The sequence below is a fragment of the Pseudophryne corroboree genome, chromosome 4, assembly GCF_028390025.1.
Source record: "Pseudophryne corroboree isolate aPseCor3 chromosome 4, aPseCor3.hap2, whole genome shotgun sequence".
Classification (NCBI taxonomy): Eukaryota; Metazoa; Chordata; class Amphibia; order Anura; family Myobatrachidae; genus Pseudophryne; species Pseudophryne corroboree.
In genome coordinates, this window is record NC_086447.1 from 910667420 (window position 1) to 910811598 (window position 144179).

The 144179-nt window shown below is 46.7% G+C and overlaps 1 protein-coding gene across 2 annotated transcripts; it reads left to right on the forward strand.

The window, feature by feature from the left end:
- The first annotated feature begins 28516 nt into the window (after window positions 1-28516).
- On the forward strand, window positions 28517-112483 carry LIN9 (lin-9 DREAM MuvB core complex component). 2 transcript variants are annotated; one of them, XM_063918963.1, is made up of 15 exons: window positions 28517-28750; window positions 45655-45687; window positions 46962-47053; window positions 47510-47614; window positions 48595-48719; window positions 49150-49275; window positions 83396-83553; window positions 97526-97659; window positions 99609-99728; window positions 101534-101635; window positions 107797-107877; window positions 109082-109207; window positions 109612-109791; window positions 109870-109967; window positions 111427-112483. In XM_063918963.1, the coding sequence occupies exons 1-15, from the start codon at window positions 28663-28665 to the stop codon at window positions 111530-111532; spliced, it is 1674 nt and encodes a 557-aa protein (XP_063775033.1). In that variant the 5' UTR covers window positions 28517-28662; the 3' UTR covers window positions 111533-112483. The 2 variants fall into 2 exon arrangements, with proteins under 2 accessions (XP_063775033.1, XP_063775032.1); XM_063918962.1 differs by having other exon boundaries at window positions 28521-28750; window positions 48592-48719.
- The last annotated feature ends 31696 nt before the right edge of the window (window positions 112484-144179 follow it).

Below are 144179 nucleotides of genomic sequence, written 5' to 3' on the forward strand. Positions count from 1 at the left end.
AGGCGTGGAAAAGGCGGGTCTTTTCTATCCAGAGGCAGAGGTAGGGGAAAAAGGCTGCAACAAACAGCAGGTTCCCAGGAGCAAAAGTCCTCCCCCGCTTCTTCTGCCAAGTCCGCCGCATTACGGTGGGGCTCCACAGGCGGAGCCTGGTACGGTGGGGGGCCGCCTCAAGAATTTCAGCGATCAGTGGGCTCGCTCACAGGTGGATCCCTGGATCCTTCAAATAGTATCTCAGGGGTACAAACTGGAATTCGAGGCGTCTCCACCCCACCGGTTCCTAAAATCTGCCTTGCCGATTGCTCCCTCAGACAGGGAGGCGGTGCTAGCGGCAATTCACAAGCTGTATTCCCAGCAGGTGATAATCAAGGTACCCCTACTTCAACAAGGCCGGGGTTACTATTCCACACTATTTGTGGTACCGAAACCGGACGGTTCGGTGAGACCCATTTTAAATTTGAAATCCTTGAACACATACATAAAAAAATTCAAGTTCAAGATGGAATCGCTCAGGGCGGTTATTGCGAGCCTGGAAGAGGGGGATTACATGGTATCCCTGGACATCAAGGATGCTTACTTGCATGTCCCCATTTACCATCCTCACCAGGAGTACCTCAGATTTGTGGTACAGGATTGCCATTACCAATTCCAGACGCTGCCGTTTGGACTGTCCACGGCACCGAGGGTATTTACCAAGGTTATGGCGGAAATGATGATACTCCTTCGAAAAAAGGGAGTTTTAATTATCCCGTACTTGGACGATCTCCTAATAAAAGCGAGGTCCAAGGAACAGTTGTTGGTGGGAGTAGCACTATCTCAGGAGGTGCTGCACCAGCACGGCTGGATTCTGAATATCCCAAAGTCACAGCTGGTTCCGACGACACGGCTACTGTTCCTGGGTATGATTCTGGATACAGTCCAGAAAAAAGTGTTTCTCCCGGAGGAGAAAGCCAGGGAGTTGTCATCTCTAGTCAGAGACCTCCTGAAGCCAAAACAGGTATCAGTGCATCGCTGCACGCGGGTCCTGGGAAAGATGGTGGCTTCTTACGAAGCAATTCCCTTCGGCAGGTTCCATGCCAGAATCTTTCAGTGGGACCTGTTGGACCAGTGGTCCGGATCGCATCTTCAGATGCATCGCTTAATAACCCTGTCTCCAAGAACCAGGGTGTCTCTACTGTGGTGGCTGCAGAGTGCCCATCTTCTAGAGGGCCGCAGGTTCGGCATACAGGACTGGGTCCTGGTGACCACGGATGCCAGCCTTCGAGGCTGGGGGGCAGTCACACAGGGAAGAAACTTCCAAGGACTATGGTCGAGTCAGGAGACTTCCCTTCACATAAATATTCTGGAACTAAGGGCCATCTACAATGCCCTAAGTCAAGCAAAATCCCTGCTCCTACACCAGCCGGTGCTGATCCAGTCAGACAACATCACGGCAGTCGCCCATGTAAATCGACAGGGCGGCACAAGAAGCAGGATGGCGATGGCAGAAGCCACAAGAATCCTCCGATGGGCGGAGAATCATGTACTAGCACTGTCAGCAGTGTTCATTCCGGGAGTGGACAACTGGGAAGCAGACTTCCTCAGCAGACACGACCTCCACCCGGGAGAGTGGGGACTTCATCCAGAAGTCTTCCAGATGCTGGTAAACCGTTGGGAAAAACCACAGGTGGACATGATGGCGTCCCGCCTCAACAAAAAGTTAAAAAGATATTGCGCCAGGTCAAGGGACCCTCAGGCGGTAGCTGTGGACGCTCTAGTGACACCGTGGGTGTACCAGTCGGTTTATGTGTTCCCTCCTCTGCCTCTCATACCAAAGGTATTGAGAATAATACGAAAGCGAGGAGTAAACACAATTCTCGTGGTTCCGGATTGGCCAAGACGAGCGTGGTACCCGGAACTTCAAGAGATGCTCTCAGAGGACCCGTGGCCTCTACCGCTCAGACAGGACCTGCTACAGCAGGGGCCCTGTCTGTTCCAAGACTTACCGCGGCTGCGTTTGACGGCATGGCGGTTGAACACCGGATCCTAAAGGAAAAGGGTATTCCGGAAGAAGTCATTCCTACGCTTATTAAGGCCAGGAAAGATGTTACGGCAAAGCATTATCACCGCATATGGCGGAAATATGTTGCATGGTGCGAGGCCAAAAAGGCCCCAACAGAGGAATTTCAACTAGGTCGATTTCTGCATTTCCTGCAAGCAGGAGTGAATATGGGCCTAAAACTAGGCTCCATTAAAGTACAGATCTCGGCTCTGTCGATTTTCTTTCAAAAAGAACTAGCTTCAGTACCTGAAGTTCAGACATTTGTGAAAGGAGTGCTGCATATTCAGCCCCCGTTTGTGCCTCCTGTGGCACCTTGGGATCTCAACGTGGTGTTGAGTTTCTTAAAATCACATTGGTTTGAGCCACTAAAAACCGTGGATCTGAAATATCTCACGTGGAAAGTGGTCATGTTATTGGCCTTGGCTTCAGCCAGGCGAGTGTCAGAATTGGCGGCTTTATCTTGTAAAAGCCCTTATCTGATTTTCCATATGGATAGGGCAGAATTGAGGACTCGTCCCCAATTTCTCCCTAAGGTGGTGTCAGCGTTTCACCTGAACCAGCCTATTGTGGTGCCTGCGGCTACTAGGGATTTGGAGGACTCCAAGTTGCTAGACGTTGTCAGGGCCCTGAAAATATATGTTTCCAGGACGGCTGGAGTCAGAAAATCTGACTCGCTGTTTATCCTGTATGCACCCAACAAGCTGGGTGCTCCTGCTTCTAAGCAGTCTATTGCTCGCTGGATTTGTAGTACAATTCAGCTTGCACATTCTGTGGCAGGACTGCCACAGCCAAAATCTGTAAATGCCCATTCCACAAGGAAGGTGGGCTCATCTTGGGCGGCTGCCCGAGGGGTCTCGGCTTTACAACTTTGCCGAGCAGCTACTTGGTCAGGGGCAAACACGTTTGCAAAATTCTACAAATTTGATACCCTGGCTGAGGAGGACCTGGAGTTCTCTCATTCGGTGCTGCAGAGTCATCCGCACTCTCCCGCCCGTTTGGGAGCTTTGGTATAATCCCCATGGTCCTTACGGAGTTCCCAGCATCCACTAGGACGTCAGAGAAAATAAGAATTTACTCACCGGTAATTCTATTTCTCGTAGTCCGTAGTGGATGCTGGGCGCCCATCCCAAGTGCGGATTGTCTGCAATACTTGTAAATAGTTATTGTTAACTAAAGGGTTATTGTTGAGCCATCTGTTGAGAGGCTCAGTTGTTTTCATACTGTCAAACTGGATATAGTATCACGAGTTGTACGGTGTGATTGGTGTGGCTGGTAAGAGTCTTACCCGGGATTCTAAATCCTTCCTTATTATGTCAGCTCGTCCGGGCACAGTGTCCTAACTGAGGCTTGGAGGAGGGTCATAGTGGGAGGAGCCAGTGCACACCAGGTAGTCCTAAATCTTTCTAGAGTGCCCAGCCTCCTTCGGAGCCCGCTATTCCCCATGGTCCTTACGGAGTTCCCAGCATCCACTACGGACTACGAGAAATAGAATTACCGGTGAGTAAATTCTTATTTTCACTCCTCTGGTGGCTACAACTGCCACACCTTCTGGAGGGCCGCAGGTTCGGGGTTCAGGACTGGCTCACTCTAACCACGGATGCAAGTCTCAGAGGTTGGGGAGCAGTCACTCAAGGGGAAACCTTCCAAGGAAGGTGGTCAAGTCAGGAATCCCTTCTTCCTATAAACATCCTGGAGCTAAGAGTCGTGTACAACGGTCTTCTTCAAGCAGCACACCTTCTGCAGGGTCAGGCTGTTCAGGTGCAGTCGGACAACGTGACCATGGTGGTCTACATAAACCAAAAAGGCGGAACGAAGAGCAGAGCTGCAATGTCAGAGGTGGCAAGAACCCTCCTCTGGGCGGAAAGGCGCGCAGTGGCGATGTCAGCAATCTTCCTTCCGGGAGTAGACAACTGGGCAGCAGACTTCCTCAGCAGACACGATCTCCATCCAGGAGAGTGGGGCCTCCACCCGGAGGTGTTCGAGGAGGTAACCGGTTGGTGGGGTGTACCTCACGTAGACATGATGGCCTCCCGCCTCAACAAGAAGCTGCGGAGGTACTGTTCCAGGTTGAGAGACCCACAAGCAGTGGCGGTGGACGCACTGGTGACACCATGGGTGTTCCAGTCAGTGTATGTGTTCCCTCCACTTCCCCTCATTCCAAGAGTTCTACAGCTTGTAAAAAGAATAAGGGTTTAGGCAATCCTCATTGCTCCAGACTGGCCAAGGAGGGCTTGGTACACGGATCTGATGGATCTACTACTGGAAGATCCAAGGCCTCTACCTCTTCGGGAGGATCTTCTACAACAGGGGCCGTTCGCTTATCAAGACTTACCATGGCTACGTTTGACGGCATGGCGGTTGAGCGTCAGATCTTAGCTCGGACGGGTATTCCGAGCGCGGTTATTCCTACCTTGATACAGGCTAGGAAGGGAGTAACGTCTAAACATTACCATCAAATTTGAAGAAAATATGTGTCTTGGTGTGTATCCAAGAAGTTTCCTGCAGTGGAGTTTCAACTTGGATGGTTTCTCCTGTTCCTGCAAGCAGGTGTGGATATGGGCCTTAGATTGGGGTCACTAACGGTCCAAATTTCTGCGTTATCCATTTTCTTCCAGAAACAATTGGCTGCCCTCCCTGAGGTTCAGACCTTTTTGAAAGGGGTTCTGCACATCCAGCCTCCCTTTGCAGCGCCGCCGGCTCTCTGGGACCTTGACGTGGTGTTGCATTTCCTGCAATTGGATTGGTCTGAGCCTTTACAGGAGGCTGAGGTCAAGTTTCTCACGTGGAAGTCTGTCACTTTGTTGGCCTTGGCTTCTGCACGATGTGTCTGAATTGGGGGCTTTGTCCTGTAAAAGTCCCTATTTGGTCTTCCATGAAGATAGGGCGGAACTCAGGACGCGTCAACAGTTCCTTCCAAAGGTTGTGTCGGCTTTTCATATCAACCAACCTATTGTGGTGCCAGTGGCTACTGACGCCTCGATTACTTCAAAGGCCTTGGATGTTGTGAGGGCTTTGAAGATCTATGTGAAGAGGACTGCTTGTCACAGAAAATCGGACTCTCTGTTTGTCCTGTATGATCCCAAGAAAATTGGGTGTCCTGCTTCTAAGCAGACGATTTCTCGCTGGATCCGGTTCACAATCCAGCATGCTTATTCTACGGCAGGATTGCTGTGTCCGAAATATGTTAAGGCCCATTCTACTCGTAAGGTGGATTCTTCCTGGGCGGCTGCCCGGGGTGTCTCGGCTTTACAACTTTGCCGAGCGGTTACTTGGTCAGGGTCGAACACATTTGCTGAGTTCTACAAGTTCGATACTTTTACTAAACTTTAGCTCCTCAGATGCCAATCAGTTCTGCAGGAGCCTCCGCACTTTCCTTCCCGTTCTGGGTGCTTTGGTACATCCCCATGGTACTAATGTGGACCCCAGCATCCTCTAGGACGTAATAGAAAATAGGATTTTAATTACCTACCGGTAAATCCTTTTCTCGTAGTCCGTAGAGGATGCTGGGCGCCCACCCAGCACTTCGTTTTCCTGCTGTGGTTACTTGGTCAGTACTGTTTTGTTCTTAGTTAAGTACTGTGTTATTACTTGGTTCAGTAATATTTTTCAGCTGTTGCTGAGTTTTCCGGCTTGTTTGCTGGGTTTGCCTTGTTTGTGTGAACTGGTATGAATCTCGCCACTATCTGTGTATTTCCTTCTCTCGAAGTATGTAGTCTCCTCGGGCACAGTTTCTAGACTGGGTCTGGTAGGAGGGGCATAGAGGGAGGAGCCAGCCCACACTGTTAAACTCTTAAAGTGCCAGTGGCTCCAGGTGGACCCATATATACCCCATGGTACTAATGTGAACCCCAGCATCCTCTACGGACTACGAGAGAAAAAATCCTATTTTCTGCATTGTATGTGACTTATGCTAGTTCTGCTGTCTGTTTCTTCTGACACAACATGTATATAACTTTACCTTTCTTCTGTCTTCAGTAACCCTTAGATACTGTTGTGTACAGGGTTTACAACTGCCCACATTGCAATTTATTGTTTTTGTGCAGGCTCATTGTCAAATACTATACTCCGTTACTGTTACGCACACCAGTGCTAACAGGAGTATACCGGTGTATGAACAGAGAGGGGAGCGAAGCAAACGAACTCACAGACAGTATAACATAACATACACAGGAGGTGATGGAATAACTAATAAACACAAAGTGAACGGAGAAGCCCAAAGGCTCAGGAATTGGGTGTCTCCCTAGTGTCAGGAATGCTCAGATGGAATAGAGCGGACAATGAAGCGAGGTGTAGTGATTTAACATGTGGAGCACCTGAAATGATGTTGCTAAGAGCAACAGAAAAAAAAACCAAAGGGTTACCAACGGGTGTGGGAATAAACTCCTTGGTCAGAGATAGAAATATAGACACAAGGAGAGTATCCACAATCCTAACCCCCACTTGCAGGGCACAGGTTCAGCTTACTGCCACTAAACTGACACCTGGACGCCCTGCACAGTGAGGGAGGATTAAGCAAGCAGGTCTGAGAGTACAGCCGCAAACCTGCTGGGTTCACAGAATAGCAAAAGAACCCCAGCAGGTCAAACAACTGACTCCAGTCTTACTGCTAGGTCCGGATTGGCAGAATGAAGTACCGAATCCCAAGGCCTATTCGCAGTAAGCAACAAGTAAATACAAAGTCACACAGTACTAGCTAACTCTCTGGAACTGACTAACAAACAAAGATTCAGCAGCATTTGCCTAGCCTGAGAGGATGGTTTATATAGCAGGTGCTGTCCACGCCCCACTCAGACCTCACAGACTGTGAGCACAAAACCAGCGCCGGATTCCCTGCCGTGCACAGAGCCTGTAACCACTACACAGTAAAAACCCGGACAGGAGTAGCAGCTGCGCTCAGGTTACTTCGCTAACACTTGCCTCCCGGTTGCCATGGCGACGTGGCAGCACAGAGCAGGAGATCCTAACAGTTACACACTGCACATTACCATATTGTGTGTATACTATCCTTGCAGTTATGTCTAACAATGGCTAGGCAGCTAAACATACTGGGGCCCATACCCTAGGGTCATGGACCTGTTCAGCGGGGTCACCACCTCCAGGATTTATTACAAGATGACTAGTGTGCCTCTTGTTTTCCACCCCCAGGCCAGGTAGCTCCCCTAGTGCCAGCACAAGAGCCTCCTTGGGCTTCATTTTCACACATGCTGGCTAAACTTGCTGACCATATTAAAGCTCCGTCTGTGCCGCCGCCCCCCCGCCCGGCTCTGCCTCCGCAATTACAACCTATTTATCAGCCTATTCCAGCCCCGCCTGTCCCTCCACCCTGGATGGGGATTTTTTTCTAAGTGTGCCCAGATTAGCAGCCTCATCAGCTGCATTTCATAATATTTTACTGGGCCAGGTCCCAATGCCTACACCTACTGCCTCTAAGCATACTGTGCCATCATCACAGTCTACGCCATGATAAAGTCAAATATTTACCTTTGAACATAAGCTATATAGTTATTATGGACCAAGTACGCAATTGGCGCACGGAGTACCGTAAGGGTACGCACTTAGCGTAGCAGACGCTAAGCCGTGGGCGCGACGCACGAGCGGCACGTACGCTCACGGGCTTACGCTTGGTATCGAGCACGCTATAGGCGGTCCGAGTACCGTACTGCTACACTGTTGGCGTGGCAGACGCTGTGCCGTGAGAGTGAGACACGAGCGGCGCTGACGCTCACTGAATGACACACTGTAACCTTGTTTAACAACACACTGTAAGGGTATGCTTATAATGTAAACCTTAGTACTGTAATATTACCACAATGTAACGCTTATTGACCTTGATAATATGAAAGCTGTTTGAGCGATTGAGACGCTCAGAAACCCTATACAATAACTGGTGAAACACAGAAGACCTGGTAAGGTTCCAACACCTTCGTCTAAGATACTTTAGTATAAAAAGGGGAAAAACAGTTACAGCTTATACACTACAGACCTAACATCAATATCTAAACAGAATAACAAGAAATAAATGTGAACAATAGCGAACGATAGCAAACAGAATAAACACAAAGAGAATAAAATGGCAAACACTTAAAGGGTAACAAAATGAGAACGAATGGCGTACACAAGGAATAACAAAATGGCTACAGAGAAACTTACACACATGTGAATGATTCGCAAGCGCGTCCTGGACCAGCCCTCAGCCTTCAGTGTGAAAACTTTTGTAGAGAGAGTGAGTGCTGGTCCAGCAATGGTGGCCTTTATATACACAGCATACAGTACGATACAATGGTCCCTACAATCTCATTGTTCATTGGACACAGGAATGTGTCTCTGCATTATAACAAAAGGTCATAGGTGGGTTCGAACAGGTGGGCTGTGTCTATTTCCAACTGCTCAGGTGGGAGGTATCCTCAGGATTCCCGCCGCATGGATAATGAACAGTAAATACAGTAAATGTCTAGAAACTACTTTTAAACATAACTATACGCAGGAGCGAACAATCTCTTCCTAAACAACACCGAAATGTTACATTTAAAATACTCTACAGCTGGATACTAGACATCACCGTTCTACCTTTGTCTGACCCTTCATATCATGCAAAGAGGAATTTCTCTGTCCAAGAACCGTTTACACTAAACATACTTTCTGACATTGTTAAGGGAAATACTATCTATAAAACACACTATTTAGGTTAAATATTTTGCGATCCGAGTCGCTCGCTAGACGCTCACAAACTCCGCCGTAAATACACATCTCCATGCGCAGGAGACGTCGGAGCGTCCCTTACGCAACCTGAGGGGATGCGTACGCACGGGGGAGTGGGTGCACGAGCAGCGGGCATGTGCATTGGGGTTAGTACAAGGCATTGTGAATCACGATATTTTTCGACTTTGACAGCCACTATCAGATTCTGAGGAATCTTCTGCTATGGCAGATCATGCAGACCTATCTGATTCTGACTACCCCTCTGGGGAGGAAGAGGTGCAAATTTTATGTGGCTGCTTTGGTTAGAGCAGTTAAATTCTCTCCAAGTAGAAAATGCTGAACCGTCACCAAAGGCAAAAGATCCTTTGTGTAAATGCCAGAAAGTGGTAGTAGCTGAATTTCCACACTCAGACCACTTCTCAGATTCTATGAGTAGGTTGGCCAATTCTCCGGAGGACACTCAGTGCTGCCCGGCATTGAAAAAACAAAGGGAGCTTCCAATCCCGAAATCCCCAAGATTGGAAGCGCCAATCCCAGGATTGAATCCCGGGCAATTTTTGGCCAAAATCCCAGGATCCCTCCGATTCCAGGATTGGCCGCCATAGCTATGAGCGAGGCATGGGAAACTCATAGCAAAAATGTAATGTCCCTAAAAGGCTCATCTGCTTTTATCCGTTACCTGCTACTGATTGTACAAAATTGGGAAAATGCCTCTACTGTTGATTCTCATGTGACACACTTGATAAACAGTTCTGCTTTACCTATTCTGACAGCATCCTCCCTCAAGGACATCCCTAATAGACAGACACAAGTCTCTTTGTAAACTTACAAGCGCCACGTCCAGACCTGAAACGGCCTGGATGGCTATAGCTATTGAAAACTGGACTGATGTCCTTGAAAACAGTTTCCCTTCAGAGGCTACCAAGGAACAACTGTCATTTATTGCTAACATCAGGGATGCTGCCTTTCACTTTGTCGAGACAGCTCTGGATACGGCCCTTCTGTCATCTAAGGCATTAGCTGCTTCTGTAGTAGGCCAACGCATTGTTTGGCTTTGCTCCTGGAAGGCGGACGCTGACTCTAAGAAAGCCCTGGAAGCACTGCCATATACAGATGAATTTCTTTTTGGACCACAATTGGTCAGGATTGTCACTAACCTGGCAGCCTCTAAAATGTCTTGTCTACCCTCAGCCTCCTCTACGTGGCCTCGGACTTCATCCTTTTGGTCCTTTCACTCTCAGGGCAAGGCCAGAGGTCAGACCTTCCCTAGACTGTCACATCCCACAAAGGCTTCTAAGCCCAAACCCAAACAGGCCTGGGCAACTAGGCTCCAAACTACCAATCCAGAGAATAAACCCCCAGCCTGACTGGGGGACCACAGGGTGGGAGAATTACTTCTTCAGTTCCCCCATGCTTGGCGTCAGACCACAACGGATGCCTGGGTTCAAGAAGTGGTCTCCCACGGGTATGCTCTCTCCTTTCTGAAGCATCCTCTCAGACATTACTTTCCTACCAGTCCACCAGCAAACCTTGGCAAAGCCAAGGCACTGAAGGTGGTTATTCACTCCTTACTGCAATCAGGCATGACTATTCCTGTCTCAACAAGGCCAACGGTTCTATTCCACACACTTTTTGTTTCAGAAACCCAATGGATCTCCTCAACCCACACTCAATCGGAGAGTTATCTCTACACCCAGACGTCTTTCAGCTTCTGGTGAATAAATAGGGTCTTCCAGAAGTGGACCTTATGGCTTCCAGGCACAACCACAAGGTACCTATGTACGGGTCCAGGATGAGGGATCCGGACACAACCTTCATGGACGCCCTAACAGTCCCATGATACTTTCATCTGGCAGATCTCTCTTTTCTCCAGTATCTCTCCTTCCCAGAGTGCTACGCAAATTCAAAGAGGAAGGCGCCACGATCATCAACGTAGCTCCGGCATGGCCCAGATGCCATTGATTCACAGATCTCCAGTGTCTCCATCTTCCCACTTCCTCTTCGACCAGACCTCTTGTCACAAGGTCCCTGTCTACACTTGGACATAGCTCGCTTGTCTTTGACAGCGTGGCTTTTGATCCATCCAAAGGGATAAAGTTTTATCCAGTTTGGTTATTAAAACTATGCTCAGTGCTCGGAAACAGGCATCAGCTCGCATCGATTACCGTGTATGGCACTCTTACACAGTGGTGTGCTCATCAACACTATTATCCTCTGGTGTTTCGGACATTTTGACTCCTACCATTTCTGCAAGCTGGCCTTTACATAGGCCTCCGCCTTGCTTCTCTTAAGGTTCAGGTCTCAGCTCTGTCCGTCTGGTTCCAGAAAAGACTTGCTCCCTTGCCAGATGTACGTACCTTCCTTCAGGGAGTATTCCAGATTCATCCTCCATTTGTACCTCCTGTGGCTCTTTGGGATTTAGCCTTGGTTCTTCGGGCCTTGCAACAGCCTCCCTTTGAACCGTGGGATTCTGTTGACCTCAAATGGTTGACCGCGAAGACTCTTCCTCATGGCCATCGCCTAAGCCCGCAGAGCCTAAGACTTGGGGCTACTATCACCCCGGCCCCCCTTTTTTATTTTTCATCACAACAGGGCTGTCCTCTGGACTAACCAGGGATGCTGCCCCAAGGTGGTATCCAAGTTCCATATCAACGATGAAATTGTGGTAATGGCCTTCCATACACCTGGCCTTTCACCTGAGGAAGCTTTGATGTGGTCTGCGCTCTAATGTCCTACATGGAGCTTACCAGTTACATCAGGAAAACAGACTCCTTGTTCGTTCTCTATGGTTTCCACAAACGTGGCTGGCCTGCTAAAAAACAAACTTTGGCTCTCTAGCTCCACTTAACCATCCTCACAGGCCTACACGAAAGCTGATCTTCCAGTACCGGTTACAGTCTCTGCTCACTCTACTCACTCTGTGGTACCTTTGTGGGCAGCCCGCTGTGGTACATCTGCTGAACAACAATGCAAGGCCACTACGTGGTCTTCTGCACACACGTTTCTTATGTTCTATGACTTTAATACATCTTCTTCTCAGGATGCAACCTTTGGCCACATTGTCCTCCTTTCAGCATATGAGCATTCACTCCCCATTACAACTGCTTTGGGACATCCCCAAAGTTAACCCTGTGGAGACTATGGACTGTGAAGAAGAAAATAAAAGTTATGGTAAAACGTACCTTTTTTTTAACTCTTTTTTCGAGGTCCATAGGATCCACAGGGCACCCACCCTGACCCACCTAGCTTCAATGACTTACTCGTCTCGGTCACCAGTTTCCCATTCCTTGAATGTGAGAGTGTGTTTTCTGTGTGCACCATTCTTCTCTCCTCTCCAGCTCCTGCTTTGGGCTGGTTAACTAAAACTAATGAGCCCGAGCTGTGGGCGGGGGAGAAGGGGTCCAGTGCATCCTGGGAGCTTGTAAGAGCTTTGCTGTTCGGTGCCTGTCCTGGAATCCCCCAGGGTAACCCCATGGATCCTATGAACCTCAAAGAAGAGTTAACAAAAGTAAGTTTTACCATAACTCTTATTTTCTACTTCAGGGTCCACAGTAGATCTACAGAATTTACATTGGGTAGTAGGTGGTGTCAGAGGACCGGGCACCAAACGGTTAAACTTTTGGGCTCCCAGCATGCATTGCTCCAGCCTCCCTATAACCCTGCATCCTGGCCCAGGGAATTCAGTTTTTTGTTTGGTGTGGCAGGAGCTGGACCACTGTACAAACGGTTTGGCTGTTTTCAGCCACAAGCTTTTGTTTTTTAAAAGTTTTTTTGTTTTTCGTTTTTTTAGTGACTTTAATATGCGTCTTATACGCATTAACCAAGTTGCCAGTGTCGCAACAACAGTTACCCTCGTGTAAACACTAGTATTACAGCGGGCACCAGCTGGATGTACTAGCAGGTCCACGTTGACTATTCCAGGCTGCGGCCAGGCACATGGGGACAAGGTAAGGCGTTGGGTTCCGCTTGCGGTTTGAGACTCCACCTCGGGTGCACCAGTGCTAGACCTCAGGGATCACAGGCTCCGGGGCTAAATTTGTAGGCCGCAGAACCCTGAGGTGGATGTCAGTAGTGGGGAGTAAAGGCCTTCACCAGGTCGCCCCTCCCCCCAGTTCATGGCCAGTTTCCTCCGAGTTTCCCGCCATCAACTGTAGTTTCCTGCTTCCGTCTGAGATGCGATGAAACTTAGTACACTGAAAGGAGTCGATATGCGGCTGTGTTCATTGGAGCTTCTCTTAATGATACCTTTTTTTTTGCGGTTTTATCGAGTTTAGGAAGCCGGGTTCTAGTCTTCCTGTATCCCGCTCTCCGGAGGCAAGTGATACAGCACTGATTTCCTACCTACCTCTGTGGTATTGCGTAGTTGAATAAGAGTCTAATGCAAATGAATGACAGTGTACAAATATTGCTATATTATTTGCGGTGCGTCTGTATACGCTAGTATTCATACACGGAGGTCTAAATTGGGAAGTAGACTTTCTCAGCAGGCACGACATTTATGCATGCGAATGGGCCTTGCACCCAGAAGTCTTTCAGATTCTGGTAAACAAATGGGGTCTGCCAGAAGTGGACCTTATGGCTTCACATCAGAACAACAAGGTACCAGCGTACAGGTGAAGAACAAAGGATCCCGAAGCAATCTTCGTGGATGCCCTGTCAGTGGGATGGAAATTTCATCTGGCATATGTCTTCCCACCAATCTCCCTGTTGCCCAGGGTGATTTGAAAATTCACACAGGAAGGGGGCGCCGTGATATTAATAGGTCCGGTGTGGCCCAGACGAAATTGGTACACGGATCTGCAGAGGCTATCCGTGGACGCTCCAGTCCTACTGCCTCAATGATCAGATCTACTGATTTGGGGTCCCTGTCTCTACGAACACTTGGATCGACTGTCTTTGACGGCATGGCAGTTGAAATATCCATATTGAAAGCAAAGGGCCTTTCACAGGCAGTAATTCAAACAATGCTTAAAGCAAAGAAGCCATCTTCAGCTCGCATCTATTATTGAATATGGCATGCTTATTCTCAGTGGTGCTCTGCCAGAAAATATGATCCAAGGTCCTTCAGAGTTTCAAGAATTCTAGCTTTCCTTCAAGCTGAGAATGGGCCGAGGTCTCCGAATAACTTCCCTGAAGGTGCAAGTGTCAGCATTAACCATTTGGTTCAAAAGAAAAATTGCAAATCTACAAGATGTTCGCACCTTGTCACATTCAGCCTCCGTGTGTACCTCCAACAGCTCCTTGGGACCTAGGACTGGTTCTCAGAGTGCTTCAAGATGCCCCATTTGAAACCTTTCATCGGGTGGACCTCAAATGGTTGACAGCTAAAGTTCTCTTTCTACTGGCAATTGATTCAGCTAGAAGAGTATCGGATTTAGGGCACTGTCGTGTCTTCCCCCATTTCTGGTATTCCATCCAAACAAAGCAGTTCTCCTAACCAAATCTGGATATCTTCCTAAGGTGGTCTCAAATTTACATGTTAATGAAGAAATAGTAGTTTTGGCCTTCCAATTGCCGGATCTCTCTGTGGGAGATGCATCATTGGACGTAGTTCATGCATTAAGGAAATATTAGCTAGATGGCTTCGGATGACTATCACAGAAGCATACTCTCAAGCCGATCTACCCGTTCAGTACGTCCTTCATGTGCAGGCCACTGTAGTGCCTCAGCTGAGCAACTCTGTAAGGCAGCCACATGGTCATCCATAAATACATTTATTAGACATTATGGCTATGATACCTTTGCCTCTCAGGATGCTGTGTTTGGGCGTAGGATTCTCCTGTCTAATTGGGAGCATCCCCTCCCTTAATTGCTGCTTTGGGACATCCCAATGTAAATCCTGTAGATCTACTGTGGACCCTGAAGGAGAAAACAAGAGTTATGGTAGACTTACCATGGTTAACTCTGTTTCTCCGAAGTCCACAGTATCCACAGGGAAGCCACCCTGACACACTTGATTTGAGAATCTCTACACTTACTAATCCCTTCCTTACTTCTGGTATGGAAGTATGTGTGTTCTCGCCTGAATAGGTCTTCCTTCTCGATCTAATCCTACTCCAACCTTGGGCTTTATAACAAACTGAATTCCCTGGGCCAGGAGGCGGGGTCATAGGGAGGCTGGACTGATGCATGCTGGGAGCCCAAAAGTTTAACCATTTGGTGCCCGATCCTCTCAAGCCACCTACTACCCAATGTAGATACTGTGGACTTCGGAGAAACAGAGTTAACCATAGTAAGTCTACCATAACTCTTGTTTTTTTATTGATCTTTGTGTGTGTGTGTGTGTGTGTGTGTGTGTGTGTGTAGATATATAATACTTACTATATGCTAATAAGTATTTTTTGATTCCTATATGTCATTTACGCATAATAGGAGTGCAACTATTACATCATTAGCAATCAGAATGCATTATGGGCAAAACTAATTTGCATGTGCAAATTATGTTGCTTATAATGCATTATGATAACGCCGCCTCAGTTTTTCCACTCTGTTAACCCCTTCAGTGGCAAGTTTTCAATTTAAAAATGGTGCAGGGGGGGGGGGGGGGGGGGGATGGGGCCGGGCAAGGTAATCGCCTGACGATCGCCCGCGGGGATCGCCAGCCCCAGCGCTGATTCCCGGCTGCCTTGCGGCGCCCAGGAGTCAGCATAAGCCATATTACAGCTCAGCCCACCCCCCGGAGTAAGGGGGGCTGGCTAAACTCCATAATGGAGTATGCTGATTCCCGGGCGCCGTGCACGCTGCACGGCTGTCCCTGGTGAATCGGTCAGTAGTTAGCCCGGAAATCTTCCAGGATTGCCAGCGCTGTCAGTGCTCACTTCTGTGTTTATTGTGACGCAAAAATAATTTCACACACCCCATTGTCAGCCATGCAGTCGGGAGACCCTCTCATTCACTGCTCAGAATTCAGCTGCCTGTTCCCTGGGAGAGAGGAACAGTGGGCATGCCAGCTGCTCAATGAGTGCTGGGCATGCCCCCACAGTGGTGAAAATGGGGCGTAGCCCACGATCGTGGCCCCCTCCTACCCGTGAGGCCATTCCCCCTAATTTCGGGTGCGTGCCTGTGTTCCTCCTCCCAACTTTCTAAAGTTGGGAGGTATGTGTAACCTAGGAGCTCCACTATGTAAGAGCAAATGTCTCTTAGCCATTTGGTGCCAATAAAGCGACATCTAGTAGAGATGTACGGGCCCACCCGAACATAAACTAGGGCCGGCCCTCCAGTTACACGGGTGAGTAAGGCGCCACACTGAGGAGGGTGTCTGCTGAGCTCTGTAACAGGCTGGCCTGAGGAGAGGAAGGGTGTGGGCGCACTGCTGGTGTGTTCCTGGCTGTCACTGACTGCAGTCTGAGAGTGCAGTGTCGGGGGAAGGGGGGGTTGGAGGCATATCAGAAGAACCTCGCTGCCTGTCAGATATCTGCAGTCAGTGACATGGAGCATACAGGCAGTGTGGTGGCCACCTTTTCCCTCTCCTGTGCTTGGGGTTTCAGCCTGTCAGTCACATCAGACGCTCCGCCCCCTCCAGACTACAGGACCGAGGAGCTGCCGCCAAATGACACACACACACACACACACACACACACACACACACACACACACACACACACACACACACACACACACACACACACACACTATGGCAGTACGAATGGTGTAATGGTTAGAATTACTGCCTCCCAGTACTGAGGTCATGGGTTCAATTCCTACCATGGCCCTAACTGTGTGGGTTTCCTCCGGGTACTCCGGTTTACTCCCACAATCCAAAAATATACTGGTAGGCTAACTGGCTACCAACAAAAATGAACCCTAGTGTGTAAGGGTTACATGGGCAGGCTTGTTGGGCCAAGTGGTTTTTATCTGCCATCACAATCTGTGTTGAATGTTCTAAAGGGGGCCGGCATGCAGGAACAATCTAGTTACATCGCTCACTTCACCGCTGAGTAAAATGAGCGTTCCCCCCGTCCCCCCCTCGCTCAGCACACATCGCGCTGTGTGCTGAGCGGGGGGAGAGATGTGTGCTGAGCGCGTTCTGTGCTAGATCGCTCAGCACACATCTCTGGGAGAAATCTCCCTGTGTGTACGGCCTTTAAGATTGGCTATCATTGAAGACTGCATTATCATTAAACTAGGGGGCACAGATTATTATCATTACACTATGGTGGGGCACAGATTATTATCATTACACTACAGTGGGGCACAGATTATTATCATTACACTACAGTGGGGCACAGATTATTATCATTACACTACAGTGGGGCACAGATTATTATCATTACACTACAGTGGGGCACAGATTATTATCATTACACTACAGTGGGGCACAGATTATTATCATTACACTACAGTGGGGCACAGATTATTATCATTACACTACGGTGGGGCACAGATTATTATCATTACACTACAATGGGGCACAGATTATTATCATTACACTACAGTGGGGCACAGATTATTATCATTACACTACAATGGGGCACAGATTATTATCATTACACTACGGTGGGGCACAGATTATTATCATTACACTACAGTGGGGCACAGATTATTATCATTACACTACAGTGGGGCACAGATTATTATCATTACACTACAGTGGGGCACAGATTATTATCATTACACTACAATGGGGCACAGATTATTATCATTACACTACGGTGGGGCACAGATTATTATCATTACACTACAGTGGGGCACATATTATTATCATTACACTACAGTGGGGCACAGATTATTATCATTACACTACGGTGGGGCACAGATTATTATCATTACACTACAGTGGGGCACAGATTATTATCATTACACTACAATGGGTGTAGTGTAATGATAATAATCTACAATGGGGCACAGATTATTATCATTACACTACAATGGGGCACAGAGTACAGATTATTTACAATGGGGCACAGATTATTATCATTACACTACAATGGGGCACAGAGTACAGATTATTTTCATTACACTACAGTGGGGTACAGATTATGGTGTTGGGGGTGTTATACACCTTGAATCAGGGCACAGGCTCCAGTGCTGGGGTGTTAATAGCCTGTTATCAGGAGGACCTAGCCTCAACACCATTTTCTGGGTAACATACAGGGGTTAAAGTGAGCCGGAACAGGGCGGAACTGTGTTCCGTCAGCTCCGGCTCACCTCACCCAATGTGTGCAAGCGCCACAGGGAGATGCCGGGCGCCCGCTGTTACCAACGGCGCCCAGCTCTCCTCACTACTGAGCTCCTGCTTTCGGCTCTAGTGTGCGCTATGAGAGAGACGTCATGAAGTCTCTCTCATAGTGCTGGGAGCCCGACGCCAGGAGATCACAGCGGCCGGACGCGGGAGCGGGGCTTGGTTAGTATGTTTTTTTTTTGTTTTTTTTTAAGGCACGTCTACTGGGGGCAAGCTACAAGGGGTAAACTACTGGGGGCAAACTATAGGAGCGCATTACTACTGGGGGCACACTACTGGGGGCACTACTATATAGGGACTAAACTACAGGGGGGCTAAACTACAAGGGGGCAAACTACAGAGGGCATTACTACTGGGGGCATAACTACAGGGGCACATTACTACTGGGGGCATAACTACAAGGGGGCAAACTACAGGGGGCATAACTACAGGGGCTAAACTACTGGGGGCATTCCTACTTGGGGCAAACTACATGGGACTAAACTACTGAGGGCATTACTAATGGGGGGCTAAACTACTGGGGGCATTACCACTGGGAGGCTAAACTAAAGTGGGGGTAAACTACTGGGGTCATAACTGCAGGGGCATTACTACTGGGGCTAAACTACAGAGGGCTAAACGACTGGGCGCATTACTACAGGCAACATTACTACTGGGGGCAATACTACACAGGGGCATTACCATTAAGGGCATTATTAATGGGGGCACTACTAATGAGGGCATTGTAAAGGGGGCACTTCATAAGGGGCATCACTCCTGGGGACATAAGGGGCACTACTACTGGGGGCATTGCATAAGGGGCACCACTACTATGGCCTCTACATAAGGGGCACTACCAGTACAGTAGACATTGCATAAGGAGCACTACTACTGTGGTCATTGTAAAAGGGATGCTACTGCTGTGGGTATTGTGTATTACGGGGTGCTACTACTGTGGGCATTATGTGTATTAGGGGTGCTAGTACTGTGGGCATTATTACTATTGTGTGACCATGCCCCTTTCGTTTTGAGACCACGCCCCTTTTTTTGGGCACAATACTTTTATTGCATGGGCGCCGAGGGGGGGCGGGGGTCCTCCACCACCACCACCACCTCCTCTCTAGGACCACTTTAAGCACTGGGCACATATTATTATCATGACACTACAGTGGGGCACATATTATTATCATGACACTGTAGGGGTCACAGATTATTATCATGACACTACGTAGATAGATTCTGAGGTTGAAAAAAGACAATTTGTCCATCGAGTTCATCCTATTAGTGGTCTCCTACGCTGAATTATTTTTAGGACAATTTTATCTGTTGTGAATGTTGGCCTTTTTGTTTATTCCTCTTTTTTTCTTTTTAAGTACAGTGCGTGATCTACCCACCATAACCCTGTATATCCTTATCTATTAGGAATTTATCTGGCACATTCTTGAAAGTAATGACCGAGTTCGCCATTACTACTCTCTCAGGCAGGGAATTCCAAATTCGTATTGTCCTTACAGTGAAGAAACCTTTACGTCTCTGTGTGCGAAATCTCCTCTCCTCTAATCTAAGCGAATGTCCACGTGCCCTCTGTGTTGATCTTACCAAAAACAAATCCCCCGCTAGCTCTGTGTGTTGTCCCCTTATATAAATGTTAATCATGTACCCTCTTAATCTCCTATTTTCCAGTGTAAACATGCCTAGATTAACAAGCCTTTCCTCGTATTCTAGCGTATCCATCCGCTTAATCAATTTGGTCGCCCATCTCTGAACCTTTTCTAGTTCCAGGATATCCTTTTTGTAGTATGGTGCCCATAGTTGTGCACAGTATTCGAGATGTGGCCTCACCGGTGATTTATACAATGAGAGTATAACACTCTCATCCCTTGCATCAATTCCCCGGTTTATGCATGCTAATGCCTTGTTTGCCTTATTTGCTGCAATCCTACTTTGGTTACTACTGCTGAGTTTGATATCTATGTGAACACCTAAATCTTTTTCCACTACTGATTCCCCTAGTTTTTCCCCATTTAGTATGTAGGTAGTATTTTTGTTCTTGCTACCAAAGTGCATTACCTTATACTTGTCAATATTGAAACTCATTCTCCATTTTGCAGCCCATGCTTCTAGTTTAAATAAGTCATTCTGAAGAGACTAAGCATCCCCCTCTGAATTTATAACCTTACACAGTTTGGTATCATCTGCAAAAATTTACACCATGCTCTCTAGACCTACTTCTAGATAATTTATGAAAATGTTGAACAATAGTGGTCCAAGTACAGACCCTTGTGGCACGCCACTTAGTACTTCAGTCCATTTAGAATAAGTTCCATTTACCACTACTCGCTGCTCCCTATTATCCAACCAATTTCTAACCCAAGTGCATATTGAGCTCCCTAGCCCCAGTTCTTGTAACTTATAGATACGTCTCATGTGCGGTAATGACACTATAGGGGCCACATTATTATAATGACAGCATAAGGGCCACAGATTATTATAATGACACTATAGGGGGCACATTATTATAATGACACTATAGGGGCACAGATTATTCTAATGATACTACAGTGAGGCACAGATTATTATGACACTATAGAAGCCACATTATTATAATGACACTTTAGGGGGCACAGATTATTATAATGACACTATAGGGGGCACAAATTAATATAATTTCACAATAAACACAGATTATTATAATGACACTATAGGGGGCCCAGATTATTGTAATGATACTATAGGGGTCACATTATTGTAACGAGTTTTATGGTAAGAACTTACCTTTGTTAAAACTCTTTCTGCGAGGTACACTGGGCTCCACAAGGAATGGACAATGGGGGTGTAGAGTAGGATCTTGATTCGAGGCCCAACAGGCTCAAAGCTTTGACTGTTCCCAGAATGCATAGTGCCGCCTCCTATATCACCCCCCGCCTCCCTGCACAGGATCTCAGTTTTTAGTTAACCAGTCCAATGCAGTAGCAGGAAAAGAGACGACAACGGTTAGTAGCCACAACACCGCATTCTCACGACAGGAGACGTGTCAGCGGCTAATGCCATACCAACCCAAAGAAGCTAAGTGCGTCAGGGTGGGTACCTTGTGGAGCCCAGTGTACCTCGCAGAAAGAGTTTTAACAAAGGTAAGTTCTTACCATAAATCTCGTTTTCTGCTGCAGGGTACACTGGGCTCCACAGGGAATGACATTGGGGATGTCCTAAAGCAGTTCATTATGGGAGGGGAGGCACTGTAGCGGGCACAAGTAACCGGCGTCCAAAGGAAGCATCCTGGGAGGCGGAAGTATCGAAGGCATAGAACCTTATGAACGTGTTCACTGAGGACCACGTAGCCGTCTTGCACAATTGATCAAGGGTCGCACCACGGTGGGCTGCCCAAGAAGGTCCAACCGACCGAGTAGAATGGGCCTTTATGGTAGCAGGAGCTGGAAGGCCAGCCTGTACATAAGCATGTGCAATCACCATTCTAATCCATGTGGACAGAGTTTGCTTGTGAGCAGGTCAGCCATGTTTGTAAAACCCAAACACAACAAAAAGAGAATCAGATTTCCTAATAGGAGCAGTTCTCTTCACATAGATACGGAGAGCCCGTACCACATCCAAAGACCGCTCTTTGGGGGACAGATCAGGAGAAACAAGTGCCGGAACTACAATCTCCTGGTTAAGATGGCACGAAGAAACCACCTTAAGTAGCCGGGACGAGTCCTAAGAACCGCCCGGTCACGGTGACAAATCAGATATGGGGAGCTACAGGACAAAGCACCCAAATCCGACACACGTCTAGCTGAAGCAATAGCCAGCAGATACACCACCTTAAGGGAAAGCCACTTAAGGTCAGCTGAACCAAGAGGTTCAAACGGAGACTCTTGTAACGCCTCCAAAACCACCGACAAGTCCCAAGGAGCCACAGGTGGGACATAGGGAGGCTGGATACGCAACACGCCCGGAGTAAAGGTATGCACATCAGGTGAGGTCGCAATTTTTCTCTGAGACCACACCGACAAGGCAGATATTTGAACCTTGAGGGAGGCCAGACGCAGGCCCAAGTCCAGACCCTGCTGAAGAAAAGCCAGAAACTTGGCTATACTAAACTTGGAAGCGTCATAATCGTTATATGCGCACCAAACAAAGTAAGAATGCCAGACCCTATAGTAAATCCGAGCAGAAGCCGGTCTCCGGGCCCGCAACATAGTTTGAATGACCGCCTCAGAAAACCCTTTAGCCCTTAAGACGGAAGCTTCAAGAGCCACGCCGTCAAAGACAGCCGGGCTAGGTCCTGGTAGACACAGGAGCCCTGAACGAGGTCTGGACGTTGTGGTAGTAGAATTGGACGCTCTGACGATAGGCCTTGCAGGTCTGAGAGCCAGTGCCGTCTGGGCCACGCTGGAGCTATGAGAAGCAGAATTCTTTTTTCTTGCTTGAACTTCCGAAGTACCATGGGCAGGAGTGACACCGGAGGGAACACGTACGGCAGACTAAACCTCCACGGTACCGCCAGCACATCCACGAATGCTGCTTGAGGATCCCTTGTTCTTGCTCCGAAGACCGGAACCTTGTGATTGTGTCGAGACGCCATCGGATCTACGTCTGGAAGGCCCCACCTTTCCACTAGGAGTTGAAACACTTCTGGATGGAGGCCCCTCTCGCCGGCATGTACGTCCTGATGACTGAGAAAGTCCGCTTCCCAATTCAGAACTCCCGGAATGAATATTGCCGATATGGCCGGTAGATGGCGTTCTGCCCACTGTAGAATCCGTGAGACTTCCTTCATTGCTAGGCGGCTTCGAGTGCCGCCTTGATGATTTATGTAAGCCACTGTGGTGGCATTGTCCGACTGTACTTGAAAAGGACGGTTCTGAATTAAATGCTGGGCTAGGTTCAAGGCATTGAAGACCGCCCGCAACTCCAGAATATTGATCGAGAGGAGGGACTCCTCCATGGTCCACCGCCCCTGAAGGGAGTGATGCTCCAGCACCACGCCCCAACCTCTTACACTGGCATCCGTCGTCAACAGGACCCAGTTGGATATCCAGAACGGACGGCCCCTGCACAGCTGTTGGTCCCGGAGCCACCAGAGCAGTGACAGACGGACCTCCGGAGTCAATGAGATCATTTGAGACCGGATCCGGTGAGGCAGGCCGTCCCATTTGGCTAGAATCAGCCTCTGGAGAGGGCGAGAGTGAAATTGAGCGTACTCCACCATGTCGAATGCTGACACCATGAGGCCCAGCACCTGCATTGCCGAATGTATCGACACTTGCGGACGAGATAGGAAGCAACGAATCCTGTCCTGAAGTTTCAGGAATTTCTCCTGAGACCGAAACAACCGCTGGTTGTGAGTGTCCAATAGTGCTCCCAGATGCACCATGCTCTGAGCAGGGATCAGGGATGACTTCTTCCAGTTGATGAGCCACCAGTGGGTTTGCAGAAACCGGACCGTCACATCTAAATGACGCAGGAGAAGTTCTGGGGAATTTGGCAGGATTAACAAGTCATCCAAATACGGCAGTATCCTGACCCCTTGACGGCGGAGTACCACTGTCATCACCGCCATGACTTTTGTAAAGACTCGCGGAGCCGTTGTTAAACCAAAAGGTAACGCCCGAAACTGGTAATGGCAGTTGCCAATCGCAAATCTCAGGTATTGCTGATGAGACACTGCTATAGGAATATGCAGGTAAGCAACCTGTATATCCAGGGAGACCATGAAGTCCCCAGGTTCCAAGGCCAGAACTATAGAGCGAAGGGTTTCCATTCGGAACTTGGAAACCTTCACAAACCTGTTCAATGCTTTGAGGTTGAGAATGGTCCGGGAGGACCCATTCGGTTTCGGGACTAGAAACAGCGGATAATAGTACCCCCGGCCCCTCTGAGCAAGGGGCACCTGTACTACGACACCTGTATCCAGGAGGGTCTGTACCACCGAATGTAGAGTGTTTGCCTTTGTCTTGTCCAATGGGACATCCGTCTGGCAAAATCGATGAGGGGGTCGGTTTTTGAAAGCTATGGCGTAACCTCGAGTGACAACTTCCCGTACCCAGGCATCTGAAGTGGTCTTCAACCATTCCTGGGTATACCCTAGAAGCCTGCCCCCCACCCTGGAATCCCCCAGAGGGAGGCCCGCCCGTCATGCGGCAGGTTTATCTGTCTTGGAAGCTGGCTGACGGGCCGCCCAGGCTCTTTTGGGCTTAGGCTTACCAGGTTTGGAAGTGCGGGACTGCTTGTTGTACGCCTGACCTTTTGCTTTACCTGAAGGACGAAAGGGGCGAAAAGAAGTACCTTTAGCCTCCGACGCCGAAGGAGCAGTACTTGGCAGACAGGCAGTTTTGGCAGTAGCCAAGTCAGCCACTATCTTATTCAAGTCCTCCCCAAACAGAATATCTCCCTTAAAATGGAGTACCTCCAGGGTTTTTCTAGAGTCCAGATCCACAGGCCAGGATCTCAGCCACAATATCCAGCGAGCCCGGACTGACGTAGTAGAGGCCTTGGCTGCCAGGATACCGGCATCAGAAGCCGCCTCTTTAATATAACGAGAAGCTGTGACAATATAAGACAAGCATTGTCTAGCATGGTCAAGAGATTTCAGCATCTAACTCCAAGGCCCATGCTTCAGTGGCCTCTGCAGCCCAAGTAGCTACAATAGTGGGCCTTTGTGCAGCACCCGTGAGGGTGTAAATCGCTTTAAGACAACCCTCCACACGTTTATCCGTAGGCTCTTTTAGAGACGTGACGGTGGTGACGGGTAGAGCTGAGGAAACCACCATCCTAGCCACATGTGAGTCCACTGGAAGAGGCGTTTCCCAATTCTTAGACAGCTCCGGCGCGAGGGGATAGCGAGCCAGCATCTTCTTTTGAGGCACAAACTTCGTACCCAGGTTTTACCAGGGTTCCTGACGTATATCAATTAGGTGTTCAGAGTGAGGTAAAACTTGTTTAATCATCTTCTGACGCTTGAACCTATCTGGTTTCTTAGGAGGAACGGATGGCTTGGGATCATCCGTAATCTGTAAAATTAATTTAATAGCCTCCAAAAGATCAGGAACATCCACATGTGAACCACCCTCCCCATCAGCCGTATCTGAGTCAGAACCAGTGGGGTCCGTGTATGTGCCGTCTTCATCAGACGAGGTGTCAGTGACAGCAGTGGATTGTGAGGAGACAAGCGCTCGCTTAGAGGACCTCTTGGACTTAGGCGAGCGATGGTCAGACTTTTTAGTAGTCAGGGACTGGTTCAACTTCTTTAATTGAGCAGATAAATCCTCTGCCCACGGCAGGTTAGCTGCAGGAACCACAAACGGTTGTACCGGCATTGGAGGTACCATAGGGGGTATTAGTTTATGAACTAGCGTATGCAGAAGTGTGGAAAAAGCGGCCCACGGCAGGTCATTATTTGCCCCCGTTGCCACCGTCCCACTGGGGGGCAAGGAGCCCCCAGAACCAGAGCCCAAAGCTGCTATATTCTCCTCATAGGTATCTGCGGCTTCAGCAACACCGTCAGTGTGTTCAGCTCCAGACCTCTTACCCTCAGAAGCAGACATGATATAACTTGCAGTATCAGGTAACACAGTACAATTTGTCAGCAGCACAATACCTCTAGCCCAAACCCCTGCGAAGTGTAGTCAGCACCAGCAGAGATAAAGGAGAGATATGGTGACTAAATCACAGAGAAAAATACGTAATACAGTATATCTTTGTGAAAATCCTATATCAGATAAAACCCGAAGCACCTAGCCCCCTCAGGTTATAGAATATGGGGATAGCAGGTTGAGTGAAAGACACAAAATGGACACCACTCAGCTATCAAATGCACACACAAAAGTCACAGTTTGTACAATGTAGAGGTTATTACTAGCAATAATACTGCACTGGACTAACTTACACAGCTATATAACAATAGATATAACAGTACACAGTAAGAACTGGATGTATATCACAGGGTAATTGTACTATAAAACCCTGACTAAATGCACTCTTTCTTAACTAACACTGACTAAAAAGGCAGGTAGACTACTTAAGTGTCTTTAAAGTCACAGCACTGGCAACCAGGCGGCTTTACATAGGAGGATTTGCCCAAGCATTCCAAGGAACAGTGAGCTGAGGGATAATGGCGCCGCAGACACTGCCAGGAGTGAGGGAGAGACAGATATGCAGCTCCAGGGCGGGAACATTTGCAGAAAATGGCGCCCTGGGGCTGGGGGAGGGGCTTCATGTCCAAGCTCTATCCCCCTGCTGGCAAAACCACCGGGTACTGCGGGCTCTAATAAAACGGTTTATAGAGAAAACCTGACCTGTCCCATGCCCTGGTGATCTAGTGGGATCGCCTGTACTGCCACAGTGTCCACCGCCAGCGTGCGCGGCCCGCCTCCCACTGACCGCACCGGAACGCGATAAAGACCGGGTCCCACAAGCGGGACCCACTTACCACCTCCCGAAGCGCGGCCACGCGATCCCGGAGAGCCCCCATCGTGTGTGCCTGACAAGAAGAAAACCGGAGCCTCCTGCTGTAGTTACCCGGCAACCAGGGCTCGGGAGTGTACAGTGCCGCTGGGGAGAGCCGGAGCTGCAGCCGTGAATGTCCACTGACATGTAACACTGCTGCTGCCCTTGTAGTCTTCACTTTTTTCCTCAGAAAAAAAGCTCTACTTAGGGCTGCCTGGAGCAGCCCCTCTGTTAAGTGCCTGCAGTGCTACTGCAGCACCAACTACAAAACTGAGATCCTGTGCAGGGAGGTGGGGTGATATAGGAGGTGGCGCTATGCATTCTGGGAACAGTCAAAGCTTTGAGCCTGTTGGTGCCTCGGATCAAGATCCTACTCTACACCCCCATTGTCCATTCCTTGTGGAGCCCAGTGTACCCCGCAGCAGAAAATGACACTATAGGGGCACATTATTATAATGACGCAATAGGGCGCACAGATTACTATAATGATACTACAGGGGGCACAGTCCAGATTATTATTATGACACTATAGGGTGCACATTATTATAATGACACTATAGGGGGCACAGATTATTATAATGACACTATAGGGGGCAAAGATTATTATAATGACACTGTAGGGGGCACAGATTATTATAATGACACTGCATACCCTCCAACATTTTACACAGAAAAATCGGTACACATCCGAAAAAGGGGCGTGGCCGCGGGTAAGGGGGGCGTGGCCACGCCCCTTTTCCTATACTTTCAATGATAGTTTGGAGAGGCAAAAATCGGTACAGACCATAAAAAAAAGGTACTGTACCTATTAAAAAGGTACAGTTGGAGAGTATGACACTGTAGGGGGCACAGATTATTCTAATGACACTATAGGGGGCACAGATTATTATAATGACACTGCAGGGGGCACAGATTATTATAATGACACTATAGGGGGCACAGATTATTATAATGACACTGTAGGGGGCACAGATTATTATAATGACACTATAGGGGGCACAAATTAATATAATTTCACAATAAACACAGATTATTATAATGACACTATAGGGGGCACAGATTATTGTAATTATACTATAGGGGCCACATTATTATAATGACACTATAGGTGAAACATTATTATAATGACACTATAGGGAGCACAGATTATTATAATGACACTGTAGGGGGCACAGATTATTATAATGACACTATAGGGGGCACAAATTAATATAATTTCACAATAAACACAGATTATTATAATGACACTATAGGGCGCACAGATTATTATGACACTATAGGGGGCACAGATTATTATAATGACACTGTAGGGGCACAGATTATTATAATGACACTGTAGGGGGCACAGATTATTATAATGACACTGTAGGGGGCACAGGTTATTATAATGACACTATAGGAGGCACAGATTATTGTAATGATACTATAGGGGCCACATTATTATAATGACACAATAAGTGGCACATTATTATAATGACACTATAGGGGGCACAGATTATTATAATGACACTATAGGGGGCACAGATTATTATAATAACACTGTAGGGGGCACAGATTATTATAATGACACTGTAGGGGGCACAGATTATTATATTGACACTGTAGGGGGGCACAGATTATTATAATGACACTGTAGGGGGCACAGATTATTATAATGACACTATAGGGCGCACAGATTATTATAATGACACTATAGGGGGCACAATTATTATAATGACACTGTAGGGGGCACAGATTATTATATTGACACTGTAGGGGGCACAGATTATTATAATGACACTGTAGGGGGCACAGATTATTATAATGACACTGTAGGGGGCACAGATTATTATAATGACGCTGTAGGGGGCACAGATTATTATAATGACACTATAGGGGGCACAATTATTATAATGACACTGTAGGGGGCACAGATTATTATATTGACACTGTAGGGGGCACAGATTATTATAATGACACTGTAGGGGGCACAGATTATTATAATGACACTGTAGGGGGCACAGATTATTATAATGACGCTGTAGGGGCCCTTCATGCCCCAGTCTGACACCGGCGAGAGAAGCCCTGAGACAAGACTGGGAAAAGCCTCAGCCTGTCACACGCAGCACCCAGCCGGGACAGCTCAGACTGAAGCAGTAGCTTTCGCACTCCCGCCACGGCTCGCTCCCGGGCCGACTTCCGCGGGCCTGCGCACGTAGCCGGCGCAGTGTTTGCCGTGACGTCATGTTCTCGCCCAGCAACGCGAGCGGGATCGCGAATGGCGGCGCAGAGAGGGGAGTTCAAACCCAACGGAGGCTCGTCCTGCCCGTGACTCGGCGCCATGAAGCGGATAAAGGCGGCCCGGGGCGCCCCAGGCTCGGGAGCGGAGGAGGAGGACGCGCCGCCCCCGGACCTGGCAGATGTGGAGGGTAAGAGAGAGCTGGAGCCGCCGTCCGGTGACCCCGCTGTCACTGTCCGGCTCCTGTCACCGGGAGAGAGCCCCGGGCGGGGAGTGGGGATGACTGTCACCAGGGGGGTCCCCTTAGGTCGGAGCCCTGATACCCGGGGGTATAACACCCCAGCAGCTGACCCTGATACCGGGGGTATAACACCCCAATATTTGACCCTGTTACCCGGTGTTATAACACTCAATATCTCATCCTGATACCGGGGGTATAACACCCCAATATCTTACCCACATATCCGGGGGTAGAACACCCCAACACCTGTCCCTGTTACCCGGGGGTAGAACACCCCAACACCTGTCCCTGTTACCCGGGGGTAGAACACCCCAACACCTGTCCCTGTTACCCGGGGGTAGAACACCCCAACACCTGTCCCTGTTACCCGGGGGTAGAACACCCCAACACCTGTCCCTGTTACCCGGGGGTAGAACACCCCAACACCTGTCCCTGTTACCCGGGGGTAGAACACCCCAAACACCTAAGTCTAGGACCTGATAACGGGCGATTAACACCTCAGCACTGGAGCCTGTGCCCTGATTCAATGTGTATAACACCCCCAACACAATATTCTAGTACTGGCTGTATAATATCGTATTATCTGATTCTGGTACTGGGGGGGTACAAGACCCTAACAATGGATCCAGCCATCTGACAGGGTGTAAAACACCCAAGTACCATTGCCTACACCCAGTTACCGGGAATGTGACCAGGCCTGCGGAGTCAGTATGCCAAATCTTTGACTCTGTTTTACCACTGTGCGATTCTTTATAATTGGCAAATGTATATTAATGTGCAGGTATTAGTAACAACAAATGTATTGTAGTAATATGGTTGCACACAGCATATTCATCAGCACTATGTAAATCGTCAGGATACTTAGATTGCTTTACCTTAAAATATATTTATTTTATCATTTCTGAGCAAAAAAACAAAGCAAATATGCAATAATCTATACATTTAATACGTTAAAGTGTTTAACAAAACATTGCTTATATCATAAATCTAAAGAACATGTAACATTCGGACAAGCAGAACGTAATACACAAGTTGTTCTTTGCTTACAGACTTTTTCTAATTACATTACAGGTTGAGTATCCCTTACCCAAAATGCTTGGGACCAGAGGTATTTTGGATATCGGATTATTCCGTATTTTGGAATAATTGCATACCATAATGAGATATCATGGTGATGGGACCTAAGTCTAAGCACAGAATACATTTATGTTACATATACACCTTATACACACAGCCTGAAAGTAATTTTAGCCAATATTTTTAATATCTTTGTGCATTAAACAAAGTGTGTGTACATTCACACAATTCATTTATGTTTCATATACACCTTATACACACAGCCTGAAGGTCATTTTATACAATATTTTTAATATCTTTGTGCATTAAACAAAGTTTGTGTACATTGAGCCATCAGAAAACAAAGGTTTCACTATCTCACTCAAAAAAATTCTGTATTTTGGAATATTCCGTATTTCGGAATATTTGGATATAGGATACTCAACCTGTACCAAACACTTTTCTATAAATATTTTCCTCTTGTTTTCAACAGAACAACCACTGCTGTGCTGGTTTTTCTTTCTTGGTTTGGTTTCACTGTCAACAACACTATTGGCTTTCTACTCATCCTGTTTTCTGCAATATAATGAATGCACTCAGAGATGTATGATATAAGTTTTTATTTTTATTTGGGAATGTTACACCCAATACCAGAGCTCGATACTGGGAATGTAACATCCCTATACCGGAGCATGTATCCTGTTATTGGCAAAGGATCCCACAATACTAGAACATGCACCCTGATACTGGGTATATATTACCCATAGGGGTTGATTCAATTCAGCTCAAGTTAAGTCGGCGATGGCCCGTTCTCCCAGACTTAACAGGTTGATTTGTCAGGATAACGGGCATTCTCCGACTTAACTCCCCGCCGTGATGCTGATTCCTGACAGAATCAGCCTCGCGTCGGCCGCACTTTTGTCGGATTTCCTCTCTCATCCCCCGGGGGTGAGAGAAGAATTCACGACAATTGCGTGTCACTTGGCGCTGTATTGAATAGCGCTGGGAGCTAATTTCCGCCTCTATTCAACTGTCTGTGACTTGAATCGACCCCATAGTCCTCTTAAACACCAAGTCTAAAGCCTGTATCTTGGGTATACAAACACCACAAGACTAGGGTGTTTCTATGCTAGTATTTGGTATGTTAAATGAAACCTGAAGAATAAATGCTGTACCCTGGTATTGGGAAAATAAACATTGGTTATGGTGTTCTAGACTTTACACTACTGTGACTATAAACACCTTCAGCTGTAAGTCTGTAATATAAACATAAACAAAATGTAAATTTTGTCCCCTTTCATTGGCACTGTAAACTCAGCCTGACGCTGGCCATACACTGTCAGATAATATCCACCATCATACAGACAGACAAATTATCTGACATTTCCGTACTCTGGGGGGTTTTCCGAGTTGATAGCTCGCTACGGATTTTCGCAGCGCAGCAATCATGGCAGAATGGGGCTAATCTGCGTATGCACCGCAATTCGCAGGTGCATTGTACAAGTACACAGTGGTTCGTTACCCAGCGATGGCTTCTACGACTATTCCGTTCGCACAGCCGGTCGCAAGGGGATTGACAGAAGGCGTTTGTGGGTGTCAGCTGACCGTTTTCTGGGAGTTTTTGGCAAAACCCAGGCGTGTCCAGGCCGGATGTCTGACGTCGGTTCTGGGAACAAAAACACCGAAGTGATCGCAAGGACTGGGTAAATCCAGACCTACTCTGAAACTGCAAAAAATGTTTTTGCAGAGTTCCGCTGCAAAGGCGTTCGCACACTTGCAAAGTGAAAATACACTCCCCCCGTGGGTGGTGACTATGCGTTTGCACGGCTGCTAAAAGTAGCTAGTGAGCGATCAACTCGGAATGAGGTCCTCTGTCAGATAATTTGCTGGTGATTTATCGGAACACAAATTACCGTATCTGTCGGGCGTGCTGGGAGAGATATTTATAGGTGCTCTGTTGTGGCCGTACACTGCTGTGCATTTATAGTCCCGAACAGCCGATTACTGCATTGAATAGAAATGCTCTTAGCTGGAGGATTCTGTTCTGAAAAACTTGATTACCCCCATACTGTGGGGAACTCTGCCTTCCTCTGCTGTGAATGTATATATATTAAGGGGTCAATTCAGTTAGGGGCAATCTGCTGTTGTGATGATGTTTGATAGCCCCAATACTGCACATATTAGCTTACAGCCCCATATGGGTGTGCGGGGCAATGCATCATGTAAGCCTACCACATGTACGGGACTTGTCCGCACTGCACATCGCCCCGGAACATATATCTTATGTCGTGCCTTATTGAATTTACCTGTATGCCTTGTCACCAGTTACTGGAGATATATAGATAGAGATATATAGATATACATACATACATACATACATACATACATACACACACGCATGGAAGAAATGGGCCCTCAGTGGGAGTGTTGGGGGCATGTCTATGCAAGTGCCTGCGTTCCCAGAGGCGTAGGAGGCCGTGGCCAGATGTAGACACTGTACCTGCCATAGGGTTGGAGCGTCCGATGGTGGCGTATAAGGATGCGCCAACCAGTATTACAGCATGCACGGGCGCTAGAAATGGGCGTCTCGTGCCTAGCACATTTGGACGCACTGATTTACACTAGGAAAGGAGTTTGTAGGTCATTTGCATAAACTCCCGGAGGAGTAACCTCCAATAGACGCTGCTGCGTGCGATTTTGCATAAAACTCAGGTTTAACCCTCAATGTGCTGAGAAATAACCGTGGATCCCTGTAGCGCGCATGTGAATAAAGTCTTAATAGTTTGGACAATGACTATAAAGCATGATTTGAATCTTGTTACACTGCAAACATAAAAGCTGGTCGGGAAATAAAGTCTTTTCTACAGTGGTTCTTATAAATCTCTTAAGTCCTGCAAAGTATAATGGGCAGCTGTATTGAAATAAATGGTTTGATGTGCATTTCACATTCTGTGAGTAAGGCCTCAGCCCTCTGCATTTGCTGCAGTCTGAGTAGAGCGTCTCTGGCTGAGGTACAGGTTGTGTTAGGGTGCCTAGTTTATCCCCATCTCTGAAGTCACCCCCCTCCCCCTCTGTCCCTCTTCTCAGCTGTTACCCTCCCCCTGTGTGATTACCCACACTCCTATCTGCTGACCTTAAAATATCCCTCCCCCGGATCAGAGGGGCTGTCACTTTCCCTTCTCGCTGCCCTTTGTTTATTGAATGACAGCATGGTTTCAGCATGTGCTAAATGTACAGAAAGGGGCTGTAACCCGTGAGCTGGGTCCTGTATAGAAGGGATAGTAGACGCTGTGGATGAGCTGGAACCTCCGTCATTACTGCTTCCTGCTTGTTTTGGTTTCTAAACTGTTTGGGGTGTTTTTGTTTGTTTTTTCCTTGTTATGGTTTTTGTTTCGTTCTGCTGCTGTCCTTTCAGCACTAGGCGGCTGCAGAGGCAACAATTTTGAGATGCCCTCCCCCCCCCCCCCCCCCCTGCAGCCGGTTCTTTTGCCTGCTCTAGTCCTGTTCCAGCCTCATAGTCTACCAGGGCTTTATCACCCACCCTGACGATGCCGTTTTATGTTCGTTCTGTATTGATTTGAGTCTCGAAGCCTGTTCCTTTGGCACCAAATAAAATAAATAAGATACTGTGTAACTACAATAATGGTCTTTAAGGACACTTAGGGAAGGCACTGTGCAAATTGCCTTTGCTTTCTTTTGCTAATATTCTATTAAAACATCTCCTCTGTTTGTTTGTTTTTTTCCTTTTGCCCAACTCTGTCTGAGCATCCAAGTTTTGTGCCTGATGATTTCTATTTTCCTTAAATTGTGCCATCCATGTTGGGTGTGCCTTTATCAGAGAGTCGTACATTTTAAGGTGGTACAATAACATCTATGCATGTGGCTATGGTGTAACACATTTATTCTGAAATACACACCCGCTGCTCTCCTGTCCCAGAGCCATGGGAGTGTCTCGTAGAGGATGTCCTCTCCTGTACTGCTGGGGACATTCAGATTTGGCAGTAGTAGAACCTTGTATCAGCTTGTGTTCCATCTACAACCTACTCTCCAATCCAAGGTGCCGTTATTGGCCCAGCAATGTAAAGGAGGGGTTTCCAGGATTAGGCACCCTATAATACAGATAATGGGTAACCGTAATGGTGAGCTTGTTCTTTATGTACTTCATGTTATGTGTGTATCTGCCCGTTGACGCGCCCTGCTGTGTTCTTTATGGTCTTATTGGCTAGCATAGAGGTTCTCAAACGTGGTCCTCAAGACACCCCAACGGTCCAGGTTTTAAATGTATCCATGCTTGGCCACAGGTGACTTAATTAGCACCTTAGTCAATTTGATTAACCATGTGTGCTGAGCCATGGATATACATAAGTCCTGGACTGTTGGGGTGCCTTGAGGACCACGTTTGGGAACCTCTGTGCTGGCACTGTGATGTGTGTGAGACTGCTGTAGCCTCTGAATACAATGCCAGGACATGCTACAGGGAATTTCCTTATTGTCAGGTTACTCTGTAGATCTCAGCCAGATGTTACAGGAGCTGGGAAGGGGAGTACTTTTACACCAAAGCAGACCTTGATTTCTAGGCAGTGATACCATTTACATTCCTTTAAACCTTTACATGAATATGTTGCCATTTGTTGTCTACTAATAATAAAAAAGTGTGTATTTTTTTGTTGCATTTCCCTAATCTTTTGAGCGTATTTTGGTTATGTCCATCCCACCTGCCCTCCACAGTAAGTTTTATTCAGCAGGGGTCCAAATACTGACCTATATAGCTATAGATAACACCTTTCTCTGACGTCCTAAGTGGATGCTGGGACTCCGTAAGGGCCATGGGGATTAGCGGCTCCGCAGGAGACTGGGCACAACTAAAGAAAGCTTTAGGACTACCTGGTGTGCACTGGCTCCTCCCACTAAGACACTCCTCCAGACCTCAGTTAGATTCTTGTGCCCGGCTGAGCTGGATGCACACTAGGGGCTCTCCTGAGCTCCTAGAAAGAAAGTATATTTAGGTTTTTTATTTTACAGTGAGATCTGCTGGCAACAGACTCACTGCAGCGAGGGACTAAGGGGAGAAGAAGCGAACCTACCTAACAGGTGGTAGTTTGGGCTTCTTAGGCTACTGGACACCATTATCTCCAGAGGGATCGACCGCAGGACCCGACCTTGGTGTTCGTTCCCGGAGCCGCGCCGCCGTCCCCCTTACAGAGCCAGAAGCATGAAGAGTCCGGAAAATCGGCGGCAGAAGACTTCGGTCTTCACCAAGGTAGCGCACAGCACTGCAGCTGTGCGCCATTGCTCCTCATGTGCACCTCACACTCCGGTCACTGATGGGTGCAGAGCGCTGGGGGGGGGCGCCCTGAGGGCAATATAAGACACCTTGGCTGGCAAATCATCACAATATATAGTCCCAGGGCTATATATGTGATAAATTACCCCTGCCAGAATCCATAAAAAAGCGGGAGAAAAGTCCGCCGAAAAAGGGGCGGGGTTTCTCCCTCAGCACACTGGCGCCATTTTTTCTTCACAGTGCAGCTGGAAGACAGCTCCCCAGGCTCTCCCCTGTAGTTTTCAGGCTCAAAGGGTTAAAAAGAGAGGGGGGGCACTAAATTTAGGCGCAATATATGTATACAAGCAGCTATTGGGGGGGGGGGGAAATCACTCAGTTATAGTGTTAATCCCTGCACTATATAGCGCTCTGGTGTGTGCTGGCATACTCTCTCTCTGTCTCCCCAAAGGACTTTGTGGGGTCCTGTCCTCAGTCAGAGCATTCCCTGTGTGTGTGCGGTGTGTCGGTACGGCTGTGTCGACATGTTGGATGAGGAAGGTTACGTGGAGGCGGAGCAGAGGCCGATAAATGGGATGTCGCCCCCTGTGGGGCTGACACCAGAGTGGATGGATAGGTGGAAGGTATTAACCGACAATGTCAACTCCTTACATAAAAGGCTGGATGACGTAACAGCTGTGGGACAGCCGGCTTCTCAGCCCGCGCCTGCCCAGGCGTCTCAAAGGCCATCAGGGGCTCAAAAAACGCCCGTTACCTCAGATGGCAGACACAAGATGTCGACACGGAGTCTGACTCCAGTGTCGACGAGATTGAGACATATACACAATCCACTAGGAACATCCGTTACATGATCTCGGCAATGAAAAATGTGTTACGCATTTTTGACATGAACCCAAGTACCACATAAAAGGGGTTTTATTTTTAGGGAGAAAAAGCAGCCAGTGTTTTGTTCCCCCATCAGATGAATGAATGAAGTGTGTAAAGAAGCGTGGGTTCCCCCGATAAGAAACTGGTAATTTCTAAAAAGTTACTGATGGCGTACCCTTTCCTGCCAGAGGATAGGTCACGTGGGGAGATATCCCTTAGGGTGGATAAGGCGCTCACACGTTTGTCAAAAAAGGTGGCACTGCCGTTTTAGGATACGGCCACCTTGAAGGAACCTGCTGATAAAAAGCAGGAGGCTATCCTGAAGTCTGTATATACACACTCAGGTTATATACTGAGACCTGCAATTGCCTCAGCATAACTAGTGCTGCTGCAGCGTGGTCTGATACCCTGTCAGATAATATAATACTCTAAGACAGGTATAGTATTTTGCTAACATAGAGCATATTAAAGACGTCGTCGTATATGTAAAGGATGCACAGAGGGATATTTGCCGGCTGGCATCCAGAATTAATGCAATGTCCATTCTGCCAGGAGGGTATTAGAAACCCGGCAGTGGACAGGTGATGCTGCCTGTAAAAGGCACATGGAGATTCTGCCTTATAAGGGTGAGGAATTGTTTGGGGATGGTCTCTGGGACCTCGTATCCACAGCAACAGCTGGGAAGAAAATTTTTTACCTCGGGTTTCCTCACAGCCTAAGAAAGCACCGTATTTTCAGGTACAGTCCTTTCGGCTTCAGAAAAGCAAGCGAGTCAAAGGCGCTTCCTTTCTGCACAGAGACAAGGGAAGAAGGAAAAAGCTGCACCAGCAGCCAGTTCCCCGGATCAAAAATCTTCCCCCGCTTCCTCTGAGTCCACCGCATGACGCTGGGGCTCCACAGGTGGAATCAGGTGCGGTAGGGGCGCGTCTCGGGAACTTCAGGGACCAGTGGGCTTGCCCACAGGTGGATCCCTAGGTTCTGCAAATAGTATCACAGGGATACAGGCTGGAGTTCGAGGCGACTCCCCCTCGCCGTTACCTCACATCAGCCTTGCCTGCTGCCCTCGGAGAAAGGTTGTACTGGCGGCAATTCACAAGCTGTACTTCCAGCAGGTGAAATCAAGGTACCCCTCCTTCAACAAGGCCGGGGTTACTATTCCAAAATGTTATGGTACCGAAACCAGACGGTTCGGTGAGACCCATTCTAAAATTGAAAGCCTTGAAAACTTATATACGAAGGTTCAAGTTCAAAATGGAATCGCTCAGGGCGATTATTGCAAGCCTGGAGAATTTCATGGTATCACTGGACATCAAGGATGCTTACCTGCATGTCCCTATTTACCCTCTTCACCAGGAGTACCTCAAAATTGTGGTACAGGATTGTCATTACCAATTCCAGACATTGCCGTTGGTCTGTCCCCGGCACCGAGGTATTTACCAAGGTAATGGCCGAAATAATTATCCCGTACTTGGACGATCTCCTTATAAAGGCGAGGTCCAGGGAGCAGTTGTTCGTCGGAGTAGCACTATCTCGGGAAGTGCTACAACAGCACGGCTGGATTCTGAATATTCCAAAGTCGCAGCTGGTTCCTACGACGCGTCTACTGTTCCTGGGTATGGTTCTGGACGCAGAACAGGATAAAAAGGGTTTCTCCCGGAGGAGAAGTCCAAGGAGTTGTTGTTTCTAGACCGAGACTTCCTAATACGTATACAGGTGTCGGTGCATCAATACACGCGAGCCCTGGGAAAGATGGTAGCTTCTTACGAAGAAATTCCATTTGCCAGGTCCCATGCAAGGATTTTCCAGTGGGATCTGTTGGAAAAGTGGTCCGGGTCGCATCTTCAGATGCATCGGCGGATAACCCTGTCTCCAAGGGCCAGGGTGTCGCTGTTGTGGTGGCTGCAGAGTGCTCATCTTCTAGGGGGCCGCAGATTCGGCATACAGGACTGGGTCCTTGTGAACACGGATGCCAGCCTTCGAGGCTGGGGGGCAGTCACACAGGGAAGAAACTTCCAAGCCTATGGAAAAGTCAGGAGACTTCCCTACACATAAATATTCTGGAACTAAGGGCCATTTACAATGCCCTAAGTCAGGCTAGACCCCTGCTTCAACACCGGCCGCTGCTGATCCAGTCAGACAACATCACGGCGGTCGCTCATGTAAACCGACAGGGCGGCACAAGAAGCAGGATGGTGATGGCAGAAGCCACAAGGATTCTCCGATGGGCGGAAAATCATGTGTTAGCACTGTCAGCAGTGTTCATTCCCGGAGTGGACAACTGAGAAGCAGACTTTCTCAGAAGACTCGACCTCCACCCGGGAGAGTGGGGACTTCATCCAGAAGTCTTCCAAATGATTGTACACCGTTGGGAAAGGCCACAGGTGGACATGATGGCGTCCCGCCTCAACTAAAATTTACAAAGATATTGCGCCAGGTCAAGGACCCTCAGGCGATAGCTGTGGACGCTCTGGTAACACCGTGGGTGTACCAGTCGGTGTATGTGTTCCCTTCTCTGCCTCTCTTACCCAGGGTAATGAGAATAATGAGAGGAGTAAGAACTATACTCATTGTTCCGGGTTGGCCAAGAAGAGCTTGGTAACCAGAACTCCAAGAAATGATCTCAGAGGACCCATGGCCTCTGCCGCTCAAACAGGACCTGCTGCAGCAGGGGGCCTGTCTGTTCCAAGACGTACCGCGGCTGCGTTGACGGCATGGCAGTTGAACGCCGGATCCTGAAGGAAAAGGGAATTCCGGTGGAAGTTATCCCTACGCTATTTAAAGCTAGGAAAGAAGTGAACGCAAACCATTATCACCGCATATGGCGGAAATATGTTGCGTACTGAGAGGCCAGGAAGGCCCCAAAGGAGAAATTTCAGCTAGGTCGATTTCTGCACTTCCTACAGTCAGAGGTGACTATGGGCCTAAAATTGGGTTCCATTAAGGTCCAGTATTCGGCTCTATCGATTTTCTTCCAAAATTGAACTGGCTTCACTGCCTGAAGTTCAGACTTTTGTTAAGGGAGTGCTGCATAGTCAGCCCCCGTTTGTGCCTCCAGTGGCACCGTGGGATCTCAACGTGGTGTTGGATTTCCTGAAGTCGCATTGGGTTGAGCCACTTAAATCCGTGGAGCTATAATACCTCACGTGGAAAGTGGTCATTCTGTGGGCCTCGGCGTCGGCCAGGCGTGTATCAGAATTGGCGGCTTTGTCATACGAAAGCCCTTATCTGTATTTTATATGGATAAGGCGGAATTAAGCACTCGTTCCCAATTCCTTCCTAAGGTGGTATAAGTTTTTCATGTGAACCAACCTATTGTGGTGCCTGTGGCTACTTGGGACTTGGAGGATTCCAAGTTACTGGATGTAGTCAGGGCCCTGAAAAGTATATGTTTCCAGGACAACTGGAGTCAGGAAAACTGACTCGCTATTTCTCCTGTATGCACCCAACAAGCTGGGTGCTCCTGCTTCTAAGCAGACTATTGCTCGCTGGATCTGTAGCACGATTCAACTTGCACATTCTGCGGCTGGACTGCCGCACCCTAAATCTGTAAAAGCCCATTCCACGAGGACAGTGGGCTCTTCTTGGGCGGCTGCCCGAGGGGTCTCTGCTTTACAACTTTGCCGAGCTGTTACTTGGTCGGGTTAAAACATTTTTGTAAGAGTCTACAAGTTTGATACCCTGGCTGAGGAGGACCTAGAGTTTGCTCATTCGGTGCTGCAGAGTCATCCGCACTCTCCCGCCCGTTTGGGAGCTTTGGTATAATCCCCATGGTCCTTACGGAGTCCCAGCATCCACTTAGGACGTCAGAGAAAATAAGATTTTACTCACTGGTAAATCTATTTCTCATAGCCCGTAGTGGATGCTGGGCGCCCATCCCAAGTGCGGATTGTCTGCAATACTTGTTTATAGTTATTGCCTAACTAAAGGGTTATTGTTGAGCCATCTGTTGAGAGGCTCGGTTATATTTCATACTGTTAACTGGGTATGGTATCACAAGTTATACGGTGTGATTGGTGTGGCTGGTATGAGTCTTACCCGGGATTCAAAATCCTTCCTTATTGTGTCAGCTCTTCCGGGCACAGTATCCTAACTGAGGTCTGGAGGAGGGTCTTAGTGGGAGGAGCCAGTGCACACCAGGTAGTCCTAAAGCTTTCTTTAGTTGTGCCCAGTCTCCTGCGGAGCCGCTAATCCCCATGGTCCTTACGGAGTCCCAGCATCCACTACGGACTATGAGAAATAGATTTACCGGTGAGTAAAATCTTATTATCCTTGTGTATCAATGCCTATAGAGTGTAAGCTTGCGAGCAGGGCCTTCCTACCTCTGACTGCCTATTATCCTGTTTTGTTTATCACTGTTTCCAGTTGTAAAGCGCAATGGAATTTGTTGCGATATATAAGAAACTGTTTATAAATAATAACATATACTTCGATGGGTACTCCTGTAAATAGCAGATTAAACAGCAGAACGCTTTCATTAGGCTGATGTGTGTTGGGAGTAGGTGTATTGTTTTTAATACTGTAGTACTGGCGGTGTGGTATGGTATGCCGGCGGTCGGGCTCCCGGCGACCAGCATACCGGCGCCGGGAGCCCGACCGCCGGCATACCGACAGTGTGGCGAGCGCAAATGAGCCCCTTGCGGGCTCGCCACGCGATTTTATTCTCCTTCCAGGGGGGTTGTGGACCCCCACGAGGAAGAATAAGTGTCGGTATGCCGGCTGTCGGGATCCCGACGCCGGTATACTGTGCGCGGGGATCCCGACAGCCGGCTTACTGAAGACCACCCGTACTGGCAGCTAGCATCTACTATCCTCCCTGTAGATAGCCCCAAACTGGTCCAGAACGGGGAAAACATTTATATGTGTTTTGTAGTGGAAGCCTATACCCGTTTCCTGCCATGCTTTCAATCTCTGGTCTCACTCCACCTGGGCTGTGGAACTTCATTTAGGAATTATATTCTTTGTATGCTTCTTCCGTTCACCTGGTTAATTTTAGACCTTTGTATTGCCCCAGGCTAATCTGCTTGTTGGGAGACACAGCGCTGCGGAATATGCATGCGCTATATAAATAACTGGTAATAAATAATAACACCGGGTAAGTGCTATCGCACAGGTACAATCGTAGAATAAGCAAAACTATGGTTAAAAAAAAAAGGGGGGGGGGGGGCAGACTAGATGGGCTAAGTGGTTCTTATCTGCCATCAAATTCTATAAAAATATAGTGGTAACCGTGGTGGGAAAAGATTTGGGGGTGCTCATAGATAATAGGCTTAGTAACAGTACACAATGTCAAAATGCAGCAAAAAAGGCAAGTAAGGTGCTAGCGTGCATAAAACGGGGCATTGAGACAAGGGACGAGAATGTAATCCTGCCGCTGTACAAATCATTGGTACGTCCACACCTTTAATATTGTGTTCAGTTTTGGGCACCATATTTATAAAAAAGATATCTGGGAACTAGAAAGGGTTCAAAGGCGAGCTACTAAATTGATTAAATGGTTAGAGACACTGGAGTACGAGGAAAGGCTTACTAGGTTAAACATGTATACACTAGAAAAGAGGCGTCTAAGAGGAGACATTATTAATGTCTTTAAATATGTAAAGGGTCATTACAAGGAATTAGCAGGGGATTTGTTCCTTAATAGAACTCTGTATAGGACACGTGGGCATTCACTGAGGCTAGAGGACAGAAAATTCCGTACACAACGTAGGAAAGGGTTCTTCACGGTAAGGGCAATAAAGATTTGAAACTCCCTGCCGGAGAAGGTAATAATGGCGGACTCTGTAAATGCATTTAAAAACTGATTGGACAAATTTCTTACTGGAAACCGTATCCAGGGTTATAGCATTTAGCAGAGTGACATTAATATCTGGGAGTGGTAGAATCGTAGTTGTCAATTGGTATTAAACCATTACTCCAGCAGGTGCTTTATAATATGAACAGCTTAACACAGAAAACAGGTTGAACCCGATGAGCATTTTGCCTCTTTTCAACCTCACATAGAAACATGGTTATATAATTAGTAAAACCAGAATTTTAAAGATAATATGGTAACAAGGGTCCCATATCATGTAGAAAAAGAAGAGGTTTAACCTATCTGGTGGTGCTTCCCTAGAGTTTAGGGTGTTGAAATGGCAAAATAGAAAAGATGCTAAATTTTTTTTGCAGGAGCACACTTTATCACAGTTAAAAACAAATTTATTCATATTCAATAAAAACTAATCTGACAATATAGGGGGGAAAAAAGAACAAAATTCATAGGTGTCGATTCTATTCGGCAACTTAAGAATAGCGCCGGGAATTAGCTCCCGACGCTATTCAATTCAGCTCCAGTTAAGTCGGCGATGTCCCGTTCTCGCCGACTAAACAGGTTGAATTGTCGGGAGAACGGGCATTCTCCGACTTAACTCTCCGGCGCAAGGCTGATTCCCGACAGAATCAGCCTCGCGCCGGCCGCGAGGCAGCACTTTTGTCAGGTTTCTTCTCTCATCCCCCGGGGATGAGAGAAGAATTCCCGACAATTGCGGGTCACTAGCAGCTGAAGTGAATAGCGTCGGGAGCTAATTCCCGGCGCTATTCTTAAGTTGCCGAATAGAATCGACCCCATAGAAAATTCCCTCCTGAGCAATCTGTAGCCCTCAGCATGAAAGTCAGGTCGTTATATAATGATCATTATACCCCTGTAATATTGCTACTGCTCACGGGCAATATATCACGTTAAACAATAAATAGAAATATCAGCTGTGACGGTCAAATAACATGGATGGTCAGTACCTGGATAAATGTGTGACGGGGAATATATCAGAAACCTTTACATATTAATGCTTCTAACATCACAAATAATGCGCTAATGCCGATTATAAACACACAAAGGAGCTGGCAGCATGATAGCATATTCAGAAAAGTTCTCCTTAACCAGGGTTTGTAGCAATCCTCTAGTGCAGCACAATGTATCTGTAACTTGTCAGTGGTATGTTATCCTCTCGTGTACATCAGTGATACAAAGTAAGCATCAAGTAACAGAATGTATCTAAAGTTTGTTAGTGACAAAGTATCTCAATTAGCGATACACAGTAAGTAAGAAAAGATTCATAGGTAGAGTGCCAAATTACTACTGCTTGTTGTTTGCCCAGGCACTGGATAACGAGTGTACATGAACTCCCCTTCCCATGAATACATATAGTGTAGATCAGAAAATAAGCAAAGATCAGGATAAAGTAGGATTAAGAAAAGACTCAGACTACCAGTGCCGATATCTGCTTTTCTCCCTTGTGCGTCAGTGATAACGTGCAGTGAAGGGATGAATGAGAGTATCCTATATTGCAGTGGTTCTCTAACTCTGTCCTCAGGACCCCACACAGTGCATGTTTTGCAGGTAACCCAGCAAGTGCACAGGTGTATTAATTACTCACTGACACATTTTAAAAGGTCCACAGGTGAAGCTTATTATTTCACTTGTGATTCTGTGAGACCTGCAAAACATGCACTGTGTGGGGTCCTGAGGACCGAGTTTGAGAACCTGTGATATATGGCACAGGAGTCAAGTCTGCAGTCTGTCAGCTGTAATATACACTCTTGTATGTTATGAGCGTCGATGAGAGTACATGGAAAGTCTTACTGGAAGGAGCAGGAGGTCTGCTGCATTGCCTGTGTGTATATGCAGGAGTTCTGTTTTGAGCACAGCGGGGTCCCAACTGAACAATCGTTTCACCCCTTGTTGGTTTTTGTCATCTTCTTTCACTGAACAGTTTCTGGATGTATTGTATCACTTGTGCTGGTATGCATCTTTCCTGTGTTACTGTGCACCTATTTACCCAAAACTTCTGCCCTCACTGAGTATAGCAAATGCTAAGGGGGAAATTCAATTAAATGTGATGGTGATTTGCCATCGGAATGACCCGGGTACTCTCATAAAGGCACGTTGTCACTCATTTCTACATCCCAACCACATAGTCAAAACAGCGTTCTCGGCTACCGTATCTTGGATGTATACAGCTGCACATATCATCCCAACATCAGATGTAATTGATTTGCGGCCCCTCCCCCCCCATATTTCTGAGGCTTAATTGGTGGGATTGCCAATCCTGTTCACTGTATTAACCACAAGCAGAGGTTCTGGGAGCTAACTGGTGCAATTCGGTAAAGCAGGTTCACATCAAATGTAGATGATGCAGAGTCATAATTTTCTATAATATTTGAAAAACATTTTTGTTCTTTTGAAAGAGCGGTTTATACAGAGAGCTGGCTTTGAATAAACAAATTATTTTCTATACAGAAGTAGAAGTAACAACTAGTGTAAATAAATAAACTAAAACAGAAGTTGGCTATAAAATACCAAAGATAGAGCTGTGAAGTTAGCAATAAAACTTTATATATCCAGCAATTATTTTCGTAAACCACGCTGATGGAGATGGATAAACAGGAGATGTACTAAATTGTGCTAGGACAACAAGTGGTTGGTAAGAAGTTGATGTTTCCACAGATGGACGGAATGGAAGCGATCCTTCTCACGCGGGAGCGAAGTCTGAGGGCCTAATTTAGACCTGATCGCAGCAGCAAATTTGTTCTTTAATGGGCAAAACCATGTTGCACTGCAGGTGGGGCAGATATACGTGTGCAGAGAGAGTTAGATTTGGGTGGGTTATATTGTTTCTGTGCAGGGTAAATACTGGCTGCTGTATTTGTACACTGCACTTTAGATTTCAGTTTGAACACACCCCACCCAAATCGAACTCTCTCTGCACATGTTACATCTGCCCCACCTGCAGTGCAACATGGTTTTGCCCATTAGAAAACAATGTCTCTGTACGCAAACACTTTCCATGTCACGCCTCCAACATTCCCATAACATGCATCATCTTCATGCATCATTTTAGCTACTCCCCTATTACCTACCAGTCACCATGCAGGAACGCCTCTTACATTTTTGCTACTGTGCATCCAAATCTGTACTGTGACTGTACATAGAAAATTGTGACGCATGTGCAGACGAGGAACATCATCGCTCCTCTACAACCGACTCTGAATCAGCCCCATGATGTCAGCACTAAAAGTCCCAGAATTAGTAAGAGGGTTTAGGCAGTCATTCTGGACAGAGTTCTGTAAGCGATGGTCAGAAAATTGGTTTTCTAATTGCTATAGGTTGCTCACTAACTTTCAGGTTCTAGTAGTATAGTGAGGCTTGCATTGGTAACAACAAGTATATAGAGAATATATTGGTGAATAAATGAATTCACTTGTCAACAATGAGTAGCTTAGTAGAAAAGTGAGGATGTGATGGTTTCCATTTACAGATACTTCTAATACGCATCACATGGCATCCGTGGTTGCGGCTCTGCAGCAGTTGGGGCATATGGGTAATCTTGGTGCGACCTTTCCTGGTACTGTGCTAGTCTGGGGGTAGGTCCCAGAATATTACATTCACATACTTTTTTATTTTATGTGTTTTGTCCTCCCGTTTTGAGAGGCGCTAGGCTGCCTCCTCAGGCCGCTTACATTGGAAGTTGATATAATAGTGATGGTTCTGTATTATACTGCAATCTCCTGTCTAATGCTTTTCTTCCTCCCCATCTCTCCAATGCATTATACAGTTTGTACATCCAGAGACACTGGCAGATCTGATTTCTATACACTTTTATTCTTTTCTCCCCAGATTCTTCAGCAAAAGCTCTTGTCAGCCTAAAAGGTAAGATGCTAGCAATTCGGACTTTGATTATTATTTAGACTGTGATTTACCAATGGGCTGTGAAATGGCTCAGTCACAGATAGACTACCAGTACATTGTACGATACAGGAATTGCTGGGAACGGTGTAGCTTCCCTCAGGTTTAAAACCGTTCCACCCATAGATCACGTCATCTGAAGTATGAGCTTTGAATCCGAGCAGTGGGGTTCCAGTAACATGCAAACAGGGCGGTAGAATTGTCCAAATAATTTGGGATGATGTGGGGCAGAAGGATTCCTAATTTATACTATGTAAAACACATAATGGTGAAACGCGTGGTAGATGAGAGGGTGCTGATTAATTAGGTTCCGGTATGAAAGATAGATAGTGTCTAGTTAGGAAGTCAATAGATAGATACCATATGTTAGACAGACATTAGGTCGACAGGGTCAAAGGGTCGACAGGGTCAAAAGGTCGACATGAAAAAGGTAGACACCATGTTTTTTGCATTTTTGTGCTTTGTGTGGATAGTTCTGTCATCTGGGACCCCCAATTGCAGAAAGGCATACCCTCGCGGGGCTCGCTTCGCTCGCCAAGCTTCGGCACGTTGGCTCGCTGCGCTCGCCACAAGGTTTATAACCAACTCTATGCTGACATGGATAGAGAAAGTATGAAATAATTCAAAAACATGTTAAATTAAAAAAACACTTGTCTATCTTTTTTATGTCGACAATTATCATGTCGACCTTTTGGCCATGTCGATCTTTTGATCATGTCGACCTTTTGGCCTGTCGACCTCTTCCATGTCGACCTTTTGACCCTGTCGACCTTTTGACCCTGTCGACCTAATGTCTGTCTAATATATGGTGTCTATCTACTAAACGGATAGGGATTAATGACATCCTGCTTTGTGCCAGCTATGGTCCTGAGTCCACCATATAGAACCCTGTGTAAGATATTACTGCTCCATGCGCATCATCGTGAACCCTGTGCAGGGGCGTAAGTTCACTTCAGGAGTCCGGAGGTGAAATAGAAGGTGGAAAATATATTTTAATATCGTATACTTATGAATCCTTTTTTTTTTTTTTTTTTTAAGATTTCGAGACCTGTGGCCCCTTGAAGCCCAGGTGTTTTGGAGTTTTGCAGACTTTTATAAATGTGAGCAGTTCTAGAGGATTGGGAAAAAACAGAAAGGGTTAGAGTCGGCTCTAGAACCAAAAGTAGTCGACCTTGTAACCTTAGTAAGGTGAATATGTAACATCCAAGGTGCGTTTTTCTGTTTGTTTTTTTGTACAGAAGGAAGCTTATCGAATACGTGGCATGAAAAATACAACTCTCCGCAGAAAACTCCAAACTGGAAGGGTGGGAACAACTCAGTCACCGACCTGGTGAGCAGCTGTGTTAACCAGTGACAATGTCGTCATGAAATAAACAAGCAGATAATGTTTCAACAAAGCCTTTAATGTGAATTATAAAGTTATGGTGTTTAAATGCATTATAGCACTTGGTGAAAATAGAAATAGAAAAAAACTGCATTTGAAATGCTGGTAACCAATGCCGCAACTTATCTTTATGATAAAATCCATGCGTTGTGACGCCCGTCACCCTGTTGTGTTCTGTGTCCCTGGTTAGCATGAATTGTGGTTTTACTTTAATATGAGGCTCTGTCTGCATTCCTAATACCATATAACTTGTGTGTAGATCTTTGCCGAGTGGATTTATAATTCTGTGTGTTTGAAGTATTAAATCTTGTTACCAGTTGGAACCTATACTTTGTGTTCTCAGATTTGTCTTTTTGCTTTCTACTGCTACCAAACGAGACGTGTTTTTTCTTCTTCTTCCAGCCGCACCGGAGTTCTAAACGAAGCCGACTTTTCTGTGAAGAAGACGATCACCAGATAAATACCAGATCGCCAAAAAGAAATCAGAAACCGCCAATGGTACCCCAGGTAGGACACAGGGTCTCTGTAAGTGCAATAAATCAGTTAATTTTGTGAGAGTCTGTGAGCTGTGGTTCTGCAGCAATATACTAGCTGGCATGGCAGTAGGTCCCTGGTGTGTGTGTGTGTGTGTGTGTGTGTGTGTGTGTGATACTGCACTATGCAGACAAAAGTGACTGGAGGCCCCTCCCCCCTCCACACGCAAGCGAAATGGTGTACTCCTACGGCAGACACGTGTTTGTGTAGGTATAAAACATGTAGAGGGGCACTGATTACATCATTTGCTAATGAAATGGCTTGCCGGAAGGAGCTAACCGAGTTTGAAATGTGGATCATCGTAGGCTGCGCAATGTCATGCTTCCATGGCGACGCTGGACTGGTATACAGAAAATTTGGTAAATCAGGCCAGCTCAGAGTCCAGATCTTAACCCCACTGGGAACCGCTGGGACGAATTGAAGCGACAGGTGCATTCTAGAGCACAGGTTCTCAAACTCGGTCCTCGGGACCCCCCACGGTCCATGTTTTCCTAGTCGCCTGTAGATTTTTAAAATGTGTCAGTTGGTGATGCACAGTGCAGCTGCCGGGTGACATGGAAAACATGACCTAAGTGGGGTCCTGAGGACAGAGTTTGAGAACCACTTAACTTAAGACAGAATGGCAAAACATACCGCCTGCTGTTGTCCAGGAACTTGCGGACAGTTTGCCAAGAAGGGTGTCTGCAGTAATCACTGCACGCGGTGGACCTACAAAGTACTGACATCCGTAACATCTCATTAATCATTGCTGTCAGTCTCCAATCACTTTTGTCTACATGGTGTATTATTACTCATCTCTCTACACCGATGACTAAAGCGATCTGTGTGAAGCCTGTCTTTTATTTAGAAGGGGACATTTTTGGTTATTTACTATAAACAAAGATATTTCTTTAGCAATGTAATTTTTTCCTGTTACATTCTGAATTAAATGTTTAATGCTTTCATTCTAGAAGTTTGCAACAACCACGCCGGTGAAAAAGGCGTCTCAGAAAATCGGCTATAGGCTGCGGAATTTATTGAAGCTCCCCAAAGCGCACAAATGGTGTATATACGAGTGGTTTTATTCAAATATCGACAAGTAAGAGCCACAAAATCTTATTTTTAACCTTTTTAAGTGCCAGGCGACATCTTCTCATTCTGGAATGGCTATAGTTTAGTTTTACATTCTTATTTATATACACTCGGAGGTCTCATTCTTGTACCTGTTCTAGCGTGACGTTTATAATATAATGCATCTGAATAACGTCTTGTCCGCAGATTAATGTATAGTGTTTGTAACATAAAAGGGTACAACCCATCCATAAATGAAATACCTCTATAACATAAGTTTATATTGTTAGGTCAATGTTCTAGGTTTTCATATGGTGTAATATTTGGCTGTACAGTCTGCTTACCATACATAAATGTTACAATTTTGTTATATTGTATATAAATTGGCTTTCTGCATTAGTGATGTGGATGCAATGTGAGTTTCCACCTATTCATGTATGTCTTCTGTCTATTTACAGGCCTCTTTTTGAAGGTGATAATGATTTCTGTGTTTGCTTAAAAGAATCCTTTCCAAATCTTAAAACAAGGAAATTAACCCGGGTTGAATGGGGGAAAATTCGGCGACTTATGGGGAAGCCACGAAGGTAAAACTTGTTGTATTGGAGAAATTGTGTGTGTTGTATAACTTGAAGCTTGGGGGGATATAAATCCAGCCGTTATTGCATTGTATGTTTTAAATCTGTGGTCCCCTAACTCTGTTTTAAGGATATCCATGCTTGCCCACAGATGATTAAATCAATTTGACTGCAGTATTAAATATTCCACCTCTGCTCAACCATGGACATCCTGAAAACCTGAACTGTTGGGGTGCCTTGAGGATAGGATTTGGAAACCCCTGATTTAAACAGTTTGGGCACTATTCATGGAGAAGTTGCCCATGGCAACCAATCATTATGAAGGCTGCTTGTGCAATCCGAAACAGTGGATCTGTAGATGCATTCAGGGGATCATTAATATTTGCAGGTAACCCCAAAACGCCCCACAGATTTTTCTTATGTAGGCCTCTTAGAAACGTGTGTCTGAGTGCATGTAGTAAGTACCCCGTCCCGGTACTACATGCCAGATGGTAGCAGGACATGACAGGGTTGCTGGGGCTTGGGAATGGTATTGCGTTCCTCCTTATACGGGGAAGTCAGTCAGTGTGCCGAGCATGGTAACATAAGGACCTACAGCGTTACAGGCAAGGGGCCATCAGGCATCGCCCACCTCTCTCTGTGTGCCCCAGTGTCGAATATAAATGGGAGGGTGGATTCTGCTGGGTATATATGGCACGTGAGTTGCATGTGGAGAGTATTAAGACAAAAGGGTCGTTTGGGGGCACTTAGAGGGACCTGAGGAGCACTTAAGGGGCAAGTGGATAGGTAAATTCTGATGTGATCCAGAGAAAGATATTCAAAAATATGGACATACACCCTAAAACACAAGTCGGCACATGAACTTCTTGACGCTGAAATTATCAATTCTGTGTATGCACATAGTAACATGTCTCATGAATGGTGATTCTGTTCCGACTGATAGTAGGCTAATTAAGCAACGATGACTTACACAAGATAGCACTTACGCTATTTGACATGCTAATATATATTAGTTATAGTGTATTTCTCTTACGTCCTAGAGGATGCTGGGGTCCACATTAAGTACCATGGAGTATAGACTGGTCCACTAGGAGCCACTGGCACTTTAAGAGTTTGAGAGTGTGCGCTGGCTCCTCCCTCTATGCCCCTCCTACCAGACTCCGTTTAGTAAATGTGCCCGGAGGAGCCGGTCACAGCTAAAGGATATCTACAGAGCTTCTTTAGTAAAAGTTTATTTTAGAGTTTATTATTTTACAGGGTGGCTGCTGGCAACAGTCTCCCTGCTTCGTGGGACTAAGGGGGGGGTAATGTCCGCCCTGCGGGGTCTGAGCCATTATCTCCTCCGCTGACAGGACACTGAGCTCCTGAGAGGATCGATCGTTCCCCGCCACAGGGGATGGCTCACCCCGGCAGCATGCTGCCACCTCCTTTCAGAGCCAGAAGATTGGTGGCGAGTGAGTCACCAACCCCCTTAGCAGGCGGGGGACTGGTGTGAAGATGGCGTCAACAGGGTATGGAGCACAGTACTAACTGTGCTCCGGGGCTCAGCGGTACATAGTGCGGCGCTGTGAGGGGTGCCCTGAGCCAGCGCCTACACCCTACACTGGTCACACAGCCTGTTGGGGTCCCGGGATCTCAGCCAGCATAATTCCTCAGGCCAGTATAATCCTATGAAGAGCGGGAAGACTGCGCCATATTGAGGGTGGAGCTTCTCAGAGTGGACCCAGCAGCGTTCAGCGCCATTTTCCTGCCTGCACAACGCTGTCGGTGAAGAACAAGTCCCTCCAGAACAACTCTAGCTATCTCTCACGGTACCAGGGGCTTGTAGAAGGGGGGGAGGCTGTATACAGGCTGTGTATCCTATTAAGGTGCAAAGTCAGCGCTGGTTAGGGGTCTCCCTTTACCTAAAAAGCGCTGTGTGTGGGTTGGCTCCAATCTCTGTGTCTCTCTTGCCATTCTTGTGGATGAAACTGTCTGCCCTCCCCTGTGTGTGTGTGTGTAGAGTCTGTGGTCTCCATTAAGCTATGTCCAGGGACTCTGTGTCATATGCTGCAGAGGATATGTCCTCTCGGGATGATCCCATTCCATGTGATCAGGATTGCACTGTTTTAGCACAGATACCAGCAATGGAGCCTGAGTGGTTATCCTTTATCAAATCTATAATTTCTCAGATTTCTACTAGGGTTGCACAGAATGAGTCTGCAACTCAGGCTTTACAGACCTCTATGGCAGTCTGGCCCAGTTCTGTTACCTCAGGGCCCCCCGCTGTATATTCCCGAAAACGTGCTCAGGCACAAATTATGCAAGATGACACTGATCCCGATTCTGACACGGAGGACGGTGATGGGGATGTGTTGAGGGGGGCAGCATCTGATAAAGCTAATTATTTTTCTTATAACATTCACTATATGTTGGTAAGAGACTCTACGCAATGGGCGTACGGGGTACCGTAATGGTACGCACTTAGCGTAGCAGACGCTAGGCCTTGGTCGAGACGCACGAGCGTCACGTTCGCTCACGGCTTACGCTGGGTATCGAGCACGCTATAGGCGGTCCGAGTACCGTAATGCTACGCTACTAGCGTAGCGGACGCACTGCCCACAAGAGGAACACGAGCGGCGCAGACGCTCACAGGATGACACACAGTAAACCTTGTATGCAACACACTGAAAGGCTAAGCTTATACTGTAAACCTTGGTCTTGTAATGTTAACACAATGTAACGCTGATTAACCTCTATTAGACAAAATCTGATTGAGCGATTGAGACTCTCAGAAACCCTCTATACTAGCTAGAGAAACACCGACACCTTGCTGAGGTTCCAACACCTTTACTAACGAGATTTAGCTATGTAAAAAGGGAAAAACAGTTAACAGCTTATACACTACAGCACTAACATAAAACGCCTAAACAGAATAACTGAAAATATACAATATACAACAGAGTCTTAATCCTAAACAATAACAGAGAGAGAGAGAATATGGCAAATACAAACATAGAATAAGTTGGTTACAGAGAATAACTTACACACTGGGGAATGATCGCTGCGCAGTCCTGGAACCAGCTCTCTAGTTAGTCAATGATGAAAACCGTTGTGGAGAGTAGACTGAGCTGGCCCTGGCTGGCTGTTCTTATATACACTACATACAGTACACTACAAAGGGTCCTACAATCTCATTGTTCATTGGACACAGGACTCTGTCTTCACATTATAACAAAAGGTCATAGGTTGATTCGAACAGGTGGGCTGCGACTATTTCAAGTTGCTCAGGTGGGAGGGAATCTCAGGATTCCCGCCGCATGGATAATGAACTGCAAATACAGTAAATGTCCATAAACTTCTTATAAACATAACTATTCGCAGGAGCGATTAATCTCTTTCAAACCAACACCGGAATGTTACTAATAATATACTCTTCCGTTACATACTAAACACCATTGCTCAAAGCCTGTCTGACCCGTCGTATCATGTAAAGAGGGATCTCTCTGTCCATGAACCAGTTACACTAAACAAACTTACTGATATTATTAAAGGGACCATAACCTATAAAATATACTATTTGGATTAACTATGTAACGATCGAGTCGCCCGCCAGACGCGCACAAACTCTACCGTAAATGCACATACCACGCGCCTGAGCGCACGACCGTGGAGGCGTCGTCACGCAACTGCGAATATGCGCACGCACGGGAGAGAATGTGCAGCGGGCAAGCGCATGGGGTTAGTACAAGGCATCATAGGTCGCTATATTTTTCGACTTTGACAGTCCACCCTTTGGCAGTCACCAATAACTGCCACTTCCTAAACAGTTCAAACAGAAAAATATGTCATCATGTAAATACCTTTTTATGATTGGGTAAAGGGAGGAGAGCAGAAGGTGGGAAAAGTATGACCTAGTGAGACAGTAAAAGCATGTGTGTATGAAATCCATGTTTGAGGGGTCATGTATCATCGTGCCGTACGTGTTTTAAATCAAGCTTCGAGGTATTGCGAAGTATACATTTGAATCCTTCTTATCCCGTATTACGGGTCTGTGGATGGGCTGTCAAACTCTACCGAGCTCTTTTCGGCTTTTGGTTGCAACAAATGGGGGAGCACATTTAGTTGATGATACATGAAGGGGGGGGGGGGGACATGTGACTGCTAATATGTGAGAATCACCTGTCGACTATGTGAGATACTACCTGGAGGTTGTAGAGATGATGATAAGAAACAATCGTTCTAAATGCAGTCGTAAACTATGAGTTTAAATAAACAGTCGCCGATTGAGGTCTTGTCTGATGTTTTGTCTTGATGTACATGTTGTCTGATGTCTCTCAGTGCTTTTGCTACAGGTGGCGACAAAAGCTTTTCCAGTGTCCATAAAATTACAGTCTCTAAAGTATTGGGCTTTCGTAAAAAGTTAAAGTCACTAGGGATATTGGGGGTCTGTGACATAGTTCATCAATGGTCTGTATAAAAGAGGTTTTCAAATTCTTCTTCCAAGCGCATGTCTTTCTACCTTGGAGGAAAACAAAGGAGAAACGGGTGAAAGAAACGGACCGTGGAATCACATTTTCATCACAACATTGTCTCTATCGTTGGGTCATAAATCAAATTAGTTGTTGTTATTACAGTGTCCTCGCTCCTCAGACTCATCACTCTGGTATTACCTTTACACTTCGTTTAAAGTCCGAACGCATCTAAATATCAGACCAACCAATATGACGACTCCCAGAATACACAAAAGAAATTTCCCTACATCCATTATAATACCTTGGGCCCATTCTCCTAAACCAGAGAACCAATTTCGTGGGTTCAACCATGACACCCAACTGGTCAGCTCATTACCCACAGCAGCGAGAGTGAGATTGTGTTTCCTTCGGAACTCCCACTTCAATTGCAAAATGTCATCCATCTTTTGGTCTATGACCTCGGCCGGGTCCTCAGTGCTGTTTGTAATATACGTGCAGCACTTTACTCCATATTGAGTTGCTAGGGTAACACAATACCCGCCTGTCACTGCCGTGAGATAATTGAGAATCATCCTATGCTGAACCAGCTCTGTTTTGTAGGCTTGTAACTCTTTCCCCGTGTACCTGAACGTGTCGTCATACATTTCGGTGATATTGTCTAACAAGTTTGCTAGCGCAGATATATATCTATAATTTATCACTCCTCTGGCGGTACGAGTGATATCTAACGCGAGTAGGAATTGAATCCCGGTGGATTCATGTATCAGATCAGAGGCCGGATGCTCTGTCCTCTCTATCAGGTGCCGTTTAACGACGTGCTCGTAATGAGTGTGAGTATAAGGAGCTTGGGCACCGCGGTGAATGTCTTTCATTTTGATATGGGATACAGTCATTACTTCAGGCAGTACTTTTCCAATGTAACACAATCCCTCTGAGTTTGGGGCAAGCCACTTATACGCCTTTCTCCCGCATATGAAATATGCATCATCGGGGAGAACATATGGGACGGAGTATGACATAACCATGTTACAAATTTTCCATGTGAAATCTCCTAACCCTAACTCTCTCATCTGTCTAGTACACGTATCAGGTTGTACGATATGTGCACAGTATCCTGGTGATACTTCTCCAACTCGCATGGTCCTACTTCCTAGAGTGTACCTATACCGGAAATATTTTCCACTGTTGGCTATCTGGCGTATAAGCTCTGTGTCTATGGGCATTCTATCGGCTCTATATTAAAAATGTCATGGTTTGATTACTCCATGACACTTCCCAATTTCCCGGATTTTGGGGATTGGAAATGTTAAAGCATACTAAGGACTTATCCACATGATATTGGTGGAGCTTCAAACTAGGAGGACTAGAGATATTAAACCTCTTGTCCACCGGCCTCCCACCACTTAACTCAAGTACCTCTCCTACAGTTAAAGGGAATGGTACTAGTCCTGATTTGCTATGACCTTGAGGTACTTGAGAGCATACCCAACAGTCTGTCTGGTTTAACACTTTACCCACTAAAGAGTGATAGTCACCCAATGGATGCCGGTCCATGTTGACATTAAAACTGGACTGACATTTCTTGATGCACCCATCCTCAACTATATTGTCACAATGCCTACAGATGCAGTTCTCTTCAGCTAACAATCCTTCACAATTCCTTCTATTGTCAATGCTACCAGATCGTTTTCTGATACTCGCCTTTACTCGGTGATTATGTTGCTCTTGGAAATCTACGCCTCCATCCTGGTCATCAGAACCCATTCCAGATCCTTTCTCGACCTCCATGGTACTCTCACCGAAACAGACTGCTCTGGTCAACATCATGGTCAACAGGGAAATCCGGATCACAGTCTCTTGGGGCGAGTCCATCTTACAGGAGGAAAAGGAGAAAAATAAGAAGGGGGGAGGAAAATAGGAGGGAGATGGGAACTGGAGAAAATAACAAAAGGGAAAAAGAAATCTGGCTCGACAAACGCCTCCGGTCTTATTATTCTCAGCGCTCAGGTGTCGTCTCAACCTTCCCGGAACAGACACTCTAGTGATACAACCTCTACCGTCTGTTCTTTATCACGGGACCTCTCTGGGTCAGCAACCTTTTTACAATGAGACGAATGGACCCAAGTCTCTCTCTCGGCAACCTTCAATGCTGTCGTGCTGGTCAATAAGACTTGATATGGTCCTTCCCATCTGTCAATAAGGCAACCTGAGCGTAGAAAATTCCGTATCATTACATAATCCCCAGGTTCAATGTCATGACAATTACTGTCTGGCAAATCAGGAATCGCCAACTTTAGATTATCATTCTGATTCCTCAATTGCTTACTCATCTTAACCAAATACTTTACAGTTACTTCATTGTTACATTTCAAATCATCCTGGGGATTAATCATAACATGGGGTTGTCGACCAAACAGAATTTCAAAAGGAGACAGATTAAGAGGGGACCTGGGGGTGGTTCTGATGCTGTATAATACGATTGGCAAAGCTTCGGGCCACAACAATCCTGTTTCAGCCATTACCTTGCTTAATTTGTTTTTAATAGTGCTGTTTACTCTTTCCACTTTCACACTCGCCTGGGGGCGGTACGGAGTGTGCAGCTTACTATTAATTCCCATCAACTTACACATTACTTGAAAAACTTCACCTGTAAAATGGGTACCCCTATCACTCTCAATGATTCTAGGGATACCGTACCTACACACAAATTCCTGCACAATTTTCTTTGCAGTAAACACAGCGGTATTTGTGGCCGCGGGAAATGCTTCAACCCAATTTGAGAACACGTCAATACAAACCAATACATACTTTAAATTTCTACAAGGTGGCAATTGTATGAAATCAATTTGTATTACCTGGAAAGGACCATCTGTAGGAGGGATATGGGATGGCTCTGTTGGTATTGCCTTTCCGATATTCTTCTTCAAGCAGGTGAGACATGTCATCGCTCTTTTACCCGCATGGGAAGAAAATCCTGGGGCGCACCAATAAGCTCTTACCAACTTACACATTCCTTCTTTGCCTAGATGAGTCAGCCCATGTGCCGCTTCCGCTAGACTTGGAAGGTATGCTCTGGGTGCCACTGGCTTACCCTGTCCATCTGTCCAGAGTCCTGAGGACTCCTGGCCATATCCTTTTGACCTCCAAACTGCCTTTTCTTGTGGTGAACACAAATTTTGCATTTCATATAATTTCTGTGTGTTTACAGTATTAAATACCATCAGTTGTGTGCTGTCTGTCTGTATGGGGGTACTGGCTGCTGATTTTGCAGCTTCGTCTGCTCGGTTGTTACCAAGTGATACCGGGTCTTGGCTATACTTGTGAGCTTTACACTTGATAACAACCACTCTGTCGGGTTCTTGTATCGCTGTTAGAAGCCTTTTGATGTGGGCTGCATGCGCTACAGGTGTGCCAGCTGCCGTCATGAAATTTCTGAGGCGCCATAGGGCCCCGAAATCATGGACTACTCCGAAGGCGTACCTAGAATCTGTGTAGATGTTGGCTGACTTGCCTTTAGCCAATTCGCATGCTCTGGTTAGGGCAACCAGTTCAGCAACTTGTGCTGAATGTGGTGGGCCTAGGGGTTCCGCTTTTATGGTACCTTGGTCATCTACGACTGCGTATCCAGTACAAAAGTCTCCTAAGTCCGTCTGTCTGTGACAACTGCCGTCAGTGTAGAAAGTAAAATCTACATCTTCCAGTGGGTTGTCACTGATGTCGGGCCTTGCCGTGAAATTTTGGGTCAAATATTCCATACAATCATGTGTGTCATTTTCCTTACTAAATCCTCCTTCACCATCACTCTCATCCTCCACCCTTTGTGCCTGTCCAGGCACACCTGGGAGATATGTTGCAGGATTTAATGCGCTGCATCTCCTTATGGTGATGTTTACCGGGGCCATTAATGCCAATTCCCATCTTGTAAACCGCGCTGATGAGACGTGTCTGGTTTGGGCAGAATTCAGTAAGGCTGACACAGCATGTGGTGTATGAATTGTGAGGTTGTGTCCTAGCACTACATCTTCGCTTTTACTTACTAGCAATGCTATCGCTGCAACACTTCGCAAGCATGTGGGGAGGTATCGCGCTACCGTGTCTAGCTGAGCGCTATAGTAGGCTACCGGCCTGCTGGCATCACCATGCTTCTCGGTTAAGACACCTGCCGCGCACCCAGCACTCTCTGTTCCGTACAGCTCAAAGGGTTTTCCATAATCTGGCATACCTAATGCTGGTGCCTGCGTTAGGCACTGTTTAAGTCTCTCAAATGCCATCTCAGACTCGTCTGTGTGCGAAATCCGATCAGGTTTGTTTGATGAGACCATCTCCTGCAAAGGCAGCGCCAGTATAGAAAACCCTGGGATCCAGTTACGGCAATACCCACACATTCCTAAAAATGTTCTTATCTGTTGCTGGGTTTGTGGCAGGGTCATGTCACGAATTGCTTGAATTCTATCAGCGGTGAGGTGTCTCAGTCCTTGTGTCAGACAGTGTCCCAAATACTTCACCCTGGTCTGGCATAATTGTAACTTATCTTTTGGAAACCTTGTGTCCGGTGTCTGAAAGATGAAACGGGAGTTGTTTCGTATCTGTCAGGGACGATTCAAGCGAATCTGAACACAGCAGTAGGTCATCTACGTACTGTATTAATATTGATCCACTCTCAGGTTGAAAAGACTGTAAACAATCATGCAAGGCCTGTGAGAAAATACTTGGACTGTCAATGAAACCTTGTGGTAAGCGAGTCCAGGTGTACTGAACTCCTCTGTATGTAAATGCGAATAAGTATTGACTGTCAGGGTGCAGAGGTACCGAGAAGAAGGCGGGGCAGAGGTCAATCACAGTGAAAAATTTGGCAGTGGGAGGGATTTGCATAAGGATGACCGCTGGATTTGGCACTACGGGGAATTGACTCTCAACTATTTTGTTGTCCCTCTTAGATCCTGCACTAATCTGTAACCCCTCCCCCCACTCTTTTTAACAGGGAAGATGGGACTATTGGCAGTGCTGGACGTCCTTACCAGAATGCCATGTTGTAGCAAGCGCTCTATTACAGGGTAAACTCCTAACTCCACCTCTGGCTTCAGAGGGTATTGTGGGATTTTTGGAGCTATCCTACCATCTTTTACTTGTACAACTACTGGGGCTACGTTTGCCATTAATCCAGTGTCTTGTCCATCCTTGGTCCAAAGTGATTCCGGTATCTGGGAAATCGTTTCCTCCACCTTGGACGGACACCTATTTACAACAACAGTGTGTGACATTAATCTTGTTGGGGAGTCTAGCATATCCTGCACTTCCTGAGCGTGGTTTTCGGGTATGTCCAAGAACACACCTTCAGGAGTACAATATATGACACATCCCATTTTGCACAGTAAATCTCTCCCTAGGAGATTAGTCGGAGCCGATGCAGCCAGCAGAAAAGAATGCTTGGTATGCAAAGGCCCTATCGTAATCTCTGCAGGTTTGCTTAAAGGGTAGTGCTGTACTACTCCTGTTACTCACATGGCTGGAATTGTTTTACCAGTGGTTCTCATGCCCACGGTCGAATTTATCACTGACTTGGCCGCCCCCGTATCTACAAGGAAATTTAGAGATTTACCAGCTACATCAATTGTGACCTCGGGTTCACTTCCAAGGCTCGCAATTCATTTAACTGGCTGCAGACTACAGGTGTGGCCCCACCCCTATTGTATGTGGTGACCTCCCTGCATTGCGCTGGCAGCTATTACCTGTGAAGGGGGTAAATGGGAACTATCAGAGACTTGCCAGTCTCTTCTTGGGGGATACCTTTTTGTTTCTCTGACGTCCTAGTGGATGCTGGGAACTCCGTAAGGACCATGGGGAATAGCGGCTCCACAGGAGACTGGGCACAAAAGTAAAGCTTTAGGACTACCTGGTGTGCACTGGCTCCTCCCCCCATGACCCTCCTCCAAGCCTCAGTTAGATTTTTGTGCCCGGCCGAGAAGGGTGCACACTAGGGGCTCTCCTGAGCTTCTTAGTGAAAGTTTAGTTTTAGGTTTTTTATTTTCAGTGAGACCTGCTGGCAACAGGCTCACTGCATCGAGGGACTAAGGGGAGAAGAAGCGAACCTGCCTGCTTGCAGCCAGCTTGGGCTTCTTAGGCTACTGGACACCATTAGCTCCAGAGGGACCGAACACAGGCCCAGCCTCGGAGCTCGGTCCCAGAGCCGCACCGCCGGCCCCCTTACAGAGCCAGAAGCAAGAAGAGGTCCGGAAAAATCGGCGGCAGAAGACATCAGTCTTCAACAAGGTAGCGCACAGCACTGCAGCTGTGCGCCATTGTTACTCAGGCACACTTCGGTCACTGAGGGTGCAGGGCGCTAGGGGGGGGCGCCCTGAGCAGCAATGTAAACACCTTGGCTGGCATAAATACACCACATATAACTTCCAGGGCTATATGGATGTATTTTAACCCCTGCCAGAACTCACCAAAAAGCGGGAGAAAAGGCCGCCGAGAAGGGGGCGGAGCCTATCTCCTCAGCACACGGGCGCCATTTTCCATCACAGCTCTGCTGGAAGGACGTCTCCCTGACTCTCCCCTGCAGTCCTGCACTACAGAAAAGGGTAAAAAAGAGAGGGGGGCACTAATTTGGCGCAGTTTTAATACTAACAGCAGCTATAAAGGAAAAGCACATTTTATAGTGGTATTCCTGTCTATATATAGCGCTCTGGTGTGTGCTGGCATACTCTCCCTCTGTCTCCCCAAAGGGCTAGTGGGGTCCTGTCCTCTATCAGAGCATTCCCTGTGTGTGTGCGGTGTGTCGGTACGATTGTGTCGACATGTTTGAGGAGGAAAATGAGATGGAGGCGGAGCAATTGCCTATTATACAGTTGTCACCCCCTAGGGAGTCGACACCTGAGTGGATGAGCTTATGGAAGGAATTGCGTGACAGTGTCAGCTCTTTACGACAGACAGTTGACGACATGAGACAGCCGGCTACTCAGCTTGTGCCTGTCCAGGGGTCTCAAACGCCATCAGGGGCTTTAAAACGCCCGTTACCTCAAATGGCAGACACAGACACGGATACTGACTCCAGTGTCGATGATGAGGAGACAAACGTGACTTCCACTAGGGCCACACGTTACATGATTGAAGCAATGAAAAATGTATTGCATATCTCTGATAATACAAGTACCACTAAAAAGGGTATTATGTTTGGTGAGAAAAAACTGCCTGTAGTTTTTCCTGTATCCGAGGAATTAAATGAAGTGTGTGAGGCGTGGGTTTCCCCCGATAAAAAACTGATAATTCCTAAAAGGTTATTGGCATCGTACCCTTTCCCGCCAGAGGATAGGGCACGTTGGGGAACACCCCCTAGGGTGGATAAAGCGCTCACACGCTTGTCTAAACAGGTAGCACTACCCTCTCCTGATACGGCCGCCCTAAAGGAACCTGCCGATAGAAAGCTGGAGAATATCCTAAAATGTATAGACACTCACACGGGTGTTATACTGCGACCAGCAATCGCCTCAGCCTGGATGTGCAGTGCGGGCCTGGCGTGGTCGGATTCCCTGACTGAAAATATTGATACCCTAGATAGGGACAGTATATTACTGACTATAGAGCATTTGAAGGATGCATTTCTATATATGCGTGATGCACAGAGGGATATTTGCCGACTGGCATCAAGAGTTAGCGCGCTGTCCATTTCTGCAAGAAGAGGTTTATGGACGCGGCAGTGGTCAGGTGATGCGGATTCTAAAAGGCACATGGAAGTATTGCCTTATAAGGGGGAGGAGTTATTTGGGGTAGGTCTATCAGACCTGGTAGCCACGGCAACTGCTGGAAAATCCACATTTTTACCCCAGGTAGCTTCTCAACCTAAGAAGACGCCGTATTATCAGGCGCAGTCCTTTCGGCCCCATAAGGGCAAGCGGGCAAAAGGCGCCTCATTTCTGCCCCGTGGCAGAGGGAGAGGAAAAAGGCTGCAACAAACAGCCAGTTCCCAGGAACAAAAGCCCTCTTCCGCCTCCGCAAAGTCCTCAGCATGACGCTGGGGCTTTACAAGCGGACTCAGGCACGGTGGGGGCCCGTCTCAAGAAGTTCAGTGCGCAGTGGGCCCACTCGCAAGTGGACCCCTGGATCCTTCAGGTGGTATCTCAGGGGTACAAATTGGAATTCGAGACGTCTCCCCCTCGCCGTTTTCTAAAGTCTGCTTTACCGACGTCTCCCTCAGACATGGAGGCAGTATTGGAAGCCATTCACAAGCTATATTCCCAGCAGGTGATAATCAAGGTACCCCTCCTACATTGAACACTTACATACAAAGGTTCAAATTCAAGATGGAGTCACTCAGAGCAGTGATTGCAAACCTGGAAGAAGGGGGGGACTATATGGTGTCTCTGGACATCAAAGATGCTTACCTACATGTCCCAATTTACCCTTCTCACCAAGGGTACCTCAGGTTTGTGGTACAGAACTGTCACTATCAGTTTCAGACGCTGCCGTTTGGATTGTCCACGGCACCCCGGGTCTTTACCAAGGTAATGGCCGAAATGATGATACTCCTTCGAAGGAAGGGAGTTTTAGTTATCCCTTACTTGGACGATCTCCTGATAAGGGCAAGATCCAGGGAACAGTTGGAAGTCGGAGTAGCACTATCTCAGATAGTGCTGCGCCAGCACGGTTGGATTCTCAATATTCCAAAATCGCAGCTGATCCCGACGACACGACTTCTATTCCTAGGGATGATCCTGGACAAAGTCCAGAAAAAGGTGTTTCTCCCGGAGGAGAAAGCCAGGGAGTTATCCGAACTAGTCAGAAATCTCCTAAAACCAGGCCAAGTCTCAGTGCATCAATGCACAAGGGTCCTGGGAAAGATGGTGGCTTCTTACGAAGCAATCCCATTCGGCAGATTCCACGCAAGAACCTTCCAGTGGGATCTGCTAGACAAATGGTCCGGGTCGCATCTTCAGATGCATCAGCGGATAATCTTGTCACCAAGGACAAGGGTGTCTCTCCTGTGGTGGTTGCAGACTGCTCATCTTCTAGAGGGCCGCAGATTCGGCATTCAGGACTGGGTCCTGGTGACCACGGATGCCAGCCTGAGAGGCTGGGGAGCAGTCACACAGGAAAAAAAAAAAAAATTTCCAGGGCTTGTGGTCAAGCCTGGAGACATCACTTCACATAAATATCCTGGAGCTAAGGGCCATCTACAATGCTCTAAGCCTAGCAAGACCTCTGCTTCAAGGTCAGCCGGTGCTGATCCAGTCAGACAACATCACGGCAGTCGCCCACGTAAACAGACAGGGCGGCACAAGAAGCAGGAGGGCAATGGCAGAAGTTGCAAGGATTCTTCGCTGGGCGGAAAATCATGTGATAGCACTGTCAGCAGTGTTCATTCCGGGAGTGGACAACTGGGAAGCAGACTTCCTCAGCAGACACGACCTCCACCTGGGAGAGTGGGGACTTCACCCAGAAGTCTTCCACATGATTGTGAACCGTTGGGAAAAACCAAAGGTGGACATGATGGCGTCCCGCCTCAACAAAAAACTAGACAGGTATTGCGCCAGGTCAAGGGACCCTCAGGCAATAGCTGTGGACGCTCTGGTAACACCATGGGTGTACCAGTCAGTGTATGTGTTCCCTCCTCTGCCTCTCATACCCAAGGTACTGAGAATTATAAGACGGAGAGGAGTAAGAACTATACTCGTGGCTCCGGATTGGCCAAGAAGGACTTGGTACCCGGAACTTCAAGTGATGCTCACAGAGGACCCGTGGCCTCTACCTCTAAGAAGGGACCTGCTCCAGCAGGGACCCTGTCTGTTCCAAGACTTACCGCGACTGCGTTTGACGGCATGGCGGTTGAACGCCGGATCCTGAAGGAAAAAGGCATTCCGGATGAAGTCATCCCTACCCTGATCAAAGCCAGGAAGGATGTAACCGCACAACATTATCACCGTATTTGGCGTAAATATGTTGCGTGGTGCGAGGCCAGGCAGGCCCCTACAGAGGAATTTCAACTGGGTCGTTTCCTGCATTTCCTGCAAACAGGACTGTCTATGGGCCTAAAATTAGGGTCCATTAAGGTTCAAATTTCGGCCCTGTCGATTTTTCTTCCAGAAAGAACTGGCTTCAGTTCCTGAAGTTCAGACGTTTGTCAAGGAGGTACTGCATATACAGCCTCCTTTTGTGCCTCCAGTGGCACCTTGGGATCTCAATGTAGTTTTGGGGTTCCTAAAATCACATTGGTTTGAACCACTCACCACTGTGGACTTAAAATATCTCACATGGAAAGTGGTAATGCTGTTGGCCCTGGCTTCAGCCAGGCGTGTCTCAGAATTGGCGGCTTTATCCTATAAAAGCCCTACCTAATTTTTCATACGGACAGGGCAGAATTGAGGACTCGTCCTCAATTTCTCCCTAAGGTGGTTTCAGCGTTTCACTTGAACCAGCCTATTGTGGTACCTGCGGCTACTAGGGACTTGGAGGACTCCAAGTTGCTGGACGTCGTCAGGGCCCTGAAAATATGTTTCCAGGACGGCTGGAGTCAGAAAATTTGACTCGCTGTTTATCCTGTATGCACCCAACAAGCTGGGTGCTCCTGCTTCTAAGCAGACTATTGCTCGTTGGATTTGTAGTACAATTCAGCTTGCACATTCTGTGGCAGGCCTGCCACAGCCAAAATCTGTAAAAGCCCATTCCACAAGGAAGGTGGGCTCATCTTGGGCGGCTGCCCGAGGGGTCTCGGCTTTACAACTTTGCCGAGCAGCTACTTGGTCAGGGGCAAACACGTTTGCCAAATTCTACAAATTTGATACCCTGGCTGAGGAGGACCTGGAGTTCTCTCATTCGGTGCTGCAGAGTCATGCGCACTCTCCCGCCCGTTTGGGAGCTTTGGTATAATCCCCATGGTCCTTACGGAGTTCCCAGCATTCACTAGGACGTCAGAGAAAATAAGAATTTACTTACCGATAATTTTATTTCTCGTAGTCCGTAGTGGATGCTGGGCGCCCATCCCAAGTGCGGATTGTCTGCAATACTTGTACATAGTTATTGTTACAAAAATTGGGTTATTATTGTTGTGAGCCATCTTTTCAGAGGCTCCTCTGTTATCATGCTGTTAACTGGTTTTTTCATATCACAAGTTGTACGGTGTGATTGGTGTGGCTGGTATGAGTCTTACCCGGGATTCAAAATCCTTCCTTATTGTGTACGCTCGTCCGGGCACAGTATCCTAACTGAGGCTTGGAGGAGGGTCATGGGGGGGAGGAGCCAGTGCACACCAGGTAGTCCTAAAGCTTTACTTTTGTGCCCAGTCTCCTGCGGAGCCGCTATTCCCCATGGTCCTTACGGAGTTCCCAGCATCCACTACGGACTACGAGAAATAGAATTATCGGTAAGTAAATTCTTATTTTCCCCTGCGTGTGGCTCATAACTCCGTCTTTGCGGTCCTTGATCCCAATTTCGTGTGTCATGTCGTTGTCTAGGGATTTGGTATGAGTTTTGTATAATTTTCACTCTACAGTCTCGTGCAAAATGTCCCTCTTTATGACAGTAATAACAAGTTACCACATTTGACTTACCCACAGGGGTCTGAGACTTATGCTGAGTTGGCCTTGTGGTAAGGGCCTGTATACTTACGGCCATCAGCTTATCACTCTGCGACTCCCTGTGTCTGGTGGTGATCCGATCATGATCAATAGCGGCCTCTCTCAAAGTAGCCACCGACAAACCTCGCCAACATGGTTGGGTTGTCTGTACCCTCGTCCTCAATACTTCCTTTAAACCATCCATTAACACAGATACTGCTACTTCTCTATGATTCACATTTGTCTTAATGTCTTCTATCCCTGTATACTTAGCCATTTCCTGCAGTGCCCGATGAAAATAATCAGCAGCTATTTCTCACTCTTTTTGCTTGATGGAGAAAATTTTGTTCCATTTAGCAACAGCTGGGAAATATTCTCCTAGCTGCAAATTAATTCTTTTCACATTATCTTGATTGTACTTCTCAGTAAGGGGTACCTCTTCATTTAGTCTACAGTCAGCTATAAATTTTGCTGAGTCGACATTGGAGGGTAAACATGCCCTAGGCAATGTCCGCCAATCTTTGTTATTGGGCTCCACCGTATTTCCTAGCTCTCTAATGTACTTCTGGCTTGCAACTAGATCTTTCCTAGGATCAGGGAATTCAGACACCATTGATCTTAATTCCGTTCGGGAAAAGGGGCAGTGCATGGCGATGTTTCTGACAGGAGTGACTCCTGAAGTGTCAGTTTTCCCATTTGGGACTGCAATTACCCTAACGGGATTAAGTTCAATAACATCATTCTGAGTAGATTCTACAACATGTGGTGTAATGGTTTCAGCATAGTGTACAGTGCCGTACTTACCAGTTGATACGACCTCACCTGTCACTCCACTAGGGGCCTTTGATACTGTTCTTACTGGTTGGGCCGTGCCCACTGTTTCTGCTATGGTGGCTGCTAGAGAGAGTGCCGATATTGTTGTGGGCTCATCCTCTTGGTCACAATCCTGGGGAAAGTTTAAAACAGGGTTCAGCTTGCACGGGTTAGTATTAGAATCAACAATCTTAGTTACATTATTCTTAACATCTATACAGTTACTAAGTGCATGTTTATCATACACCAGTGTGCCATTCTCTGTAACCACTTTCTCTCCCGTTATGTATGGTGGTGGTGGTGCGGTGGCTATCGGTTTCCTGATAGGGTTAGATCCAGCCGCTTGAGCCAATCCTCTTTGTATTTCACCTTCCTGTTGCCATAATTGTAAATAATCATAATGTTTGATCCGTCTCTTTGCAGATTTAATGAGACATATCCTTCTCCTTAGATTTTGTAACACCTCGGGGCTAAAACTGCCTACTCGTGGGAACTTTTCCCCGTCATGCACAGTCATTCTTTCCCATTCATCGCACAAAACCTGTGTGTGTGAACCGTATTTCTCACACATGATATACCTTGCCGACCCTATTGGCCGGCTTACTAAATCAACCTGAACCAAGGTTGATCGCCCCCTACCTGAACAACTGGCCCCCATCTTTGCAGGTGTTGCTTTCACTACCTCTGACCTTCAAATCAGGGTCTTCAGCGAACCCTTACAAAAACCAAGATGTCCGGGGTAGGCCGACGGTGAAAGTTCGACCAAGTGCTTCCACTCACTCTTCGCCCACGTTGGCCAGTACTTCAATCACTGACTCAGAGCTGATGTACTCAACCTAGGGCCCCTATAAACCTTTATTTACTGGGGCATTGTGGGAGTAGGTTACCCGTCCCCAGCAAGTATCGGTTGTTAGAGAATTCCTGAGTGACCAGCGAACCTCCCTTAAAATAAAAATTTTTTACACAAATCACGTTAGAATGTACAAATAGCGTTTATGACCCCTCTAGCGTACGCAAATGGTACTGGGTCAAGTTACAAACTAATGCACACAATTACATGCGGTACAATCGTACTGCACATAAGCAACTAATCTTATGTGCGGAACGACCAACTGAATCGAAAATTATGGCTGCGAATTCTTTCAGCCAGAGCTTGATGGCCTATATGGGTACCGCACCAACTCTCCTGTGGTTGTGCTTCTTGACTCTATCTATAGCGGACTTCCTAGTCTGCTGTACCTAGACCTCCTGGTCTGTGACCTCCTGGTCTGTGTCTACAGTAGACCTCCTAATCTGTTATACTCTAATGCTCTTATTCAATATTTAACAAGGGATGCCTCCCAAGCCACCACGCGCTGTCACTTTCACGGGTGTACCTCTACGAGAACTCGATTTCTAGGTTCCAACCAAAAAAGAGAAACATATATATATATATATATATATATATATATATATATATATATATATATATATATATATATATATATATATATATATATATATATATATACATACATACATACATACATACATACATACACACACACACACACACACACACACACACACACACACACACACACACACACACACACACACATACACACATACACACACACACACACTCTTTCACCTCATACTATTTACTTTCGTTTCTGTACAGAAATCCCTTTCATTCAGGTAACACAGGCTAGTCCCAGAGGAGTTGCAACTAGAGAAGGATTTATTACGCTAAAATTTAGGGCACTGAGATTGACTTGCGTTATTATCGCGTTGCTTCCGTATCGCCTACTAAAACAATGCTATCGTGTGATTTGTATTACGTGGGCGTACCCATACGCTCCGTTGCGTAATATACGCTACGTGTGTAAGCCCTTGCGTCGCGTACGCTTGTCCCGCTCTTTGTTAGGGACACGTGTACACAGGCCAGACACGTCCACAGTAACACAAGTAACCCGTTTCTAATAATGCAAATGATATTTAACTGTAATCATTTACTGAGCACCACACAGAACTTCCTTGTATCTTAGGCAAAGCCGTGTGCGTGTTTTACAAATTACTCCCTTACGTATTAATTTTACTTTTAACTACCAATAGCAACAAATCTTTCTCAGCACGTTATCAATGACGAATGGCAAACAGGAAGGCGAGATGTGAAATTACACAAATGAAAAATGCAGGTGTGTGCGTGTGTTGCGTACGCAATGTGTATCAAACAGAAATAAAACCGTTTTAAAAGACAATAGCGTACTGTTCTTACCTTCCGGTTCCGGATTCCACCAGCACTTCTACAGCGTAGCGATGCAGACGCTTATCTAGTCAGCACTACCGTATCCCTCACCACCAACACGGATACGAAGGGATACACCTTCCCGCCCTTTGCTGACAGATAAAGTCTGCTTGTGTTCGCTAGAGCGGATATGTGGAGGATGGACGAGCCGCCAATTGATAAAGCTAATTATTTATCTTATAACATTCACTCTATATTGGTAAGAGACTCAGTACGCAATGGGCGTACGGGGTACCGTAATGGTACGCACTTAGCGTAGCAGACGCTAGGCCTTGGTCGAGACGCACGAGCGGCACGTTCGCTCACGGCTTACGCTGGGTATGGAGCACGCTATAGGCGGTCCGAGTACCGTAATGCTACGCTACTAGCGTAGCGGACGCAGTGCCCACAAGAGGAACACGAGCGGCGCAGACGCTCACAGGATGACACACAGTAAACCTTGTATGCAACACACTGAAAGGTTAAGCTTATACTGTAAACCTTGGTCTTGTAATGTTAACACAATGTAACGCTGAATAACAAACAAAATAGCAGCGCTAGAATCAAAAAATTAGATGTGAATTCAACACAACGATATATATCACTAGGAACAAATGGAGATGAATGGACTGAAAAGAAAAGGTACCAAATTATTTATTAACATGGATGATTAAAAGTGCACAGCATTGCCGAAGCAATATAAAATTGGTAAATGATAATAAAATCAATATACAGATCACCGGGGAGCTATTTTGTGTATGTCCGTTCCTTAATTAGTGTGGACGTCAGATGATTGGATCAGAATAAACATTGGAACTGGTGGCACAGTTCTGTTGGTGATAGTTACCACAATAATTACCGCTGGAGGAAAGGAGTCCTCTGAATAACGTCCCTTTATATGGATGGGATCTTTGGGGTCCTTAGTCCTCACCAGGTTGCGGATTCCTCACTGCTGAGTTGGTAATTGCGGTGTCATCAATGTGCTGGAATGGATCATCTGGTAGTAGTAGTCCACTAAAGGTCCGGATATGTCTCATACAGCTTCCCAATAGTAGGTGATCTGAAATGCCTAACGCGTTTCGCTGCAGAGCCTGCAGCTTTTTCAAAGGTGTTCTGGTCAGTCCCAAGGTTGCCATATTTATACCTTAAAATGGCTGCTGATTGGTCCACACCTGTTCAGTCCACTCATCTCCAATTAATTGTTCCAATTCACAAAACACAAACATTTTGAATTCATAATGTATTAAAAACAAAACCTTTTCGTAATACATGATTGGTTACATATTTCTATCTCTATAATCAGATTTATAGTGATTTTTTTGTTCTTTTTGTGTATATAAATCACATCCAGGTTATTGTAACAGTGGTTCAATTCCAGGTCATATCACACTGTTGCCTAGCAACCATATTAAACATGTTATCATCTTTCATGATCTTGAGCTTTATAATATATGTTTCATCTAAGTTTAGTTTTATCTTAGTTAATCCTTATTTTTTATTGTTTGCTACTTGTTTTTATTCTCTACTATGACAGTATTTGTAGTATCGTTCTGTCTGAATAAATTATCTCTTAGAGAACGTCACTTCCGGTTATAATAAAAGCTCATACCACACTGTTAGCTGAAGCAGTATCTCCAGTTATTCCTCCAGATCTATCTCCCGACTCATATATATGTCTGGAGTCCGGGGTCACGTCCGCGATTGCTGTCTATGGGAGGCGACCGCATTTGTATACAAAATGCGTCACTTCCGGTCGCGGAGAAAATCCCCGGTCCGTGTCTAGGCAACCATATACAAGTGGCTGTTGCTAGGTCACGGACCGTCGTGGGGGAGTTTCTATTTTCAGGCCTGTATATTGCCGGAAGGGATGGAGAATAAACTGCATCTCTTCCGGTTACGGCAAAAAACACCTGATCCGTGTCTAGGCAACCATAAACAAGTGGTTGTTACTAGATCACGGGCCGTCTTAGGGGAGTCCCCATTTTTTGGCATGTAAAATGTCAGAGGGAGTGGGGAACACATCACTTCCTGGTTACGGAGGTTACTCTTAGTCTGTAACTAGGCAACCATAAACAAATGGCTATCTAAACCCTATTGTTAAGAGGACACAGTATTGAAGATCTCTTTATAATTCTCTTTCTATTGAATTATAATAGAAATATAATTAGGAAACCTGTTGTTATAAGGATAGGAGAGGAGGGGTGAAGGAGGGAAGGGATGAAGGGATGAATTATTTAGAAACAGAATATAGATCTCATTTTAAATTATCATATTTAGTTCTATCAAATCATTGAGTCCATCTGGAAATATGATATTTATTTTAAACTGGGGAAGTCCCCATTTGTAGGCATAAAAAATGTCAAAAGAAATGGGGAACACATCACTTCCTGGTTACGGAGGTTACTCTCAATCCGTAACTATACAACCATAAAGACAATTGGCTATCTAAACCCTATTACTAAGAGGACACAGTATTAAAGATCTGTTTATATAATTCTAATTCTAATAAATTATAATAGGGATATAATTAGGAAACCTGTAGTTAATAGGAATCTAATTGACCTATATATAATGTGAAAGTACAAACATCAGCAAAAAAGGGGAGGGGAGAAGGGGGAGGGGGGAAGGGGGGGTGGGAGGATAAATTAATTTTTAAAACAGAATATAGATCATATATTAAATTATCATATTTAATTCTATCGACTCATTGAGTCCATCTGGGAATATGGTGTTCATTTTAAACATCCATAGGGCCTCTTGTTTACACAACTTCTTGTATCTATCTCCTCCTCGTAAAGTTTTTGAAATGTGTTCTAAACCAAGAAGTTTTAAACCTGTTGGATTTCCCTGGTGATATATACTGAAGTGTTTAGATACACTGTGTGTCTGCACTTTTTTTATTATGTTTCTGCGATGTTCTAAGAATCGTGTTTTTAGAGTCCGTGTCGTGCGACCTATATATTTTTTGTTGCAACTACAACTGAGTAGATAGATCACATAGGGGGTCTCACAATTAATGAATTGTTTAATTTCATAGAACTTTCCTGGCTCATCTAGCTGAATCTTATGAGTTTTATTTTGAATAAAATCGCAAGTAATACACCTATTTTTTCCACATTTATAACATCCCTTTAAATTATTTAGCCAATTCGCATTCCCAGCACCTGTATTTGCACACGGCATGATGGCTTTTAGGTGGCTTGGTGCTAACAGGTTTTTTAAGGATTGGTTCTTCTTAAAGATGAACCGTGGGTTTTCTGGCAAAAGGGAAGACAAATGAATGTCTTGTTTCGGTATATTAAAGTTTTTAGAAACAATATTTTTAATTTCTGAAAAGCAATTATTATAAGTGGAAATAAAGGCTACTTCTTCTTGTTTAAGGTCAACTTTCTTATCTTTTTTAGTGGGACCTAACAATTGATTCCTATCTAATTTTCTTGTTTCATCTAGTGCGTTTTTAAGAATTAACTCTGGGTAACCTCTCATTATAAAAGAGTCGTACATCTGTTTTGCCTGTATTTCAAAGGAACTGTCTTCAGAACAGTTCCTACAAATTCGTAGGAATTGGCTTTTGGGGATGCTCCTCTTCCAGAGCATGTGATGTGCACTTTTGAAATGTAGGTAGGCATCAGTGCCAACCTCCTTAGAGAAGTTTTTTGTATATATTTTTGAATCTTTTATCTCCAGGGAGATGTCTAAAAATGAAATGGACTGTGTCTGAAAAGAGTGAGTGAATACTAAATTATAATCATTCAAATTTAAGTGATCAACAAATTTTTGTGCAGAAATGGGGTCCCCATCCCAAATAATAAAAAGATCATCAATGTAACGGCCATAGAAAACCAGGCTCGCGCCGAATCCGCCCCCCCACACGAGTCGGTCCTCGACCTCACCCATGTAGAGGTTGGCGTAACTCGGCGCGAACCTGGTTCCCATGGCCGGTTCCTATTGCTTCGGCAATGCTGTGCACTTTTGCTGTGCACTTTTAATCATCCATGTTAATAAATAATTTGGTACCTTTTCTTTTCAGTCCATTCATCTCCATTTGTTCCTAGTGATATATATCGTTGTGTTGAATTCACATCTAATTTTTTTATTCTAGCGCTGCTCTTTTGTTTGTTATTTGTTGTTTCTTTAATCGCAGGATTGACTAGTCTAACTTGTGTGGCAGCTGCTCAAAATTAGCACAGCAGCCCTTCTTGCGCCTGATTTAACCCCGGTTAAACTCCCCCTTTTGCATTTACACATAGTCACCAATCGGGCAGCATGGGCTGTTTTTCTAATTTTTCGGATAGACATAACAGAAGACAGTCTTATTTTTCCAAATGGGAGAACCCGTTGGAAAACAAATCAAATAAATGTGACAGTCAATTAAGAGAGGACTTTTTAAAATTAGAAGACCTTTTGAAATCTGAGGCAAAACACTGGTTGGACACTGTGAACATGCAAAAATATATTGATAAAAAAATCATCCCCAGAGGCCTCAGACTTTCAAAACCTTCTATCTTCCTTGAGAACAAGGAATACCAAGATAAGTGGAATTCCTTATTAGATAAGTGTTCCCTAAGTCTTATGGAATTAGTAATAGATTTCAGGAACAGCAAATTAAAGATCATTGAAACAGAGATAGAAAACCTCAAACAAAAATTAGAACCATACAGTCACATGGCTGAATTTAAAGAAAGAGACTTAGCTACTACAGAAAGAGTAAACAAGCTAGAACAAACTATTCTAGAAACCAAATGTAGAAAATTCCGAAGAGATATAGACGATTATAATTCCAATAATGTGAGAAACTTCAGGCAAAAATTAGATAGATAGACCCTTGAATAGGTTTGACATAGATAAATCTCAAGACCAGTCGAGGGCTCCTCAGAGGCTCCATCAACAAAATACTCCTAGGGACAGATCTCGCACTAGAAATAGACAGACATTGCAACCCAGGGACAATATAGGCTATTCACCACCAAGAAGGAACCCAGGTTATAGAGAAGAATTGAGAACCACCGATAGAGACCCAGGTGCCAGACCTAAGACATATTCAAGCAATACAACACAACATGATACCCCCCTTTTTTTAGAACAACGCAAAAGGCGGTTTCAGGACAGGGGCAGAGAGCGACAAGAAGAACCATCAAAAAGGAGAAATACCAGCATAGAGGAAGAAGAGGAGGAAGGAGAGAGGCACTCAAGAGATTGAAAAAAACTAGAAGCAGTACATCTCAAAATACAGTTTATAATTTATCCTCCAAAAAATTAACAGATAATGAAATACAAGTACTTAATAAAGGCTTAAAATTCTCCCCTTCAGCTCCACCAAATATTTTTAATCTTTTCGTTGAACTAAATCGTTTTGTGAGGACCTTATGTCGAAAAAAATACTTTGCAAAACAAGTTCTTCAAAAAAATGAGGATGACTCTTGTCCCATAATTTTAGATACAGAAGATAGAGTGGCTCTGGAAGTTCTAACAGATCTTCTAGAGGAAGGTGACACTGGTTCACCTCCACAAAAAATATTGCTATATGACATAAAACAAGAGAGAAATAAATTCAAAAAGAGGTCGGAGTTCTACCCCATTAAATCCAAAGGATCTAGTATAGATTCCTTCTATAAAACAACTCTGGGAGACTTTAAGAACATGTGTACAAATTCCTGTAAGCTAGCGAAGAAACCCAAAAATCTGAACAAATGGGAAAATCAAGCAATAAAGAAACTAATGAAAGATAGCTCAATAATCATTAAGCAAGCAGATAAAGGGGGGGGGGCTTGTAATACAGGATAGGACAGAATACATTAAAGAAGCCTCCAGACAGTTAAATAATGGAGAATTCTATAAAATCCTGACACATGACCCCTCCCAACTCTTCCTGGCAGAACTTGGGGACCTTCTCACCAGGGCCATGAATGATGACATTATCTCCAAGGAGGAATATAATTTTCTATTTTGCACGCACCCGACAGTCCCCATTTATTATCACCTCCCTAAAATACACAAATCCCTCACTTCACCTCCAGGGCGTCCTATTATTTCTGGTATAGATTCTCTCACGTCTAATCTTTCATTTTATGTTGATTCTTTTTTACAACCACGGGTGTCAACACTGAGATCACATATCAAAGATACGTCACATTTTCTCAATTTAATCAAAGACATCAAGTGGAGGGAAACCTATGCGTTCCTCACACTTGATGTCCAAAGCCTTTACTCAAACATTCCACACGAATTGGGTATTCGCACTATAACAAACAGATTACACATGGATGGAGATCTCACTGATAAACACCAAAGTTTCATAACAGATTCAATCTCATTCATTTTACAACACAATTATTTTCTTTTTTTAGACACTTTTTATCTACAGGTGATGGGGACGGCCATGGGAACCAGGTTCGCGCCGAGTTACGCCAACCTCTACATGGGTGAGGTCGAGGACCGACTCGTGTGGGGGGGCGGATTCGGCGCGAGCCTGGTTTTCTATGGCCGTTACATTGATGATCTTTTTATTATTTGGGATGGGGACCCCATTTCTGCACAAAAATTTGTTGATCACTTAAATTCGAATGATTATAATTTAGTATTCACTCACTCTTTTCAGACACAGTCCATTTCATTTTTAGACATCTCCCTGGAGATAAAAGATTCAAAAATATATACAAAAAACTTCTCTAAGGAGGTTGGCACTGATGCCTACCTACATTTCAAAAGTGCACATCACATGCCCTGGAAGAGGAGCATCCCCAAAAGCCAATTCCTACGAATTTGTAGGAACTGTTCTGAAGACAGTTCCTTTGAAATACAGGCAAAACAGATGTACGACTCTTTTATAATGAGAGGTTACCCAGAGTTAATTCTTAAAAACGCACTAGATGAAACAAGAAAATTAGATAGGAATCAATTGTTAGGTCCCACTAAAAAAGATAAGAAAGTTGACCTTAAACAAGAAGAAGTAGCCTTTATTTCCACTTATAATAATTGCTTTTCAGAAATTAAAAATATTGTTTCTAAAAACTTTAATATACTGAAACAAGACATTCATTTGTCTTCCCTTTTGCCAGAAAACCCACGGTTCATCTTTAAGAAGAACCAATCCTTAAAAAACCTGTTAGCACCAAGCCACCTAAAAGCCATCATGCCGTGTGCAAATACAGGTGCTGGGAATGCGAATTGGCTAAATAATTTAAAGGGATGTTATAAATGTGGAAAAAATAGGTGTATTACTTGCGATTTTATTCAAAATAAAACTCATAAGATTCAGCTAGATGAGCCAGGAAAGTTCTATGAAATTAAACAATTCATTAATTGTGAGACCCCCTATGTGATCTATCTACTCAGTTGTAGTTGCAACAAAAAATATATAGGTCGCACGACACGGACTCTAAAAACACGATTCTTAGAACATCGCAGAAACATAATAAAAAAAGTGCAGACACACAGTGTATCTAAACACTTCAGTATATATCACCAGGGAAATCCAACAGGTTTAAAACTTCTTGGTTTAGAACACATTTCAAAAACTTTACGAGGAGGAGATAGATACAAGAAGTTGTGTAAACAAGAGGCCCTATGGATGTTTAAAATGAACACCATATTCCCAGATGGACTCAATGAGTCGATAGAATTAAATATGATAATTTAATATATGATCTATATTCTGTTTTAAAAATTAATTTATCCTCCCACCCCCCCTTCCCCCCTCCCCCTTCTCCCCTCCCCTTTTTTGCTGATGTTTGTACTTTCACATTATATATAGGTCAATTAGATTCCTATTAACTACAGGTTTCCTAATTATATCCCTATTATAATTTATTAGAATTAGAATTATATAAACAGATCTTTAATACTGTGTCCTCTTAGTAATAGGGTTTAGATAGCCAATTGTCTTTATGGTTGTCTAGTTACGGATTGAGAGTAACCTCCGTAACCAGGAAGTGATGTGTTCCCCATTTCTTTTGACATTTTTTATGCCTACAAATGGGGACTTCCCCAGTTTAAAATAAATATCATATATCCAGATGGACTCAATGATTTGATAGAACTAAATATGATAATTTAAAATGAGATCTATATTCTGTTTCTAAATAATTCATCCCTTCATCCCTCCCCTCCTTCACCCCTCCTCTCCTATCCTTATAACAACAGGTTTCCTAATTATATTTCTATTATAATTCAATAGAAAGAGAATTATAAAGAGATCTTCAATACTGTGTCCTCTTAACAATAGGGTTTAGATAGCCATTTGTTTATGGTTGCCTAGTTACAGACTAAGAGTAACCTCCGTAACCAGGAAGTGATGTGTTCCCCACTCCCTCTGACATTTTACATGCCAAAAAATGGGGACTCCCCTAAGACGGCCCGTGATCTAGTAACAACCACTTGTTTATGGTTGCCTAGACACGGATCAGGTGTTTTTTGCCGTAACCGGAAGAGATGCAGTTTATTCTCCATCCCTTCCGGCAATATACAGGCCTGAAAATAGAAACTCCCCCACGACGGTCCGTGACCTAGCAACAGCCACTTGTATATGGTTGCCTAGACACGGACCGGGGATTTTCTCCGCGACCGGAAGTGACGCATTTTGTATACAAATGCGGTCGCCTCCCATAGACAGCAATCGCGGACGTGACCCCGGACTCCAGACATATATATGAGTCGGGAGATAGATCTGGAGGAATAACTGGAGATACTGCTTCAGCTAACAGTGTGGTATGAGCTTTTATTATAACCGGAAGTGACGTTCTCTAAGAGATAATTTATTCAGACAGAACGATACTACAAATACTGTCATAGTAGAGAATAAAAACAAGTAGCAAACAATAAAAAATAAGGATTAACTAAGATAAAACTAAACTTAGATGAAACATATATTATAAAGCTCAAGATCATTAAAGATGATAACATGGTTAATATGGTTGCTAGGCAACAGTGTGATATGACCTGGAATTGAACCCCTTACAATAACCTGGATGTGATTTATATACACAAAAAGAACAAAAAATCACTATAAATCTGATTACAGAGATATAGAAATATGTAACCAATCATGTATTACGAAAATGTTTTGTTTTTAATACATTATGAATTCAAAATGTTTGTGTTTTTGTGAATTGGAACAATTAATTGGAGATGAGTGGACTGAACAGGTGTGGACCAATCAGCAGCCATTTTAAGGTATAAATATGGCAACCTTGGGACTGACCAGAACACCTTTGAAAAAGCTGCAGGCTCTGCAGCGAAACGCGTTAGGCATTTCAGATCACCTACTATTGGGAAGCTGTATGAGACATATCCGGACCTTTAGTGGACTACTACTACCAGATGATCAGATGATCCATTCCAGCACATTGATGACACCGCAATTACCAACTCAGCAGTGAGGAATCCGCAACCTGGTGAGGACTAAGGACCCCAAAGATCCCATCCATATAAAGGGACGTTATTCAGAGGACTCCTTTCCTCCAGCGGTAATTATTGTGGTAACTATCACCAACAGAACTGTGCCACCAGTTCCAATGTTTATTCTGATCCAATCATCTGACGTCCACACTAATTAAGGAACGGACATACACAAAATAGCTCCCCGGTGATCTGTATATTGATTTTATTATCATTTACCAATTTTATATTGCTTCGGCAATGCTGTGCACTTTTAATCATCCATGTTAATAAATAATTTGGTACCTTTTCTTTTCAGTCCATTCATCTCCATTTGTTCCTAGTGATATATATCGTTGTGTTGAATTCACATCTAATTTTTTGATTCTAGCGCTGCTATTTTGTTTGTTATTTGTTGTTTCTTTAATCGCAGGATTGACTAGTCTTGCTTGTGTGGCAGCTGCTCAAAATTAGCACAGCAGCCCTTCTTGCGCCTGATTTAACCCCGGTTAAACTCCCCCTTTTACAATGTAACGCTGATTAACCTCTATTATACAAAATCTGATTGAGCGATTGAGACTCTCAGAAACCCTCTATACTAGCTAGAGAAACACCGACACCTTGCTGAGGTTCCAACACCTTTACTAACGAGATTTAGCTATGTAAAAAGGGAAAAACAGTTAACAGCTTATACACTACAGCACTAACATAAAACGCCTAAACAGAATAACTGAAAATATACAATATACAACAGAGTCTTAATCCTAAACAATAACAGAGAGAGAGAGAATATGGCAAATACAAACAGAATAAGTTGGTTACAGAGAATAACTTACACACTGGGGAATGATCGCTGCGCAGTCCTGGAACCAGCTCTCTAGTTAGTCAATGATGAAAACCGTTGTGGAGAGTAGACTGAGCTGGCCCTGGCTGGCTGTTCTTATATACACTACAAAGGGTCCTACAATCTCATTGTTCATTGGACACAGGAATCTGTCTTCACATTATAACAAAAGGTCATAGGTTGATTCGAACAGGTGGGCTGCGACTATTTCAAGTTGCTCAGGTGGGAGGGAATCTCAGGATTCCTGCCGCATGGATAATGAACTGCAAATACAGTAAATGTCCATAAACTTCTTATAAACATAACTATTCGCAGGAGCGATTAATCTCTTTCAAACCAACACCGGAATGTTTCTAATAATATACTCTTCCGTTACATACTAAACACCATTGCTCAAAGCCTGTCTGACCCTTCGTATCATGTAAAGAGGGATCTCTCTGTCCATGAACCAGTTACACTAAACAAACTTACTGATATTATTAAAGGGACCATAACCTATAAAATATACTATTTGGATTAACTATGTAACGATCGAGTCGCCCGCCAGACGCACACAAACTCTACCGTAAATGCACATACCACGCGCCTGAGCGCACGACCGTGGAGGCGTCGTCACGCAACTGCGAATATGCGCACGCACGGGAGAGAATGTGCACGTGCAGCGGGCAAGTGCATGGGGTTTGTACAAGGCATCATAGGTCGCTATATTTTTCGACTTTGACACATCTCTTGCAAAAGGGGTGCAGCTGATGATAGAGGCCATTAGGGATGTGTTGAATATTTCTGATAAAACACCTGTGCAGGTTGAGGAGGCTTACTTTACTGACGGTAAGAAAGCCTCGCTAACCTTCCCTGCGTCAAAAGAATTAAATGCTATTTTTGAGAAAGCATGGGAAAACCCTGAGAAAAAATCCAGATCCCTAAAAGGGTCCTGGTGGCGTTTCCTTTCCCTGCGGAGGATAGAAAAAGATGGGAAAACCAGCCCATTGTTGACGCGTCTGTATCCAGACTCTCAAAAAAGGTGGTTTTAACTGTTCCAGGATCCACCGCCTTGAAAGAGCAGGCTGATCGTAAAATTGATAATACACTCAAATCCATGTACACTGCTTCAGGGGCTATACTACGTCCCACTATTGCCAGTGCTTGGATTGCCAAAGCTATAGTAAAGTGGTCAGGCACGTTACTTGAAGATTTGGATACTATGGATAAATCTGATGTTGAATTGTTTTTGCGTAACATTCAGGATACAGCAGGTTTTATGGTGGAATCCATGAAAGACCTGGGTTCCATAGCTGCAGGAATTTCTTCCATGTCTGTATCAGCTCGTGACTGTGGCTGCGACAGTGGTTTGCCGACGCGGAATCCAGGAGAAGTGTGGAGACCCTACCCCACACAAGTCAGGCTCTCTTTGGGGAAGCGTTAGATGCGTGGATATCCACGGCTACGGTGGGTAAGTCGCCTTTTCTTCCCGCAGCTGCACCTGCTACGAAGAAACCCTTTTCTTCAACTGCATCACAGCCACGAAAGGCCAGACCGTCCACCACCACCTTTAGGAGAGGCTGGCCCAAATCCAAGAAATGGTCTGTGACCGGTTCCCAGGAACAGAAACCTGCTTCAGGTACGCCGAAGCCCTCCGCATGACGGTGGACTGCACACCCCGGAGATGGGGCCGGTGGGAGCGAGACTCAGGCTTTTTTGTAACATCTGGGTGTCGTCTGGCCTGCACCACTGGGTGCAAGGGGTACAGACTGGAATTTCAAGATCTCCTCCTTCCTCACCGATTCTTCAAACCAGGCTTGCCAGCTTTGATGGCATATAGGGCTGTCCTTCAGGCAGCCGTCCAGAAGTTGATGGAGGCACAGGTTATTGTACCGGTTCCTCCTCCTCTGCAAAACAACGGTTACTATTCAAACCTTTTCGTGGGGAAGATGGTGGCCTCTTACGAGGCTCTACAATATGGAAGGTTTCATGCTCGGTCCTTCCAACTGGATCTCCTGGGCAAGTGGTCAGGATCCTATCTACATATGCACCAGCGGATACGTCTGTTTCCAAAGGCCAGGATTTCACTCCTCTGGTGGTTGCAACTGCCTCACCTTCTGGGGGGCCGCAGGTTCGGGATTCAGGACTGGATCCTTCTAACCACAGATGCATGTCTCCGAGGCTGGGGCGCAGTCACTCAAGGGGAGACCTTCCAAGGAAGGTGGTCAAGTCTGGAAGCCAGCCTGTCGATAAACATTCTGGAACTAAGAGCCGTCTACAACGGTTTTCTCCAAGCGTCCCATTCTCTGAGAAATCGGGCCATTCAAGTGCAGTCGGACAATGTAACGACAGTGGCTTACATAAACCGACAGGGCGGAACGAAGAGCAGAGCTGCAATGTCAAAGGTAACAAGAATCCTCTTCTGGTCAGAAAAACACACGTTGGCGCTGTCAGCAATCTTCATTCCGGGAGTAGACAACTGGGAAGCGGACTTCTGGAGGTGACAAATCTTTGGGGTGTACCTCAAATAGACATGATGGCCTCTCGTCTCAACAAGAAGCTTCGGCGGTATTGTTCCAGGTCGAAGGACCCGCAAGCCGTGGCGGTGGACGCCCTAGTGTCTCCGTGGGTGTTCCAGTCGGTGTACGTGTATCCTCCACTTCCATTCCTCATTCCAAGAGTGTTAAAGATCATAAGGAGAACAAGGGTTCAAGCGATCCTCATTGCTCCAGATTAGCCAAGAAGGTCTTAGTACGCGGATCTTCTGGATCTACTGCTAGAAGTGCCGAGACCTCTTCCTCTTCGGGAGGACCTGCTGCAGCAGGGGCCGTTCGCCTATCAAGACTTACAGCGGCTGCGTTTGACGGCATGGTGGCTGAACGCCAAATACTAGCTCGGAAGGGTGTTCCGAACAAGGTTATTCCTACCCTGATACAGGCTAGGAAAGGAGTAATGTCTAAACATTACCATCGTATTTGAAAAAAAAAAAAAATGTTTTTTCGTGCGAGTCCAAGAGGTTTCCTATGGTGGAGTTCAACTGGAAAGTTTTCTCCTCTTCCCACAAGCAGGTGTGGATATGGGCCTGAGGTTGGGATCCATAAAGGTACAAATTTCGGTCCTACCCATGTTCTTCCAGAAACAGTTGGCTGCCCTCCCTGAGGTTCAGACTTTTTTGAAGGGAGTTCTGCACATCTCCCTTTGTACTGCCTACGGCGCCTTGGGACCTTAACGTGGTGGTGCAGTTCCTGCAGTCGGACTGCTTTGAGCCTCTACAGGAGGTTGAGGTCAAGTTTCTCATGTGGAAGGCTGTCACTTTGTTGGCCTTAGCTTCGGCTAGACGTGTGTCGGAGTTGGGGGCTTTGTCCTGTAAAAGCCCATACTTGCTCTTCCTTGAAGATAGGGCTGAGCTTCGGACACGTCAGCAGTTTCTTCCAAAGGTTGTGTCTGCTTTTCATATCAACCAACCTATTGTGGTGCCAGTTGCTACTGACTCCTCCAATTTCTTCAAAGTCCTTGGATGTTGTAAGGGCTCTGAAAATCTGTGTGAAGAGGACTGCTCGTCACAGAAAATTGTACTCTGTTTGTCCTGTATGATCCCAAGAAACTTGGGTGTCCTGCTTCTATGCAGATAATCTCTCGCTGGATCAGGTTCACTATCCAGCATGCGTATTCTATGGCAGGATTGCCGTGTCCTACGTCTGTTTAGGCCCACTCAACTCGTAAGGTGGGTTCATCTTGGGTGGCTGCCCGGGGTGACTCTGCTTTACAGCTTTGCCGGGCGGCTACTTGGTCTGGGTGAACACATTTGCAAATTTCTACAAGTTCGATACTTTGGCCGCTGAGGACTTAAAGTTTGGTCAATCAGTTCTGCAAGAGCCTCCGCGCTCTCCCTCCCGTTCTGGGAGCTTTGGTACATCCCCATGGTACTAATGTGGACCCCAGCATCCTCTAGGACGTAAGAGAAAAATTAGGATTTTGATTTAAATACTGGTAAATCCTTTTCTCGTAGACCGTAGAGGATGCTGGGCGCCCGCCCAGCGCTTCGTTTTCCTGCAACCGTTATCTGGTTCAGTACAACTTTGTTTAGTTATGTACTGCATTGTTACTTGGGAAGTAATGTTTCAGCAGTTGCTGAGTTTTTCTAGCTAGTTAGCTTGATGTGCCTTGTATGTGTGAGCTGGTGTGAATCTTGCCACTGTCTGTGTAAAATCCTTCTCTCGAAGATGTCCGTCTCCTCTGGTACAGTTTCTAGACTGAGTCTGGTAGGAGGGGCATAGAGGGAGGAGCCAGCCCACACTCTCAAACTCTGGCTCCTGGTGGACCTGTCTATACCCCATTGTACTAATGTGGACCTCAGTATCCTCTACGGACTACGAGAAAAGGATTTACCGGTAGGTAACCAAAATCCTATTTAGTGTATGACCCTGGGACCCCCAGAGAGCTATGAACGCTCTTCAAACACTGCTCCCTGTGTTCCCCAATGTACTCTGAGGAAAGGATTTGGTGGAGGTATAGAAATTCCATTCAGTTTATTTGCTGTGGCAGGGTGCATTGAATTTCATTGTTTAAAAGATTCTGTGAGTGACATTTTGTAGGTTACCAGATGGCATCTTGGTGTGTGGACTGATATCTGAGAATGCAGCCCTACCACTAGGAAATAAAAAAACAAAAAACTTTTAGCTACTGTTTGTTATTCTCTAATGTTGATTACAATGTCTGCTCATCCCAATGCCATTCAAAGGAGAACCGTCCTATCATAACATGCATCGTTCCCATATGTGTGTAAGGACTCGGCAGAGCCTTTTCAGTAAGGGGTTGCTAATGTTTAACGTTCTATGTCTAGATGCTCTGCAGCATTCTTTGAAGAGGAGAGGTCGGCTCTGGAACAGAAGCGACAAAAGATCCGTCTCCTGCAACAGAGAAAGGTCGCCGACGTGTCGCAGTTCAAAGATCTCCCTGATGAAATCCCCCTTTCCTTGGTTATAGGAACAAAAGTTACAGGTAAAGTCTTACGGGATTGAATTTCATGGTTGGAGTGTAATAGTTACGGACAAGTAATGTTTTTTTTCCCTGGTATGCCGAGCCATCCCAGAAAATGCCCCCAGTAATGTCTATATATGACATTATCCAATGTACAGGGCAAACAAATGTGTTCCGTCCTAAGTGACAGTGGATACAGGAACGGGTTTTATCCAGTAGATATTTCAGATTCGGCCCCAGGATTGAGGCCTTTTTTGGCTTTAGTTGGGTGCTCCCATGTTCTTGCTAATGGGACCAAAGTAGACTGGATCTATTAGCTCGTACAATAGCATATATTATATATTTCTGCAGCGGGGTACACTGGTATTCCACAGGGAATAACATGGGGGTGTAGAGTTAGATCTTGATCCGAGGCACCAACAGGCTAAAGATTTGACTGTTCCCAGGATGCACTGCACTGCTTCCTCTCTAGCCCCGCCTCCAGGCACTGGAGGTCAGCTTGTAAGTTGGTGCCTGCATCGCAGGTCACTAACAGGTGGGGCTGCGCTAGGCAGCACTGAAAAGAGCTTTTAAGAAGACTTCAAGGGCCGCAGCACTATGTATGTCATTCTGACATGCCGTGCTGCAGCTCCATCACCTCCCCAGCAGCGCTGCATACTCCCGCAGCGGAGACACACCGGTCATCAGGCACACCACCACTGACCATCTCCAGGATCGCGTGGCTGCACGGCAGGGAGGAGGTAAGAGGGTCCCCCAGGTGGGACCCGCCAGTAAATCGCGGTCCCAGGAGACTGACCGCACCGCTGGCGTGGACATTGTACTGCACAGGTACCCCACTATATCCACCAGAGCAGGGAGCACAGGTCGGACTTACTAAAATCCGTTAACATAGGCTCCACAGAACCCGGTGGTGAGGACCAGTATAGGGAATAAGGCGCTGACCTGTAGCCCCTCCCCCAGCTCCGGGGCGCCATCTACTGCTGGTATTCCCGCCCTGAAGCCGCATTTCACTCTCCCTCACTCCCTGACACAGTTTTTGGTGCCATCTTTACACTACTAGCTGGGCTGATCTCCGGGACTGCCGGGCACTGTCTCCTCTGTAAATCCACCTGTCTCATCAGCGCTGTGCATTTACAAGCACTTAAGTATTCTACATGTCATTTTAGAACGTGTTAGTTAAGAACAAGTGTACTTCTACCTGAATATTTAGTACAAGTATTCTGTCATATACATTCAGTAGTTACTGTGCATTTATATGTTATGTTATAGTATATTATTATATTATAGTTTTACTAGTCCAGTTCAGTTTTATTGTTTATCTGTAATAACTTCTGCATTGTACCTGTGACTGAGTCAGCCTGTAGCTGCTGTGTGGATTCCATTCTCGTGTATCACAGTACTTGCTATCACTATATTCTGTACCCTGGGGGGCTAGGTGCGTCAGGGTCTCATTTATATATATTTCTGCTGTTGGGTACACTGGGCTCCACAGGGAATGACATTGGGGTGTAGAGTAGGATCTTGAGCCAAGGTACCAACAGGCTCAAAGCTTTGACCTTCTTCCCAGAATGCCTAGCGCCGCCTCCTCTGTAACCCCGCCTCCGTGCACAGGAGCTCAGTTTTGTAGTTGGTGCCATGCAGTAAGCAGGCATACTAGCAGCCCTGAGAAGCTTTTAAAAGAAAAATGAAGACTTTAAGGGCTGCAGCAGAGGAACTGTCTGTGTTAAATGTCATTCAGACATCTCCTGCTGCAGCTCCATCACCTCCTCCAGCGGCTCTGTGTACTCCCGCGCCCTGGTTTCCGGGTACTTACAGCGGAGGCTCTGGTTTTCTTCCTGTTAGTCGCACACACAACCGCTGTTCTCCTGGATCACGTGGCCGCACTCAGGGAGGACATAAGTGGGTCCCAAGGCGGGACCTGCTGTAAATCGCGATCCCGCGTGGCCGGTGGGAGGCGGGCCCTGCGCGCTGGAGTGGACACTGTGGTAGTACAGGGACCCCACTAGACCACCAGGGCAAGGGCACAGGTCGGTTTTCTCTCATAAACCGTTTATATAAGCCCACAGTACCCGGTGGTGAAGTCCAGCAGGAGGATAAGGCTTTGACCTGTAGCCCCTCCCCCAGCCCCAGGGCACCATTTAGAGTAAATGTTCCCGCCCTGGAGCTGCATTTCTCTCTCACGTCCTAGAGTATGCTTGGGACTCCGTAAGGACCATGGGGTATAGACGGGCTCCGCAGGAGACATGTGCACTATAAAGACTTTAGATGGGTGTGCACTGGCTCCTCCCTCTATGCCCCTCCTCCAGACCTCAGTTAGATCCTGTGCCCAGAGGAGACTGGGTGCATTACAGGGGAGCTCTACTGAGTTTCTCTGAAAAATAATTTTGTTAGGTTTTTTATTTTCAGGGAGCACTGCTGGCAACAGGCTCCCTGCATCGTAGGACTGAGGGGAGAGAAGCAGACCTACTTAAATGATAGGCTCTGCTTCTTAGGCTACTGGACACCATTACCTCCAGAGGGTTGGAACGCAGGTCTCATCCTCGCTGTTCATCCCAGAGCCGCGCCGCCGTCCTCCTCACAGAGCCGGAAGATAGAAGCCGGGTGAGTATAAGAAGAAAGAAGACTTCAAAGGCGGTAGAAGACTTCTTCAGATCTTCACTGAGGTACCGCGCAGCGGTAACGCTGCGCGCCATTGCTCCCACATTCACACACACTGACTGCACTGTATGGGTGCAGGGCGCAGGGGGGGCGCCCTGGGCAGCAATAATAAACCTCAAGGGACACTAGCTGACATATATATATATATATATACTGTGGAGGAAGTATATTATATAAACCCCCGCCAGTATAAAGAATTTGAGCGGGACCGAAGCCCGCCGTTGAGGGGGCGGAGCTTGATCCTCCAGCACTAACCAGCGCCATTTTCTCCACAGCACGCTGCAGAGAAGCTGCTCCCCGGACTCTCCCCTTCTGAACACAAGTACAGAGGGCAAAAAGGAGGGGGGGGGGGGCACATTTATTTGGTGCAGTGAGCGTATTATTGATATATAAAGCGCTGTTCAGACTGGGATTTTGTCTCAGTGTCTAGTGGCGCTGGGTGTGTGCTGGCATACTCTCTCTCTCTCTCTCTCTCTCTCTCTCTCTCTCTCTCTCTCTCTCTCCAAAGGGCCTTATTGGAGGACTGTCTATATATCTATATATATATATATATATATATATATATATATATATATATATATATATATATATATATATATATATATATATATATATATATATATATATACACACACACATACATACATATATATATATATATCCCAGTGGGGGTGTCGGTACGTGTGTGTCGGCATGTCTGAAGCGGAAGGCTCGTCTAAGGAGGAGGTAGAGCAGATGATTGTGGTGTCTCCGTCGACACCTGATTGGATGGATATGTGGAATGTTTTAAATGCAAGTGTGTCTTTATTACATAAAAGATTGGACAAAGCAGAGTCCAGAGAAAAAGCAGGGAGTTAATCCATGGCTTTGACTGTCACAAGGCCCTTCAGGGTCTCATAAACGTCCCCTGTCCCAGGTAGCAGACACTGATAACTACATGGATTCTGACTCCAGTGTCGACTACGATGATGCGAGGTTACACCCAAGGGTGGCCAAAAGTATTCATTATATGATTATTGCAATAAAAGATGTTTTGCATATCACAGAGGACCCCTCTGTGCCTGACACGAGGGTATGCATGTTTAAGGAGAAGAAACCTGAGGTAACCTTTCCCCCATCTCATGAGCTGAACGCTTTATTTGAAAAAGCTTGGGAAACTCCAGACAAGAAACTGCAGATTCCCAAGAGAATTCTTATCCTTTCCCCGCACAGGACAGGTTACGGTGGGAATCCTCGCCCAGGCTTTGACGCGCTTGTCCGAAAAGGTGGCGCTACCGTCTCCAGACACGGCAGCCCTCAAGGATCCCGCTGATCGCAGACAGGAGACTACCTTAAAATCAATTTATACACATACGGGGGCCTTGCTCAGACCGGCTCTAGCGTCAGCATGGGTATGTAGCGCAATAGCAGCATGGGTAGATAACTTGTCATCTGACATTGACACCCTAGATAAGGATAGCATTTTATTGACCTTGGGTCATATAAAAGACGCAGCGTTGTATATGAGAGACGCTGCGAGAGACGTTGGGCTGTTGGGTTCAAGAGCCAATGCCATGGCAATTTCTGCTAGGCGAGCCCTGTGGACCCGCCAATGGACGGGTGATGCCGATTCAAAGAGACATATGGAAACTTTGCCTTACAAGGGTGAGGTTTTATTTGGGGAGGGCCTCGCGGACCTGGTTTCCACAGCTACCGCGGGTAAATCTTCTTTTTTGCCTTATGTTCCCCCACAGCAAAAGAAAACACCTCAATATCAGATGCAGTCCTTTCGGTCGCATAAGTCCAGAAGGGGCCGGGGCTCTTCCTTCCTTGCCAGAGGTAAGGGTGGAGGGAAAAGAATGCCTGCTACGGCTAGTTCCCAGGAACAGAAGTCCTCCCCGGCTTCTACAAAATCCACCGCATGACGCTGGGGCTCCACTGCGGGAGTCTGCGCCGGTGGGAGCACGTCTTCGACTCTTCAGCCAGATCTGGGTTCTGTCAGATTTGGATCCTTGGGCGATAGAAATTGTATCCCAAGGCTACAAACTGGAATTCGAAGAAGTGCCTCCTCGCCGATTTTTCAAGTCGGCTTTGCCAGCCTCTCCCCCAGAGAGGGAAATAGTTTTAGCTGCGATACAAAAGCTGTGTCAACAGCAAGTGATTATCAAGGTTCCCCTAGTGCAACAGGGGAAGGGGTACTATTCAACTCTATTTGTAGTCCCGAAACCGGATGGCTCGGTCAGACCCATTCTGAATCTCAAATCCCTAAACCTGTATCTAAAAAAGTTCAAATTCAAGATGGAATCTCTCCGGGCAGTGATCTCCAGCCTGGAAGGGGGGGATTTTATGGTGTCACTAGACATAAAGGATGCATACCTTCATGTCCCCATTTATCCTCATCAGGCGTACCTGAGATTCGCTGTACAGGACTGTCATTACCAGTTTCAAACGTTGCCGTTTGGGCTGTCCAAGGCCCCGAGTATTTGTATCAAGGTAATGGCGGAAATGATGGTGCTCCTACGCAGGCAAGGAGTCACATTTATCCCATACTTGGACGATCTGATAAAAGAGAGATCAATTGCTGAAAAGCGTATCACTCTCCCTGAGAGTGCTGCAGCAACACGGCTGGATCCTAAATCTGCCAAAATCGCAGTTGATTCCAACGACTCGGCTATGCTTTTTAGGCATGATTCTGGACATGGAAAAGAAGAGGGTTTTTCTCCCAACGGAAAACCCAGGAACTCCAGAGCATGTTCAGAGACCTGTTAAAGCCAAAAAGAGTGTCAGTTCATCAATACACTCGAGTACTGGGAAAAATGGTGGCGGCCTACGAGGTCATACCCTTCGGCAGGTTCCATGCGTGGACGTTTCAGTGGGACCTTCTGGGTAAATGGTCGGGGTCCCATCTACAAATACATCAGAAAATAAGCCTGTCCCCCAGAGCCAGGGTGTGTCTCTCCTGTGGTGGCTGCAGAGTGCTCACCTTCTAGAGGGTCGCAGACTGGGTTCTGGTGACCACGGACGCGAGCCTCCGAGGATGGGGAGCAGTCACACAATGAAGAAATTTTCAGGGACTGTGGTCGAGCCAGGAGGCTTGTCTACACATCAACGTGCTGGAATTAAGGGCCATATACAACAGCCTACGACAAGCGGAGACTCTTCTTCACGACCTACCTGTTCTGATTCAATCAGACGTCACAGCCGTGGCTCAGGTAAACCGCCAAGGTGGGACAAGGAGCAGAGTGGCAATGGCGGAAGCCACCAGGATTCTTTGCTGGGCGGAAAATCACGTAAGCGCTCTGTCAGCGGTCTTCATTCCGGGGGTGGACAACTGGGAAGCAGACTTCCTCAGCAGGCACGACCTCCATCCAGTAGAGTGGGGACTTCATCAGGAAGTTTTGGCAGAGATAACAAGTCGTTGGGGGCTTCCTCAAAATAGACATGATGGCGTCACGCCTCAACAAGAAACTTCGGAGGTATTGTTCCAGGTCAAGGGACCCTCAGGCGGTAGCGGTAGACGCCCTGGTGACACCATGGATGTTTGCATCGGTCTATGTCTTCCCTCCTCTTCCACTCATCTCAAAAATACTGAGAATCATAAGACGAAACAGAGTCCAGACAATAATCATTGTTCCGGATTGGCCTCTGAGGGCCTGGTATTCAGATCTTCAGGAAATGCTCACAGAAGATCCGTGGCCTCTTCCTTCCAGGGAGGACCTGTTGCAGCAGGGGCCCTGCGTGTTCCAAGACTTACAGTGGTTACGTTTGACGGCATGGCGGTTGAACACCAAATCCTAGCTTGGAAAGGTGTTCCGGGGGAGGTCATCCCTACTCTTATAAAAGCTAGGAAGGAGGTGACGGCGAAACATTATCACCGTATCTGGGGGAAGTATGTATCTTGGTGTGAAGCCAAGAATGCTCCTATGGAAGATTTTCACCTGGGCCGTTTTCTCCACTTTCTGCAGACAGGAGTGGATATGGGCCTAAAGTTAGGCTCTATTAAAGTACAGATTTCGGCCCTGTCAATATTCTTTCAGAAGGAATTGGCTTCTCTCCCAGAAGTCCAGACTTCTGTAAAGGGAGTGCTGCACATCCAGCCTCCTTTTGTGCCCCCAGTGGCACCATGGGACCTGAACGTAGTGTTATAGTTCCTTAAGTCACACTGGTTTGAACCTCTTCAAACCGTTGAGTTGACATTTCTCACTTGGAAAGTGGTCATGTTGTTAGCCTTGGCATCTGCGAGGCGGGTGTCTGAATTGGCGGCTTTGTCTCACAAAAGCCCCTATCTGATTTTCCATGTGGATAGAGCGGAGTTGAGGACTTGTCCTCAATTTCTGCCTAAGGTGGTTTCATATGAACCAGCCTATTGTGGTGCCTGTGGCTACGGAGGACTTCGAGGATTCCAGGTCTCTTGATGTAGTCAGGGCCTTACAGGTTTATGTAGCCAGGACGGCTCGGGTTAGGAAAACAGAGGCACTGTTTGTCCTGTATGCAGCCAACAAGGTTGGCTCCCCTGCTTCTAAGCAGACTATTGCCCGCTGGATCTGTAACACGATTCAGCAGGCTCATTTTACGGCTGGATTGCCGGTATCAAATTCGGTAAAGGCCCATTCCACTAGGAAGGTGGGCTCTTCTTGGGCGGCTGCCCGAGGTGTCTCGGCATTGCAACTTTGAACCCGACCAAGTAGCCGCTCGGCAAACACTTTTGCTAAATTCTACAAGTTTGATACCTTGGCTGAGGAGGACCTCATGTTTGCTCAATCAGTGCTGCAGAGTCATCCGCACTCTCCCGCCCGGTCTGGAGCTTTGGTATTTTCCCCATGGTCCTTACGGAGTCCCCAGCATCCTCTAGGATGTAAGAGAAAATAAGATTTTAAACCTACCGGTAAATCTTTTTCTCCTAGTCCGTAGAGGATGCTGGGCGCCCGTCCCAGTGCGGACTAAATTCTGCAAGACTTGTATATAGTTATTGCTTACATAAGGTTTATGTTACAGTTTTGATCAGTCTCTGGCTGATGCTGTTTTGTTTCATACTGTTAACTGGTTCGTATGTTCCAAGTTGTACGGTGTGGATGGTGTGGGCTGGTATGTATCTTGCCCTTAGATTAACAAAAATCCTTTCCTCGTACTGTCCGTCTCCTCTGGGCACAGTTCTTTCACTGAGGTCTGGAGGAGGGGCATAGAGGGTGGAGCCAGTGCACACCCATCTAAAGTCTTTAGAGTGCCCAGGTCTCCTGCGGAGCCCGTCTATACCCCATGGTCCTTACGGAGTCCCCAGCATCCTCTACGGACTAGGAGAAAAAGATTTACCGGTAGGTTTAAAATCTTATTTTCTCCCTCACTCCCTGTCGGCTTTTGGGCGCCATTAGGACTAGCTGAGCTGATCCTGGGACTGTTTGGGCAAATCCTCCTCTGTAAAGCCGCCTGCATGTCAGCACTGTGCATTTTACAGGACACTTAAGTATTCTACATGTCTGCTGACAGTGTTAGTTAAGAAAAAGTGCATTTAGTCAGGGTTATATAGTACAAGTACCTGTGATATATATCCAGTCTTTACTGTGCATTGTTTTATCTATTGAGTGTATAGCTATACATAGTACTAGTCTGTATAGCTAGTCCAGTTTTATTGCATGTCATAATTTCTGCATTGTACAATGTGACTATGTGTGTGTGCATATAGCTGCTGTGTGACCTCCATTTCATGTATCTCACTCGGATTGCTATCCCTATATTCTATAACCTGAGGGGGCTAAGTGTGTCAGGTTTATCATTTAATATAGGTAGTTCACAGGATATACTCGGTGTGTATTTTTCTCTGTGATTTTTACAGCAATTGAACTAATCACTGACTACTCAGACGTCTAACCCTCGCCCGCCTAAGACCAATGGGTCCTCTAAGCGGGCCATTACTTCCTCACAATCCACCAACGTCCCAGACTCCTCGTCTGATGAGGATGGCGTTTATACTGACCCCACAGATTCTGATCCCGACGCTTGTGATGGGGAATCTGTTTCACAGGTGGATGTTCTTGACTTGTTGGAGGCTATCAGGACCATTCTTCAAATTACTGAAGGCCCGTAGCCTGATGCTGCCCCTAAGAAACCGGACAGGTTTAAACGTCAGAAAGTGGTTAAACAAGTTTTGACTCATTCTGACCATTTAGTTGAAATATGTCGGGAATCCTGGGAAAATCCAGGAAAGAAATTCACGCCTCACAAAAAGATGCTGGCTCGCTACCCCCTCGCAGTGGAGCGAAGTAAAAATTGGGAAACACCCCCGCCAGTGGATTCGCAGGTGGCGCGGCTGGTGGTATACTCAGCTCTGCCGGTAACTAAGCGTGTGGAGGGTTGATTTAAGGGCAATTTACACCCTAACTGGTGCTGGGCATAGGCCCACCATTGCAGTGACATGGGCTGCAGAGGCTGTTGAAGCGTGGGCTCAGGAGCTGGAGTTGCCTTCCAACGCTTCTGATCATGCTAGACAATGTCTGTCTTATATTGTCACAGCTTCTCATTACATTAAGGATGAGGGGCTTCTGATGCCGGTATTCTGGCGGCCAAGGCTTCTACCACGTCCATTTTGGCTCGCCGGATTCTCTGGTTACGGTCCTGGTCTGTGGATCTGGACTCTAAGAAACCCTGGTGGTACTCCCTTTTAAGGGAGACATTCTTTTCGGAGAAGACCTCAACAAGATAGTGGCTGACTTGGCTTCTGCTAAAACAGCATGTCTGCCTAGTACTGCTCCTTCGGTGCCGAAGGCTAAGAGTACTCCATTTCACTCCTTTCGTCCTTCAGGGAAAGCAAAAGGTCAGGCGTCCCCGAAAAGGTTCGCACTTCCTAAACCAATAAGCCCAAACCCAAACGGGCCTGGGCTGCCCGTCAGCCTGCTTCCAAAACTGACAAGCCTGCCGCATGACGGGGTGGGCCTCCCTCTAGGGAATCCCAGGGTGGGGGGCCGACTTCTAGGGTATAACCAGGAATGGTTGAGGACCACTTCCGATGCCTGGGTATGGTAAGTCGTCACTCAAGGTTACGCCGTATCCTTCAAGAATCGTCCCCCTCATCGATTTTGCCTGACAGACGTCACTTCGGATCAGGTGAAGGCAAAAACTCTTTATTCGGTGGTGCAGTCCCTCCTGAACACAGGAGTGGTAGTACAGGTGCCTCTGGCTCAGAGATGCAAGGGGTACTATTCACCGCTGTTACTAGTCCCCAAACCAAAGACGTCCTCACGGCCCGTTCTCAACCTCAAGTCCTTGAACAAATTTGTGAGTTTCTCCAAGTTTCGTATGGAAACTCTTCGCTCTATTGTTCTGGCATTGGAACCTGGGGATTTTATGGTCTCCCTGGACATACATAATGCTTACCTGCATATTCCCATTGCAGTGTCGCGTCAGCAATACCTGAGGTTTGCGGTTGGCAACCTCCATTACCAATTTCGGGCGTTACCTTTTTGTTTGACCACCGCTACGAGTTTTCACCAAGGTCGTGGCGGTAATAACGGCTGTACTCTGCCATCAAGGGGTCAGGATCCTACCGTACCTGGACGACTTGTTGATTTGTTGATCCTGGCAAATTCCCCAGAAATTCTCCTACGCCATCTGGATCAGACTATCCAGTTTCTGCAAGCCCACGGGTGGCTCATCAACTGGAAGAAATCTTCCCTGGTCCCTGCTCAGAGCATGGTGCACCTGGGGGCGTTGTTGGACACTCGCAACCAGCGGTTGTTCTTGTCTCAGGAGAAAGTCCTAAAGATTCATGACAGGTTTCGATGCTTCCTATCTCGTCCGCAAGTGTCGATACATTTGTCAATGTAAGTGCTAGGTCTCATGGTGTCGGCTTTCGACTTGGTGGAGTTCGCTCAATTCCATTCCCGTCCTCTGCAGAAGCTAATTCTTGCCAAGTGGGACGGCCTGCCTCACCGGATCAGGTCTCAAATGATCTCCTTGCCTCCGGAGGTCCGTCTGTCACTGACCTGGTGGCTTCAGGACCAACGATTGAGCATGGGTCGTCCCTTTTGGATCTCCAACTGGGTCCTTCTGACGACGGATGCCAGTCTGAGAGGTTGGGGCGCGGTGTTGGAGCAACACTCCCTTCAGGGTCGGTGGACCAAGAAGGAGTCTCTCCTCCCGATAAACATTCTGGAATTACGGGCGGTTTTCAACTCATTGTATTTGGCCCAGCATTTAATACAGAACAGACCTGTTCAAGTACAGTCGGATAACGCCATCATACATCCGTCATCAAGGCGGAACTCGAAGCCGCATGGCAATGAGGGAAGTATCACGGATTCTTCAGTGGGTGGGACGCCATCTGCCTGCCATATCAGCAGTGTTCATTCCGGGGGTCCTAAACTGGGAAGCGGACTTTCTCAGTCGTCAGGACGTACAAGCCGGAGAGTGGAGCCTCCATCCAGAAGTGTTTCAACTCCTTGTGGACAGGTGAGGCCTTCCAGATGTGGACCTGATGGCGTCTCGACACAATCACAAGGTTCCGGTCTTCGGAGCAAGGACAAGGGATCCTCAAGCAGCGTTCGTGGATGCACTGGCAATTCCATGAAACTTTCAGCTTCCATACGGGTTCCCTCCGTTGTCGCTCCTTCCCAGAGTAATAAGGAAGTTCAAGCAATAAGGAGGAATCCTACTTTTGATCGCTTCCGCATGGCCCAGACGGCATTGGTTCTCAGACCTTCAGGGTCTCTCGATAGAGCGTCCTTTTCTACTTCCACAGTGCCCACATCTCCTCGTTATGGGCCCCTGTGTATATCACGATTTAGCCTGGTTGGCTTTGACGGCGTGGCTCTTGAAGCTTCCGTCTTGATGGCCAAAGGATTTTCTGAGGCAATTCAAACCATGTTGAAGGGCCGGAAACCGGCTTCTGCTCGGATTTACGATGGGGTATGGAATTCTTACTTTGCTTGGTGCGCATCTAACAATCATGACGCTTACAAGTTTAGTACGGCCAAACTTTTGGCCTTTCTACAACAGGGCCTAGGCTTGGGCCCTCGTCTGGCCTCTATCAAGGTTCACATTTCTGCTTTGTCTGTTTAGTTCCAGAGAAAAATTGTGACTTTACCTGATGTTCATACATTTACTCAGGGTGTGTTGCGGATTCAACCTCCCTATATCCCGCCTGTGGCCCTTTGGGACTTGTCGGTGGTTTTGGAGGTGTTGCAAGGGTCTCCGTTTGAGCCTCTTGAATCTGCAGACCTTAAGTGGCTTTCTTTTAAGGTATTGTTTCTGCTGGCTATTGCCTCTGCTAGAAGGGTGTCGGATTTGGGTGCCTTGTCTTGTAGGTCACCATATCTGATTTTTCACCGCGATCAGGCGGTTCTTAGAACACGTTCCGGGTATTTACCTAAGGTGGTGTTTTCTTTCCACCTTAATCAGGAGATTGTGGTTCCGGCCATTGCCTCTCCTGATTTTGTCTTCCAAAGAGCGGTCTTTTGGATGTGGTACGGGCTCTCCATATCTACGTGAAGAGAACTGCCTCCATCAGGAAGTCGGATTCTTTGTTCTGTTTGGTTTTCACAAACGTGGCTGGCCTGCTCACAAGCAGACCCTGGCCACATGGATTAGAATGGTGATTGCACATGCTTATGTACAGGCTGGCCTTCCAGCTCCTGCTACCATAAAGGCCCATTCTACTCGGTCGGTTGGACCTTCTTAGGCAGCCCGCCGTGGTGCGACCCTTCAACAATTGTGCAAGACGGCTACGTGGTCCTCAGTGAACACGTTCATAAGGTTCTATGCCTTCGATACTTCCGCCTCCCAGGATGCTTCCTTTGGACGCCGGGTTCTTGTGCCCGCTACAGTGCCTCCCCTCCCATAATGAACTGCTTTAGGACATCCCCAATGTCATTCCCTGTGGAGCCCAGTGTACCCCGCTGCAGAAAACGAGATTTATGGTAAAAACTTACCGTTGTTAAATCTTTCTGCGAGGTACACTGGGCTCCACAGGGCGCCCACCCTGACGCACCTAGCTTCTTTGGGTTTCTATGGAATTAGCTGCTGGTCCCTTCTCCTGTCGTGAAAACGTGGTTCTATGTGATTAACATCTACTGTCTTTTACCTGCTACTGCATTGGACTGGTTAACAAAACTGAGCTCTAGTGCCTGGAGGCGGGGTTATAGACGAGGCGGTGCAGTGTATCCTGGGAGCAGTCAAAGCTTTAGCCTGTTGCTGCCTTGGATCAAGATCCAACTCTACACCCCAATGTTAATCCCTGTGGAATCCAGTGTACCTCACAGAAAGATTTAACTATGGTAAGTCTACCATAAATCTCCTTTTAATATTTTTATATATTTGTATAGGGCACTGTTATAATATCACTTTGCATGGATTACATCAGGATTAGGTAACCTCTGGTATTCCAGCTCTAATGGAACTACACATCCCAGCATGCCCTTCCAGAGTTTTGCTGTTAGGGCAAGCTCAAGCTGTGTCAAGGCATGCTGGGATGTGTAATTTCACAACAGCTGGAGCTATACAGGTTGCCTACCTCCCCCCCACCCCCTCCCAAATACTGCTCGGCGATGGGGGTAATATCACAGTAACATGATCCACTCGTTTACATGGTTACAAATGTCAGTCAGCAGTTTAACTCTCAACAGCTGTTAACGTCATTTTGATGTGTGAATAATATAAGGTGTTAACATTTATAATATGAGTGAAATGAGATTCTTGTCTTGAGTGCAAAATAACAGTTGCCCCATTTTTTAGTAGTTTATTGCGCACTGTTGTATGTAAATTGCAGCTTGGGGTGTAGATTGTTCGTGAATTGCGTTGGGCCTTTTAAAGAGAAAAACCATGATGGCCTGTTACACAGAATGTCTGCAGTACACTGAACATTCATGTCTTTAAGAGAAAAAAAAGAATATATACTAAGTATTGCCCCAAAGCTGCAATATATAGAAGCACTTGGATATTTGTGGGATTAAGACTTGGCTGTATCACGTGGGGTGGTGGTATTGTTCCAGGCCAGCATGTGACGAGTATTGAGTGATGGCGTGTGCAGCTTTTACATTATATGTGCACCACCTCCCATCTGGCGTACGTTTATGCTAGGTCAGACTTTAGGAAGAGGCACTATAGCGGATCCCCCATTGCATTATTTGGATTGGGCCGTCTCCTGCACCCAGTGGAGGTAACATAGATGGGAGAAAGCAAGTGGGCGGCAGGGTCTGTACTCTCCTGCAATTGGTCCTGGTCCACACATCAGCTGTCAGCACTGCGTGCAGGGGTCTTATCCAGCTTGTCTTGTGGATTTGGCTTTTCACACGCACAGTACTTAGATAATATAGACTGTAAAGGCCTTTTAATTGCTCTCCAGCTAATGCTCTCCATTTTCTTGTAGCTCGGTTACGTGGGATGCATGATGGTTTATTTACTGGCCAGATAGATGCTGTAGACACCCAGAACTCCACTTACAGGGTCACCTTCGATAGGAATGGACTCGGCACACATACAATCCCAGATTTTGAGATCTTGGTAAGTGTGGAAATTCTCTCCAGTTTCTAACTCCAGCATCAGTCAGCAACTCCCCAATCTCTTGTATTGGAGTTGTCCTGATGTATTTTCTCCCATTTATATTTCCCTAATGATAAGATTATCAAAAGTGGTATTTATCATGCTGCCTGTGGTTGAGAACATGTTTTTAAATGATGCGTCCCTCTGCAATGCAAAAACGGGCTACAAAAACTGCGCAGAATAGCGGGGGTTAATGCCATTAACATCAGTAATTACATCAGTAACTGCCATTAACAGAGGGCAAACGGCTTGTGTGCGATCACTGATTTTCAGCAGGTTAAGAGAACATAGGGGGAATATGTATTAAACCGTGGCGAGAGATAAAGTACCAACCAGTTAGCGCCTAAGTCCTTTTTCAAACACAACCTGTAACATGACCGGGGCTGATTTGGTTGGTACTCTATCGCTCTCCTAGATTTGATACATCTCCCCATAGTCTCCACTATCTGACCAGCTCTGTTGTGTTGAATAGAAAATGTGGGAGAAACTTATTTCCAAACGTATAGATCGTCTACCACCATTTTTAATCATTATTCTGCTGCCGTATGCTTGAGACGCAACATTATGGGGTCGTTCACGTTGATGTGTTTTATTTCCCCTCTTTTAACGCCTGGAAAGTGCAATAAAAATAGGACCGGTAAGAGTCAGTTGTTCCGTTCCATCAAAGCGGCACAACCAGTTCTCATGCGCTAATGTGCATCACCCGGACAACAGAACACGTCAATAAGGCATTAGTGTTTTTTGTTTTTGTTTTTTAATTCTATATGGGGGGGGGGGGGGGGGCGATTAATTTGTTTTCGCTGCACCGAGGCGCGCCTGGTGCCAAGTCTTTATTTGTTTCTGCCGACAGGCATGCTAACATCTTTTCTGCTGGCAGCCTACTGAGGTGGTGAGCAGAAAAGTGCGAAGTGTCACAAACGGGTTTTTTTTTTACGTCACGTCCAGTTTTTTAGGTGGTTTTAGCCATATTGTGCTGCTAAATCCGGTACTTCTGGGTGCGGTAATAAAATGGGCACCCAAGCAATTGCATTATGCCCTGTCTAAAGTGATGGCGCCTATGCAATTATGGGCACCCATTAAGAAATTGAATTGTCTTCCCCTTTGTCAGCTTGAGGGAAAGAAATGTATAAATCTGGACTTCCCTTAGAATGAATGATGTTGGAAATCGCAGCGGGAAAGATTTTATGTTGCAAATAACACCGGTCACCTAAATCGCATCATTGGTGTGGCCCATAACTAAAAGGGACATGGGAGTGTTCTCTGCTGGGGGAATTCAAATGTTTCCACCATCGGCTGTCAGTGCCGGGCGACTGACAGCAATTTCATTGTTACTCCCTTAGGGCTTGAACAGCTGCCGGTGACGGCATTTCTGCTCGCAGTTCCCTGTGGTTGTAGCAGAAAGTGACCAGTTTGGCTGGCGAAACGGCACTTTTCACCTCGCTTTCAATCAGCGCAAAAAAACATTTGAATAGCGCCCCCCGATCTCCTGTCACCTAAGGCAGGAGATCAGGGAAAGCATAAACAATTGAATTGCCCCCCCTGTGAGTTTGTGATGGCTGGTGTCCTGTTCCTGTTATCTCTCCGGTTTACCAGTCTAACCAGTGTCTGACCGAATCCTATTTACTGGTCGCTGTGGACCTATGAAAGAGGTAATGTGTCTCTGCAAGAAGAGAAACTGAATGTACCTTATTGGGTATCATATTATTCATATAACCTCTGTGATTTGCAGTCTGCAGGCAGCAACCACCCAGATTGAGCTTTCTGATTCGTTACACAGCTAGGATTGTTTTTTTAGAAAGGCCTCCATATTATAGAACATAAGTAAGAGCTCCTTGGAATGTATGAAGTGCCTGGTACGCTTAGATGTCACCTATGTTTAATGTCAGATCTTTCCTGTGCTTGGTCCACAGAGCAACGAGCCCCATGAAACCATGCCCATCGCCGCCTTCGGACAAAAGCAGCGCCCATCCCGAATGTTCATGACTCCGCCGCGGTTACATTACCCTCCTAATGTCCAGTCGCCCATCATGGTGAGAACTGTGTTTATATCTCATTTACCCCTCAGAAATAACAAACATGTGCTATGTGGGCAGTTTATCAGGTACAGCCACCCTTCCAATGTAGCGGAGCACTGAGTATACCTGGGGCTGGGCTTCCAAAGTCCGTGTCAGTGCATTGTGTAAATCATAGGGATGAAAGAAATTACTTTAAAGTAACTCATATCGACAAGAGTGTATCGGGAACCGCAACCATGCTAGGGTTTCGGACACAACAGTGTTACAGGCAGAGAATGGGCTGATGCCTAGATAATCAGACATCCGCTGTCCTGGGCCAACAAGCAATATATAGAGCAGGCTGAAAGGTTACAGGACAACAATGACGCAGAAAGAGCGACGTAACGTAGAACTTGGAATACCCTCTCTCGGGTGCCGTATTAGACCGCCATATGCACATGCATGTCTGCTGAAGCCAAGAAGGTGCAGATGTTGGAGGACTGGAAAAAAGCTTCACCGGCTTAATGGCCGCTGTTACAAGATCCCAAGATTTCTGGGTGCAGGCAATGCAGGATGGGGTGTGTGCTGGGGTGGTTCCCTTGATAAGAGCAGTAGAATGTGTAACTATGACGGCTGATAACGTGCCTTCCTTATTGGCAGCAGTGTACCATCTGCACCAGTATAGTAACACTACAGAACGCTGCTGCAGCTACTTTAGCGCTATTTGCCATAGTCGCGTCTGTGCCTTTATGCTAATGCTAGTTTAAGCCCTTCCCTGGCATGTGTCTGAATGTGCAAGCACTGAGGAGCCCACTTTGATGCAGTTGAAAGCCATCGACCATTTGCATGTATAGCGCCATTGCATGCAGCCGAGAAACAAGTAACCTAACAAGAGCCCTGTGACTGTTCCCGGGACAGGATAGTGATTCCTGCTTTTGTAGCGTGGCCTCCCCTTGTTACAGTGATAGAGGGCGGGATGTACTATCACTGATCGCGGGTCATCGCAATGATGCTAATCACATATGTACGAACATGCGATTAGTATCGCAAAGCGATGCCAGGGGGGTGTCCTGCGATCAGTGATGGTCCGCAGGAGAGGGTTTGTGGCGGCTTCCCTCACCTCCCAGCCCCGGGAGGTGACGTGTGGAGGGGGGAGCCGGGAGGTCGTGGTGAGCGGCGCAGATTGGCTGCGGGATGCGGCGGATAGGGTGATGGCGATACCCCTAGCGGCGTAAACCCGGTGGTGGGGTCTTAGTACATTTTGAAAATGATGGTAAAAACCCTGAAAACGGAGATTTTACCGCATTTTTCCCTTAGTACATCCCGCCCTCACAGAGACAGACGTCCGCTAATGTGACCCAAATGCAGGCACATTGCAGTGCTCCTGGCCCTGCGTTCCCCTGTACTGCACGTTAGACACCCTATTAAGTACATTTCCAAACCAATTCTGGCAGCTGAGGGCAAACAGGAGCACCTTACTGTCAGACGTACCTAACAAAGAGGCAACTTTGTTTATTCTGATATCTGATGGATTGTCATTTTGTTAATAAGGTTATAACGCTTTATATACTAAAGTTTTACTAGATGTTTTTTATAAATGTTATTTTGCAGCCCTATGTCACGGCAGCCCTAAGCTTGCACCACCCTCAGCTCCAATAGCTTTAAAGATTAGTGCCTACTCCTCTTCCTCCCATTTAAACCCACAGTCCTGGCAGTTCCCCCCAGATAGGACAAAAGAGGAATGACCCAGAGGCAGCGGATGGATTTGCAGAAGTAAAGTCTTTTTCCATTTGACATGTGCCGATGCTGTGAACTATAGTTATTTGTATATTTCGTTACAGGAAAATGATCCTTTGTTGGGACAATCACCTTGGAAAACAAAATCTTCCAGCTTAGACAATGACACGATAGGTGGCTTTCCGGTGGAGTTCCTTATTCAGGTGGTAAGTGTACGGCCTGTGATATCTCCTGTGTGCGGTCACACTGCCGTCATAAATAGGCTATGGCGTTAGGCTGGGCTGCCATCAGAAATTGTGGGGCCTGGGACTGACAAAATAGGCAGGTGGGGTATAGAGGGAGCAGTAGCCACACACCACCATCTATACCCCAGTGTCACCCATAGAATCGAAGAAAGGGATTTCACTGGTAAGTACAAAAATCCTGTGTTCTACTTCCCTGGGGGACCCTCATTCTGTCCACCCAAGAAGGCTGCATGGCCTGGTACCTTAATGGGCATGAAGAACAACACGTAGAACTATTTCCTCAGTGCATATCTTGTTAGTAATGATTCATCTTTACACTTATAGGTCTTATTTCCATGGATTTCTTAAAGAAAATCCATGGAAATAAAGATGCTAAATAACCTTTCTCTGACGTCCTAGTGGATGCTGGGGACTCCGTAAGGACTATGGGGAATAGCGGGCTCCGCAGGAGACTGTGCACTCTAAAGAAAGATTTAGTACTATCTGGTGTGCACTGGCTCCTCCCTCTATGCCCCTCCTCCAGACCTCAGTTAGAATCTGTGCCCGGCCAGAGCTGGGTGCTCCTAGTGAGCTCTCCTGAGCTTGCTAATAAGAAAGTATTTTAGTTAGGTTTTTTATTTTCAGAGAGCTTCTGCTGGCAACAGACTCTCTGCTACGAGGGACTGAGGGGAGAGAAGCAAACCTACTAACTGCGGCTAGGTTGCGCTTCTTAGGCTACTGGACACCATTAGCTCCAGAGGGATCGAACACAGGACCTGACCTTGTCGTCCGTTCCCGGAGCCGCGCCGCCGTCCCCCTCGCAGAGCCAGAAGACGGAAGACGGCAGAAGCGGAGAAGACATCGAAATCGGCGGCAGAAGACTCCTGTCTTCACTTAAGGTAGCGCACAGCACTGCAGCTGTGCGCCATTGCGCCCACACTAACCCACACACTCCGGTCACTGTAGGGTGCAGGGCGCAGGGGGGGTCGCCCTGGGCAGCAATTAGATACCTCCTGGCGAATGCTGCATATAAACAGTGGTAAATTGTTATATGTATGAGCCCCCGCCATTTATTTTACTAAAAATCGCGAGACAGAAGCCCGCCGCTGAGGGGGCGGGGCCTTCTTCCTCAGCACTCACCAGCGCCATTTTCCTTCCACAGCTCCGCTGAGAGGAAGCTCTTCAGGCTCTCCCCTGCAGAATCACGGTAGAAGGGTAAAAAAGAGAGGGGGGGCACATAAATTTAGGCACATAAATCATAATACAGCAGCTACTGGGTAAACACTAAGTTACTGTGTAATCCCTGGGTTATATAGCGCTGGGGTGTGTGCTGGCAGACTCTCTCTCTGTCTCTCCAAAAGGCCTTGTGGGGGGTCCTGTCCTCATTTAGAGCTTCCCCTGTGTGTGTGGTGTGTCGGTACGCGTGTGTCGACATGTTTGACAAAGAGGGCTATGTGGAGGCAGAGCAAGTGCAGTTGACTGACGTGTCGCCGCCGACTGTGCCGACACCTGATTGGATGGATATGTGGAAGGTGTTAAATGATAATGTAAACTCCTTACATAAAAGGTTGGATAAAGCTGATACCTCGGGCCAGTCAGGGTCTCAACCCATGCCTGATCCTACAGCACAGAGGCCCTCAGGGTCTCAAAAGCGCCCACTATCCAAAATGGTTGACACAGATGTCGACACGGATTTTGACTCCAGTGTCGACGACGATGATGCAAAATTGCAACCAAAAATGACAAAACCTATACGTTAAATGATTATAGCGATGAAGGATATTTTACACATATCAGAGGTAAACCCTGTCCCTGACAAGAGGGTTTATATGTATGGGGAGAAAAAGCAAGAGGTGACTTTTCCCCCTTCACATGAGTAAAATGAGTTATGTGAAAGAGTGTGGGATTCCCCAGATAAGAAAGTCCTGATTTCCAAAAGGTTACTTATGGCGTACCCTTTCCCGCCAGAGGACAGGGTGCGCTGTGAATCCTCCCCTAGGGTAGATAAAGCTCTGACATGCTTATCTAAGAAGGTGGCCCTGCCGTCGCAGGATACGGCCACACTAAAGGATCCTGCAGATAGAAAGCAGAAAAGTATCCTGAAATCTGTTTATACACATTCAGGGACTCTACTGAGGCCGGCAATTGCGTCGGCGTGGATGTGTAGTGCTGTAGCAGCGTGGACAGATAATCTGTCTGAGGAAATGGATGCCTTAGACAGGGATACCATTATGCTGACCCTGGGCCATATAAAAGACACTGTCCTATATATGAGGGATGCCCAGAGGGACATTTGCCTACTGGGTTCTAGAATTAATGCAATGTCAATTTCTGCCAGGAGGGTCCTGTGGACTCGGCAGTGGACAGGTGATGCCGACTCCAAAAAACACATGGAGGTGTTATCTTACAAGGGTGAGGAATTATTTGGGGACGGTCTCTCGGACCTAGTTTCCACAGCTACTGCTGGGAAGTCAAACTTTTTGCCATATATTCCCTCACAACCGAAGAAAGCACCGTATTACCAAATGCAGTCCTTTCGCGCACAAAGAAGCAAGAAGGTCAGAGGTGCTTCCTTTCTTGCTAGAGGCAGGGGCAGAGGAAAAAAGCTGCACCTTACAGCTAGTTCCCAGGAACAGAAGTCCTCCCCGGCTTCCACTAAATCCACCGCATGACGCTGGGGCTCCACGGGTGGAGCCAGGAGCGGTGGGGGTGCGTCTCCGACATTTCAGCCACCAGTGGGTTCGCTCACAGGTGGATCCCTGGGCTATGCAGATTGTGTCTCAGGGATACAAGCTGGAAATCGAGGTGATGCCCCCTCAACATTACCTAAAATCGGCCCTGCCAGCTTCCCCCATAGAAAGGGAAGTAGTGGTAGCGGCAATTCACAAGCTATTTCTCCAGCAGGTGGTGGTAAAGGTTCCCCTTCCTCAACAGGGGAAGGGATACTATTCCACAATGTTTGTGGTACCGAAACTGGACGGTTCGGTCCGACCTATATTAAATTTAAAGTCCCTGAACATTTATCTGAAAAGATTCAAGTTCAAAATGGAATCGCTCAGAGCGGTCAGTGCAAGCCTGGAAGAGGGGGATTTTATGGTGCATCTGGACATCAAGGATGCTTACTTGCATGTCCTCATTTATCCACCTCATCAGGAGTACCTCAGATTTGTGGTACAGGACTGTCATTACCAATTCCAGACGTTGCCGTTTGGTCTGTCCACGGCACCGAGAATATTTACCAAGGTAATGGCAGAAATGATGGTGATCCTGAGAAAGCAAGGAGTCACAGTTATCCCATACTTGGACGATCTCCTCATAAAGGCGAGATCGAGGGAGCAGTTGCAGATCAGCGTAGCGCACTCACAGGAAGTGTTGCAACAGCATGGCTGGATTCTGAATATCCCAAAATCGCAGCTGATTCCTACGACGCGTCTGCCCTTTCTGGGCATGATTCTGGACACAGACCAGAAGAAAGTGTTTCTCCCGACGGAGAAGGCTCAAGAGCTTGTGACTCTAGTCAGAGACCTCTTAAAACCGAAACAGGTGTCTGTGCATCACTGCACGCGAGTCCTGGGAAAGATGGTGGCATCGTACGAAGCCATTCCCTTCGGCAGGTTCCATGCGAGGATCTTTCAATGGGATCTGTTGGACAAATGGTCCGGGTCGCATCTTCAGATGCATCAGCTGATCACCCTATCCCCCAGGGCCAGGGTGTCTCTCCTGTGGTGGCTACAGAGTGCTCACCTTCTCGAGGGCCGCAGATTCGGCATACAGGACTGGGTCCTGGTGACCACGGATGCGAGCCTCCGAGGGTGGGGGGCAGTCACTCAGGGAAGAAACGTCCAAGGGTTGTGGTCAAGTCAGGAAATTTGTCTGCACATAAATATCCTGGAACTAAGGGCCATATTCAACGCCCTGAGTCAAGCGGAGCCCCTGCTTCGCAACCAACCGGTGCTGATTCAGACAACATCACCGCGGTGGCTCATGTAAACCGCCAGGGCGGCACAAGAAGCAGAGTCGCGATGGCGGAAGCCACCAGGATTCTTCGGTGGGCGGAGAATCACGTACAAGCACTGTCAGCAGTGTTCATTCCGGGAGTGGACAACTGGGAAGCAGACTTCCTCAGCAGACACGACCTCCACCCGGGAGAGTGGGGACTTCATCAAGAAGTCTTCATTCAGATTACAAATCGATGGGAACTGCCACAGGTAGACATGATGGCGTCCCGTCTCAACAAAAAGTTGCAACGGTATTGCGCCAGGTCAAGAGACCCTCAGGCGATAGCTGTGGACGCCCTGGTAACACCGTGGGTGTTCCAGTCGGTCTATGTGTTCCCTCCTCTTCCTCTCATACCCAAGGTACTGAGAATCGTAAGAAGAAGAGGAGTGAGAACAATACTCATTCTTCCGGATTGGCCAAGAAGACCTTGGTACCTGGAATTGCAAGAAATGCTCAGAGGACCCATGGCCTCTGCCTCTCAGACAGGACCTGTTGCAACAGGGGCCCTGCCTGTTCCAAGACTTACTGCGGCTGCGTTTGACGGCATGGCGGTTGAACACCGGATCCTAGCGGAAAAAGGCATTCCGGAGGAAGTTATTCCTACGCTGATAAAGGCTAGGAAGGACGTAACAGCAAAGCATTATCACCGCATATGGCGAAAATATGTTGCTTGGTGTGAGGCCAGGAAGGCCCCTACAGAGGAATTCCAACTGGGCAGATTTCTGCACTTTCTACAGTCTGGAGTGACTATGGGCTTGAAGTTGGGATCCATAAAGGTCCAGATTTCGGCCCTATCCATTTTCTTTCAAAAGGAACTGGCGTCTCTTCCTGAAGTTCAGACGTTTGTTAAGGGAGTGCTGCATATTCAGCCCCCTTTTGTGCCACCAGTGGCACCTTGGGATCTCAACGTGGTGTTGGGTTTCCTAAAATCCCACTGGTTTGAACCACTGAAGACCGTGGAGCTAAAGTATCTCACGTGGAAGGTGGTCATGCTATTGGCATTAACTTCGGCTAGGTGTGTGTCAGAATTAGCGGCTTTGTCATGTAAAAGCCCCTATCTGGTTTTTCATATGGACAGGGCAGAATTGCGGACTCGTCCCCAATTTCTGCCAAAGGTGGTGTCATCTTTTCATTTGAACCAACCTATTGTAGTGCCTGCGGCTACTCGTGACTTGGAGGATTCCAGGTTACTAGATGTAGTCAGGGCTTTGAAGATTTATGTAGCCCGAACGGCTGGAGTCCGGAAAACTGATTCACTGTTAATCCTATATGCCCCCAACAAGTTGGCTGCTCCTGCTTCAAAGCAAACCGTTGCCCGCTGGATCTGTAACACGATTCAGCAGGCTCATTCTGCGGCTGGATTGCCGCATCCTAAATCAGTAAAAGCCCATTCCACTAGGAAGGTGGGCTCTTCTTGGGCGGCTGCCCGAGGGGTCTCGGCATTACAGCTTTGCCGAGCTGCTACTTGGTCGGGTTCAAACACATTTGCAAAATTCTACAAGTTTGATACCCTGGCTGAGGAGGACCTTGAGTTTGCCCATTCGGTGCTGCAGAGTCATCCGCACTCTCCTGCCCGTTTGGGAGCTTTGGTATAATCCCCATGGTCTTTACGGAGTCCCCAGCATCCACTAGGACGTCAGAGAAAATAAGTTTTACTTACCGGTAAATCTATTTCTCGTAGTCCGTAGTGGATGCTGGGCGCCTGTCCCAAGTGCGGACTTTCTGCAATACGTGTACATAGTTATTGCTTAATAATGGGTTATGTTATGTTGGCATCCATTGTTGATACCCTGTTGTTGTTCATACTGTTGACTGGATAAGTGTATCACAAGTTATACGGTGTGATTGGTGTGGCTGGTATGAGTCTTACCCGAGATTCCAAAATCCTTTCCTTATAATGTCTGCTCTTCCGGGCACAGTTTCTTTAACTGAGGTCTGGAGGAGGGGCATAGAGGGAGGAGCCAGTGCACACCAGATAGTACTAAATCTTTCTTTAGAGTGCCCAGTCTCCTGCGGAGCCCGCTATTCCCCATGGTCCTTACGGAGTCCCCAGCATCCACTACGGACTACGAGAAAGATTTACCGGTAAGTAAAATCTTATTATTACACGCCTGCGTTTAATGATACATGTTCTGTTTTCATAGACTAGGTTATCGAAGATCCTGATGATAAAGAAAGAACATATCAAGCAGCTGAGAGACATGAACACCGAAGCAGAGAAGCTGGTGAGCTTATATTATCTGTCATTGTACTATCCTGGGTCACTGCAAAGTCACACTCACAAGTGAGCGCACGGCTGTGGAGAAATGCGTGTTCTTAGTCAGCGAAGCGCAAATCAGAATCGGCTTTATTGGCCAGGTATACTTGCGTATACGAGGAATTTGTCTCTGGTTTGCTATATAACAGCCAAGTAGGTAACCGATAAGCAGGTGGAGGGCAAGTTAAGTCAGACAGATGGGTATACCGTAGGGAGACAAGTGAGTTACATGTACGTCTAGTCAGTCAGTGTTCAGGAGTTCAGCAGGCGGACCGCTTGGGGAAAGAGGGAGGGCTATGAAAGCCTTCCGCTGCGCCGCTTTCATACACATCTATGCCGGTGGCCGCATCAGCTTTTGTTCCACCTGCGCTGCTGCTAGGGAGTGGGGATTGTTGATGCCGGAGGGGGCAGGCGGACTGGCAGCAGGACATAGGATGCTGCAGTAATAGGATGTTTTTTCCCTATCTACAGCGCAGAGACTTGCTGCAGATGCAGTGGCATACCCTCCAGCTGCACCTTGTTGGCAGGTACAGGACCTTTTTTTTTTTCTGGTCTGTACCGATTTTTGACTCTCCAAGCTTCCATTGAAAGTATAGGAAAAGGGGCGTGGCCACTCTGCTGTACCCGTGGCCCTTTTCGGATTTGTATCAATTTTTATGTGTACATTGTTGGAGGGTATGTGGCTGCAGATGCAGGGGGACTATTTTGGGGTGTGGGGCTGGAGCTGCAACTCCATCAGCCCCATTGATAATCCTGCTCTGTGAAAATACTGCAGGCAAAGGGCAGAGCCTCCCATTGGATGTAACCTGTGTGGGAGGGCATTTCTCGCCCAATCAGCTGTGGACTGGGTGTGATAGACCTGCTGCTAACCCAATGAGAGCTCCTAGCCACGCCCAGCGTTAAAGGCCCAGGCACAGAGTCATAGATCTGGGCTATTATATAGGAGATGTGTGTGTGTGTGTTTTAGGCTAAATGGCAGCATCCATATTCTCAATACTGCACAACTGGTGCAAAAGCAGAACCTTTCCACCATGTATAGCTGGATTATGCTGTACCATAATTTGGGGGTGGAATATTTTTTTATTTTTTTTCTCTCCTCTCCTATATACAAAATGTATCTTTTTACATTTTTTTTATTTATTTTATTTTTTTTTATCTCCCTCCTGTGACAGAAATCCTACTCTGCGCCAATTGACATTGAGTTTCAAAGACGATACGCAACAACTGTTCTAGACCTGGAACAACTCAACAAAGATCTCAACAAGGTTCTTCACAAAGTCCAGCAGTATTGCTATGAGGTAATAAGGCCGTATCAGAGCATTTCACTGGGGCGTTTGCACCGATAGATAGATATATATATATTATTATACATATATTATACAGCTTTGCTCATTTTTAATGACGCAAATTTTACAAAATAATGTTAATAATCATATTGAATACAGTCCTGCTAATAATCCGCAATGGGGTTTTGTTTAAAAAAAAAAAAAAACTAGATTTTTTTATGAAACTTTAATACGGATGTAAAGTGCTTGCTTTATGTGGTTGGTTTAAAGTTTTTACTATAATTTGCGGGTGTGTTTTAATTATAGACTAAGTGTCATGAAGCTCCTTGTAAAACATCCACATTCTGGGGTCTGACCTCTTCTTTGTCCCTTTGTGTATATTATGCGAGTCGATGGATAATGTCTCATTTCCACAGCTCGCTCCAGATCAGGGGCTTCAACCAGCAAACCAACCGACTGATATGAGGCGGCGCTGTGAGGATGAAGCTCAGGAGATGGTGCGTCAGGCAAACACGTCCTCCGGCCAGCCCTGCGTGCAGAACGAGAGTCTGACGGACCTAATATCCAAACTCACCGCTATCCTCCTACAGATAAAAGTAAGACGCTGCCACAGGATGGGTTTTCAGCGCTGCGTCATGACACAGCTAACCTGGCTGCGGTTCTATCTCTTGCAGTGCCTCGCAGAAGGAGGGGACCTGAACTCTTTTGAATTCAAATCTTTAACAGATTCAATCAATGATATAAAGAGTTCAATAAATCCTTCTAATATCAGGTACGTGTCTGACACTTGGCGTATTATAGTTTACACTGATCTACATGGGTAATTAATAAGGGAGTAAAAATTTGCAAGTGTTGCCCTTTAACCTCTTCACTGCTCAGCCTATTTTGGCTCTTTATAGGTTGCCCTCATTCCAACATCAATATCTGTAATTATTTATGCAGTACCCACGCAAATTATGGTTTATTTCAGAAGACTTTGGACTTTCTGCAAAATAACATTTAGTTTGCTTATTTTTACTTGCATGGCAAAGACCCTTTATCCAAAAAGGCAGGGGAAAAAAAACGTTTCCCCCTAACCACCGCCTTGAAACACTTTGTGGTTCTTGCTTTGGGCATAAATCCACCTTTTGTAAATCAAGATGGGGGGGGAGGCCTGGGTATTAGAAGGATCACATTGTTTAAAAGAGTGTGCCTCCCAAGTGTGTGTACGTTAGCGTGTTGTGGGGTTATAAAAAAAAAAAAAAAAAAAACCTGTTAAAAGTAGAAGTGTTTTGTTGGTGAACTACAGGTCCCAGAAAGTGTTTTAACTTAAGTATATGTGTACACCTACAAGCACCAGAGCAGTGGTTCTCAAACTGGGTACCGGGGCACTTGTAGTGGTGCCCTAGGTTGGTGGTCCAGGACCAATACCAACTATTCATGGTCAATGTAATTGGAAGCCGCAAACACTTGCGAATCCTGTCCCTCACCGAACAAGTGAACTGAAGGATGACCTATAAACACAATTTACTTAACTGTATAATTTGTTTTTCCTGAATTTTCTCAATCCGTAAGTTTTGGCTTAAAAGTGCTGTGATTCCAAAAGGTTTGGAAACCACTGTTCTAGAGCACAGTGTGGCACAAGATTCACTGGGACTGTTTTTTAGTTTTTGTGTGTGTGTGTGTGTGTGTGTGTGTGTGTGTGTGTGTGTGTGTGTGTGTGTGTGTGTGTGTGTGTGTTGTTTTTTGTTTTTTTTTGCTTATACAGGTGAACTATGGATCCCAGCCTTGGATCTTCTACTAGTACCAGCGTGCTCTGGCAGCCATGGATATCCTGGCACTTGTAGTTCTAAAGGTGGCAGCATTCCCAAACACTTTAGACATGACCAGGTTTGCTGGGACCCTTAGTTCCACAGAAGAAAACATACAAACTTTTTTTTTTTTTCCTTTTTCAACACATTACCAGACACCTAGCACCCAGGGATGTAACAAGAGCCTGATATAGATAGATCTAGATATAGAGAGATATAGCTATAAATATATCTGTATAATCGCACACACATTTCCTGAGTGCTGGTCATTTTCTGTACACTGTGTGTCTTTGTTTCGTTGAGCAGCAGCCGCAGTGTGACCGCTGTGTAGTTGTTTTTTAGGCAGAGCCATAAATAATGTTTTCCTTCCCATTGTAACTAATGTTGTATTGCTGTACATAGCATCCCACATGATATTACATGTATGTCTTCTTTTCCCAGCTGTTTTCAGAATAACGTTGAGATCCACGTTGCGCATATCCAGAGCGGTCTGAGTCAGATGGGCAATCTCCACGCCTTCTCCGCCAATAACACAAACAGGGACTGAAAATCCGCCCGCGTTTTCTTCTCGCTGGACTTGTCTATAGTGGTAGGACAACGAACTCTTCTTTATATTGGGAGTGAACCAGCATTACGGACCTCAGATACTTTTATGTCCTATGGATACACCCTGCAGTGAGTAGCTGTTTGTATTACCCGGCCGTTCTCTACCGATGCACAGACTGGAATGGCTCGCCCACCGCTCTGCAGACCCTCCCTCCATCTTTGCGTCGTCATTGTGCCTAAGGTAGCCGTGTTACCTCAGTCCGTGTCCTCATTGTAGTGCTTGGGATATAAGAGTGATGCCGATGGATCAGTAAGTGAGGATGGGTGAGATATGTAGGTACAAATATCTCCGAACTGGGGGCTTTACAGATGGACTGCTGATGGCCAAACTCGATGAAGGATCCACCGTGCACTGCTAATGTGTGTTTATACCCACTTGTATCAGAAACTTAAATCTTCTCCTCCATCCCACACCTCTGTTCCTCAGATTCAGATATTGCGTGTGATCCACCTGTCGGGGGTTGTAAGTGCTCCTACATGTGGTCTGTCTGTCCCTATTTATGCAAAGGAGTAACCCCTACGTAGACCTTCATTGGGGAGGGGGAGGGAGGGTTGCATCGTGGCTACATGAATTTCGGGTAGAACCTGTGATTATAGAGGATGGTCTCTAACAGCTATTTGCACAAACAACGCATAAAGAGTGTATTCGCAGATGTTTATCTTGTACAAAATTGTGTATCGGGTTGTTTAATATAGGTGGTAAAGAGATGAATTATTATAATAAACCGTTTCACACATGTTTTATGAGCTAGCTGTGTAGGAAGGTGTCCTCTGGATGTATTAGAGTGCACAGATAATGTATTTTATGGTATTGTACAGAGCAAACGTCGCCCAGGAACCCTCACCCTGAGGCGCTTGTATAGCTTAAGAGAAAAAAAGATATTCTAAGTTTTCTGGTGTATTTTGTATCCTTTCCATTTGGTGCACAGCAATCACACACACCCGCGCGAGTAGTGTCTGCAGCTCGTGTTTTGCCAAAAACAGCAATCGCCTTTGTCGTGCTCCTCTATACTGATTTTATTTGTTTTTATATTGCGTCTTCGATAAGCAGACCACACCCACTTGTGTGTAACGTTTTCTTAGATGGTGTGCGCCGCAGCAAGGGGTTGAGGGTGGTCCAATACAATAACTAGGCTACACATCTGGTCCATCTCAGGGGTAGGCACTATCCGCCACGTCGGCTGTTGTGGAACTATACATCTCATCATGCCTTGCCGCAGTTTCAGTGCGTACTACCAGTGGCAGGGCATGCTGTCATGTATGGTTGCACATCACCTGGAGTGTCGCACATTGCCGACCCCTGTTCTAGAGAGAGGTCCTATATTAAGCGGAAGGGTGACCACCTGTCACGTACATTTACACGACCGCTCACAATCTAGAATCACAAAGTATTGATGAAGACTCCAAACCTTTTTAAGACGTTTACATATATTTTTCAGTTTCTCTCTAAAGGTTTTCATTGTTAAGTCCATGTCAGGAGTGATCATTAATCCTGATAATGATCTCCCCGCTTCAAATAAAATGTGGGAATTCAGTATTAAATCAGTCTCTAGACTGTTAATTCCATATAATGAATTCTAGAAACGTTTACTTTAAACTGGACTTGGCATTACCAGCTGCTGCGGATTTGGCTGCAGAGCTCGCACTTTTACTACAATATACTGTATAGAGAAACCCATGTCCCTTCACCTGTTACCAATTCTAGGTTTATGCTTTAATGTTTAATTCACGTTTATATCTTTAGCGCTCTATAATAAGGTGCTATGGTGAATAACATATGTATGAAGGTTTTCTGTAAAACTTGAAATAATCGCACAATCACGGTTTCTATTCCTCAGAAAAGTCTTTAATCTACTTACTGTGTGTGTACATTATAACAGCAAACTAGCGTGCTGGAGGAAAAGCATGTCCCGCCTTCTCCGATTGCTACCCTACATTCATGTTGCCCCTTTCCGAATAACAAGCGTCCTAATCTTCAAGGTGAAAATGTCAAGTGTTTTTGTCAATGGAGTGAAACCTCTCCCACCATTGAGTCTCTTAATCAGACCCATACAAACCAAAAGCAGAGGGAGTGTTTGGGTTTCCTTTTTTTTTTTTTTTTTTTGTGGTTGCTTTATGGGTTATTTTACCACTGTGGGAACTATTTAGAGAAGTGTATGTTCTATGTGCCGACGTGCGTCCATGTGTAGTATAGGAGAGTGGGGTAAGATGAGCCATTCTGTACTTGTGCTGTCCCCTAGGTAAGGAAAATGAGACAGAAGGAAAACATTTACCTTTTATTTCAGGAGGTCTCCTGTCAGTGGAAATAACAAAGCATCTATGACAAAGGGCTGTGAGAATAAGACTACTCAACAGAAAGTGGTTTTGTGGTTCAATTTGCCCCAGATTAGGGGTATGTTGATCCGAGTCAATGGGCAAATTGAGCCATCTGGGGGTAAACTGACCAATTGCCATTTTCAAGTTTAAAAATGAGCATAATTAAAACAAATTTCTGCAGCGGGGTACACCGGGAATACATCGGGGTGTAGAGTTGGATCTTGATCCGAGGCAACAACAGCGTAAAGCTTTGACTGTTCCCAGGATGCATTGCACCACCTCCGGACACTGGAGCTTAGTTTGTAAGTTGATGCCTGCAGTGCAGGCAGCTAACAGGGCAGCCCTGAAAAGAGCTTTTTTTTGACAAGAAAGAAGACTTCAAGGTCCGCAACATTGGCACTGGGGGGGGGTATATGTTATGCTGATATATCATGCTGCAGCTCCCTCACCTCCCCCAGCTGCGCTTTATACTCCCGCACCCTGGTTGCCGGGTACTTACAGCGGAGGCGCTCCGGTCTCATCATGGCACATATACCGCCGCTGCTCTCCAGGATCGCGTGGTCACACCATAGGGAGGAGGTAAAAGAGTCCCCCAGGTGGGACCCGCCGATATCACGATCCGGTCTCCGGAGACGGACCGCGCTACTGCCGTGGACACTGTGGCTGTGCAGGGACCCAACTATATCCACCAGGGCAAGAAGCACAGGTCCGATTTCCTAAAATCAGTTTAGTACAGGCTCCATAGTACACAGTGGTGAAGTCCTGTTGAGGGGATAAGGCTCTGACCTGTAGCCCCTCCCCCAGCCCCAGGCACCATCTACAGCAGATGTTCCCTCCCTGGAGCTGCATCTCTCTCCCTCACTCCCTGTCAGCATGTGGGCGCCATTACACACAGCTGCGCTGATTCTGGTACTGCTGGGCACTGTCTCCTCTGTAAAGCCGCCTGCATCATTAGCGCTGTGCATTTACAGGACACTTAAGTATTCTACATGTCATTTTAGACAGTGTTAGTTAAGAACAAGTGCATAACTACAGGGATATTTAGTACAAGTATTCTGTGATATACATCCAGTATTTACTGTGCATTGTTATATCTGTATACATACATAGCTTTACATAGTATTGCTAGTCCAGTGCAGTTTTATTGTTTGTAATAATTTCTGCATTGTACATGTGACTGTGTGTGCCTATAGCTGCTGTGTGGTTCCTTTTCCGTGTATCTCACACATTGCTATCCCTATAGTCTGTACCCTGACGGGGTGTGTGTATATATATATATATATATATATATATATATATATATATATCTCCACCAGTAACCGGCACTCCGTTATCAGTAGTTACTGCCCCCGGTGCCTTTCCTTGCTGTTATGCAAAAATATACCGTATGGCTGGATGGCACTCCTGAAGGACTTTTCATCAGAAATAAAGCAGAGACCAGGCTCTTTTTTGCTGCGGTAACGTTTCAGTTGTATTCCAACTTTCGTCAGACCCAAAGAAATACATATAAAATACAAACATTTATACCTTACCCTCCACCACATGTAGCGTCCTCTCCGGCCCGGTGCGCTGGCAGGGAAAGATGACGTCATCACGCACACACCGTGCGGCGCGCTCCCACCCGTGTCAGCGTCCCAGTTACCTAGGAGACGCATCAATACAAAAACATACAATGTAACTCATTATATCATTTAAAATGCATCTACAAATTACGGATATTGTTAGCATATATAGCTCCTTATGGCTGACAGTCTTACTTATAGAAATATTCACAAAAACATGACTGCATATGTAAATTACATGTATTAATATTTACTGGTCTAAATAAAGCAATTTAACAATAATTGCTCATTAAGGCCTCCTGGGGCCAATGTGTTGAGGCGATGAATCCATCTAGCCTCCCGTTGTAATAACAACTTGTCTCGATTCCCTCCTCGGATATCCTCCGGCTGCTGGTCTATTATTTTAGCCATACGGTATATATATATATATATATATATATATATATATATATATATATATATATATATATATATATTAGTGTTTCACAGATATACTGTTTGGTATTTCTCCGGCTGGGTCCACAGGATAACATTGGGATATGCTTGAGCGTCAGCGGATTGGCACCAAATCGATCACGAGCTTTGTGGCCTCCCAGAATGCACCGGGCTCGTCCATATAATCCCACCCACCGACTCAGTCAAATCAGTTTTTTGTGTGGTGTGGCAGGAGTCTGACCATGGTCACAGGGCTGCTGTGTTTGGCAGCTATAAGAGTTTTATTTATTTATGTATTTTTATAGTCTTAGCTTTTTTTTTTTTTTTTGAGTGAATTTGCCTAACCGCGTCTTACACGCATATTGGAAAGAGTCGCTCCAACAACTCTCTGCCGGGTCGCAACAACGCTTACCCACGGTACAAGTGCTGTCTCGACGGGCGTTTTTGTCAGATGTTGCGAGCAGGTCCAGCAGACGTTACCAGGCTGTGGCCGGAGCGCGGGGAGAAGGTAAGGCATCAGTTCCGCTTAGAGGGGGAATACGGATACAGCCGCACTTATTTGGGAGGAGACTACCAAACAGTAGCTGGCGCGCCACCGCCACGGGTGCTCTAGCGCTAGGCTTTAGGGATCAGAAGGCGCCAGGAATAGTTTGAGGCTGCGATCCCTAGGGTTGATGTCAGCAATGGGGAGTCGGACGCTCTCCTGGTCGCCCCTCCCCCCAGTTCATGACCAGTTTCCGAGCGTCTCCCGTTATGAAGTGATTGCCTCACTTCCGTCTCAGACGCTACCACGAGGGAACTCGGTCGCAGCATGGTGCTGCGTCTGTATACACTAAAGTTTGACCGCTAAGAGACTGGGTCGCAGACAGAGCGTCTGCATGCACTAACGTTTACTGAGCGTCTGTGTCCAATAAAAATACTTGAGCGGCTGTGTACACTAATAGCGTCTGGATCCACTCAGCAGTTTGCTAACGTATTGATCGATCCTGGACGTGGGGTGAGTTTCCCTGTATCCCACTCTACAGAGTAAGGGTTATACAGCACTAAAATTCTATCAACTATGTTAGTATGAATAGTTAAGTTTAGTGCCTATTGCATATGAGTTTTTGTACAATGCTGTGGTTTTCTCCGCAATTGCGTCTGAATACATTAAAATAAATGTATAATACAGTAAATGTGCGCCTACATACTTGAAATGTGTTTGTAGTTGATAATATGCTCATATGACTAATAATATCATGTTGCTGACTGCTAGTGTCATTGCTGACTTTATATATGTTTGTCAGTGTGTTGTTTTTTTTCTGAACCTCAATGCTGGTGCTTGGGTTGGGGATCAGATTGATAACACTTTTTATGCAATATAAAGTGTGTTCAGTCACAGATTGTGTAGTACTGTGGATGAGTTGATTATTTATCATGTCTAAGAGCGGCAAAGGTGACGAGGTTACTACAGTAACACCAACACTCAAAACATGTTTATCCTGCCAGGTGGGGTTAATAACTCAATCCTTGGGAAATAATGGATTGTGTGCAAATTGCTTTTCATTTCAGCAGACTACTAGGCAGATCCCTGTTCAACAACAAATAGATCCACCCTGGGCCATATTTGCACAGACTCTATCCAGTATAGCTGACAGGTTGGCCCCTGCAGCTCCTATCACAGGAATAGGTTACACTGTAAACCCTTACATGCAGCTCCCATCTTATGGTATAGACCCCACAGCTTTTACAAGTCAACAAGCTGATAAACCAAAGGTAAATATATCATCCAATTCGCAAGCTACACAGGAGGATACAACAGATGATTACTCCATATTCTCTACGTCATCTTATGAACAACAAATAGAGGGCTTCAGCTCAGAAGATATAGCTGAGTTAATTGGAGCAATGAAGGCTATTCTGTCTCTTGAAGATTCAGTTGAGCCCGTAGTAAAAACTAAAGCACCTTTGTTTAAACGTCCCAGAACAGTTAGGGTAGAATTTCCAGGGTCAGAGGAACTGACGGAAATTATGGCGGAACCTTGGGATACGCCCAATAAAAAATATAAAATCCCAAGGAAATGGGATTCGCACTACCCTTTTCCAACTGGGGACTGTTTAAAAAGTGAAGTGCCTCCTAAAGTAGATACGCACGTCATTCGACTGGTGCGAAAATCCGTTGACCTTTTCCTTCAACATCATTAAATGATGTCACAGACAGGAGAGTGGATGGTTTTTCTTTTTCATCCACTAGGGGTCACTGGAGTACTCTTGGGATATGGACGGCGTAGCAGAACAAAGGCACTGAATATTTAAATTTAGAACTCTCCCCCCCTCCATATCCCAGAGTACCTCAGTGTACGACCTCAGTGTTTTTTCTGTGCTCAAAGCACTAACATCGGCTTGTGGGATTCCCACACTTGGTGGAAGATTTTTTTTTTTTTAATTTTTCATTTTTACACGCTCTAGGTATGGGAACAATGAATGGTAGATTTATTGTTAATAAGAAGCTGCAGAGTATCTCTGTAAAGCTTCTGCTGACGTCTGTTACCTCGATTCTCGCTTTTTATCGTCGCTAGTTTCAGCACGACAAGGCCAGAAGTTGTTTGGTACTATATTTGATATTCAGGGGAATCCTGGTCATTCCCAGACCTATGGTAAGCATTGGCAATTCAAAATGACTCCGTTCGACAGGAGCGGTAAGATCGGAGTCTCCGAAGTTACTCCGCCAGCTCTAATGGAGGAGTCTCAGACTTTCCAAAGGTCCAGCTTCCTTTTGGGTGTTAATTTAACTGGTCTTATCATTTAATACACGATGACAAATTCTATGTCAGACCTCACAGCAATAACTACTCGTGAGAAGGGTACATTAGACCAGCAGTCAGATAGGGGGGGGTTTGGCCAACCATAAATTGCCTCCTCCGGTATCAAAACGGAAATACTTTGGTCCGGTGTTTTAAGTCTTTAGACTTCAGTCTTTTCAAGGCTGTGGTACAAAAACAGTCACGACTTGTAACGCCAGGGCGCTAAAGTCAACAAGCCAGCGGCTTGACGGCCTCTTAGGCCTTCTCGAATTTCCAATTGTGGAAGCGCGCCTTTACACGTTACATTTGCCGGGTTACCAGACATCCACTCATGTATGTATCCACTATTTAAAGGACAAGACTGCCTCTGTCGGACGCAATTAGGCGTTTTGGCAGGTTGGAATTCAGTCTCTGCTGGTTTTTCAGCTGTTTTTATTTCCAGGCCTGGTACACCAACAGAGTCAGGGTTACTTATTCCCCTCTGTTTGGGGTACAAAAGCCGGAGGGCTCCTTCGCAGTCTCAATCAGCAAGTCACTTACTGCAGTTTGAAAATGGATTTTCTGCGGTTAGTATTTGCATATTTGGAGCCACAAAATTGCATAATTGCACTTGATCTTCACAATGCGTATTTACCCATTCCGGTTTGGTCACTGCATCACAGGTTCTAGCGTTTGCAAAACGCCACAACCATTAACCATTTCAGGTTCTACCATTTGGCTTCTTGTCAACGCCTCGGGTATTTACCAAGTGATGTTGGTGAGGATAGCTCATCTCAGAGTCCTGCCAGTGACAATCGTTCCATACTTAGACGATCTGCTCATAAGAACTCTGTCTCAACAGAGTTCCTCTAACTTGCGCTACTAATGTATACTGCGGTGGCAGGTCAAGTTAAAAAACAATCGCATCTAATTCCGTCTGAACGACGTCAATTCCTAGGTAAGATTATAAATACGGTAAATCAAAGACATTTACCTACTACACCAGCAAGAACAAATATACCATCTAGTAATTAGTGCAAAAGCCACGCACACTAGCGGTACATTGGTGTATTCGTGTTAGGAATAAGGATGTGTTTTCAAAGCGCTTTAGTTCGCCGGGCTTCACTCGCGTTTCCCACAGAGGGGCGAGGGTGTATATACTCTGGACGAGAGTCTCAGAGGTTCAGGAGTTGTAGTTAAAAAAGATCAGCGACAGGGGTTCTAAAACGGATCACGACAGATTGCTGTCGATAAATGTCCTGGAACTCCGTGCAATTTACAATGCACTACATACTTCGCTTTCAGTCTGACCAAGTGCAGTCAGACAACGCAACGGGAGTTGCATACACAACAACCAGAGAGGACCAAGAAGCCGCATGGCAATGCGGCAGGTAGCTCGAATCCTCAATTGCCCAGAACACCATTATGTGATGTTGTCGACGGGGTTCATTCCGCAAATGGACATCTGTTAGACAGATGATCTCACCCGTCAGGATTTATATCCTGAAAACTGGGCATTAAATCCAGAGGTGTTTCATATGTGAATCCACAGGTGGGGTTACTCTCAGGTATACATGAGGGCATCTCGCCACAATTACAAACGCTCAGTATGTGTACAGAACGACAGATCACAAGGGCAGTGGCGGTGGAGGTTCTCACATTCGTGTGGTCATACAGCCTCGTGTATCTGGCTCCACCATTTTCCGCTGCTCTCTCCGTTGCTAAAACGGATCATAAGACAGTTCGTCACAGTCATACTAGTGATATCTCATGGGTTTCGGAGAGCTTGCTTCTCGAATCTCCAAGGAATACTTGCACACGATTTTGGCCCGCTCATAATACGTCCAACCTGTTACAACAGGGACCGTTCTTTTACCCTTATTTACCTATGTACCGCGGCTGCGGTTGACGGGGTGGGGGTTCAGACCGCCCTCTTAAGAAAAGAAATAGGGCATTACAGTATCGGTTATACCAACCATGTTACGAGCTAGGAAGCCGCTTACGGCAGCTCATTATTACAAAATTTGGTGTGCCTATATAGGTGGGTGTGAAGCTCGGAAGTTTCCGACATCATCTTTCAAGTTACCCGTATTCTGTTATTTTACAGACGGGGTGGGATGGAGAACTGAGTTTATCTGCACTGAGGGTGCAGGTATCTGTGTGGTCAAGTTATTTTCAAAGACGTTTGACTCTATTGCGTCGGTACACACCTTTTCTACAAGGTGTCATCAAATGCAGCCTCCATTTATCCCACCTACAGCGCCATGCGACTTGAGGCTGGGTTCAGATTTCTTACAGTTTTCATATTTTGAACCCTTACAACAAATGGGGATTAAGTTTCTCACTTGGAAAACGTTTTCTTCTAGCCTTAGCTTCGGCAAGGGTTTTGTTTTCATATTTGGGTGCCTTGTATTCCAAGCCACCGTATTTGAGTTTTCTCATGACAAAGCAGAACTTCGGACGAATTCCGATTTCTTATTCTTCACATCAATATACCAATAGTGGTTCCTGTGTTGACAGCACATTCTAGAATTCTGAATGTAGTACACGCATTACGCGTCTATATGTCCCGAACGTCTACGGTACGTAATACGGATACGTTGTTTGTTCTCTATGAGGCGGCCAACTGGGGTTAGCCAGTTTCTCAGCAGACATTATCCAGTTGGATAAAAATGACTACAAGTCAGGCTTACTTTAAGGCTAAGTTACAGTCGCCTTCGTCAGTAATAGCTCATTCCACAGGTTCTGTGGGAATGTCAGAACCAGCGGGTCGTGGAGCGTCTACGACGCGGCTACATAGCCTTCAGTGCACCACGTTTGTGCACGTTTACATGTTATGAATGGTTGCGGCATCAGCATCTAGCTTTGGCTGCCTACTGTTACAAGTGTCAAACAGCTCTCCCGCCCACGAGGGAAGCTTTGGTACGTCCCAAGAGTACTCCAGTGACCCCTAGTGGATGAAAAAGAAAATAGGATTTTGGTACTTACCAGGTAAATCCTTTTCTTTGAATCCATAGGGGGCACTGGACGCCCACCCAGAGCAGTTTTACCTGGGTTGTTTTAAGCTCGGAGGAGCTTATGGTAACACATTTTACCTGTTTGTATTAAGCTCAAAGGAGCTTATGGTAACACTTTTTCACCGATTGGTTCAAATTATAAAGGTCTATCGGTTATGCTGTCAACTGTTTAGTTGACAGTAACGTTATGGGTCAACTTTGTTGTTGTCCGTTATATTATAGGAATTCTCCATTGTCAACCTCTCTATAGTAGTTCGCTCAGTAAAAACACTGAGGTCGTACACTGAGGTACTCTGGGATATGGAGGGGGGGAGAGTTCTAAATTTAAATATTCAGTGCCTTTGTTCTGCTACGCCGTCCATATCCCAAGAGTACTCCAGTGCCCCCTATGGATTCAAAGAAAAGGATTTACCTGGTAAGTACCAAAATCCTATTTTTTGAAAAACATTTTTCCCTGTCAGGGGCAGTCATAAGGCCGGCTATGGCCTCGGCCTGGATGGCAAAAGCGATAGTTGAATGCGCTGAAGAATTAGAGAATGGGCTTTTAGAACCTACTAGGGAGCAGGAGTCTCATATAGCCCATATGAAACAGGCTGCACTATTTCTAGAAGAAGCAGCAATGGATATGGGTACGATTGCTTCCAAAGCTTCAGCTTTAACGGTAGCCGCTCGCAGAGCAATTTGCCTACGTATATGGAAAGCTGATTCCGAATCCAAAAAGGTTCTGGAAGCTTTGCCTTTTGTTGGGAACATTCTTTTTGGTAAGGAATTGACAGAGATTCTGAAGTCAGAAGCTGAATCCAAGAAGGTTAAATTTCCTGCCAGTTATACTCCTAAACCTAGGGGTTCAGGTTTTAGGCCATTTCGGTGGCATGGTAAGAATGAACCTAAGCAAAGCCAGTACAATAAGTCTGGTAAAACGAGGAAGCAGTGGGCCACTCGAGGGCCAGCTTCCAAACCAGAACAGAAACCATCAGCCTGAGGTTGCGGCCCTCCACTTGGGGGACTCCAAGGTAGGGGGCCGTCTTGTTCAGTTTGCACACATATGGCAGCAGTCGACAACAGACGCTTGGGTGCAAGAAGTGGTATCTCGGGGATATGTTTTCCCACTCAAAAAACAGCCTCCTCGAAGGTTTTTTTTTGTACCAGTCCGTCTCACATAGAGACGAGGGCCAGGGCACTGCAAGAAGCGTTTCACAAATTGCTTCAGTCAGGAGTAATCGTCCCAGTACCTCCGGAACAACGGGGAAGGGGTTTTACTCCAACCTGTTCTTGGTCCAGAAATCAAATGGGTCGTTTCGACCCATTCTCAATCTCAAAATGTTGAACAAATACATTTGGGTACAGAGGTTCCATATGGAAACATTACATTCCATAATTTTGGCCATGGAACCAGGGGACTGCATGGTATCTCTGGATATCCAGGATGCTTACCTGCATGTGCCAATAGCATTGTCCCATCAGTGTTATCTCAGGTTCGCTATCCTCCAGCAACATTTTCAGTTCCCAGCCTTACCCTTTGGGTTGGCTACAGCCCCTAGAGTATTCACCAAGATTATGGTGGTTATGGCAGCTTATCTCCGCAAACGGGATAAGAATTTTTCCATACCTCGACGATGTTTTAATCCTGGCACAGTCCCAGGAATTACTTTTGAGCCATCTCCAACAGACAATAACTTGTCTAAAAAAACATGGATGGCTCATAAATTGGGCAAAGTCGTCTCTAATTCCATCACAACTGATGATTCACTTAGGGGCTGTATTAGATTCATGTCTGCAGAGGATAATTCTACCTGTGGGAAAAATATCCAAGGTGCAGTTGATGACTCAGGAATTGTTGCACAGTCAAACAATATCAGTTCACACGGCTATGCGAGTGATGGGGTTGATGGTGTTGACTTTCGACATGGTGGAATATGCCCAATTCCACTCAAGACCTTTGTAACATCTGATCCTAACCAGATGGAATGGAGTACATCAGACAATAAAGAAACAAATGATGGTACTTCCGGTAAAGGTAAAAAGGTTGTTAGCCTGGTGGCTACAGACATCCCATCTAGAGAAGGGGAGACCCTTTTGGATATCCGATTGGGAGATCCTGACAACGGATGCCAGTCTTCAGGGCTGGGGAGCAGTGTCCGGAAAATTATGGTTCCAGGGACAATGTACTGCCTGCCAATAAATTTGTTAGAACTACGAGCCAGATACATGGCACTGATTCAGGCAAAGGACATTCTGCAAGGAAAACCAGTCCAGATCCGCTCGGACAATGCAACGGCAGTAGCGTACCTCAACCATCAGGGAGGAACTCGCAGCCAAAAAGCAATGGAGGAGGTTAAGTCACCTACTAAAGTCGGCAGAACTCCATCTTCCAGCATTATCCGCAGTGTTCGTTCCAGGAGTTCTAAACTGGGAAGCGGACTTTCTCAGTCGGCACACCATTCAGGAAACCGAATGGGCTCTACACCCGGAGGTTTTTCAGACTATGGTAGACAAGTGGGGGATGCCAGAGATAGAGCTCATGGCGTCCCGTCTGAACCACAAAGTTCCGGTATACGGGTCGAGAACAAAAGACCTCGGAGTGACCCTAGTGGACGCACTGTCAGTGAAATGGGAATTTCATCTGGCATATCTGTTTCCTCCAATCTCCCTGCTACCCAGGGTGGTGAGGAAAATAAAGCAAGCAAAGGGTGCCGTGATTCTAATAGCTCCGGCTTGGCCAAGGAGGCATTGGTACATAGATGTGCAGAGGATGTCGTTGAATGCACCAATTCTGCTCCCTCAACGTCTAGATCTACTAATGCAGGGTCCTTGTTGTCACAAGCATCTGGATCGGCTGTCTTTGACGGCATGGCTGTTGAAACCTCTATCCTAAGAGCAAGAGGTTTTTCACAACAGGTAATTCAAACAATGCTCAGAGCAAGGAACCCTTCCTCTGCTCGCATTTATCACCGAATATGACAAGCCTATATTCATTGGTGCAGTGAAAGAAATATGGATCCAAAATCTTTCAGAGTATCCAGAATCTTAGATTTTCTTCAGGCAGGAATGGATAAGGGCAGAGGCGTCACTCACCTCTGTGACACCCGGTGCGGCAGCGAGGATAAAAGAGGCGGGGCTTCACGGGAATGGGCGGGGCTTAAATAGAGGAGCGGGGCTTTGCGGGCGGAACCCGTTTTTAAACCATTGCAAGTACGCAAAGGGGGCGGGGCGGGGCTTTGCGTCCCGACACCCGTTTTTTTTTTCACTGGGGGGTGTGGGAGGTGAGGGCTGACTCTCGGGAGGTGCTGTCCCTGCAGTGCTGGCTCCTACAAAGTGACAGGAGCCGAGTGCTGCACATAATATAACAGTGCAGCACTCGGCTTCTGTCACTCTGCAGGAGCCGGCATTTTGGTGTCACCCCTAGGCGGGTGACACCCGGGAGCGGGCCGCACCCCCCGCACCCCCCTTGTGACGCCACTGGATAAGGGTTTGAAGGTGGCTTCCGTTAGAGTTCAAGTTTCAGCATTAACTGTATGGTTTCAAAAGAAAATTGCTACTTTACAGGATGTGCGTACTTTTTCTCTAACGTCCTAAGTGGATGCTGGGGACTCTGTCAGGACCATGGGGAATAGCGGCTCCGCAGGAGACGGGGCACAAAAATAAAGCTTTAGGATTAGGTGGTGTGTACTGGCTCCTCCCCCTATGACCCTCCTCCAAGCCTCAGTTAGGTTTTTTGTGCCCGTCCGAGCAGGGTGCAATCTAGGTGGCTCTCTTAAAGAGCTGCTTAGAAAAAGTTTTTTAGGTTTTTTATTTTCAGTGAGTCCTGCTGGCAACAGGCTCACTGCATCGAGGGACTTAGGGGAGAGAATTTCAACTCACCTGCGTGCAGGATGGATTGGATTCTTAGGCTACTGGACACCATTAGCTCCAGAGGGAGTCGGAACACAGGTCTCACCCTGGGGTTCGTCCCGGAGCCGCGCCGCCGACCCCCCTTACAGATGCTGAAGATTGAAGGTCCGGGAACAGGCGGCAGAAGGCTCTTCAGTCTTCATGAAGGTAGCGCACAGCACTGCAGCTGTGCGCCATTGTTGTCACACACTTCACACCAAGCGGTCACGGAGGGTGCAGGGCGCTGCTGGGGGCGCCCTGGGCAGCAATATTTTAATACCTTAAGGCAAAAGAATACATCACATATAGCCATTGAGGCTATATGTATGTATTTAACCCATGCCAAATGTCTAAAACTCCGGGAGAAAAGCCCGCCGGAATAGGGGGCGGGGCTTATTCTCCTCAGCACACAGCGCCATTTTCCTGCTCCGCTCCGCTGTGAGGAAGGCTCCCAGGACTCTCCCCTGCACTACAGAAACAGGGTAAAACAGAGAGGGGGGGCATATTTTGGCGATATTTTTATATATTTAAGCGGCTATAAGGAACAACACTTATATAGGGTTGTTCCCATATATATTATAGCGCTTGGGTGTGTGCTGGCAAACTCTCCCTCTGTCTCCCCAAAGGGCTAGTGGGGTCCTGTCTTCGATAAGAGCATTCCCTGTGTGTCTGCTGTGTGTCGGTACGTGTGTGTCGACATGTATGAGGACGATGTTGGCGTGGAGGCAGAGCAATTGCCGATAATGGTGATGTCACCCCCCAGGGAGTCGACACCGGAATGGATGGCTTTGTTTATGGAATTACGTGATAATGTCAGCACATTACAAAAATCAGTTGACGACATGAGACGGCCGGCAAACCAGTTAGTACCTGCCCAGGCGTCTCAGACACCGTCAGGGGCTGTAAAGCGCCCTTTACCTCAGTCGGTCGACACAGACCCAGACACAGACACTGAATCTAGTGTCGACGGTGATGAAACAAACGTATTTTCAAGTAGGGCCACACGTTATATGATCACGGCAATGAAGGAGGCTTTGCATATCTCTGATACTACAAGTACCACAAAAAGGGGTATTATGTGGGGGGTGAAAAAACTACCTGTAGTTTTTCCTGAATCAGAGGAATTAAATGATGTATGTGATGAAGCGTGGGTTAACCCAGATAGAAAAATGCTAATTTCAAAAAAGTTATTAGCATTATACCCTTTCCCGCCAGAGGTTAGGGCGCGCTGGGAAACACCCCCTAGGGTGGATAAGGCGCTCACACGCTTATCAAAACAAGTGGCGTTACCGTCTCCTGATACGGCCGCCCTCAAGGATCCAGCAGATAGGAGGCTGGAAACTACCTTAAAAAGTATATACACACATACTGGTGTTATACTGCGACCAGCCATCGCCTCAGCCTGGATGTGCAGTGCTGGGGTCGTCTGGTTGGATTCCCTGACTGAAAATATTGATACCCTGGATAGGGACAGTATTTTATTGACTATAGAGCAATTAAAGGATGCTTTCCTTTATATGCGAGATGCGCAGAGAGATATTTGCACTCTGGCATCGAGAGTAAATGCGATGTCCATATCTGCCAGAAGGAGTTTATGGACGCGACAGTGGTCAGGTGATGCGGATTCCAAACGACATATGGAAGTATTGCCGTATAAAGGGGAGGAATTATTTGGCGTCGGTCTATCGGATCTGGTGGCCACGGCAACTGCCGGAAAATCCACTTTTTACCTCAGACCCCCTCCCAACAGAAAAAGACACCGTCTTTTCAGCCGCAGTCCTTTCGTTCCTATAAGAACAAGCGGACAAAAGGACAGTCATATCTGCCTCGGGGCAGAGGAAGGGGTAAGAGAGGGCAGCAAGCAGCCCCTGCCCAGGAACAGAAGCCCTCCCAGGGTTCTGCAAAGCCCTCAGCATGACGCTGGGACCTTACAAGCGGACTCAGGAACGGTGGGGGGTCGACTCAAGAATTTCAGCGCACAGTGGGCTTGCTCACAGGTGGACCCCTGGATTCTGCAGGTAGTATCTCAGGGTTACAGGTTGGAATTCGAGAAGTCTCCCCCTCGCCGGTTCCTAAAGTCTGCTTTGCCACCGTCTCCCTCAGACAGGGCGACGGTATTGGAAGCCATTCACAAGCTGTTTTCTCAGCAGGTGATAGTCAAGGTACCCCTCCTACAACAGGGAAAGGGGTATTACTCCACGCTATTGTGGTACCGAAGCCGGACGGCTCGGTAAGACCTATTCTAAATCTGAAATCTTGGAACCTGTACATACAAAAATTCAAGTTCAAGATGGAGTCACTCAGAGCAGTGATAGCGAATCTGGAAGAAGGGGACTTTATGGTGTCCCTGGACATAAAGGATGCTTACCTGCATGTCCCAATTTGCCCTTCACATCAAGGGTACCTCAGGTTCGTGGTGCAAAACTGTCATTATCAGTTTCAGACGCTGCCGTTTGGATTGTCCACGGCACCTCGGGTCTTTACCAAGGTAATGGCCGAAATGATGATTCTTCTGCGAAGAAGAGGCGTATTAATTATCCCTTACTTGGACGATCTCCTGATAAGGGCAAGGTCCAGAGAACAGCTGGAGGACGGAGTAGCACTAACCCAAGTAGTGCTGCAACAACACGGGTGGATTCTGAATTTTCCAAAATCTCAGTTGACCCCGACAACACGTCTGCTGTTCCTGGGAATGATTCTGGACACGGTTCAGAAAAAGGTGTTTCTTCCGGAGGAGAAAGCCAGGGAGTTATCCGAACTTGTCAGGAACCTCCTAAAACCAGGGACAGTGTCTGTGCATCAATGCACAAGAGTCCTGGGAAAGATGGTGGCTTCTTACGAAGCGATTCCATTCGGCAGATTCCACGCACGAACTTTTCAGTGGGATCTGCTGGACAAATGGTCCGGATCGCATCTGCAGATGCATCAGCGGATAACCTTATCGCCACGGACAAGGGTGTCTCTTCTGTGGTGGTTGCAGAGTGCTCATCTGTTAGAGGGCCGCAGATTCGGCATACAGGACTGGGTCCTGGTGACCACGGATGCCAGTCTGAGAGGCTGGGGAGCGGTCACACAAGGAAGAAACTTCCAGGGAGTATGGTCAAGCCTGGAGATGTCTCTTCACATAAATATACTGGAGCTAAGAGCGATTTACAATGCTCTAAGTCTGGCAAAACCCCTGCTTCAGGGTCAGCCGGTGTTGATCCAGTCGGACAACATCACGGCAGTCGCCCACGTAAACAGACAGGGCGGCACAAGAAGCAGGACAGCAATGGCAGAAGCTGCAAGGATTCTTCGCTGGGCGGAAGATCATGTGATAGCACTGTCAGCAGTATTCATTCCGGGAGTGGACAACTGGGAAGCAGACTTCCTCAGCAGACACGATCTACACCCGGGAGAGTGGGGACTTCATCCAGAAGTCTTCCACATGATTGTGAACCGTTGGGAAAAACCAATGGTGGATATGATGGCGTCCCGCCTCAACAAAAAACTGGACAGGTATTGCGCCAGGTCAAGAGATCCTCAGGCAATAGCTGTGGACGCTCTGGTAACACCGTGGGTGTTCCAGTCAGTGTATGTGTTCCCTCCTCTGCCTCTCATACCAAAAGTACTGAGAATTATACGGCAAAGGGGAGTAAGAACGATACTAGTAGCTCCGGATTGGCCAAGAAGAACTTGGTACCCGGAACTTCAAGAGATGCTCACGGAGGATCCGTGGCCTCTACCTCTAAGACGGGACCTGCTTCAGCAGGGACCGTGTCTATTCCAAGACTTACCGCGGCTGCGTTTGACGGCATGGCGGTTGAACGCCGAATTCTAAAGGAAAAAGGCATTCCGGAAGAGGTCATTCCTACACTGGTAAAAGCCAGGAAGGAGGTGACTGCACAACATTATCACCGCATTTGGAGAAAATATGTTGCGTGGTGTGAGGCCAGGAAGGCCCCCACGGAGGAATTTCAACTGGGTCGATTCCTACATTTCCTGCAAACAGGATTGTCTATGGGCCTCATATTGGGGTCCATTAAGGTTCAAATTTCGGCCCTGTCGATTTTCTTCCAGAAAGAATTGGCTTCAGTTCCTGAAGTCCAGACTTTTGTAAAAGGAGTACTACATATACAGCCCCCGGTTGTGCCCCCAGTGGCACCGTGGGATCTTAATGTAGTCTTGGATTTTCTCAAATCCCATTGGTTTGAGCCGCTCAAATCGGTGGAGCTGAAGTATCTTACATGGAAAGTAACCATGTTACTGGCCCTGGCTTCAGCCAGGAGAGTATCAGAATTGGCGGCTTTATCATATAAGAGCCCATATCTGATTTTCCATACGGACAGGGCAGAACTGCGGACGCGTCCTCATTTTCTGCCTAAGGTGGTGTCAGCGTTTCACCTGAACCAGCCTATTGTGGTGCCTGCGGCTACTAACGAGTTGGAGGATTCCAAGTTGTTGGACGTGGTCCGGGCATTGAAAATATATATTTCAAGAACGGCGGGAGTCAGAAAGTCTGACTCACTGCTTATATTGTATGCACCCAACAAGATGGGTGCTCCTGCTTCTAAGCAGACAATTGCTCGTTGGATTTGTAGCACAATTCAACTTGCACATTCTGTGGCAGGCTTGCCACAACCTAAATCTGTCAAGGCCCATTCCACAAGGAAAGTGGGCTCATCCTGGGCGGCTGCCCGGGGAGTCTCGGCATTACAACTCTGCCAAGCTGCTACTTGGTCAGGGGCAAACACGTTTGCAAAATTCTACAAATTTGATACCCTGGCTGAGGAGGACCTTGAGTTCTCTCATTCGGTGCTGCAGAGTCATCCGCACTCTCCCGCCCGTTTGGGAGCTTTGGTATAATCCCCATGGTCCTGACGGAGTCCCCAGCATCCACTTAGGACGTTAGAGAAAATAAGAATTTACTTACCGATAATTCTATTTCTCGTAGTCCGTAGTGGATGCTGGGCGCCCATCCCAAGTGCGGATTGTCTGCAATACTTGTACATAGTTATTGTTACAAAAAATCGGGTTGTTATTTGTTGTGAGCCGTCTGTTCAGAGGCTCCTACGTTTGTCATACTGTTAACTGGGTTCAGATCACAAGTTATACGGTGTGATTGGTGTGGCTGGTATGAGTCTTACCCGGGGTTCAATATCCTTCCTTATTGTGTACGCTCGTCCGGGCACAGTATCCTAACTGAGGCTTGGAGGAGGGTCATAGGGGGAGGAGCCAGTACACACCACCTAATCCTAAAGCTTTATTTTTGTGCCCTGTCTCCTGCGGAGCCGCTATTCCCCATGGTCCTGACGGAGTCCCCAGCATCCACTACGGACTACGAGAAATAGAATTATCGGTAAGTAAATTCTTATTTTTTCCAGGGAATGCTGCGCATTCAACCACCTTTTGTTCCTCCTGCAGTACCTTGGGATTTAAGTCTGGTTCTCAAAGCCCTTCAGGGGGCTCCGTTTGAACCACTTAAGAAAGTGGATCTTAAATGGTTGACAGCTAAAGTGTTCTTTCTTCTGACTATGGCATCAGCTAGAAGAGTATCAGATTTAGGAGCGCTGTCGTGTAAGTCTCCTTTTCTGATTTTTTTTTTTATCCAGATAAAGCAGTACTCAGAACTAAGTCTGGTTATCTTCGAAAGGTGGTCTCTAAGTTTCACCTTAATGAAGAAATTGTGGTCCCGGCTTTTCAGGTAGCGGGATTGTCTGCGGGAGAAGCGTCGCTGGACGTAGTCCGTGCATTAAGAATAGACGTAGATCGTACCCATGCTGTCAGAGACAGATTCTCTCTTTATTCTCTACGCATTTCCTAAGAGGGGATGGCCTGCTACTAAACAGACGCTAGCAAGATGGCTTCGAATGATGATTTCAGAAGCATATTCTCCTGCTGATCTCCCTGTTCCGGCTAATGTCTCTGCTCACTCTACACGTAAGGTAGGTCCTTCATGGGCAGCACAACATGGTGCTTCAGCAGAACAGATATGTAAGGCAGCCACATGGTCTTCCATTAACACATTCATTAGACATTATGCCTTGGATACCTTTGCCTCTCATGACGCTGAATTCGGGCGAAAGGTTCTCCTGTCCAATCAGGAGCGTCCACGCCACTAAAAATTTGCTTTGGGAAATCCAAATGTTATCCTGTGGATAACCTGTGGCCCCAGCTGGAGAAATATACATTATGGTAAGAACTTACCGTTGATAACGGTATTTCTCCTATGTGTACAGGTTTCCACAGGGATCCCACCCTGACGCACCTGATTTGAGAATCTTTATACTCCCTAACCTCTTCCCTCTTGCGTGGAAGCATATCCCAATGTTATCCTGTGGAAACCTGTGGACATAGGAGAAATACAGTTATCAATGGTAAGTTCTTACCATAACGTATATTTTTCTCTGTGTATTTCAGTCACCTTATACCACTTAAATCCTCTGTGATCTGCCGTCACATTCCACAGGGTTTTTTTGTCAGGTACTGTCTGGCTATATTGTACTGTTACGCCCTAGTGCTACATTCTCCAATTATATCTGCGTCACAGGTCGGGAGATCCGTGGCTGATCCTGCGTCATGCAGTGCTGACACCACGAATTTATCTGAGGAAAATATTCCAGCTGAGGGTCCAGATACCGGGAGTTCTGTACCCCTCAGTCTGTCTGTAGCACCGGTGGCACACCAAGACCCACCTTGGGCTGCTTATTCTAATTTACTGACTACGCTAGTAATGAGGCTTGTGCCACCTGTGGGACCTCCTGTGCCTGTACTATCACATATTGTCCCTGTTATAAATCCACCATGGGTGGATACTCTGTCTACTCCGTTACAGCAGTTAAATCAGACTTTGGTTAAACAAAAGCCTGACCCTCGCCCTCCTAGGACCAAAGGGTCACCTAAGCGGGCCATTTCTTCCTCACAGTCCACGCATGTTTCGGATACTTCATCCGATGAAAATTGCGTATATACTGACCCATCAGACACTGATACAGATGCTTCTGATGAGGAATCTATAACACAGGTGGATGTTCCTGACCTCTTGGAGGCTATCAAACTGATTCTTCAGATTGATGATGAACCTGAACTTCCAGATACGTCTAAGAAACCTGATAAGTTCAAACGTCGGAAGGTTACTAAATTAGTTATGCCACATTCTGACCATTTAGTTTAGTTAACATACGTCAGGCATCCTAGGAGTCTCCAGAAAAGAAATTCTCCCTGTCTAAAAAGATGCTAGCTCGTTATCCCCTCGCTGCAGAGTTAAGTAAAAATTGGGAAACACCGCTACCGGTGGACTCGCATGTCTGGTAATGTCAGACAGTGTCTTTTTTATATATTACCACAGCATCTCATTACATTCAGGAGGTGGCCTCTGATGCCGGTGTGCTGGCGGCCAAAGCGTCTACTACGTCCATTCTGGCTCGCCGGATTCTGTGGTTGCGGTCCTGGTCTGTGGATCTGGACTCTAAGGTGATCCCTTTTAAGGGAAACATTCTTTTTGGGGAAATTCTGAACAAGATTGTTGCTGACTTAGCGTCTGCTAAAACTGCATGTCTGCCGAGTACTAATCCTTCGGCTCCTAAGGTTAAGAGTACAACCTTTTGTTCTTTTCGACCTCCAAGTAAAGCAAAGGGTCAGGCGTACCCGAAACAGGCACGCTCTTCTCTAAGCCCAAACCTAAACTTTCCTGCGCTTGCCCGTCAGCCTGCTTCCAAACCAGACAAGCCTGCTGCATTACGGGGCCGGCCTCTCCCTGGGGGACCCCAGGGTGGGAGGCCGACTTCTGTGGTTCGCACAGGTTTGGTTACAGACCACTTCAGACGGCTGGGTGAGGGAAGTCGTCACCCACGGTAACACCATCTCTTTCAAGAAACGTCCCCCTCTCCAGTTTTGCTCGACATATCCCTTTGGAACCGTTGAAAGCAAGAACTCTAGATTTGATGGTACAATTCCTCCTGGACACAGGAGTGATGGTGCCTCTGGCTCAGAGAGGCAAGGGGTACTATTCAATGCTGTTCCTAGTACCGAAACTGAATGGATCCTCCCGGCCCATTCTCAACCTCCAGTCTTAGAACAAATTTGTGAAGGTATCCAAATTCTGTATGGAAATTCTTCACTCTATTGTTCTGGCCTTGAAACCCAAAGATTATATGGTATCCCTGGACATACAGGATGCTTACCTACATATACCTATTGCTATGTCGCATCAGCAATATCTGCGGTTTGCTATTGGTAACCTACACTATCCATTCCAGGCCTTGCCTTTTGGACTGACCACGGCTCCGCAAATCTTCACCAAGGTCATGGCGGTCATGGAGGCCCTTCTCCACCGTCAGGGTATCGGTATCCTGCCGTATCTGGACGACTTGTTCATCCTGGCGAACTCCCCAGAGGTTCTCCTCCGTCATCTGGAACTGACGGTCCAATTTCTGCAAGCCCACAGGTGGTTCATCAACTGGAAGCAATCCTCACTGGTCCCTGCCCCGAGCATGGTGCACCTGGGGGCGTTACTGGACACACACAACCAACGGTTGTTCTCATCTCCGGAGAAGGTCCTGAAACTTCAGGACAGGATAAGATGCTTTCTATCTCGCCCACGTGTGTCGATACACTCGGCGATGCAAGTACTAGGCCTAATGGTGTCGGCTTTCGACATGGTAGGGTACGCTCAATTTCATTCTCGCCCTCTGCAGCAGTTAATCCTTTCCAAGTGGGACGGCCTGCCTCACCGGATAAGGTCTCACATGATTTCCTGGACTCCGGAAGTTCGTCTGTTTCTGAGCTGGTGGCTCCAGGACCAACGATTGAGCAGGGGTTGTCACTTCTGGATCTCCAACTGGTTTCTCCTAGCGACAGATGCCAGTCTGCGGGGTTGGGGCGCGGTGTTCGAGCAACACTCTCTTCAGGGTCGGTGGACCAGTAAGGAATCTCTCCTTGCGATAAACATTCTGGAGTTGCGGGCAGTGTTCAATGCTCTGAAACTGGCCCTGCCTTTGGTACAGAACAGGCCTGTTCAAGTACAGTCAGACAACGCTACCATGGTGGCGTACATAAATAATCAAGGCGGCACTCGAAGCCGCATGGCAATGATGGAAGTGTAAAAGATTCTTCTATGGGCCATCTGCCAGCCATATCAGCAGTGTTCATTCCGGGGGTCCTCCACTGGGAAGCGGACTTCCTCAGTCGTCAGGATGTACACGCCGAAGAGTGGAGCCTTCATCTGGAAGTCTTTCAACTCCTAGTGGACAAGTGGGGCCTACCAGATGTAGACCTGATGGCGTCTCGACACAATCACAAAGTTCCGGTCTTCGAAGCAAGCACAAGGGATCCTCAAGCAGCGTTCATAGACGCGCTGACAATTCCATGGAACTTTCGGCTGCTGTATATGTTCCCTCCGGTGTCACTCCTGCCAAGGGTAATAAGGAAGTTCAAGCAAGAAGGAGGAATACTACTTCTAATCGCTCCAGTGTGGCCCAGACGCCATTGGTTCTCAGACCTGCAAGGTCTCTCGATAGACCATCCTCTTCTACTTCCGCAACGCCCAGACCTCCTCGTTCAGGGCCCTTGTGTCTACCAGGATCTGTCCCGACTGGCATTGACGGCGTGGCTCTTGAAGCTTCAATCCTGAGGGCCAAAGGATTTTCTGAGGCAGTCATTCAAACTATGTTGAAAGCCCGTAAACCGGCTTCGGCTTGGATTTAGTATAGGGTCTGGAATTCTTACTTAACCTGGTGTGCGGCTAAGAATTATGATGCATACAAGTTCAGTACTGCCGAACTTTTGGCTTTTCTGCAACAGGGCCTGGACTTATGAACCTTGAGGGAGGCCAGACGAAGGCCTATTTGTTGGTATGGTTTCAGAGAAAAACGCTACCTGATGTTCATACTTTCACTCGGGGTGTTTTATGGATTCAACCTCCCTATGCCCCTCCTGTGGCTCCTTGGGATTTGTCGGTTGTTCTGGATGCCTTACAAGAGTCTCCGTTTGAACCTCTTGAGTCTATGGACCTTAAATGGCTTACCCTCTGCTAGAAGGGTTTCAGACTTGGGTGCCTTATCCTGTTGGTCACCCTTTCTGATTTTTGACCGTGCGGTTCTTAGAACTCGCCCTGGTTATCTGCCTAAGGGGGTGTCGTCTTTCAACCTTAACCAAGAGATTGTGGTTCTGGCCTTTATCTCTCCTGGTTTGTCCTCCAAAGAACGGTCTTTGGATGTGGTACGGGCTCTCCGTATATATATATATATATATATATATATATATATATGTGAAGAGAACCGCTTCTCTTAGGAGATCTGATTCTCTTTGTTCTTTTTGGTTTTCACAAACGTGGCTGGTCTGCGAATAAGCGAACTTTGGCCAGATGGATTAGAATGGTAACTGCACAAGTTTATGCGCAGGCTGGACTTCCAGCTCCTGCTACTATCAAGGCCCATTCTACTCTGTCTGTTGGACCTTCTTGGGCGGCCCGCCATGGCGCTTCCCTAGAACAATTGTGCAAGGCGGCTACGTCGTCCTCAGTGAACACGTTCATTAGGTTCTATGCCTATGGTACTTCCTCCTCCCAGGATGATTCCTTTGGATGCCGGATTCTTGTGTCCGTTACAGTGCGTCCTCTCCCTTGAGGAACTGCTTTAGGACATCCCCGATGTTATTCCCTGTGGAGCCCAGTGTACCCCGCTGCAGAAAAGAGGATTTATGGTAAGACTTACCATTGTTAATTCTTTCGGCGAGGTACACTGGATTCCATAGGGCGCCCACCCTGACGCACTTAGCTTCTTTGGGTTTGTATGGCATTAGCCGCTGGTACCTTCTCCTGTTTTGAGAATGTGGTTATCTGTTGCTACTAACTACTGTTGTCTTTTACCTGCTACTGCATTGGACTGGTTAACAAAACTGAGCTCCAGTGCCTGGAGGCGGGGTTATAGAGGAGGCGGTGCAGTGTATCCTGGGAACAGTCGAAGCTTTAGTCTGTTGGTGCCTCAGATCAAGATCCAACTTTACACCCCGATGTTATTCCCTGTGGAGCCCAGTGTACCTCGCAGAAAGAGATTTAACTATGGTAAGTCTACCATAAATCTCCTTATCTACTAATGCCTTTTGCTATTCCAAATAGTCTCACTTGTTTTCTTAAAGGTAACTTTAAACAGTATTAAACCATCCAAATAAAGTTTATCGTTCAACGATAAATCTTTTGTCATGTATCATCTGTTTAGCATTTCAGTGACTATTCAACACACCCATCAGCAGTGCAGGGATATATGAAGTGTTGCTTCCTCCTTGCCGTTCCACCAGCGTTTTGAGGTTTAACACCTCGGACGCCGGAGTGGGGGAGTGAAAACTACCCCCCCCCCCCCCCCCCCCTCTCCGGCAATCCCTTCTAGAACCCACAGTGCATTAGCCTAGTGCCGATGCGCTGTGTCTCTCCTCCTGGCTGGCGCCACTGAACATGAGCGAGATCTCACTAGCAATGCAAGCTCTTCCCTGCAGCCCGGAGTCTGCAGCTGCCACAGCCAGTGAGAAAGCTGTCTCTGCTGTGGGGATGGGGTAATAACTGCAGTTGTCGAAATCGGTAGCTGCAGCTGTCGGAACCATCAGTGCTACTGACATTCATATATTAGCTGGCCCATCGCGTGCTATCTTAAAGATGGAAGCTCTGATAATGAAGGGGGTATAGTGCCCGTGTCATTTCACACATCTCCTTCATACAGGGGGGAGAAGCGGCATCAGCGCACATAACTGCGACTTCCTCCATAACGCCATTTCATATATCTACTCCTGTGATTGAAAAATAACAGTTATGAGCTGACTGGTTTGTACTTTACCTCTCTCCACTTTATCTCTCTTCGAGTACTGATGAATCTCCCCCTTTGGGCGATTAAATGCCACATCCGTTTTCTTAAATGCAAATGTAGGCTTCCCTTTGCCGAAGCTCCCCCGGATTCTCCCACTTACTCCATCGCCCTGAATTTCAAAGTGGCTCAACTCACCCTACAGCCCCCATTTTGGAAAACATTGCCCAGCTTCGTAATGCAGGCCAATCTTCAGCTAAATGATTCACGTGCTTTTATACATTGGCAAATCGCTAACCTGTATGATCTATATCTTTAGACCTGGATACATTTGTTTTGACGTAAGTTGTTATACCGGACATGTAGAAAAGTAACTTTTGAAAAGAAAAAAAAAATACTTTCCGCTTTACCACTGTGCTTCTCCCCAAACAACAAAGCACTGTAACAAAATTGCCTATTTCTGCAGCGGAGTATACTGTATTCCACAGGGAATAACATCGGGTGTAGAGTCGGATCTTGATGTGAGGCACCAACAGGCTAAAGCTTTGACTGTTCCCAGGATGTACTGCACTGCCTCCTCTGTAACCCCGCCTCCGTGCACAGGAGCTCAGTGAGTACGCTGGTGCCTGCAGTGCAGGCAGCTAACGGAGGGCTGCGTTAGGCAGCCCTGAAAATAGCTTTTAAGAAGATAGAAGACTTCAAGGGCCACAGCACAGGCAGTAGATGCTATACAGATAGGTCCACATTTATCTTGACCTTTAATAGGATTAACTGAGACTGGCCAGTCGGACTTAATCCTCTGCTGTATTGTTCTCTGTATTGTATTGTATTGTAGTTGAGAACAATAGATGAATGGTTTATGCTAATAAATTATGTTGTGCCTAGGTGCAAAAAACTAGTCAAGATAACCGTGGACCCATCTGTATTTCATACGGAAATATCATGCTGCTGCTCCCCCAGCGGCGCTGTATACTCCCACGCCCTGGTTGCGGGTACTTACAGCAGAGGCTCCGGTTTTCATCAACACACACACACACCTGCTCTCCAAGATTGCGTGTCTGCATTATAGGGAGGAGGTAAGAGGGTGCCCCAGGCGGGATCCGCTGAAAACCACAATCCGGTGCCGTCTCTAGGAGACGGACCGTGTGCGCTGGCGTGGACACTGTGGCCATACAGGGACCCCACTAGACCACCAGGGCAAAGGGCACAGGTCGGATTCCATAAAAATCCGTTTTAATATTTCCTGCAGTACCCGGTGGTGAAGTCCAGCAAGGGGATAAGGCTCTGACCTGTAGCCCCAGCCCCAGGGTGCCCTTTATAGTAAATGTTCCCGTCCTGTAGCTGCATCTCTCTCTCTCTCCCTCACTTCCTGTCAGCGTTTGGGCGCCATTACACACACAGATGCGTTGACTCTGGGACTACTGGGCACTGTCTCCTCTGTAAAGCCGCTTGCTTCATCAGCGCTGTGCATTTACAGGACACTTAAGTATTCTACATGTCGTTTAGACAGTGTTAGTTAAGAACAAGTGCATAACTACAGGAATATTTAGTACAAGTACCCTGTGATATACATCCAGTCTTTACTGTGCATTGTTATATCTACACTGCTCAAAAAAATAAAGGGAACACTAAAATAACACATCCTAGATCTAAATGATTGAAATATTCTTATTAAATACTTTGTTCTTTACATAGTTGGATGTGCTGACAACAAAATCACACAAAAATTATCAATGGAAATCAAATTTATTAACCCATGGAGGTCTGGATTTGGATTCACACTCAAAATTAAAGTGGAAAAACTCACTACAGGCTGATCCAACTTTGATGTAATGTCCTTAAAACAAGTCAAAATGAGGCTCAGTAGTGTGTGTGGCCTCCACGTGCCTGTATGATCTCCCTACAACGCTTAGCATGCTCCTGATGAGGTGGCGATGGTCTCCTGAGGGATCTCCTCCCAGACCTGGACTAAAGCATCCGCCAACTCCTGGACAGTCTGTGGTGCAATGTGGCGTTGGTGGATGGAGCGAGACATGATGTCCCAGATGTGCTCAATTGGATTCAGGTCTGGGGAACGGGCGGGCCAGTCCATAGCATCAATGCCTTCGTCTTGCAGGAACTGCTGACACACTCCAGCCACATGAGGTCTAGCATTGTCTTGCATTAGGAGGAACCCAGGGCCAACCGCACCAGCATATGGTCTTACAAGGGGTCTGAGGATCTCATCTCGGTACCTAATGGCAGTCAGGCTACCTCTGGCGAGCACATGGAGGGCTGTACGGCCCCCCAAAGAAATGCCACCCCACACCATTACTGACCCACTGCCAAACCGGTCATGCTGGAGGATGTTGCAGGCAGCAGAACATTCTCCTTGGCGTCTCCAGACTCTGTCACATGTACTCAGTGAGAACGTACTCTCATCTATGAATAGCACAGGGCGCCAGTGGCGAATATGCCAATCTTGGTGTTCTCTGTCAAATGCCATTCGTCCTGCACGGCGTTGGGCTGTAAGCACAACCCCCACCTTTGGACGTCGGGCCCTCATACCACCCTCATGGAGTCTGTTTCTGATTGTTTGAGTAGACACATGCACATTTGTGGCTTGCTGGAGGTCATTTTGCAGGGTTCTGGCAGTGCTCCTCCTGTTCCTCCTTGCACAAAGGCGGAGGTAGCGGTCCTGCTGCTGGGTTGTTGCCCTCCTACGGCCTCCTCCACGTCTCCTGATGTACTGGCCTGTCTCCTGGTAGCGCCTCCATGCTCTGGACACTAGGCTGACAGACACAGCAAACCTTGCCACAGCTCGCATTGATGTGCCATCCTGGATGAGCTGCACTACCCGAGCCACTTGTGTGGGTTGTAGACTCCGTCTCATGCTACCACTAGAGTGAAAGCACTGCCAGCTTTCAAAAGTGACCAAAACATCAGCCAGAAAGCATAGGAGCTGAGAAGTGGTCTGTGGTCACCACCTGCTGAACAACTCCTTTATCGGGGGTGTCTTGCTAATTGCCTATAATTTCCACCTGTTGTCTATTCCATATGCACAACGGCATGTGAAATTGATTGTCAATCAGTGTTGCTTCCTAAGTGGACAGTTTGATTTCACAGAAGTGTGATTGACTTGGAGTTACATTGTGTTGTTTAAGTGTTCCCTTTATTTTTTTGAGCAGTGTATATACCTACATAGCTTTACTTGGTAGTACAGTTACTTAGTATTGCTAGTCCAGTGTAGTTTTATTGTTGTTTGTAATAATTTCTGCATTGTACATGTGACTGTGTGTGTGCCTATAGCTGTTGTGTGATCTCTATTCCGTGTATCTCACACATATTGCTATCCCTATATTCTGTACCCTGAATGGGGCTAAGTGCATCAGGGTTCTCATATAATATAGTGTTTCACAGGATATACTACCTTGGTATATTTCTCTGTGTTATACAGTTACCACATACCTCTTAAATCCTCTGCTTGTGGTCTACTTGCAGTCACACTATACAGGGGGGGTTTTGTCAGGTAATTTGTCTGCTTAAATTGTACTATTACACCCTAAGGTTACGCTTACAAATAATGTCTGCTAAACAGGCTGGTGGGTCCATGGCTGATCCTGCACCATGCAGTGCTGACGCCACGGATTACCCGGAGGAAAACATAGCAGCTGAGGGTTCAGGTACTGGGGGTTCTGTACCCCATGGTCAGTCTGCAGCAACGGGGGCAAATCAAGACCCACCTTGGGCTACTTTCTCTAATTAACTGATTACGCTAGTAATTAGACATGCGCCGCCTATGGGACCTCCTGTGTCATTATAGCTACATATTGTCCCTGCAGCTAATCCGCCATGGGCAAATTCTCTGTCCTCTCAGTTACATCAATTAAATCAGTCTCTGGCTAAACAAAATCCTAACCCTCGCCCACCTAAGCCCAAGGGGTCATCTAAACGGGCCATTACCTCCTCACAATCCACACATATTTCGGATCCTTCATCCGGTGAAGATGGCGCTTACACTGACCCTTCAGACACTGATGCAGATGCTTCTGATGGGGAATCTCTGACACAAGTGGATGTACCTGACCTCTTGGAGGCTATCAGGCTGATTGTTCAAATTGATGATGACGAAGAGCCTCCAGCTACCTCTAAGATACCAGAGTTTAAATGTCAGAAGGTTACTAAATTAGTTTTACCCCATTCTGGGGTAAAACTAATTTAGTAACTTGGTTGATATACGTCAGGAATCCTGGGAGTATCCAGGAAAGAAATTTTCCCTGTCTAAAAAGATTCTAGCTAGTTATCCCCTTGCTGCAGAGTTAAGTAAAAATTGGGAAACGCCACCGCCGGTGGACTCACAAGTCGCGCTTCTGGTGGTGTCCTCTGCTCTGCCTGTCACTACCGTCACCTCGCTGAAGGAACCGACGGATAAGCGTGTGGAGAGTTGCTTGAAGTCCATTTACACTCTTGCAGGAGCTGTGCATAGGCCCACTATTGTGGCTTCTTGGGCGGCAAAAGCTATTGAAGCCTGGGTTCAGTAAGCTGAAACGGAAATACCGTCTGATTTTCCTGATAACGCTAGACAATGTCTTTCATATATTATTACAGCCTCTCATTATATTCAGGAGGCGGCATCTGATGCAGGTGTCCTGGCGGCCAAAGCGTCTACTACGTCCATTCTGGCTCGCTGGATTCTCTGGTTGCGGTCCTGGTCTGTAGATCTGGACTCTAAAAAGACCTTTTAAGGGAAACATACTTTTTGGGGAAGATCTCAACAAGATTGTTGCTGACTTGGCATCAGCTAAGACTGCATTTCTGCCTAGTACTACTACTTAGGCTCCGAATGCTAAGAGTACTTCCTTTCGTTCCTTTCGACCTCCAGGTAAAGCAAAGGATCAGCGTAACGAAACAAGCTCGCACTTCCAAATCCACTAAGCCCAAACCTAAACGTGCCTGGGCTGCCCGTCAGCCTGTCTCCAAAACAGACAAGCCTAATGCATGACTGGGCGGGCCTCCCCTGGGGTTATCCCAGGGTGGGAGGCCAACTTCTACGGTTTGCCCAGGTGTGGTTACAGACCACTTTGGACGCCTGGGTAAGGGAAGTAGTCACTCACGGATAGCCATCTCTTTCAAGAAACGTCCCCCTCACCAGTATTGCTCAACAAACATCCCTTCGGATCAGGTAAAAGCAAAAACTCTCCATTTGGTGGTACAATCTCTCCTGGATACAGGAGTGATAGTGCCGGTGCCTCTGGCTTAGAGAGGCAGGGGGTACTATTCAACGCTATTCCTAGTCCCGAAACCGAATGGGTCTTCCTGGCCCATTCTCAACCTCAAGTCATTGAACAAATTTGTGAAAGTTTCCAAATTCCGTATGGAAACGCTTTGCTCTATTGTTCTGGATTTGGAGCCCAAGGACTATATGGTATCCCTGGACATACAGGATGCTTACCTGCATATTCCTATTGCCGTGTCGCATCAGCAATACCTGAGGTTTGCTATTGGCAACCTAAATTTTCAATTCCAGCCCTTACCTTTTGGTCTGACCACGGCTCCACAAATTTTCACCAAGGTTATGTCGGTCATGACGGCTCTCCTCCGCTGTCAGGGCATCAGGATCCTGCCGTATCTGAACGACTTGCTGATCCTGGTGAACTCACCAGAGGTTCTCCTTCGTCATCTGGAACTGACGGTCCAATTCCTACAAGCCCACGGGTGGCTCATCAACTGGAAGAAATCCTCCCTGGTCCCTGCTCAGAGCATGGTGCACCTGGGGGCATTGTTGGATACCCACAACCAGCGGTTGTTTTTGTCTCCAGAGAAGGTCCTGAAACTTCAGGACAAAATAAGACCCTTCCTATCCCGCCCACATATATCGGTACACTCGGCGATGCAAGTACTGGGCCTCATGGTGTCTGCTTTCGACATGGTAGAGTACGCTCAATTTCACTCCCGCCCTCTCCAGAGGTTAATTCTTTCCAAATGGGATGGCCTGCCTCACCGGATCAGGATTCACATGATCTCCTTAACTCCGGAGGTTCGCCTGTCACTGACCTGGGGCCTACAGGACCAGCAATTGAGCAGGGGCCGTCCATTCTGGATCTCCAACTGGGTCCTTCTGACGACGGATGCCAGTCAGCGGGGTTGGGGCGTGGTGTTGGAGCAACACTCTCTTCATGGTCGGTGGACCAGGGAGGAGTCTCTCCTCCCGATTAACATTCTGGAATTGCGGGCAGTGTTCAATGCATTGACACTAGCCCTGTCTCTGGTACAGAACAGGCCTGTTCAAGTACAGTCGGACAACGCCACCACAGTGGCGTACATAAATCAAGGCGGCACTCGAAGCCGCATGGCAATGATGGAAGTGTCAAGGATACTTCAATGGGCGGAACGCCATCTGCCAGCCATATCGACAGTGTTCATTCCGGAGTCCTCAACTGGGAAGCGGACTTCATCAGTCATCAGGACGTACACGCCGGAGAGTGGAGCCTACATCCGAAAGTCTTTCAACTCCTAGTGGACAAGTGGGGCCTACCAGATGTAGACCTGATGGCATCTCGACACAATCACAAGGTTCCAGTATTCGGAGCAAGGACAAGGGATCCTCAAGCAGCGTTCGTGGATGCACTGGCAATTCCATGGAACTTTCGGCTGCCGTACGTGTTCCCTCCGGTGTCACTCCTGCCCAGAGTAATACGGAAAGTAAGAGGAATACTACTTCTAATCACTCCGGCGTGGCCCAGACTGCATTGGTTCTCAGACCTGCAGGGTCTCTCGATAGAGCATTCTCTTCTGCTTCCGCAGAGCCCAGACCTCCTCATTCAGGGACCTTGTGTACCAGGATCTGGCCCAACTGGCTTTGACAGCGTGGCTCTT

Bases quoted from the DNA above. Each gene is read 5' to 3' on its own strand.
- LIN9 (XM_063918962.1), top strand. From the start codon at position 28,663: ATGAAGCGGATAAAGGCGGCCCGGGGCGCCCCAGGCTCGGGAGCGGAG. The intron at 47,054-47,509 runs GTGAGCAGCTGT...TTCTTCTTCCAG, and splicing joins ACAACTCAGTCACCGACCTG to CCGCACCGGAGTTCTAAACG. The intron at 48,720-49,149 runs GTAAGAGCCACA...GTCTATTTACAG, and splicing joins TTTTATTCAAATATCGACAA to GCCTCTTTTTGAAGGTGATA.